The 142,366-nt window shown below is 33.3% G+C and overlaps 1 protein-coding gene across 1 annotated transcript; it reads right to left on the reverse strand.

Annotated features, from left to right (window-relative positions):
• Nucleotides 1-13,473: 13,473 nt before the first annotated feature.
• On the reverse strand, nt 13,474-115,002 carry LOC145256413 (uncharacterized). The gene is made up of 8 exons (XM_080115281.1): nt 114,063-115,002; nt 53,821-53,984; nt 51,207-51,380; nt 44,069-44,209; nt 32,516-32,705; nt 30,225-30,316; nt 20,198-20,311; nt 13,474-14,389 (listed from the first exon to the last, which is right to left on the reverse strand). The coding sequence occupies exons 1-8, from the start codon at nt 114,229-114,231 to the stop codon at nt 14,180-14,182; spliced, it is 1,254 nt and encodes a 417-aa protein (XP_079971407.1). The 5' UTR covers nt 114,232-115,002; the 3' UTR covers nt 13,474-14,179.
• Between the last annotated feature and the right edge of the window lie 27,364 nt (nt 115,003-142,366).

Consider the following 142,366-nt stretch of genomic DNA (forward strand, 5'->3'; position numbering starts at 1 on the left):
CAGAACTGTCCTGGGAATTTATTTTAGCCGTTCTGGGACCGGTAGTTTTCTACTTTAATGATTTGAGCATATTACAAAGCGTTCTTCATATATTGTTATCCATAAACTTCCAAACCATTAACAGTAAAGCAACTGAAAAGAAATATTGAAGAAAAAACATGGATGCGATTCTTTTCACCTCTTTTATCATTAGATTTTTATATAGAAATGCGATAAAATTGTCGCCCTAGAAAAGACAATATGATTCCATTTCTGTTTGATGAAGACCAGTTTTCTTTTTGTTGCAGATGATCTACTAATTAGCCAGTTGTGTACAAATCCCAAGAGCGATAGGAGCCTTCTATCATATCTAAAAGTGACACAATGTTCAACAAGCAAGATCAGAGATGTACCACTGTACAACTCATGCTCTTTACTGATCCAAGTTATGAAAACAGGACCATTGCCAGCACCCTCAAAATGCATCGCTAGATTGCTAAGAATAACAGGGACGTGTTCAAGATGATGAAAGCAGTTTCCAGCCACTGTTATGGTTTTTGATGAGATTTCAAGTGAGGGCCACATCATGCCACCTCACATCTTCGAAGTCAGCTTGAAAGTCAGCACCAAAGTGTACCTGGATGTGCTGAATAGTGTGGTGATCTACTACAATCAGGTGGCCACTAGCAAATCCTGAGTGTGGCAGCAGGACTCGGTACCGGCCCACAAGTCCAAAGAGAACTAGACTTAGCTTCAGGAGTGCTATGACTTTGTACTGTTCTCTCACTGCCCCGTCTCCTCCCCCGATCTGAACCAGCTGGACTACTTCATTTGGTCATATGTTGAGAACATCACCAACATGGCCTCCCACAACAGCAAAGCCATCCTGATTGCCGCCATCTTCCAAGTATTTGCAAAGCTCCTGCTGGCACTTGTGGAAAAGGCATGCTCCCAGTTCCGGATCCATATCAAGGCAGTGATTGAGGCTGATGGTGGCTACATTGAATAGATGTCAGCTCTACTACATAATCAAGTTACTTGAATTAAATTTTCCAACAAAATTTTTTAAATAGAGTTGTAGTGTTGTTTTCTTCAGTGTGACACTTATTGTTTCACCCTGTATATATATATATATATATATATATATATATATATATATATATATATATATATATATCCCAGGCAGATAACTTGGGTCAAAAGTACATTTTTAATCTAAGTAAAAAAATTTCTAATTTCTATAAAATCAAATTAACAAGGAGTTAAAGAATATAACATTGGTAAATCAATCAATTTGAGTAACTGATGATTAAGAAATAATATTTTTCTTCAATTTAATCAAATCTTATAAAAAATGCAACAAACGTCAATATTTTAATGGCACAATGACACGCCTTTTATTCTTTTAACCTTCTTTTTGTTTGGATGACAGTTCTCTCTTGTAAACAACATTTTACCATTTAAATATAATATCCAAAATTTCATTTTCTAAAATATAATATTTGCGCCAAAATATTAGGATATTGAAAAGTTTATTTATTTTCATAATTTACATGATATATAATTGTTTTGTTTGGAGAGGAGGTGGGTGCAAATATCCACGACCTTATTAACTTCCTTTTGATATTTCATAACGAATTTTTAAATTAATTTGATCACATTGACACAAGAAAATAAGTCTTTTATACACAAATATATTTTATGCAAATTAATAAAAAAATATTGACCCTGGCAGACATTCATTTTAAAAGGAGTAATATTAACAGATTAATGTAGAAAACATGGTGGAATTTCCACAGGGTTCCACTAGTAGTTTTATGATGATGCAAAAAAATAAATAAATAAAAAAAGAGGACATTTGAAGCCCGCAGCAAACACTAGCAGATAAAAAATGATTTTATTTTTCTAAACAAAAAATAAATATTGCAAATACATGCTTTTTGATTTAGACATATTTTGTGTGCATGTATTTTGTCAAAAAATATTACAATATTGTTTCAAATGCTAAAATTGTGTCTAAGTTGAAGTTCTGTATTTTATTAGAATATAGTGTACATGTATGAATATAATGCCTTAGTGAAAGAAACTCACTGCACAGAAAAGATAACACATTAAATGATTAAAATTATAGACAGCATTTGGATTATTCAAACTGCTATTCTTATTTTGAATCTTGGTTGTTATTCATGTTTTGGTTTGTTTGGTAAAGCATCCATCTTATTCATACGCATCTTATTAAGCTTTAGAATATGACAACCAAGATGAGAATAATAGTCGAAATAATTCAAAGCATACAAATTTTTAATCCTCACCTAAAAATTCTGAAATATTAAAAACAAGATTTAAAATGTAATTGCAGTATGACATTTACCTTATATAAGTCGTCCACAGAGATCTGTTTCATTGTCTCTGACTCATCAGTATGGCTAAATGTAGCAAGTGTATTCATAGATTTGAAACCCAAATGGCTGGTCACATACAAATGCGATTAGCAGTCCCAGTATCTAACACTGTGTCAACAAGAATTGCTATTGAGAGTAGAAATTCTAGTGTTATATGTTTTGTGTATATTTTTTACAATGTATTTCAATAATATATATAAACAATTAAAAAAAAAAAAACAGATTGCAACAATGATATCTTTTATTTTCCAGCAAAGAGATTCATTTTAACAGCTCTTTCTTCAATTATCCAAACAATCAAGGTTTCTTTTAGGATTAATCAAATCCTAAATCTTCTAAGACAATAATTCATCAGAAAAATCAGAAAAATGTAAAAAAGAAAAAAAAAATTGAAATTTTCTTTCATTCTTTTACATCGATTTTTTGCCCAAAATATGTGTACTGACTAAAATATATAAAGCATGGCTTATAAAATGAATCTGGAATTTCTCTCATTTAGATTTTAACGTGTTGGAAATTAACAATTATTGATATGTGTATATTTGTTAACGAATACATATATTTACAAAAGGATAATATTAATTGACTGCTGAGAATAATTTATTTTCAATTTTCAACATTTATCAGATATTAGAGTGTTTGTGTTTATTTGGATGTTTTAGATTTTTTCATTAACTTTTTAATCACTAAAAAATATAAATTAAACAAAGTTTGATGTTTCCTTTTTCATTGTTTAACTCCATTTTTTTTCAAATGCAATTATTATCAGTGTCATGGTGATAAAGCATGACATTTCATTATCACAGATTTTCTGTAACATTAAATATTATTCAGAATGAAAAAAAGCGTTAGGCTTACAAAATTGCAAATTATCTTTAAAAGGGATAATTTTTTGGGAATTCTTATATTCATGAAAACACAAAATTACAGACAAATTTGCTTTTTTGTTCAGCAAATTTTTATACCTTTGTGTAGTTTTATCCAATTACAAACAAATAAAAATTTTAAAAATGCAAGATACAGCAAATATATTCTAGACGTAATATCTACATATTTCATAATAACAACAAGAACATAAGTCAGTTATGAGACTGCATATTTCCACATGATAATGAAAAGATGTGTCAATCTTATTTGGTCCATACATCTCCATATTGTATGAATTATTCCCATAGTTACGCCAAGAAAACATTGTTAACTGAAATCTATTTTTTGGGATGAAATTTTGCATAGTGATTACTGTCATCAAATCCATACATTTTGAAAAATTTGGAAAAAATCAGGAGTTGAAATTCTATCAAAATTTTTATGTTGCCAAAACTTTTCAAGGTCAATGTCATATGATGCAGGATTTCATTAGCTACAATATAAGCAAAGTAACGAGTCTCTACGATGAACAGAACTTAAGTTATGGCCAAAAGTGTAACTTTCCATTTTCTATGACCTTGATCTAGGTATCCAAAAATTAAATCAGTTTTAAGTTAAACCATTACCAATATTGGTGGCGATTGGTCAAGCAAAACAAACAAACTCAAACAAAGGCAAACAAACTCAAGATAACAACTATCGATGACAAATAAAGTTTAAAAACATGAACGTTCCTCTTTGTGGTTTTTATTTTAGGTTTAACAAATAACACTAAGATTATTTTTTCTAGAAGAAAAGTTCAAAATATATTTTTATGAATAGCTTTGTAAGAAATCAATCGATTATGCTATGTGAAATAATATACAAATTGTATGTACGTTATGGTTTGTGTTCCTTGATAGAAGTACATATTTATTTTGTACAAAATGTATGTATTTGGCGTTGCCTGGGAGTCATATTTTCACATTAAAAAAATGTTTTTTTTTAACTATGTCACTTGTTTTACTTAACCAAATCATATTTAAAAAAATAAGTTAAATTTAATTAATACGGCCAATCATATTTAAAAAAATAAGTTAAATTTAATTAATACGGCCAATCATATTTAAAAAAATAAGTTAAATTTAATTAATACGGCCAATCATATTTAAAAAAATAAGTTAAATTTAATTAATACGGCCAATCATATTTAAGCTATCTTCCTTTTAATATTTCTTAGAACTAGGATTTATACTCAAGTATTTGAGACACAATTAAGGAGTTGGCCCCCAGGTATCACCAGACCTCTGCATACCACTGATTATGGCAGTCTTTGGTCATTAAATTTTTTAATTGAACCAAATTATAAACTAATTTGGTTAGGGAAATGTTTTAATCTTTATAAAATTATTCGATGTAAAAAGCTTCCAAAACATCCAATCTTTTAATATTTGAGGATTTGCTATGAATTTTAAAGCCAGTTCAAATGAATTTCTATTCAACAGTTTAAATGCATCCAAATTTCGAAAAGTCACAAAGTAATTTATCTTTTCTTCAAATATTAACAAAAAATAAAATGGCCGACTTATGAATAAACCAAAATGCATAATGGTAGATTTAATTTTGTAATTTCATTATTACCTTCATTTTATTTTATGCTATTGCATTTTTGATTTTAATATATATTCGATTAATAGTAAATACATTTTAAAAAATGTTTGCTAAATTCTCATAGTCATGAGAATACACATGTGAAGTTGTCTTATAATTTTAATCTCGAGATGAAAATTCTTTTTTAAATGTTTATAGACTTAGTTGTACAATCATAGATTGATTGAATAAGTGTAAGAAATGTATATAATATGCTAAGGCATTTCATGTTCATACGTTAGCATCTTTCACACACATTAAAAAATATGAGATGATCCGATCAATAAATTATCAATTAATTTGATGTCGCTAAAGTAAACATTTCCTACTTTACTCATTTTGAAATAAATTGCTCCAAAATTAAATTATGCCATCCCATCAAAACAATTTCAAATACATTAAAAAAAATGACATTCGTTTTATTGATTTAAAGAAGATTTGATGGACACTTATTTTCCGGTAAGACAAAATATTTGTTTTAAAAAGAATTAAATTGCTACAATTTTAAATAAATGAATAAAGAGATATACTTGTTTTCTTCATTTAAGGAATATTTAGCCGACAATTACAATTATTTTTATGGCAGAAGACAGACATTTTTTTCTGAATAGTATTGACCCTGGCAGACATTCATTTTAAAAGGAGTAATATTAACAGATTAATGTAGAAAACATGGTGGAATTTCCACAGGGTTCCACTAGTAGTTTTATGATGATGCAAAAAAATAAATAAATAAAAAAAGAGGACATTTGAAGCCCGCAGCAAACACTAGCAGATAAAAAATGATTTTATTTTTCTAAACAAAAAATAAATATTTTCTAAAATAAATAAATAAATGAAAATAAATAACAGAATAAAATAAAAATAAATAAATAAATGAAAATAAATAACAGAATAAAATAAAAATAAATAAATGAAAATAAATAACAATAAAATAAATATTTTCTAAAATAAATAAATGAAAATAAATAACAGAATAAAATAAAAATAAATATTTCACAATAAAAAATAAATATTTCATATTTTTTATAACACTAAAAACAAATTCAAAGCAGTGAAACAACGTTTCTTTTATTATTTTATGCGAAAAATAATAAAGTATAATGCAAATGTTTTATCTTTATATTTTGCTGCAAACTCAGAGTTGCCTATTCTTCTGCATTACCAGTAAATTTTAATAAATAATAACAATTACCAGAAATTCAATACCTCCTTCCCAAGAAAAACAATAGAACATACATATAGTAACGCCAGCTTCGGTTGAAACCTCACAAAAATAGTTATAAAGGGTCAAGGAGGATGGAAAGACCCAAGAGAGAGAAAGACAGAGCACCAACTAGACTTCCACTGAAAGTGAGAGGAGAGTAGTGGAATCTTGGGAAGGCTTATTGCAACTCAAATTTCAAAGGAGACAATGGTCAAAGTCAGTAAGTAAACGGCTGTTGTGGTAATGCAAAATGATTTGCAATGGTTTTCAAAAGAGGTGGAAAGTGCTGGAAATTTGGGGAGATTTTCTGTAACTCAGACTCCAGGGAACATCAATTGTTACTGCCAGTCAGCAATCACTGATAATGAGTTGTGTGAAAACCTCTAGTGAGCAAAGTAATATAATAATATTCATGGGATTTGTTGACAGAATTCTACTAAGTAGAAAACATTGAACACTTATAAAAGATAAGAATAATAAAACTTTGAGATTGTAACATTGTAATCATGAAAATATAGTTATTATTTTAACAAATGTTTTATCTTCGAAGAATAATGTCAATGAATGAAATTTAAAATGATAAACATGACATTGGTGCTATCGGAACATTCAGAATCTAATGTTTATAATTGTAATTAATTAATTATAATGGTTGACAGAATTAAAAAGTCACATCATTTTTCTGGTCATCCCATAAATTTTGCCCAGATGTCAGTTCCCTGAAATTAAATAGGAAGCAGAAATGTCTAATGGAACTAATTAATGTTTGTATATCACTAGGTGATCCATACCACGGCATTGCCTAGGGAAGCAGATTAACTAAAGAAATGTTATGTTTCAACCTTTTGAATTATATGCTGCTTATAGTTGTCTGGAGTAAACAGAGACTCCAATTTATTGATTTATTGTCTGATGTATGCTTATTTTTATTTTTTCCAATTTTTTTTTAATTTTTATTTTGAAATATCCGAAATTATAATTAAAAGTTAGCATTTGTCAGCCGCAAGTGTATTAAAATATTTCTTGTAAAATGAAATTTAATAACATACTCAAATACATATATTAGGATTTATAATATTTAGTTTTACTAATTTATATTCACTTCTTAAATAGTGTTCGTACAATACTTAGTCTCTACCACTTTATAATACAACGAAAAGTAAGAGGTTCATGCAGTTTGAAGAATTGTTTCATATTTATATAAAGGAAATTTAAATCTATAGAAGGTAATACAATGCAGAGGTGTAACGGATAGACAAAACCTGAAGCAGCTTAAGATTTGATAGTAGGATAAGCTATGCAGATTCACTTTTGTTAATGCAATCTATATATATATATATATATATATATATATATATATATATATATATATATATATTGTTTTTATTTTTTTATATGTATTGTGTTCTAACTTGTGTCAACGTCGTCAGGTGAAAGATCCATATTGAAATATTTCGGAAAATAACCCTTCATAAGACGTGTTCGATTTTCAAATGGGAATATCATGGTTACTACAAAATGAGTAAATTTCACAGAAATTGGAAATTAATTTGTTTTAAATCTAATATTATTTAAATCTAATAATATTATTTAAATCTATTAAATTATTTAAATCTATTAAATTATTTAAATCTATTAAATTATTTAAATCTAAGAATATTTAATCTAATAATATCATTTAAATCTAATAATATTATTTAAATCTATTATATTATTTACATCTATTATATTATTTAAATCTATTATATTATTTAAATCTAAGAATATAGTGTTTGTCTTGATACTCAATATTATTTATATATATTTTATGTTTAATACTTTATCTTATTTCTCTTGTAATTCACATTTAAGTTTTAATTTGAAAAATAGTGAGATAAAATATGCTTCTTTTTCCATTAGTTACTATCATGAATGTATTTATATATTTGTAAAATATATTAGAAATTATGTTTTTAAGTAAAACTTTCCCATTTGTATAATTGTTAGTGTTAGGTGGAAGGCTTGGAAACTAGTGTTTAATCTTTAATAGAGTCATATAAAAGACTAAAGAAAAAACAAAAAGAAACTCAATGTTCTCTTGCTAAATATTCAGCATTATGAGATGAAGGATCAAGAATAAGTGGAGTAATCCTGAGAAAAAGAATGGTGTTCTTCTCTACATGTCGGTATAGTAGCTAATGAAACGAGACTTTTAGTCGCTCTTTACTATGGTTGTCTATGTTACTTTAAATTTGCTTTGAAAGAATATATACTTTTTTAGAAAATGTTTATGCAATGCATTTTTGTCATGTTGATTTCTGTAAATTTATAAAACCCATATACAGTAAAATAGGAAATCCTTTAAACTTGTGAGATTCAAGAGTTCTGACATCATAAAAACTGCTTATCTGTCAACTAATCATATGTTTCTATTTGCATACACAAACTCCCAGAACACTATAGCAACTTAACCCCGATATACATATAATAAAAGAGGCGCAGTTTTCCTCCTCTGGACCAAATTACTGCAGGTTTACAACAACAGATTGCATATACAAATTTATTATGTTTACACTATTAGCCATTACCTTATTTAGCTATAGAACGATATTTTAGACACGTTAATTCGTAATATTAGAACATTAGATTTAATCCTAGGAGCGATATCATCATCATCATCGCCATAACCTACATTTTTCCCCCCTATTAGCCAAGTACTCTCACTGTTCCCCTTTTACGCCGCACATTTTTACTCACAGAGTACTTAAATTTAGTCCTCATCCTACGTAGCTGATCTAGTCACCATTTGACATAGCATTTACATTAAGTCCTTCTATACTAAAAATACTAACATCTCCCCATATTTGTTCCTCTCATTCTGATTAGCTGATACAAGCCATCCACTTATTCATGAACTAATGGAATGAACCTATTCCCTTTACTTGGCGAATAGTTGCCAACTTACTGTCTCCGATTACCGATACAGACATCTAATTACATTTAAGCCAACAACTGTAATCCAGCAGTTTTATTTATTTTTTTATTTTTTTTCCTATAGATTTATTTTTCCTTAAAATTATCTAAATGTAAAGAAAATCCCTACATTTGTTTTTTTTTTGTTTTCCTTTCCTGTGTTTTTTTGGGTTTATTTACATTTTTACACTTTCTGTTTTATTTTACATTTTTTAAAAATATTATTTACATAAAAATACATGGACTGAGTTTCTTTTTCCTCCCCTCACTGCTATTTTGTATTTTTTAAAAATATTTTTGTACGGCTGGGGGCAGTGTTGCCAATTCAGCAGTTAACCTAGCGGGGAAAATTTCGATCTAGCAGCTATACGTTTTTTTCTAGAAACTTTGAAGATATTTGCCACCCATACACCTGCATTTTCAGATTATAAAATCCTTCATCACATAAACTAAACACATTTATGTAGGCAGAAAAGTAGTATTTACTGCCTTTGTTAGCAATTATTTATTGACTATTTGTTTTGTTTTACACCTTTTCTTTTTGCCTAATCATTCTTAAACTCGCTGAAAAAAATCGATTTTTCAAAATAGATTTGGGGGGGGGGGCTTTCAGGCCCTGTAGTTTAAAATACGATCACAGCACCCATCTTTTATTTAGAATTAATTATTCACTAAGTTAAAGTGTAGAAAACTTAACAGCCGAAAATTGTAAAAAACAAGAAACAACAAAAAAAGAAAAAGAAAAAAAGAAAATTATACAGTAGAATTTAATTATCTACCAACCTATATACTTTAACATGCTAAAACAAAGATTTCTTTTTATTACAAATTATTTTGTTTAGACTAGTTAAAAAAATAAACAAATGACCACTTATCACTTAACAGGTAAGGAGGCTTAATTCCCCCAAAATTGGAAACAAATGACTTATTCTACCACTAACCCTAAGTTCGAATTGCATTCCCAAATTTAAGGTTATTGATAGTCATAGATCTTTTTATACAATTTTTCAAGAATGAAGTTCACAATGATTACGTTAATCAGTTAATTGTTGTAAAGATAATGATTAATAACAGATATGAAATAAAAAGAACTTAAACTCAGTTTCAGCATGTATAAAAGATACTTGAATTTTACTGCATTTGGTATAAGGTATTTGTTGATTTTTGTTATTGATTACAATTTCTCGAATGTTAGCTATTCTACACTTTACCAAGTGACTGTGTTTTTCCTACTCTCCAAAGAGCCAACATTTCTGATTCTATTTACTTTTACCAATTTTTTTTAACGTTTATTATTCCATTTAATTGTCAGCATGAACCACCTTTTTTAAGTTTAGATTTATTGCATTCATTTTCGTTCAAACATTAATAACATACCGTTTTCCACCTGTGAGAACAAATATATTTCACATGATGGCAATGGTCGGTTTTTACCCCCAAAAAGAAGCACTCTGGATTGGGGAAACATCTTTTTTTTAAATCTTCAATCTTAAAATTCTCTTTCATTGAACAAGAACAGAAAAGATAAAGTATAGTATCAGAACACATATTATACTTTAACGTTAATTTTATTTGTAAAAATAAAATAATACAAATAAACCGAAAATAAAGGGATATTGTAAAACTGGTGAATATTTAAATCATATTTTTCTTCCATTTTAAAAATATTCAAAGCAGATACAAATATACTCGATTGTGAATGATGGGATGAACAATGCTGTCCAATCCCAAAAAGTTAGAATTCCTAGAAATGAGGGATCATTTCAATAAATTTATATGAAAAAATGATCCCCCACTTTAAATTCTAAAATATTTTATTCAAAATATTCACACGTAATCGCCTAAAATAGCAGAATCTCATTTCTTGGAGGGGGATTGCTAAAGGTCCTCATCTGCTTTTAAATATAGTTATAATTCACTTTTTAAATTGACTTTTTAAATTGACTTAACTTAATGTTTTCCCTTTGGATACATTCTTAAAGAATTTAATCTTCTGCTATTTTCCTCTACATACATTTGTACCATTTTTACCTACCCTCCCCGATCTCCTCTTATTAATGGTTAAAATATTTATCTAGTAATTCATATATAAATTTGGTGCCTATGCTTTGTGGATTTTTGCAAATTCATCCTATATTTATGGAGAATTTATTTGGCAATATTCAATATTCAAAGGTACGCCATTATTGTGATGTTTAATTTGTAATATATTTCAATTTAACTTTCATTTTAGCGACTGTTTTATTTCATGATTTGTTTCTTGCAAAACAAAATATAACCTCTCCAAAAAACAGGTAAACCTAGCTGATAAAATGTGAAAGCCTTCTGGTGAGCTAATCGCTTCAATATAATTCCAGAAATATATAGTGAGAAAACACGGAACATTTTGTATATTGAATATACTATATTTATAATATTTTTATGTAGGGTACAAAGTTAAAATACGGGGTTTTAGTGGTTTTTGAAAATTTCAAATGACAAAAGTTAATCTAGCGATTTTCTGGAGATTTCTTTCCCCTGATCTAGCAGGTTTTTAAAATCTTATTTGGCAACACTGCATAGTGGTTGCTCATTATCCTTATTACACCACCTCTCTCCACCCATTCTTAACATTCGATAGCCGATAGCCGTTGTTTCCATGAGGAGTTGGAGGTGTCTATTCTGAAAACTCTTCATAGCATGAGGAGGTTGGGGGTTGGGCAGCAATATCAACAACCTTACTTTAATTTTTTTCGAGGGGGAAGGGGCATGCTTCCACTAAGCAACACCGGTTATCGGGTACTGCTAGTAGTATATAGAACAAACATTCCTACTTACTATCAAATGTAAAAGAATTAAAATCCAGTCAGAACTTATGGGATGACCAGACATATTCGATAATTCCTACTGGTAGCCCCAAAACTCTTTTGCAGAATTATGTGGAATGTAATCCCCCCCCCCACACAATTTCATGAATTAATTTGAAAGATAGTTCGAATATGATACTTTTTTCATTCTGAAACAAAACAGCTTTCTCCATTACTAATGTAGTTTATGATTTTGTTAAAAAGAAAAACTTGTTTGCTATTTATTATTATTAAGTTTCCTTTAAAAAATATACTTCATTGATTTATTTTTATCATAAAAAGGCAAAGTAATGTAAACACACATTTTAGTTTTAGTGTTTTATTATTTGATTCATTAAGAATCCAATATTGCATACGCATCATGGAAGAATATATGGTTATATGTGTGCATTGTGATATCATGTAACACGTTTACTTCCTTTCAGTGTTCGAGTATTATAGAATAAAGTATTAGCTCCAAGTAGGAGACTCTTATGAATTATGGGGATGGTCTGATATATTAAACAATAAAATGACACAATATTTGAAATTTAAAGGAAATAGATTAAACTATTGAAGGAAATAAATATATGTTGTTAAAATTTTATATCACAACTTCATTTTTTATTTCAATCTAAAGTAACATAATACCAACACTAATGAATGATTGAAAAACGAAACAAAAAAACTTGGCAATAAAAAAAGTTGCCATTTCAAAAACTGTTCAATCTCTTATCATATCAAGAAAATAATTAAGTCACAAAGATTATGCAAATTAGTTTGGGATTTAATTATATCATAAATATAGGAGATATTACAATAAAATCAATTTATCACAAAATAATCACAGATAAATGCATGAATATTTACATATGTATATCATAAATAAACTTTAAATTCTAGACAATTTATGACATGATGATATCATGGGGAGTCATTAAAGTTACCACCATTTGTTACAACTTTGATACATGGGAGTTTAGATTTAAGAAAATAAGAAAATGTTGAAAAGTATTTCAGAAAACAATATGTACAAATCTGAATGGAGAAAAGTTTCTTGCAAATAAATTTTATTTTTATCTTAATGACTTGGCCTTTGAATAGAAATTCTTGAAATGAGAGAACCCCATTAGGAGTTATTATTGCATCTGCACTTTATGGAAAAAATAGTATAGGGGGTTTGTTTGTTCTCAAAACCAAATATATAACACCACACACACACACACACACAGATATCCATATGTACTTTCTAATTAGATCATAGAAAGCTCTCAATGAGTGAGCTACAAAGATCAATCATCAATTTGCAAATGGCAGTAGCTCAATATTATTTTTTCAAATTAAATTCAAAATAAAAAGTATACATAAAAATATATTATAGTTGTTTACTGCCGTTTCAAGGAAATGTTTCTTTTAAGTCAAACAATGAATAAAATTTTCAACCATAGATTAGAATTTTTGAAGATACTCCTAAAAATAACATCAACAACAATGCTTCAAAAGAGTTTAAAAATTCTACCAAAAACAAAATAAAAATTGCAAGAAAATTATTATCAAATTCCTCTGTAATCTTTGCACAGGTGTCTTTATTTTCATTTTGTTTTGGATAGAATTTGTAACATTTTTGGACATTGCTGCTGATTTGTTTTTGTTGAACATTTTCAAAAACTTTGTTTTCATGATAGTTTAGACAAATTTATAATTCATTGTATACGACTTAAAACAGTGATGAACAACCACAAAACGTTTTATGTATCTTTTTATTTAGAAATTGATTTGCAAAATTATTTAAAAAAAAAAAAGAAAAAAAGTGCATGTGTGTGTGTGTACTACCTCTTCCACAGGGATAAAACTAGCAATAATTGTAAAGAGATCTCTTACAGAGCAAGGAAATTTCACATTCACTTTGGTATTTCAGCAGTCATAGCTTGAAGGTGTAAAGTACTATTGACAGGTAAAAAGTAAAGAAAGTTTATTACTTTAACGTAGACGAGCAGTAGTCATAGCAACTCAGATTTGAGGAGCATCTATCATTAGGAAAATGCTCCAAATAAAGTATCACAAATTCTTAGAAATCTTTTTTTCCATAAGACACTGAATGATGTCTCTCATAATCTCTCGAATAATAAAACTGTTTACAATATTCAACTGTTCACAGTGCACGTCACTGTAAGAAGTTGTCATTAGATTCAGTCTTTTGCACGTGTTTAGCCAACATGTCACAAAGTGCATAAATTTGTAACAATACTTAAATAAATTTAAAAAAAATCACATGGTGAAACATTTGATTTGAATCATTATCATTTTTTGTTTGTTTGTTATAAGTTTTCTTGATAATGAGTGATACACCAAGCAATATGCTTGCACAGGTTGGAGTTTGTATGTTTTGAAAATAAGTAAACTTCGTTCTCTGTTGATATCACCGTCTTCACCTCTTTCGATATTTTAGCGTCTCGACTCCGGCACTCCATGTATTTCTTCATTACGGAATTCGTAACCTCAAAGAATAAGACAGGTTTCTTGGCAGACTGATGAAGAAAATAAGAAAAAGAATAAAGTATAATATAAACATTATCACAATTTCTTCTCTTTGGATTCAATTCCTAGAAAATGCATTCAAAAGGAATAACATTTATGTCTATAAGTCGAGATTGATTACAGATTTCAAATATTTACTAAAAATATATGAGGAGTATCTGAAAAGCGTTGGCATTTTACATAAAAAATTATAACCAAAGCTTTTGAGAAAATTATAGATAACCTCTTAATTTAATGGAATGTTTTGAAAGTAAGTATATTGTATTTTATGGAAAATTAAATATCAAAAACTAAAAAAAAAAAACATCAAACATGGTAAAAAAAATATAAAAATCACAAATAACAAACAAACAAGCAATTTTTTCCAAGTATTCTGCCTACAAAAGTCAAACTGGAGAATTACAAAAAATTGAAAAAAAAATTCAACTCTAAAAATACAAAAAAATTAAACTCCAAAAATAATCAATTCTTCACTAGAGCAGAACTCAATGAATCATTTAACAAAACAATACATCAATTAGTTCTGATGAAGGGAAGGGAGTTCTTATGAATTCTTGAAAAAACTACTGCAAATATTATGAGTGCATTCTTGATAAACATAAGATATGGTTCAGAAGAAAAGTTCCAAATCTTCAGATGTCCATCATAAAACTTGTGCCGAAACTTAGAAAAGGTTACAATGACCCATTCATCAACTCATAAGCCTAAACAAGTATTTGCAAAGAGCTAAAAAAAACAAAAAAAAAAACAAGATAAATGACAGGTTGACATGGAACCTTGATTTTTTTTTCTCTTGTTTTTTGACAGATGAGTTGCCACATATCAAGGTAAAAAACAACTTGAGGATAAGGGTTAATAAAATGGATAGATTGAATGATGAAGAATAGTATGAGAAGATTGAATATATGATGAATGAAATGAACAAAATTTGATTACTTATGAGGACAAGTATTTGTTGACATTAGATTTGAACATGACCATATTGTAGCCCACAGGAAAGCAGTCCTGTGGTAATTTATTTCACAGATGTTAAGTTGTTAGAAATAAACTTCTTATAAAATATTCTGTTTAAATGATACACAAAATTGCCGTCGGGTTTCAGTAACAACCTGAAGACCTTCATTAAAACAAACAAAAATCATCTGATTGCAATTTTATTCAGTACATATGATATCATATGATATCATATGATATCATATGAAAGCAAAGAATGATTAAATTATTATTCTAGATCTCAGATTAAATGGCAGACTGCTACTTTTCATCCAAAACTTTACTTAGTTACACTCAGTTAGAATCTAAAACAAAAACATAGCTCTCCAGCTTTATTCGTTACCCTCTGAGCCACATAAAACTTAAAAATAACATTGTTTAACCTATAACCCAGGCACGGAGCAAACCCTCTCAGTGCTGACGGACCCAGTAGATCTTCCCAGATTATCTGTCTAGGAGAAGGAAAACTCTGAAACTAAACCAAAGGGGAGGGAGGCCTCTTCAGTCTTGGATGACAACCTTTCTAGAGTGACTCAAACAAATTACCGGTTTGCAAACCTAAACTGCTTAAGGAGTAGATAGGCTCTGTCTATCGCCTGGCTTCCATACTCCTTCTTTGCCTATTAGTCAAGCGCAGAGACACTATCACAGTGATTTGACAGAAACACCCAGTGGTAGATCTTGTTTCTTGTCTAGGGTACGAACGCCGTTTTTCCCACTCCCGACACACCCCACCCCTAAAACTGGGCACTTGAGATTGCTTGAGTACAATATATGCCTGAGCAATTAGATTGGGTTGACCTTCCTCGGATTGGCAGTTCCTGGCTGCTGTTTCCGACTGGTAGTACAGGTGCCCTAACTCTTTGGTAGCACTTAGAGCGGCTGCTCCATCAACAGTTGTAAAATATCGGGATGTTTTGTAGTGCCATGTCGCGCATGGAAAGGGACCCTGCACTCATCCCCGGTGGGCTTCTCTGAGGCCACAATCCTAATTGAAGAAAGGTCAGCTAATGGTTTACTTGTGATGCATGTCTGATGCTCTGCATAGCCTCTTGTTCAGCTCCCCCTTACCTAAACTGAAACTCTTTAAAAAATATGATGACAGTACAATCTAAAAATAAGCTTAAACCAGGCTTAGGGTCAAACAAATCCAACTTGCCTCCTCCCTTGAGGCTTGCATTCACAAATATCTGTGGGCTTAGAACTAATTTAGCTGATATTGCTAACCTACACTCCTCCATCCCCTCTAACTACTTTAACATGCCTGGATATCTCTCACTCTGCCGTAAGGACTCTGACAGACACATGCACAAACTTGGAGTTTACATTCATAATACCCTTCCCTTGACTAGAGAAACAAACCTAGAATCGGATGATCAAGCCTTTATGTGCTTTAGACGAAACATGCAACACAACATTAGCTACTTTTACTTTCTCTACCTCTCTCCCTCGACCCAGGACTACACCATAATAAACAAAGTGTCTGACAGCATAGACACAGCACTCTCCCTCGACACTAGTGCACAAGTACATGTATTTGGTGACTTTAATGTCCACCACAAAAACTGGCTTGGATTCTCTACTTACACAGATGCAGTGGGCAGCACAACTCATAGCTTCTCTATATCTCACTCCCTATCACAAATTGTTACTTTTCCAACTCATTTCCCTGACCAGGAAGAACATGCATCACTTCTAGATCTGTTTTTGACCACAGTTCCCGATAATTGTATAACGAATGCCGACAGCCCACTTGGGAACGCTGATCATGCAGTGATAATGGTTGAAATCGCCCTAAACTCTAGAGCCAAAACTGAAGAACCAGTTCTCAAAACAACGAGATATTATACAAAGGCTGACTGGGAAGCCATCAGAGATTTTATCAGAGATGCCCCATGGAGTCTTTAAACTCCCACCCAATATTTTTGCTGATGAGGAGACTTTGTTTCATGAAATCAAATGATAAAATTATTGTCCAAGACTTATTGTCTGTCTCAATAAAAACATTGTTTCCGAAACGATCGTACAATTTATTGATTTTGTTTGTTCTTCCTTGTGAAACCGATTTTTAATTCATAATTTTAATTATAAATTATCAATCATTTTACTCAATATTCAAATAACTCTAGAATATTTATGCCTATCGAGCTTATTATATATCTACATTACAACGAACACTGTTTTCTTTTATTTTAATTGTATTAATGAATTTACTTATATATTAAAATAAACTTTGCTCTTTAGACTGTTGTTCTAATCCCCTTAAAATATATATATATATATATATATATATATATATATATATATATATATATATGAAAATTCTCAAAAAACAAAATTAATTATATTTCAGATGAAGATACTGGCATCTGTAATAGAAAAATATACATAAAACGTTGCCTGTTAAGATGGAATCGACAAATCAGTTTTTTTTTAAATATGTCGTTTTAAGCAAAAGCAATATTACGTACTTAATTGTCATGTCAAAAATAATAATATATCCAAAAATTTCGAAAATTCGAGTAGAACAACTGCTATTGTGTTTTTAGTAAAATGAAATCTATCGCTATAGAAAATAAATATTTCAGCCATAAGCAAGTAATCTAAAATATGCGTTCTAAGTTATGTCCCCTGTATGTAGACTCTTACTGTCTACTTTCATAACGTCTGAGAAAAATGCAATTTTATCCAATTTTCTGTAAAATTTACTTTTAACTATAAATAACTTTCTACTCGAATTTTTCGTAATTTTTGGATATATTACGATTTTCGACATGACAATTAAGTATATAACATTGTTTTTGTTTAAAACAACACATTTCAAAAAAAATAAAAATCGATTTGTCAGCTATTGTTAAAAGAATTGCATTAATTTACACTGTTGAGAAAACAACCATGTTTTTAATTCCTTTTAAGCATTAGACAAAAAATAAATAAAAACAAATTCATAGTCTGTTCAGGCTCAAGACCCTCACTTGAGTGATAAAAAAAAAAAAATATGAATAATCCACTAATTATTGAATTTTGCCACAGAATCAATAATCTCTAAAACAACTATCTTCTGTTGGTAAATGTATAGATTTCAATAAAATTCATTCTAAACTTTATCAAATGGCTGACCTAAAGGATCTTTTTGAGCATGTCAACCAGAATGACATTTTTGGATTCCCAAAGGAAGTAAGATTGTACAAAACATAAATACTCAAACTGCTTTCTACAAACTATTTTTTGACAAAGAAAATCCCTCAACTCTATCAAACAAAGATTACAAAGAATGATTCTGTTTTTCCATTCGATCGGTTTTAAATGAGAAGTTTATTGAACATAAAACAAGCCAAATATAAACAATGTAATTTGTGATTGTTTGTAGACACAGGTTGCATAAAACCATTAACTATAAATATACATATACAGGATTCACAATAAATAACTATATAATTTTATCTCAACATAATACATTTAACATGGAAAAATATACAATACAGAAACTAACAAAGATTGCACTTAATTTTATGAAATATAAAACATGAAGTTTATTAAAAGCTCCATGTGTTCTCCATGGAGCTCAATGCGCTAATCTTTTATAGACCGAGCTGTATGTTTTTGTCACGCAGCTCTAACAGCACTTGAGCAATGGCAACTCATATTTGTTCTTTAAGTTTAACAATGTTATGACGCTTTGATGAGTAGACTTCAGAAAAAATTAGGAGGGTTCAAATCTGATTAATAAAACCACCACTCAAGTGGTACGCAGCTGCTAACTTAGCAGGTTGCCATCCATCCAGTCTTGCACAATAACACAAAGTAGAGACTCTGCACCAGCCTGATGTTATAATAGCAGCAAAAGCTGCAGCATTACTAAACAAGTGTAGTCAGATATAGCAGCTCATATATATATATATATATCTCCATCTATATTATAAATCTCACCTGTCTGTTTAAATGTATGTATGTAAGTATGTTTGTATGTCTGCCTTCAATAGAGGCGACGGATTTTCACGAGATTGGTATCATTTTGAAGCTCGACTATTCAGACGACAAACATTGAAAAATTGGCTAAAAACATCCTTTACCCTCAACTGGGCACTTTTCTACAAGGAGGGGTCGCATTTTTTGCCGATATTTTCGAAAGCCATCCCCTCTTTTCGATCGACTAGCCTTAATTTAAATCTTTGCCATTTCCGGTTTGGCAATGGACAGAAAAACATCACGCTTTTTTTTCACATTCTTTTGCGTGTACCCTGCCTATTACCACTTTTTTTTTTGCTTAACACACACCTCCAAACACTCGGGTAATACCGGGCATCTAGGCTATCTTAGATGTTATTCTTATGTTTCGGCAAATGTTACCTCTTTAGGTGTGTCTCCTCAAACTTTGGAATCTATATGGAATTTCCAATGGAACTCATTAATTTAATCCACAGTAGTAAATTGTTGTTATTCTATAAGCCAGGAAGTGAGTAAAAGGTGAATTATCTGTATTCACATCGATTAAAAAAAAATAACCAAGATTATTAAATGTCTGAAATCTACTGATTTGGGACCAAGTTGAAGAAAGAAGCAGAAAAGAGAGAAATTTGAGTAAACATTCAGCGATGGTGATACATTATTTTTGACTGAAACAACAAGTTGATTATTTTCATAATAATCCAGTGAAATTGAGCTTTAATGGTCCCATTAAAGTGTTGCCTTGATTGAGCTTCAACTCTTTTTTAGATGCATATTCTTTCCCTCATCATAACAGAATAAATAAAAAGTGTGTTTTATTTTCATCTAAATAAAATGGTCAATAAATTAAAAGTTACCGTTTGATTGAAGGACTGTATGTTTATGTTGATATCTGACATATCTATGAGGAAGTTACGGTTTTCAAAATGAGGTTGGTTTAGATGGGAACACAATGTATGAAACATTTTTTCCTGAAAATTAGAAAGAAAACAAAAATAATTTTACAACAAATGACATAGTTCCAAAACAAAAACAAAAAAATCATTTTATTATTTGTGTGTTGTAGGAGTGGAGACACAAATATGAAGAAATAAAATGAATGAAATTCCATGGAAATCATCAACAGAAAATGATTTATTTAGTTTTACAACTGAAGGAATAATTTTTATGAGGGATTTCTGTAGCTAAGCAGTGAATGGTAGCATTTAGACTCCTCGTTTTTGTTTTGTGTCTTAGCAATGAATTTAATTTTCTTATATTTTAATGAATACGATTTTTTTAACCTCCTTTTTTTCTATACACTTGATATAATATACACGGGAAGCTATTTCTGTTTTTAATCAATCAGCATGGATTAATTACAAAAAAAAAAAAAAAAAAAAAAAAATTTGAACAAGAAGCATATGACATTTCATTTATAATATATTAGTGGAGCTTAACACCATCCATTGATTTGTGAAGGTAGGGCTCTTTAAGTAGTTTATCAAGAATAGAACCTCATTGTTCAAAGACCTCATTTAACGGTAATTAAAAAGAAAATAAAGTAATTATAATTAAATATAAAATCCTTAAAGGATTTCAAAGAATAGAAAATGCAAACACAAAAATAAACAGACAATATTTTTACATTACTAATTAGTAGTGGAGGAGTTATTTTCTACCAAAAATATTTTAATGGAGTATAAATCATCTGATACTAGCAAACCCGTGTCCCGGCATTGCCCAACAAAACTAGAGTAACCCAAGAAACTCCTGGTTTCAACAATGAACTAGCAAATTATTTACCATTTATGTTTTTGCGGAGTTAATACAATATTATTTTAAAACATTAACAAGAGAAAAAAATTGAAGCATGAAATTTGAAAATGGCATAATTGTTGCTTAATTGTCTAAAAAATTATTTTTAATTATTGTAATTTATAGAAAAACGAAAATCCAATGTTAATTTAAGTAAGATTTACTTAAATTCTTAAATCTATTATTATATGAAAGACTTAATTCGAATTGGTGTACATAATGTTTTTTGGCATGTAGAAATTAACCAGCCACCTCTTTCCCCATGGCATGTAGACAAAATACGTGCTAAAATAGTTATTTTCTAAGAAAACTAGTCTTTAACACACTTTTATTAATTTTTGATTTTATCTGTGACAACATTCCACTCTTCCCATCAATTATAAAGACAGACAGTGAGTAAAGATTACTACTAAATCTATTGCTACTATGGAAGAGAGAGAGAGAAAGAAAGAGAGAGAGAGAGGGTAAGAAGAAAGAAAAAAGATAAGAAAGAGAGAAAAGGTAAGGGAGAGAGAGAGAGAGAGAGAGAGAGAGAGAGAGAGAGAGAGAGAGAGAGAGAGAGAGAGAGATTAAAATAGTTTGCCTCTTCCATATACTCTCTATAAATGGCCAACACACTTATTTTCATACGAATCGGTGAAAGGAAATACAATTCTAGTTGTTACTAGAAGGCCAGCCTTATTCATCTGAGCAAACATTATTGTTGGCTTGCTCCAGGATTATTTGCAGATATAGGTATTTTTACAATATTGTATCATAGGTGAACAGGTATACAACTTTCTAGGACCTCAAATCAATAACATTTCTCTTAAGGCGATCCTGTGGTGTATTATAACAAACAAGTTGATGGTAAAATGCAAGGTTGTATTGGAAATGCTGCAGGCTATATAGCATCAGCTATCTTGTGAATTCATGAAGTTAATTATCATTATTACCAGCATAATAGCACCTTATTTAAATCAATAATGTAAAATAGACTTTTGAAATACTGTGTATATAATAGTGAACAAAGACCGAAACACAGTGCATATGTCTAATTTGCATAACTATTTTAAACAGCTTCTAATAAATTCAAGTTTGGTGTTATTCATTTGTAATTTTATTGTCCTATTTTTCTATAGGAAATAATTACTGTTAATATAAAAAAAAAAAACTAAGGGATTTAAGTAAAAAAACAAAATAAAAGATAAATTACCAAAACCTATTTTAAATATGGTCATTAATTTTCAATGAAGGTAATTTAAATAAAAAAAATGTTAGTTTTTAAAAATAAAATAAATTCATATTAAAAATAATTCCCGTTATACATTTAAAAAGAACAGAGCAAGATAATAGCCACAAGAAGGCGGATAGTTTTTGCTTGTTTTAATATATAATAGAAATGTTTCCATATGGTTATTGCTCATAATCAGTCTGATAAGATAATCCTTACAGTATATAAGTAGATGGCACAGGTTTCTCAAAACTTGACGGCTACAATAAAATTTTCTATGAAATTTTTATGTCTGTCCAGGAATATCAACGAGTAAAAAATTAAGGGGAAAAAAAAAAAAAAAAAAACTTGACGGCTACAATAAAATTTTCTATGAAATTTTTATGTCTGTCCAGGAATATCAACGAGTAAAAAATTAAGGGGGAAAAAAAAAAAAAAACAACTTGACGGCTACAATAAAATTTTCTATGAAATTTTTATGTCTGTCCAGGAATATCAACGAGTAAAAAATTAAGGGGAAAAAAAAAAAAAAAAAACTTGACGGCTACAATAAAATTTTCTATGAAATTTTTATGTCTGTCCAGGAATATCAACGAGTAAAAAATTAAGGGGAAAAAAAAAAAAAAAAACTTGACGGCTACAATAAAATTTTCTATGAAATTTTTATGTCTGTCCAGGAATATCAACGAGTAAAAAATTAAGGGAAAAAAAAAAAAAAAAAAAACCTGACGGCTACAATAAAATTTTCTATGAAATTTTTATGTCTGTCCAGGAATATCAACGAGTAAAAAATTAAGGGAAAAAAAAAAAAAAAAAAAACTTGACGGCTACAATAAAATTTTCTATGAAATTTTTATGTCTGTCCAGGAATATCAACGAGTAAAAAATTAAGGGGGAAAAAAAAAAAAAAAAACTTGACGGCTACAATAAAATTTTCTATGAAATTTTTATGTCTGTCCAGGAATATCAACGAGTAAAAAATTAAGGGAAAAAAAAAAAAAAAAAAAACTTGACGGCTACAATAAAATTTTCTATGAAATTTTTATGTCTGTCCAGGAATATCAACGAGTAAAAAATTAAGGGAAAAAAAAAAAAAAAAAAAACCTGACGGCTACAATAAAATTTTCTATGAAATTTTTATGTCTGTCCAGGAATATCAACGAGTAAAAAATTAAGGGAAAAAAAAAAAAAAAAAAAACTTGACGGCTACAATAAAATTTTCTATGAAATTTTTATGTCTGTCCAGGAATATCAACGAGTAAAAAATTAAGGGGGAAAAAAAAAAAAAAAAACTTGACGGCTACAATAAAATTTTCTATGAAATTTTTATGTCTGTCCAGGAATATCAACGAGTAAAAAATTAAGGGGGAAAAAAAAAAAAAAAAACTTGACGGCTACAATAAAATTTTCTATGGAATTTTTATGTCTGTCCAGGAATATCAGCGAGTAAAAAATTAAGGGGGAAAAAAAAAAAAAACTCAGTTAAAATAAAGAAATATTTATTTTAACATAACAAAGCATACAAATGATCTTTACAAGTTTTTTTTTTATTACAAAGAAATCACCATATATACAAGGCCTGGAGACCACTCGAGGATAAGGGTTAATGAGTGTACTGTAGTCAATAGGACAATATCGTAGTAATCGTTAGTAGTGGAAATTTGGTAAATTGGATGACTTAAAGGGGCAGCTCATCAAGAACTTGTTCACATGGACTTGAAGGCGACCATATTGTAGTCAGTTAGAAAGCAGGGAAATGGAAGAGAGTTCCACAGGCGTGCTGTTCTAAGAAAGAAGCTTTGTTCATTGAATCTACGTTTAGGTTTAGGCACAGATAAAGAGTGGGGGGAGTTACTGATAGTGGTTTCAGCTAGACAAGTGTTTTTTGTGAAAGTTTGTCAAGGGGGACCATAGACTGGAGCTCACATGAGCACTTGCCATGAAAATAATGGTAAAGCAGAGACAGGCTCGCAACATCTCTTCTGTGGGAAAGAGGTTGCAGGGAAGAGAAAAGGGCATCTAATAGGCTACATAGAATAAGCTGCTTCTAGCAACTCTTACCGAAATGTGGCAACGGTACGTCATCCTAGGACGTACTTGGCTCTTATACAGATAGAGAATTGCATTGGCAGTGAGGTATCTACTGGAGTGATAGAATAATCCCACCATTTTTCCAGCAACCTTGGCAGCAGATTTGATGTATGTGTTCCATTTTAGATTAGGAATAAAGGTCAGACCCAAAAGTGTGTCAAAACATGAAGCCTCCTCAAGACGAGAGCCATTCATTTCAATTGATGCCAGACAAGGACTAGAGCGTTGATGTAAAGATAGGAGCTTGGTTTGAGATGCATAAAATTAACCAGCTACCTCTTTCCCCATTGCACCATGTGCTCAAAATCAGAGGAGAGAGAATCAGAGAGAACTTGGTCATTTATGGCCTTTGAAGTGTTGTCATAGACGTTAGTGTCATCAGCATAAGTGTCTACGAATGATCCTAGGATGTAATTTGGAAGATCATTGATGTAGATCAGGAAGAGAGTTGGGTCAATTCAATTGATTTCATTACATAAAAAAAATGGCTGCATGAAGGCGCGCCAGCACTTTGTAAACACTGTTTTTTAAAAAATAAAAAATAATATTTCTGTTATTTTTTAAACAACTTTAATAGTTTATTTTTCCATAAAGAAAATAAACAACCCACTTTAAAAGAGAAGAGAAGAGAGTTTTTTTTTATTTATTTTATTCGCAGTTTTGTGTGAGGTGTGTCAAAAATTCCCTCAAAATTCTGATACACCTAAAGAACTACTAACTTCAAATCAAATCTAATAATAATATTAAAAAATAATTCTTTGGTCAGTGAGAAAATATACAAAATCTTTGTATTTATCAAAATTCCAGTTTCTTCAAATGATGCAGTGGTTGGCTTTTAAAAACTTTTTGAAAACATTCTAGAAACATTGCTGCATTTCTTAACAAGTCAGCAACTTACTAATTAACACGGCTGCTAGTGCAGCATCCTTATATATATATATATATATATATATATATATATATATATATATATATATATATATTTTTTTTTTCTGCATGGAATTTTCTTGATTATTCTGCAAACGTTCTAAATAGAATATTTTAATGTTCTATTCGTTTTATTAATTTTTACAAGGAAAATGGAATGTTATAACACTTTTTATAAGGAAAATGCCCTCTCATAAGAAAAGCCCTTTAGCAACCACTGTTTTGTTATGTGGTTCATCTTAAGATATCAGTTAAAGAATAAAAGACATGAAATACAAACTGAAAATAATCTGCAAAAATCACTGTCAACAAAATTTCATATATTTTCATTTTTTAAATCAAATCCAGGAATTTTTGCATTAAATGATTCTCAACATTCACAAAGGAAATGCCATTAACTATTTGGAACCAGCTTTGTTTAAAAAAAACAACAAAGAAAAGAAGAAAACAAGCATTTTATTTAATACTAGTGGGAATTACTTGGCCTTGGCCGGTCATAAAATATGCTTAAATATATTTTAATTCATGCAGATTTTGTATTTATTATTACAGAATCAATTCTCCATTGAATATTATATTGTACCTAATATATAATATTGATTTCAAAGTAAAAAAAAAAATTACTTGGGTGCTGTCAGCTAGAATTAAAATCAAAACATTTAGCACTCCAGATGCATTCACTACTGTTTAAGCTATCGACAAATAAATAAAAAAAATTTACAACCACTGAATGAATTTGCACATGTGCAGAAGTAATTGAAATATGTTGAAAAGCTGAAATGAATATTTTGCATTTCCACTTGTTGACATATTTCTGTACGCGTTATTCATCCATCCAAACAAAGATTTTACTCGTTATAAACCATCCTTGGTGTATGGTTATTATTTCTTGTTAATTTCAGTATTATGTGACAAGTAGTTTAAGAGTTTATCGGTTAAATATTTACACACAGACACACACATGTACATCTGTTTTATTTATATAGAGGTTCACTGACTGCAGATTTTCTCACCCCAGAAACCCAATTGTCTTCTGCTTTCATGAGTTGCTTATTGGAAATGTTGTCATCAGCAGTTAGTGATGATAATTTTTGTATTATTTGGATTCATCGGACTACTGTTCTTATCTTGAGTGTGATTTTCACAACGTTTTGGTCAATGTAACCTCCGACCTTTTTCAGGTGTATCTTGTCGAACTCTGGTGTGTTTCTGTTGAACTCGGGAATTTGAAGAAGGTCGGAGGTTACATCGACCAAAACATTGTGAAAATCACACTCAAGATGAGAACAGTAATCCGATGAATCCAAATAATATGAATAACCAATCCTCATCTCAAAAATTAAGAAACGTCATGATGATTTTTGTTTACATGTCGAAATATGTAAACAAAAATCATGACGTTTCTGAATATTTGAGATGAGGATTGGTTAAAAAAAAAAATTATAGTCCTCTCAAAACACACGTGAAATGTTATGATGAAAATGACGTCACTAATGAAAATATACTATTTTATTTACTCCCAATTAAAGTAAAACCAAATAGACAATTTGGAAAACAAAAATAAATAAAATTAATACTTTTTTAAGATAATAAAATGTAAATAATAAAATAATAATTTTATCCTTATATTAATTTTGATAATTTTATCGTTTTTTTTAAATTTCTATCCTATCTTAGTCATCTTCAATGTTAATTTGAAAAAATCCATAAAAATAACATTCATTTTAGCTGAAACAGATTTCACCCAATTTTAAAAAGTTAGATGCTGATGGTGTGACATAACCTATGCTGCTATGATATCATATCTAGTTCCATTTTGTTTAAATTTTTGTTTATATAAAGAGGAGAATTTTTTTTTTTTTTTTACATGGGGGTCACCACTTATCAAGGCCCGAAGGCCACTCAGGGATAAGGGTTATTGCGTGTACAGTAATCAATGAGATAGTATTGTAGTAATCATTAATATTGGGGGTTTTGATAGAGTGTCTTACTTAAGGGGGCGGTTTGTCAGGAGTTTGTTTATGTTGGACTTGAAGACGTCCAAGTTGTAGTCAGGTGGGAAACAGGCAAGCGGCAGAGAGTTCCACTGGCATGCAGTTCTAAGAAAGAAGCTTTGCTCATGGAATCTACGTTTGGATTTAGGTCCAGATAAAGAGTGGGGAAAATTATTGACAGTAGTTTCAGCCAGACGGGGGTTTTTTTTTTTTACACAGTGGTCACCACTTATCAAGGCCCGGAAGCCACTCAGGGATAAGGGTTATTGCAAGTACATTATGTTAGTGGGGAGATTTGATGAAGTGTTTACTTAAGGGGGCGGTTCATTAGGAATTTGTTAACGTTGGACTTGAACACATCCAAGTTGTAGTCAGATGGGAAGCAGGCAGATGGAACAGAGTTCCACAGGCGTGCAGTTCTAAGAAAGAAGCTTTGTTCATGAAATCCACGTTTTGATTTAGGCACAGATAAAGAGTGGGGGAAATTTTTCACAGTGGATTCGGCTAGACGGGTGTTTTTCGTGAAAGATTGGTGAGGAGGGACCAGAGATTGGAGTTCAGACGAGCACCTGCCATGGAAGTAACGATAAAACAAGGATAGGTTCGCAACGTCTCTTCTGTGGGAGAGAGGTTGCAGGGTAGAGAAAAGGGCATCCCCCACCAAGCCACGAAGTCTATTTTGTACTCTGTCAAGGCAGGATAGGCTGTTTTTAGCAGCTCCTGCCCAGATATGGCAGCAGTATTCCATCCTTGGATGTACTTGGCTTTTATATAGATAGAGAATTGCATCAGTAGTGAGATATCTTCTGGAGCGGTAGAAGGATCCCACCATCTTTCCAGCGACCTTGGCAACAGACTTGATGTACGTGTTCCATTTCAGATCAGGAGTATAGGTCAAACCCAGAAGCTTGTCAAAACACGGGGCCTCTCCCAGACGAGAGCCATCCATCCCAATTGCTGCCAGATGGGGATCAGAGTGTTGATGATGTAAGGATAGGAGTTTGGTTTTAGATGCATTAAAGGTAGCCAGCCACGTCTTCCCCCACTGAACCACGCGCTCAAGATCAGAGGAGAGAGAATCAGAGAACTTTGTCATTTACAGCCTTTGATGTGTTGCCATAGATGGTCATGTCATCAGCATAGATGTCAACGAATGATTTAAGTATGTGTTTAGGGAGGTCATTGATGTAGATCAGGAAGAGAATTGGGCCCAGGATTGACCCCTGAGGGACTCCAGCATTAATACTGCAGGCCTCTGATTTTTGTCCATCAACCACTACTCTTATGAGCCTATTGGAGAGAAATGATTTAATAATTGAGAAAACATTTCCAGTTATACGGTAGCAGGAAATCTTGTGAAGTAGACCCTTATGCCATACCTTGTCGAAGGCTTTTGATATGTCAAGAGCAATTGCCCTAGAAAGGAAGCCTTTGTCAAGAGATTCACTAATCCTGTGAGATATAACCGTCAGCACATCTGTGGTAGATCTTGCAGAGCGGAAACCATATTGTGTGTCACTAAGAAGGTTGTTTCTGCTGAGGTGGTTGACTATTTCTCTATTTAATATGGATTCCAACAACTTACTCATGACACACAGGAGACTTATTGGTATGAGAGGGAGATGACTTATCACCTGAATTCTTAAATACAGGGCATACTGATGATGTTTTCCAGGGTGTTGGAAAGCACTTCTCCTTAAGGCAGCGCTTAAACAGTTTCGTAAGTATGGGAGCAAGTTCTGGTTGGAGCTTTTTCAGCACTATAACTGGAATGCCATCAGGGCCAGTTGCTTTACTGGAATCAAGGTTCTTGATTAGCTTGGCGACCTCATGCACAGATATTTGTATGTTGCATAGCATGTTGTCTGTTATAGGAGGAAATACAGGGAGTTGATGGTCATTGTCGCATAGGGTAGAATTAGCTGCAAAGTTCTTGGCAATTGGAATAGAATGATATGTCTACATTGTCATTGGACGAGTATGTTGTTGGAAAGCACATTAATCATTATAAGAGGAAGTGCAAATGTGCAAGAAATGGTAAATGCTAATGCTAATGCTAATGCTAATGCTAAAGCATAGTTACATACGCTAATACCAAAGATGAACAGAAGTGAGGTGTTTTAATTGATATTAATTGTTTTTGTTTTTTTATTAACTTTTGTTCAACCACTGAATATGCAAGAAAATACTGTGATTAGGGGCTAGATTTATAGGAGACATTCTAAGTGTGGAGTTGTGTATCAACATATTTGTTCCCATTACATTAAAAGTTAGTACATCCACGGGGAGAGTGGGAGGGCGAAGCAGAGAGGGAATTCCAAAGGCAATTCAAGGGTCAAAAATTAAGATTTTATTAATTTCAACATTGCTTCAAAATCAAATAAATCATCATGAATAAAATTTTGTCATCATAGATTTCAAAATGACTTGTGTTCATAATTGCAGATAAAAAAAACTAATTTGCATGTGTGAATAGATGCAGGGGTAGAAACCAAGTGACTTTCAAAAAAGATGGATTGAAATGAAATGGTGGATTGAATTTTGAACAGCTGAGAGAAAGTGTTGGTGTTAGAAATTTATCAGTGTTTTATATGATGTTTGGATGAACAGAAATTTCTTCTGATGTTTGGATTGTCATTGTAATCTCATTATGGCTAAAAGAGATTTACATCCATCCTTTTTTCTCACGATTTTTATGGTAAAAAAAAAAAAAAAAAAAAAAAAAAAATGGAGACATTAAGTAACCAACAGTAGTATTTCCACAGGATTTTTTTTCCAATTACAATTAAAACAAAATATACATTATTTTAATCATAGAATTAAATGATAAACACTTTAAAGTTGATAAAAAAGTACACTTGCCGGTGATATATGTTCTGATGGATCCACGTACTCTGACAATCGGAGATAATTCACAACATACATGTCACGAATGAAGTGGCATTCTTCCGGGGCTGCAAAGTAAAAATGAAGCAATGTACTAATCATCCTAAGAGTCTTAAGTTTTTAGATGAGGATTGATAATTTCCAATATTAATATTACTTGGACTACTTTTCTCATCTTCGATGTTATTTGCACAACTTTTTTCAACCGATGTAATCTTCAAATTGTGCAATAGATAAAAGCATTAAGTGATAATCTTTTTGAAGTAAAAGTCTTTTGAAGGTTCAATTATCAGTACAGGTGATACTAAGAATATAATTAAGAATTCCACTCAGTCGTGGTTGATGGAATGAGAATAATCTACCCCTGTGGATTAAATAAAGGATTTAACTAGAAATTCTGTACAGATTCTCTAGTTTGACAAGATTCACCTGAAGAAAGCCAAAATGAAAATAACATCCACGATATGAATGATAGTTCGAATAATCCAAATATTACAAACTATAAAATAAGTGAAGTATGGATGATCCCCCATGAGTGCACAGTGAACAAATATGGTAAAATAGTCCTAAAAATGGAGTGTTTTTATTAGCCCTAAAAGAGCCCCTGGGGCACACCCAAGAGTTATCGCAAAGTATAGACAAACAAAGTTTATAAAAATCAGTTAGTTACAACTTTTCTAGAAAGTTTTATAAAAATCCAAGGCATCAATTTTTTTTAATAAGCACAAAAGTGTTAATTTTAACCATTTTAACCTGAAAGACACCCCTAGGGGAACAACTGGAGTTTTTCCGGAAATTCGTTCTGTTAGTTTTTTAACCATATCATGTTTAATGTTTAAAAAAATTCCAAGGGGTAGTTATTGAGAAAAGTGTGGACAGACGAACGGACAAGGGTGAATTTACAGGTCCACCTTCCTTTTGTCAGGGGACTAATTAGAAGAATTAGTTGACTTCTTATTTGTTCATACACAATCAAAACGGAAAAGAACCAAAACATTTACTTATAAAACTATAATAGGATTCATTTGCATTTATAAGTAATATATAAATAATTAAAATCATGTAATTTACTTTAATAGAAAGAAATATAAAGATATAAAACAAAATAGAGGCAAAAAGATGTTTTAAAAATTTTTACTGAAAATTATTAGAAATCGTCCATTACACAAATTTTTCAGACAGAAAAATTTGAAAGAAAATTTGAAATTTGAAAAATTTGAAATTTCAGTGACAAATTTATTGTACAAAAATAACTTAAAAGGATAAAAACTGATAAAGTGTAATTTAATGTTGCATAAACAAGAAACGCATTTCTTGTTAATGTAAAATTTTCATTGCATGTCATTTTACCATAACAAGTCTCTCAAACTTGCTCACATAACATCTTTTACAAAATATAATGAAAAAGTACTAAAAAATTCTAAAAAGCTTAAGCTCAGAAACATTTTTTAAACAATATTCGAAACTATAAAACTTTCTTATCTATCAGATTGATGCAAAATCTTTTGTTGGTTTGTATTGGAGTATTTATTTCATATTATAATTTATTTTATATTATAATTTATTTTATGGATATTGTTACTACTTAAACATGTAACTGTTATATTGTGGTTCATGAAATGAGATAACTTTTGAAAAAAAAAAAAAAACCCCAAAAAAACAAAAATAAAACAAATAATTATACCAAATGAAGTAGCATTACTATTCTCCATTGACTTGTATACTTTTAACATTTAGAAACAAGATTTTCTTTATTTTCAAATTTTATTTCTATGATCATAAATCTTATGGACATGAAAAAATGGCAACTGAAGTAATACCTTTACCTCACTAAACTTGGTGACTAACTGTGGTTTTATTAAGCATTTCATGGGGGGGGGCTTGCCATGCAGACTTAGGATCAGTGGTAGGGTAAGTAATTACATTTTTTTTTTGCAATTATTATCTTAAAAAAAGTACATTTTCAGTATGTTAAATGTACATGATAGATAATTAAATTCTACTGCATTTTGGATAAGTTATGTGTTGTTTATGATTTCTTGACGACTGTTAGTTATACTTCAATTTTATCTAATTCTATGATGCTATATTGTTTAATATCTTTATAATTTAAAAAGTTTTCTATTGATAAAGAATACCTGAACAATAAAAATGACATAACAAAGAAAAAGTTCCATATACTGAAGCCAAAAAAAAAAAAAGTGGAAGTAAAATACATATATTTAAAATAAAATAAAAAACATGAAAAAAATCGTCTTGATACTTACTGAATGCAAAATATATCACAGTATTGATCGATTTGCGACACTGCATGTCATTTGACTTTAAGAAATCTCTCAGACCTGCCCACATTAGGTCAACTTTCCCACTTGAGGAATCGACTGATATTAGATTATCTAATTGTCTAAAATAGTCCAAATATGGTTCAACAGCATTTGCATATAAATTCAAACGTTTCTGGAAAAAAAAAAAAAATAGACAAAATGTTGCAACAAAAATTTGATTAAAAACTGACAAATTTATTCTTCATGCATTTTATTTAATCGATGGGTTTAACAAATATTTCTCTGAAATGGAAATTCATGTAAAAAAAAATGTAAAAGATGCAAAAAAAAAAAAGATTAAAATTAAAAACAAAGGAAATGCTATGAATGAAACTGATTATCATTCAATTATTAGACAAAAATAGAACAAACTCAGACTCAAACAAAGTCAGGCAATACAAATAGAAGCAGAGGAATAAAAGGAATCAATAAAAGATTATCAATAACTAATTATATTATCAGAAAATATGGTTCTTTTTAAGTTCAGGTAAAATTTAAAAGTTATAAATAGTTGTGAGATCTCTGTTCCAGCAGTAGTAACAACAATGACAGTGTGTTATTATTGCTGGCTGGAGAGAGAGTGACTTGGTTTGTATGAATTATGGCGATGTTATATCCTGGCATGACACACCAGCTTCCCGGTTGTTAATAAACAATATAAAACAATAGGTAGATTCCCTTTACATCAAGTCACATGTCTGCTACATCTGCTGGACGGGTCTTCTTTTAGAGTTCTTGACATCATAAGAAGCAGGGGTTTAATCAGAAAATTAATTCTCTCCAGAGAATTATCTGAGTTTGGGATGTTTGGTACTGAAATTCAACACTATATGAAATAAACTAACAACAATTTTTTTAAAATCTAAATTTATTTATTTTAATTTGAAGGAACATTTTTTTAAAATTAAAGAGTTAAGGCACACAACCGACTCGTTTGTCACTGACAGGGATCGGATTCCAACTTTTGATGGATTCGAATGGTGTCTAAATTCAAACAGTAAAACAGTATTACAAATTTTCCTTTGTGGTGAAAAATGAGAAAGAGAAGAGAAAAACAGAAATATTTATTACATTTACAAAGTCTGCTTGTCAGAAACTGATTTGACTTTTCGACAGTTTAGTCAACCATGATTTTATAAACAACTGTCAACTTCAGTTTGGATAAAAACCTGATTTATGACATGCTCTGAAGTCGTAATTTTTATAATAGCATAATTTAAATTATGCCTTCAGAAATATAAGCTCTTTTAACCTGGGGAGCTTAAGCTCACAAAATGGGTTTATCATTATGCCACAACAGCAGAGAATGTAGAATACATAATGTTTATTGATTGACATATTCAATACCGATTGATAAATTCTATCAAAATATTCAATCTCGATTGTTTGCTGAAACCGGATTTTAGTTTTAAAAATTTACTCAGGGAGCCAAGCACCTCTTCAGATTGGCTATATAAGCAAGAACCCAAAAGATTCAATGAACCTTTAACAGTCATGCCACAATTATCAATTGCTACACAGACTCCTTGCAAACAAATTAAATGTAGTCTTGGCCACTAAACAAAACACAGTTATGAACTTCTAAATATAGAAACAGTTTATACACGGTTTCACAAACTCATAATTCCACATAAATATGGAAAAAACACTTTTTCATCTAGACTCTTTGAACTCTTTATATTTTGTTGTTCTATCAAACAACTAAAGTTGATAGACTGTTATTACTTTTAATATTGCCTTATCCTCTACACAATCGTTTCTGACATAATTTTAAAGACATTAAATGTACAAATTTAAAACTAATATTACTCTATATAAAGAATATACAAACAGCTCAGGTGTATATATACTTTATCGCTTTATAAGGCCCTAAAACTTTTAAAAATGCCAAAAGACTTGGTTCATTTTGAGAGCTTCTCATGCACAAAGTGTATCAGATCTATCACCTGGATTTCCTGTTATTTTTTTTAACCTAAAGAGCTTATTTTTATTTTGTAACCACAGGGTGGCGCAATCGAGCTCAATGGATAAACTGACAACAATAAAACGATGTATATCTGTTGACAATTTGATAAAATGCAGGGATCCCACTATATATAAGAGTGACAACGTGGAATTTCCATGGGCTTTGCTTGTAGTAATAAATTTACCATACACTGCTGATCAAAAATTTAAGACCCCTTAAAAATCTTTAAAAAAAAACAACTTTTTTTTTAAGGATAGACTTTAAACTCTTCCGACTTAAGGTTACCAATACTACAATCTAAAAGGTTATGGAAACAAAAAGCTACATTCCAAAGCTTTATTTTTAAAATTCACATTTTTATTAAATTAGGCTTTTTACACATGATCAAAATTATAAGACCAGAGAAAAAATTGTATTAAATTGTATAAAAAGTGTATGAAAACATTCAACAATCAAACTTAATGAGTTTTACCTCCACTGCTTTTGATGACTTCAAAAATTTTAGGGGGCATGCTAGAAAAAAGGGTTTCCATTAAGGTGCAGGGGATCCTGCTCCAGTTTCTGAAGATGGCTTCACGAAGTTCATTTTTTGTTGAATATTGTTTGCCATTTCGATAAACCTCTCTTCTAATACATCCCCAAACATTTTCGATTGGGTTCAAGGCTGGTGAGCATGCAGGATGTCCCAAGAGATGGACTTTATTTTCTTGTAGAAAGCTCAAGGTCCATCTTGCAGTGTGGATTGCAGCATTATCCTGTTGAAATAACCATTCATCCCCACATAAACGATGACCCTTCATCATCAAAGATACTTTTTGTAGCATGCTAACATAACCAGCTGTTGTCTGATGACCCTGCACCACCTGGAGATCCATCGTCTCTCTGTAAGAAAAGGCACGGCATATCATTATGGACCCTCCACCACTATGACGTGTTGAAAAAATTTCAAGGGGCATGTTTTTGTCATGTCAATATCACTGGAAGCCATCAGGACCATCTAAATTGAATTTTGTCTCATCAGAAAACAGGACTTTCTTCCACTTCTCAATGTCCCAGGTTTGGGATTCATGACCAAATCTTAAGCGGTCCACTTTGTGACGCGGAAGCAATCAAGGAATTTGTTTACGCTTTTTATTTACCATGCCTTTTTGTTGTAAGTGTCGTCTGATGGATATTGGACTGCAATCAGCATCTGTAACCACCTTAATTTGCCTATAAGAAAGTCCTCTCTCATTCATAATAACCCATCTGATTCTCCTACTCAATGCAGGAGAAATTTTGGAGGGGTCTACCAAAGGATTTTGTTTTTCCATAATTCTCAGTGTTCTTTAGAAAGTTGCAAATAAGTTTTACTGCGATTTACCTTAGTTGGTATCGCTCGCTGTGACAAACCTTGCTTATAGAATCCTAGAATTCGAGAGCGCTCAACTTCGGTTAGTTTTCTTGCTTTAAGCATGGTAACACCTTTACACAGTGATTGCTAATCTCTAACTGAACTAAAAACATTAGAATTACCATAAATCTAACAATTTATACCCTTGGTCTTATAATTTTGATCATGTGTAAAAAGCCTAATTTAATAAAAATGCAAATTTTTAAATAAAAAATTTGGAATGTAGCTTTTTGTTTCCATAACCTTTTAGATTGTAGTATTGGTAACCTTAAGTCGGAAGAGTTTAAAATCTATCCTTAAAAAAAAGTTTTTTTTAAAAGATTTTTAAGTGGTTTTAAATTTTTGATCAGCAGTGTGTTTCTTTTTTAACATTCATAGCTTGGAGCTGTGCTGGTTTCTAATTTTGTAAGCATCTTCATATGCTAGACACATGGACATAAAACATTAGAGAGTTGGTTGATAATTTTATGGAAGTTTACCAGGTCAGTTGCTAGATGTCAGAGCTTCAATGAATCCAAATCCAATTTTGAGATCTGATCAAGAGTCTGGATATTACAATGAAACGATTTCTCTACAGACTACAGCATGGAAGTCTTTAAATCTAATATTAATAAATATCTGCATGAATTTTGTTCATTCTGTTTATCATTTCAATTCTTTCATAATATTCTTTATTCAACTGATAATTTATCCATCTCAGTAACTCTTATCCTCAAATGGCTCTTAGCTTTGATAAGTAGCGACTCAGTAAAAAAAAGTCAATCTTCTGAATAACAACGAATTCACATTAGTCTAGAAGGACTAAGCACAGTTGCATTATCAGCTGTAACTGTACAGTTGCTGTAAATAGAGATTGGCTAACAAACATCAGTTAAGTGATCACTATACATCTTCAATTTTCTTGGCAATTGTAGAAATATGCTTTGTCGAATGTAATAGTACCAAGTTCACAAGACATTGACGGAATATGTAGATGCTGGTTCTTCCTACCAAAATGCATGATAGTGCACTTGTTCTCAGAAATTTTCAATTGCCAGTTTGCAGTCAGTTGTTACATTGTATATGATTTCAGAAAATATTAATAGACAACAAGTTCTATCCTTTGTATCTCAAAGTACAACTTGATGGCATCTCCATATTTCAGTACTGCAACATGTTTTTTAAAGCATGCGTCTATGTCATTAATATATACAAAAGATGAAATGGAACGCCAACTGATCTTTGTGATACACTAGATGATATCTATATGATGAAAAATGCTGTCCTAGAATTGTGACCACTTCTTATTCAACGAGAATGAAGAATTTAATCAGTGAAAAGAAATTTATTCTTCAACTAAGCTTCAGCCTCTGTCCCATCGACCAAACGTTGCATCCCTCTTCCTGTTCTACAAGCATTTTAATGGTGAATGCTCTGACGAACTGCAGACACTTGTGCCCCCATGACGTAGACACCCTCGACAAACCCAACAGGCAGCTAAATCCCACCCCAAGCAGTAGAGATCCCTAAATGCAAAAGATCTTTCTACTCCAGTAGTTTCTTCCCCAGAACCGCTAGATTCTGGAATTCCATTCCAGGTCCCTGCTTCCCCAACTTTACTGACATGAAGAAGTTCAAGTGTAACGTGAACCGACATCTTGCTGCTCAAATCCCAACATAGTGCCCCAGTAATTGCTGCCCCTGATAGTAGCCCCCTACACCAAAGTGGCAATGTGCCTTGTTTGGGGTGAAAATGTAATACAAAAACTAAAAACAAAAAAAAAAAAACACCCACTGTATAGAGTTTGCCTTAAGTCTTTTACATGGTACACAAAAAAGTCATAGCAATGTCACTATTTATGGTCTTAGTGATGTCTTCAACAAATTCTTGAAACTGATCACAGTAAATGTAGTTAAGAATGCATTTGAATTGTGAGAACTGCATTATATTAGAGCTCCAGAAGGTCTAGAGTTTTTCTCTAACATAAGGATACTATCAGTTTGATTAAGATTGACTGGTATAATAGTTAACATAAAAAGCTATCTTTGTGCATGTTTTATTTTTTATGACTAATTAAGACGTTTTTTTTTTATTAGCTAAGAATACTTTTTCAAAAAGTAAAAGTTCTTTAATGACGTTCTTCTATTACCAACACTTCCAAAATGAAAATAAATTTGAGGACAGCCGTTCTTTAAAAGGACAGACCACAACTAAGTGAAATTTTATTGTGCTTTTGTTTAGCTATCTATATGTGTAACATCAACAAAATATGTAGCAGCTGTGCATTGCAACCAAAATATGAAGTAGATGTGTTACAAAATATGAAGCAGATGTGTAGGAGAAACCTACTCGAACAACAACATTTTTTTTAAATGCTACATTGTTTGTGATGATAGAAATGGCACAATCTTGTTTCCAATAGTGAAAATGCCGGCACAGCATTCAGCCATTGTGTATTTTTTTTTCAAGTTTTTAATATTTTTCTTTTTGTTGAGAGAAAGATTAGAATAAATATTTCAAACACCATTTTATAATGAGTTCTATGAATGCCTTGGAATTGTTCATGATTTTAATTTTGTGTAGAATATGAACAGGATCAACTGGAAAGCGAGATCTACTTGTAATGTACATGTTTCCAGAACACCTGTCTAGATTTGCAGCTTTTTTGTTACTGGTTTGAGGTAATTGGTGAATTTAGTTTTGTAATTAAATTATTTAGAAAGTTTTTAATAAATATTTGTTGCAATAATTTTGGTATAATAAAGAGAGCATGGTTACAAAAAACTGGAAAGTTCTATTAATAGATAGAGGTGAAAGGAACTGACCAATCAAATGGAGCTGTGTTTTGCTAGTAGCCAATCAGAAACCCCATAAATTATTTGAATATTTTAAAGAATTCTCACACAGCTTTTTGTTTTCACACAAGAAGGAACTCTGCTCAAGACTTCTTCAGATTGAACGACATATATACTACACCTACCAGAAATCATTCTTCATCTTTGTCTTAGCTTTAACAATTTAAATCTTCTCTGGATTGATATTGCCAGTTTGTTTGGAACAACATTTCTCTCCTTTTCTGAAACTAAGATGGCTTAAAGCTCAAAAATATTTGATTAATAATAGATATATAAAAAAAAAAAATATCAAAGTCAAACTGGCACCGCACACACATGCATGCACACACATGTGATAACATGTAGTCCCTCACTCGACTGCAATCACTGACTCCAATGTTGTGTGTTGTTGATTTCTTTTTCATCCTCTCTTCTAGCCATGTCGTCTCTCACATTTACAGTTGCCAAGAGGTTCTCAAGTATAAATAAAAATAAAGACAAAACGCAAAACACGTTTTGTAAATATCAGTTGTTCTCTAGTGTGTTGTGTGCGTGACACCATCAAACACTCTACACACTAAGGTCCACATCTATATTTTTGTCTGTCAAGTCCTTTGTTGTCTCATTATTTCAATCTACTTCAAGCCACAGTCTTAGTAAAATTCAGTTGTAAAAGTTACATTCCTGGAGACTGAGGGTTCAATCCTCAATGCGGGGCAACCCAAAACTAGGACTTCTACCTAGTTATGGCTGATGGAAGCCCCATGAATTAAATAAAGAGTTCTATTTGAAATTCTATACAGATTAACAAGATATATCTGAAGAAAGTTGGAGGTTACATTAACCGAAACGTACAAATAACACTCAAAATAAGAACTGTATTTTGAGTGTCGCCCACACTAAGCATTGAACCTTTAACTTTCAGAAAAGTGTAACTTACAAATGAATTTTACCAAGTACTTTATCCACTATGCCACGAATCATTGCAGATAATTCTAGTATGAATTTTGGGAGCCTTAAGCCTATTTTCGTTTTTAGATGTACAATTTTTAGATGTACAATTTAAATATTTATTGCTATACATTACTGTATACATTACATTATTATATATTAATATATAAACTGATAGAAAATACTCAACTTTCCTCAACATAAGCATCTTCTATATATAAAAGCGAAAATGTATGTATGTATGTGTGTTCGTTTTTTCTGTATGTCAATAAAAGGCTTTTTTCAGAGAAGCGGTCGCTCGCTTCACAACTTTTTAAAACTTTTTATATCACATATAAATCGTAATATCTCACAGTTAACAATGAAGCTCGCCTGTCTATTTAATTTGCTCGATTTCGGGAAGATAAATGTTCAATATTTGTTGCTCGCCGCATGTGGGTTAGTCTTTTTCCTATAACATCTTGGGGGAGGGGGAGCGTTCAGCAGTAAATGAATACTATCCCGCATTCAAACTTGACCTCATTAACTCATTAAAACGGGCACCTGCTAAATCCAAGTAATTAAACAAATTCAAGTGTGTTTCCGTTAGCATCTCGCGGTGGGGCAATGGTTAACGTCGCATGTTTTTTTTTTCCACTTTAATTTACAACTTTGCCTCAGCGGTTCGGGTTCGATCCTCATACTTACTTTTTTTTTTTAACCCCCCCCCCCCACACACACCTCCAAACACCCGGGCAACGCCGGGTACCCCTCGCTAGTTATATATAAATAGAATCATTAATAAAATTATAAGACAACTCTGCGTTTTTCTGTATGTGTGTATGTTTTCCTTAAGACTATGCGACTTACACATTATGTGAAAACAATAATACAATTGTGTAAAGTAAAAAAATTTTTTTTTGAATCCTATTAAAAAAAAAATTCATGAAAAAAAAACACCAGAATGCACTCACTGTAAACTAACGATTTATCTGACATTCATACACAAGAAAGACAACTCTAGAAATCTGAGCTAGCACTTATTTAAAATATATGCAGGAATTACATTCGTGCAGAGCGATCAGTATGTGATTCAGTAAGATCAGATTAGCATGCTATCACTTGCGTAGTGATATGTTGACCCATAAAAACATTCTTGTGCAGACGACTATTTCCACTTCTGCCCAAACCAGCTACCTCGTAAAATATAAACAGTTCCGTTTGAGACGTCATCAACTTAGATACCTCTTCTCACACTAGCAATGGTTCTACTAATCAAGTTGAAGCTAATTATATATCTATAGCACGTACATGTTGGCTGCATAAACCTATTTTATATTTCTGTTTTCATAACTATCCATACCATTGATACAACTGTTTTCATAACTATCCATACCACTGATACAACTGTTTTCATAACTATCCATACCACTGATACAACTGTTTTCATAACTATCCATACCACTGATACAACTGTTTTCATAACTATCCATACCATTGATACAACTGTTAAATAAAATTGATTTAAATTGTAAAGTTTTTCCTTTTTTTTTTTTTTTTTTTTACATGGAGTTCACCACTTATCAAGGCCCAATGGCCACTCGGGGATAAGGCGTGCAGTTCTAAGAAAGAAGCTTTGTTCATGGAATCTACGTTTTGATTTAGGCACAGATAAGGAGTGGGGAAAATTATTGACGGTGGTTTCAGCTAGTCGGGTGTTTTTTGAAAAAGATTGGCGAGGGGGGGGGGCCACAGTATGGAGCTCAGACGAGCACTTGCCATGGAAATAACGATAGAATGACGACAGGCTCGCTACGTCTCTTCTGTGGGAAAGAGGTTGCAGGGTAGAGAAAAGGGCATCCCCCATCAAGCCACAAAGTCTATTTTGTACTCTGTCAAGGCAGGATAGGTTGTTTTTAGCAGCTCCAGCCCAGATGTGGCAACAGTACTCCATCTTTGGACGTACTTGGCTCTTATATAGATAGAGAATTGCATTAGTAGTAAGATATCTTCTGGAGCGGTAGAAGGATCCCACCATTTTCCCAGCGACCTTGGCCACAAACTTGATGTATGTGTTCCATTTCAGATCAGGAGTAAAGGTCAACCCCAGAAGCTTATCAAAACATGGGGCCTCCCCTAGATGAGAGCCATCCATTTCAATTGATGCCAGATGGGGATCAGAGCGTTTATGATGTAGAGATAGGAGCTTGGTCTTAGATGCATTAAAGGTAACCAGCCACCTCTTTCCCCACTGTACCACGCGCTCAAGATCAGAGGAGAGAGAATAAGAGAGAACATCATTTACGGCCTTTGATGTGTTGCCATAGATGGTCGTGTCATCAGCGTAGATATCAACGAATGATTTTAGTATGTGTTTTGGGAGATCATTGATGTAGATCAGGAAGAGAGTTGGGCCCAGTATGGACCCCTGAGGGACTCCAGCATTAATACTGTGGGCCTCTGATTTCTGCCCATCAACCACTACTCTTATGAGCCTATCTGAGAGAAATGATTTAATGATCGAGAAAACATTTCCAGCTATACCATAGTTGGAAATCTTGTGTAGTAGGCCTTTCTGCCAAACCTTATCAAAGGCCTTTGATATGTCGAGAGCAATTGCCCTAGAAATGAAGCCTTTGTCGAGAGATTCGCTAATCCTATGAGATATAACCGTTAGCACATCTGCTGTAGATCTAGCAGAACGGAAACCATATTGCGTGTCGCTAAGAAGGTTATTTCTGCTGAGGTGGTTGACTACTTCTCTATTTATTGCTTTTAACAAAAACATTTAGTAACCCTTTCCTTTATCCCAAACAAGGTCAGTAAGATGAATACAGACACGACGACTCTACAACAAAATGACGATCGATCTCCAACATCCCTCCCCCCAACACTACATGTTTAATTTTTAATGAAACAAAAGCATTCGAAACAAGGTATTTCAAAATAAATTTGTATTAAGACCCTGAAACAAAAATAATTTTAAAAACTCCCAGACAATACTGGGTAGTTAAAATAAAAAAATAAAAATTCATGCTTTAGTAAAGTTTATTTTTTTTCTTATGTCTGATATTTTTCAAATTCTACAAAATTTTTATTAAACTAAAAATTTAAAAATTATAAAATCAATTCCATGTCTTAATTAAAAAGAAAACATTATTCCAATTGTAACAGTGCATATGAGCACGTAGGAAGATGTCAGCGGCAGCAAAGGATGGCTAACTTGCGGGAAGATTAGCAGCAGCAGTAGCCGAAAACTGCGCGTATGCAAATTAAGAAGTGTGTGCGAGAAGAAGGAAAAAAAAAAAGGGAGAGAAAAATACAGCACGTGCTAAAGGCAGAAACAAAGTCGGCGTCAAAGAGAATGGACGTGTAAAGATGCAGGCGAGAAATGGCAGGCTACGGCCGGCGTGAGATTGAAGAAGAATAGTGTACCCCGGGTGAGATGAACGAGAGCAAGAGACTTAAGTCGTGTCGAAACAATTGTAACGGTTATAAAAATCTTTTGTTGAGAAAGAAAAAAAAATGCCAACCCAGATTTTTATTTATTCATTTCTTTCCAGTTTTATTTATGCTTCGTTCGTTTGTTTCACTTTAATTAAAATGTTATTTTTAAAATAACATTTTTCGATGATATGTCGTTTTAATATCTAAAATTATTTATCCCAATAATTAAAAATTTTTAAAATGAATTCTTATTTCAAAAAGTTCTGAATTAAAAAAACAAAAATTAATTCCTAAGACAGACAATGCCGGGTGAATACAGCAAGTTCGTTTATAAAACCAATGCTGAGGCAAACAACAATCTATACATTACAATTCTGAAGGTTTTGCTTATCATCGTGCACAGGACATACTACATAATGTCACAAAAGGAGAGAAAAAAAGTACAGAGAGAGAGAGAGAGAATGGAGAGCGAGAAAAAAGAGGGCGGGGGAGAGTGAGAAAAAAGAGAGGGGGAGAGGGAGAGAGAGAGAGAGAGAGAGAGAGAGAAAGTAGAGGGAAAGAATATAATTTCACCAAAATAGAATATATTTAAAGTCTGAATGGCGTTTTTGCCTTCATAGCTTTCTTAGTTTTTGTACTTAGAAATTTGCAATCACATTCATGGTCTTCTCCAATTTTTTTTTTTTTTTTTTTTTACATAATACACTTTTATTTTTCATGTAACACATGCTCTAACGTTTCTTTCTATAGAAAACAAATATTAATCCAACAAGTCACGGGTGATCTAGTCGTCTATTAAAATGACAATTTTTATGATGGCAAAATAGTTGTAATAACCTGACAGAAACAAAACATAATGGCCTTGAATAAACATGTTTTCAAAATCTTTAAATATTTGTTTTTCAATCGATAAACAAAAAAGAAAAAACTAAATAAAGAAACTAACCTCCGTTCGACTAAAGTCAGCTTCATCACTTTGCGTGTTATTCTCTGCTGCTTTATTCTTTTTCGGATTTTGGGAATCTGAATGAAGGGAATGTCTTTTCATGACAGTTTTTTCAATATTGATTCCAAATGAGACCGGATACTGAAAGAAACATTGTGATTGGGTTTAAAAAAATATATAAGAGAAACACAAGAAAAAGCAGAGAATTTCACCAAGACAAGATTTGGAACTTGAAAATATAAATCAAAGAAAAAAAAAATTCATGCAATAAGTTATTAGCAAAGATGAGCTTCGGCATATACACACACGTGTGCATCGTTCTCGGGTATGCTGCAAACTAATATCGCATTTATGTTTTCTGCAAATAAGTAGTTTCCTGGATATTAAGCAATGTAATTCCTTATGTTAAAAGTGGTGGCCATTGTTGTACGTTCAAGTGCATGCATATTTTTGGTGCAGCGTGCCAAAAATAAAAAATTACCATAACTTATTTTTTAGAATTACTAGAATTAGCCTTTCATTTTAATAATTTTAAGTCACTGCTGAACCTCTGACGAGTTTATCTGCATAGAGTTTTTCTGATGTTTACATAATTCCACACACTAATGTGTGTGTGTGTGTGTGTGTGTGTGTGTGTGTGTGTGTGTGATATTACCACTTGACAGACTAGAATGGAAAGAATTAATGAAAACTTTGCAGGTAAGATGTTTATAAAATATTGAAAATACAAGAAAACAAATTCCAATGAAAAAAGATAACTGTTTTTTGGAATTGACAACTCTAGGGCTATTCCCCTCAATTTAAATCAGTTTAAATTTGTCAGACATATTTTTAATAAATCTCATAGAATCGACACCTAGAATAACCAAAGGTTAAAATTTTTAATAAATAGACTTTAATTACTTCTGAGTACTGTAACACAAGTGCAAGATTAAACACCGTTTAATCAATGGATTTATTTTACAGACTAAATTTATATTGTCACGGACATTTGGCCAGATTAGTTTACTTAGTAAGCTAATTTAAATATGTAAAACAAAAGTCAATATATTTGTTCCTATTTACTTTACCTCCCCACGAGGGCAGAGTTAGACACCAAGGTCTGTTTTTAATATGGGGAAGGAACAAAAATAAAAATTGTCTCAGTCATGAAGGATTTCTCCTCCAATAACCGAGAATAAAAAATTGATGTGTAATATCAGAACATATACTACACTTTGATCTTGGCCCGAAGGCTTTTCTTTAGCCCATAAGTGCTAACGAAGTAAAAAGTAAAAAAGTTCCATACATATTTAATAATGATTAAACGTTAGTGTTATTATTTTTATTCAGATTAGATGATATCAAGATTCTCATTCCAAATGTGAAGTTATTTCTTATAAAAAAGTAATTTGCACCTTCTAAATGAACGAGCAGGGCTACCCAGCGTTATTTGGTTCCACAAAAAGAAAAAGTTAAGTGTGTACAACATCTTTATAATAAATAAAAAAGCCTATCTACTTATCAATTTTTCTCTTCCCCCCTCCCTTCACCATCCCTCCATTCCCCTTGCCCACTACTTTCATTTCCGTCCATTCTTTTCTATTTTGATGTATTGAAAATAATCTAAGTCATCCACCTACCCTTTAAATAACAAATAACATTGGAAATGCCCTAATTAAAAACAAAAACAAAAACAAAAACTAAAAAGATCCCCTAATGAAATCTGACCAAGTTGATCCTCAAAAAATGAATTTAAAAAAAAAAAAAAAAAAAAATATATATATATATATATATATATATATATATATATATATATATATATATATATATATATATAGTGACTGTCTGTCTGTGAGGAACAGTCTTTACCAAACCACTGGGTCCTGGATATGACCTTAAACTATATCCAGTGGGGAGGCCCTATCTTGCGGGCTTTGGGGTGTGTGGAGCCACCCTTTAATTGCCATTGCTCCCAGATCCACTCTGACCCGGAGTGGTAGTACCTGTTAGGGTCCCAACTATGGGTTAAATAGAAACCGACTTGAAAACAACAAATATATTCTATTAAAAATTTTTTTCTTAAATCTTTGGATTTGGCATTAAATAACCTGAAAAGGGTTGATATGCCGTAAAACACAAACAACCAACCAACCAACCAACCAAACCACTGTCAATTTTTAGTTTACAGACTTGAAACTTAATGTATAGGGGATTCAGACGTGTGGAACAAATTTGATTTGTTTTTTTTTATCCGATAAAAATAGCTGTTAAGGAGTCAAAATTGACAAAAATTGAAACTTGGCAGGCATAATTGAACTAAAAGTGTCATTTCTAGGTACAAATATACATTTATAAATTTAACAGCGTTATTTTTTTTAATAGTTTTTATACGCATATTGATTTAAATCAGGCTACAGGGTTTGATTTAGATTCTAGCTGATGGCACCTAAGTCATTTTTTTTTCAATTTTTGAAGTCATTACTATATATTGGGAATAAAGATAATCAATAGATAATTGAATCTATAATAATAAATATGAAAACTGCACAAATTAAAATCTCATATTGTTTTATTTATAGGACAATAATTTATATTTTCTATTTCTAAATTGCAAGTGAAAACACAAAATCCTTTTCTCTTTACAATCACTTGTAAAAGATAAACACATTTGAATTGAGATTACGAAATATCTGTATAAATAAATGAGAAATATTTTGTTTTGGGTTTAAGAAGTTATGAATGAAATGTTGAATAAATTTGCATCGAAATCACCAAAATGTTAACATCAATAAATGAGAAATAGTTTTTGTGTTCACAACAAATTTATGAATGAAATGTTTATTTTTAACTAATGTTTCAAGTATTTAAAGTAGTGAAATTTGTGTTATATTGCATATCCCTCCATATTTACATGAATAAACCAGAAACCAATAGGAGCAGCAACAGTAATAATAATGGTGATGCTAAGACAAAGCCCGTTCGTCGATAAAACGCAAATGAACATACTAAACACATACGACAACTTCAAATCCCATTTTTTAGGTACACACATCAATAGAATAACTCGCACCTCACTTCAACAAAGAAACCCACCAGAGGAAGCCGCACATCAAAAGAAAAATCAAAATATAAAACACAAACATCACAGCAGACGCATCTCTGGCAGCATATGAACACGAATAATTATTTCACGAAACACTGCAACAGTATAACACCTACTAGAATACATTCACAACTTTCTTAGCTTTAAATTGATACAACACATAAAAACATAAAAAGCGAAACGATGACCAGCGATAAAAGCCGCCTTTTGTCTACTACTACGTCTGTATCGCGAGTATAAAAATGTCAGCTTTTTCGACAAGCAAACAGATCGGCCCCTGTGTGTCGGACATGAATCTTGGTCCAGCCAGCGGCAGTTAACCCTTTGCCAGCAACATTAGCTACTGAGATTACTACGCCACAGCCGCTGCTGCACCACCACCATCTCACTTGTGATACTGGACAGCATGCCTTGAAGATTACCCCTCTTCCGCCGTCACCGCTGTTGCCAGATCACCACAGCTCATCAACTGACAGCCATCAACCCCTCGCCAGCGACACCAATTATTAAGGATTGCTGAACCCTCACAGACCAGAACACTAAGCCACATTCCCGTCATCGCCGTTACCGCACACATATTCCAGACACAAGCCACGTTTCTGCCATCGCTGCCTCTCACCTCAGCCTGACAATAACTTAGATTGTTGCCGAATTCATATCAACACCCGACCAGCATCCCCACCGCTGCCGCCGTCAAATTATCTTGACACACCAAACAGTTCGTTTCACGATCGTTTAAACTTTAAATAAAACGTTTAAACTCAACCTTTTCGTTTGTCACTTTCTTGCTTCCATACGCTCAGTTTTGTAATATAACATTTCGGAAGTAATAGCAAACCTGCAGTGCCAACTAGTATATTAATAAAAGTAACTTGTAGCATTGTTTTAATAGAATATCTATATATCTATGAAAGCAAAAATGTCTCTGTGTGTATATTTCCCTACCAAATAACTCAATTTTCAGTCTACAGACTCGAAATTTGACATACGAGGTATTGAGATTTGGGAAAATCTTTTTAATCAGGGTTCGGCCAGAAATTTGGCTGTTATGAGTAAGAGGTAAAAGTTCAACGATTTGACCTTTGAAAACTCTACAAAACTCCTCTGCTAATTTTGGGTCTAAACACTTGAAATTTTAGATATAGGTTATTTGGATATGGATCTAATCTTATAATTTGATTTGAGCCCAAAACAATAAATGCTAAGGGGTCATAATTGGGGTCAAATCTAAAAAAAAAAAATTGACCTCTGCAGTCTCTATGAAATTACTCAGTCAATTTTTGGACTAAACATTTGAAATTTTACATAAAGTATATTCAGACATAGGGCAAGATTTTCAATCGGTTTTTGGATGAAAAGTTGGCTGCCAAGGGGTCAAAGTTCAAAAGATTTGACCTTTGCGATCTCTAGCAATTTGACCTGACTGAATGGTTAATTGTAGGCATAGGCCGATTCATACCATCCAAAAAATTCAAACAAAAACTTAACAGCCAGCCATGGTTCTCTCCAGAATGTGCTGCTGCCATTGCGCACAGAAATCACTTTTTCCATAGTTACCAACGTAATAGATGCACTGAGACTAAAGCTGCTTTCAGAACTGCCAGCAACCACTGTAAAAGAGTAATAAAAAATGCAAGAGAGCTATATGCTCAGTCTGTTAAATCCAAAGTAGCTGAGCAGCGGCTTGGTTCCCACTAATTTTGACAAATTGCAAACAGGATTCTGAACAGAAGCGTGCGTTCTATCCCAAACATCATCAATGGACCTGAGATCATCTCGTCAGCATCAGACAAGGCCAAACTATTTGCCAAGAACTTTGCAGCTAATTCTACCCTATGCGACGAAGGCCATCAACTCCCCGTATTTCCTCCTATAATGGACAACACGCTCTGCAACATACAAATATCTGTGCGTGATGTCGCCAAGCTAATCAAGAACCTTAATTCCAGTAAAGCAACCGGCCTTAACGGCATTCCAATCATTGTGCTGAAAAAGCCTTCAATAAGGTATGACATAAGGTCCTAATTCACAAGATTTCCAGCTATGCCATAGCTGGAAATGTCTTCTCAGTTATTAAATCATTTCTCTCTAATAGGCTCATAAGAGTAGTGGTTGATGGGGAGACATACGAGGCCCACAGTATTAATGCCGGAGTCCCTCAGAGGTCCATCCTGGGCCCAACTCTCTTCCTGATCTACATCAATGATCTCCCAAAATACATACTTAAATCATTCGGTGACATCTATGCTGATGACACGACCATCTATGGCAACGCATCAAAGGCTGTAAATGACAAAGTTCTATCTGATTCTCTCTCCTATGATCTTGAGTGGTACAGTGGGGGAAAAGGTGGCTGGTTACTTTTAATGCATCTAAAACCAAGCTTCTATCTTTACATCATTGATGCTCTGATCCCCATCTGGCATCAATTGAAATAGATGGCGCTCGTCTTGGGGAGGCTCCATATTTTGACAAGCTTCTGAGGTTGACCTTTACTCCTGATCTGAAATGGAACACGTACATCAAGTCTGTTGCCCAGGTTGCTGGGAAAATGGTAGGATCCTTCTACCACTCCAGAAGATATCTCACTACTGATGCAATTCTCTATCTATATGAAAGGCAAGTACGTCCAAGGATGGAGTACTGCTGCCACATTTGGGCTGGAGCTGCTAAAAATAGCCTATCCTGCCTTGACAGAGTACAAAATAGACTTTGTGGCTTAGTGGGGGATGTCCTTTTCTCTTCCCTGCAACCTCTCTCCCATAGAAGAGACGTTGCAAGCCTGTCTTTGTTTTATCGTTACTTCCATGGCAAGTGCTCGTCCAAGCTTCAATCTATGGCCCCCCCCGCCAATCTTTCACGAAAAACACACGTCTAGCTGAAACCACTGTCAGTAATTTTCCCCACTCTTTATCTGTGCCTAAATCAAAACGTAGATTCCATGAACAAAGCTTCTTTCTTAGAAGTGCATGCCTGTGGAACGCTCTTCCGTTTGCCTGTTTCCCACCTGACTACAACTTGGATGTCTTCAAGTCCAACATAAACAAATTCCTGATGAACCGTCCCCTTAAGTAAGACACTTTATCAAATCTCCAATACTAACGATTACTATGATACTATCCCATTGATTACTGTACACGCAATAACCCTTATCCCCAAGTGGTTTCTGAGCCTTGATAAGTGGTGACCTCCATGTCAAAAAAACAAAAAAAAAAAACAACAATTTTACATAAAGGGTATTCAGACATGCAGCAAGCTTTTAAATCAGTTTTTGGGCAAAAATTTCGCTGCCAAGAGGTCAAAGTTGAAAGAGTTGACCTTTGCAGGCTTTACCAAATTCCTCTGCCAATGTTTGGTCTAAACACTATGGGTCAAGCATTTCAATTTGAGCCCAAAACAATAAATTTTAAGAGGTCAAAATTGGGGTCAAAGTTAAAATAAATTTGACTTCTGTTGTCTACCAACTTTTCTGTATGGTAGTTAATTATTCTATTACATAGAAAAGCATTACGGTATATATGCAGACTTTTTAATATATACATATACACACAAAGTTATGAACAGTATATAGGGCCTGAGTAAAGCCAGGCTGAACTGCTAGTATTCTATATTTTACTTGATTATTTTGGCATTCATATTCCGTATTGCACATGGTTGTGAGAAAATCTTGTCTTAAGTCTATTTTGTTTTTTTCTCATATTATCTTGCTTAATGTGCTTTGCGCATTTGTGCCATTTTACCATGAATGTTTTCCCATGTATGCTAACCCCTTTACTTATATTGCAGTTTTCAAAGCTGCATATATCTATTGGAGAAATAAAAATTTCCTTTAACATAATTTATAGTTGAAAAAATAATGTACATATCAATTTTGCTATGAATGATGCTAAGTCAAACATTAGAATTTATTGCAGTATGAACTTTCGATGTAAATTGAAGCCTGTATATTTTGAAACAAATTAATCAACTTTTTCATTTTTATAGACTTTGTTATATAAGTATCAGCAATTAGGTCATTAAAAACAAAAGAAGACATTTAGATATTGTACTTACCTTTGATTCTAACATACTCAGTTCTTCCTGAACATTTTTCATTAGTCCTTGTAATTTGAGTAAAACTTTTAGGTTTGGAAGAATATCAATTAAATAAAATCCTTTTGGTTTGTGATTGAGCTGCGTGATAATCTCCTGCATGACCCAATCCAGAGAAACAAGTTCTGGCTGTTCCTGAAAACAAAAAGAAAAAAAATTCCTGCATGTTTAAGATGTTTGGGAAACATCATTTTGTTAGAATTGTAATCACAACATTTTTAAAACTAGAATTTTAATTTAGCCCATCTATTTGCATGAATAATATAGTCAGTTGTGAAACTGCACACCTCCACCTGACAACATAAGGATGGGCCAAAGTCTTATTTGGGCCTTACTTCTCCATATTATGAAATATTCTTGAAATCATGTTGATAACACAAAAACTATTTATCTTAAATACTGCATGGTGTTTACTGAGTATCAGATTCATATGGTAAATTTGAAAAAAATCATAAGTTAACATTTTGTCAAAATTTTGATCTTAACTGAACACGTCACAGATAAAGTCATAAGATAAGAACTTCATTGATCAAGTAGCAAATCTCTACAATGAACAGAACTAAAATTATTGCTATAAGTATAACCTTCACCTTTTATGTGACCTTAACCTAGATATCCTAAAATTAAATCTGAACATAGAACATAACCGATATTTCACCAAATTTGATCACAATTGGTCAAGCGATGTAAACTCAGACAAAATGTTCCAAATTTGACTGAAAACATAACATAATAATTAGATATTGGTTTCTTTCCCCCATGAAGAACCTCTTTAAATAAAACCTTTGAAAGTCAGCCAGTTTCCATTGTGTTTCCATCCACAAATAGTTTTGTTCGTCTAGCTAAACAGAAGAAGCCAGTGGTCAATCACGAGGGGATAACAGCCAATCATGAACGTCAAAAGACTATGAAAGACCAGCACGTATAAACACCCTGCGTAACACATGTACAAAAGGAGCAAAATGTATGGATTGGCATAAAATACGCTGAAAATATTACAAAAGTGTCCTAATATGTGAATATATAAAAGACAAGATATGTATGGGCATGTCGATAAAATTGGTTTGTTTAGGAGAAAGTGGTCAAGCAAACGCCATAAAACAAAAGAGCAGTGAATAAACGAATGCATCTCGATACAATTAGTTTGGAGTAGAGAAACTACTGCTCACATGTTACTTTGGTGATGAAACCAAAAAGGGCAAAAGAAAGATTTGGCAAACACATTCTTCAAGTAAACAACTTTATACGAGTGATCACATGGCTAACGAGAACAATGGTTGACAACCATGTCATGTGATCTGAGGTGTCACGTTTAGGAAAAAAAAAAAAGCAACTCCAACAAAATTATTAATACAGTTTGAACTGATATGATTTTTGTTTCATTTTATTTTGATACCGACATTTACTGGATACTAGAATATCCTTGGATATTTCCATATCACAAAATGTAACATCTATCCCCGTATCTTCATTAACAATTTATGACTTATATTACATTCCGATATGCTCAGTTTAAAGATTGTTGTATCAAAAACAAACAACACAAAAGACCTATAAATATACATAGGAATTCAATCTTATAATAACACTTATGAACAGAATATACATGCAGCTGACCGGTCTTAAAATGAATGACATCAAGAGTCCTTATTTACTTGCCTCCCCACGAGGGCTGAGTTAGATACAAGGTAAGATTAGGACAAAAATAAAAATTGCCTCGGTCTTGAAGTATTTCTCTTTCATTGACCAAAAACAGAAAAGATGAACTATAGTATCAGAACAGATATATTACTTCTAACCAAAAACACAAGGACATCATTTGACATAGTCATTTGGAAGCTTACAGGAATTAACTTAAGAACTCCTTTTGTTTGAATGTAATCAAAAGAAATTTATTTTATGCGAAGTTAATTTAAAATTAGCTTTTAATTTATTCATTTACCCCCAAAAACTGAGTAAATCCTTAAATTAAACAGGAGGAAGTTGTAGTGAACAATACAATCAAATGCACAAACTTTAATATCCCATGCCGACCTCTGAATGCGTGACACCAGTTATGTACTGTATTTTTCAGGAACAGTCAAGATGAAAAGAAATTTAATTCAACATACTCTTTTTACCAGGATCATAGAGCTTGCATTAACTGAGATCCAACTGTCCTCGAGCAGCATTTGGCATCAACTAACACTTAGCAATAAACCAAAACCTTAATACATGTAAATAACAAAACAATACTGACTGTCAAATCTTTTATACAAATCATCTGTCATAGCACACACCTAAATAAATGTCATTTTTGACCATGGCTCTTGCTTTCATCGTTTGGGTCTTAAGAGGATTTTTTTCTTCTCAGCTTCTCCTTCAATCTACTGCTTCTAATGTATATTTTGCTTTGGAAAATTATCGTTTGTCTTTCTTTGAATCCAGAAAATGGCTGATCATTAAGTATTCAACAAAGTATAAAATAAAGATTAATTTAATAGAATCTTAACACTTAAAAGAGAAAAATTTATATATTAGACTAACAATTTCTTTACTATGAAAATAAAATAAAAGATAATTAAAAATGTTTTACCTTTAAAAGGTCTCTTAGAATTGCTGAAGAATCAGCACACTCCTTATTTTCACTCAGGTTTGCCACCAATTTATGCAAGATTATTCGTTCAGCGTTAATAAGTGTAAAACCAAATGTATGGATCAGCTCATTTACAATTGTTCCCTTTTTTGAGCCAGGCCCTCCTGTAGAAATATAAAAAGTAACAAAACATTGCACATTTTTAAATCAATTTTTTAATATGTAACTGTTTAATGGTTGCATTAACTCCCATACAGGGAAAGGTCCAAATGTCTCACAAGTCATGATCAAACAAAATACATTGGTTATTATCAATAACAGCACAATTGAATCCTATTCCGTGACTTACATTCTCTGTTCATCTACGCACGAGATACTCTCACTAAAATCAAAGTTGGACACATAATATGCCGACAATTGTTAGTTTATGAACAAAGATTCATTAAATGGCTAACTTGCGTGCATAAGAGAAAGATGAAACGAGATAGGATGATAGTTTTCACTCACATCAGGTGCAGTCGGATTTGGAACAGCATGCCAAAATGCAGGTCTTCTCTCGTTCACTACAAAACAAAAACAATGAGAAAAGACAAGACAAAGCAACAAAAACAAAATATCTTGTCTGGTGATCAAAGCTGCCAGTAGTTGATAGTACTACCATAACCACCAAAACTATGTCCGCACTCCTAATTGACGGCGGGTTATGACAGGATATAGCATTTGAAGAAAAATATGAATAAATCTATTTGTTAAAAGACTTTATAACCATTTGAATTATCTAATTGATAAATATTCTTTCTACTAAAAAAATAATTGTCAGCTAATATTGTTTTTCATAAATGAAATAAACCTTTTTATTTATTGTAACAAATCATTTTGAATAAAAATTCTTTTTCTTTACAAAAAATAATTTTCAGATAAATATTCTTTAGAATGTCATTAAAAATTTCAATATGTAAAATTGTAACAATTAAATGTGTATTAAAATTACATTCAAATAAAAATATTGCAAAGTGTAGATTCTTTTAGAAATTGTTAAAGACGATGGACTAGCATAATTCGATTTTGGAATAATGTATTTTAAAATGGGTAAAGCCAAAATATTTTACCTTAGGAACAAATTAATTAGTAAACATTTTTATTTTTTCTCATTTCATATTTGGGCGATCTAATTTTTTTGAATGGGTGTGATAAGGTATGTGCAAACATAAATAAGACTAACATGATCCTATGGAAATTCCATGGTACTTTCTAAATCAATCTATATAATTTACAGTTAATATTTCATTTTGAAATAATATTTGTAAGGGTCAATATTATTAAGAAAATTGATTCTTCCATAAAAATAGCCATCGTCAGATAAACATTCTTTAAATAAATAAAATGAATATATCTTTTCTACATTTACTTAAAATTGTAGAAATTTAATTTTTTTAAAAAACAATTCTATCTTCTTACCAGAAAGATGTCAGCTAAATATTCTTCAAATCAATAAAATGAGCAACATTTTGATTTTGGAGCAATTTATTTAAAAATGGGGAGAGTCAGAATGTTTTCACATAGCGACCTTAGATAAACTACTAATCAACATTAGGCTATCTAATTTTTTTAATGTATGTGTAAATGGTGATAATATGAAATACCTTAGCATATTACAGATATAGATATCGATACATAATAAAATGAAGCAACTTCCTCACCTCATCTCCATTTGGACACCACAGGACTATAAAAACAGGCATTACATATAATTCCAATATGCTCACAATTCCTATATGTTTCCAGAAATAACCAGTCACCTTCATACAATTTCATAATTTCCTACATCAGTTCTCACCATCCCAACTCATAAATCAATCATACTTAGTGAAAGGTACATTTCCTTTAACTTAATATTACATACTCCTAGAATTCTCCATTTTATACTTTTTCAGGATCAAACCGTTATTGCTTCATTTTGTTATACCATTACATTTTCTTTCAACAAATACAACTTCACTCAGTAAATACAGAACTCTCTCAAGCTTAAGAGCTTATTTTTATTGCCTTTCCATTAGTTGACTATGATCCTATTTGCAGAATATTTTAATGCATTTGTCGAACACTAAGCAAACATAACTCTTACTGCTGTGGTTTACATGTTAAAAAAAGAACGAGAAGGTTTGGAAACCGTGCAATAAAATATATACTAACAGAAAATACAGAAACGTATATTGAGTTGGACTCTGCTCAACTGGAACGACAAAGTAAGATTACGATTCCTCCCACTGAGTCTCAGCTTCATATAGCAGAAACTAGTTACCAGAAATGACATCAGGAATAGTCCATCGTCAGAATCTGTAGGGGTGCCAGCATAACACTTACATTTCAATTCCATAAATAAATTCGCTTCCAAAAAAACTATAAATCTTCATTTGTTTTGTTTTTAACAGAAAATTGCAAAATTCTTTAATTTTCCACTTACAAACTATTTTCAATGATCTCTATATAAAAACTAATGCCAAATATGATTCCTAATCTTTTAAATCGATCGAGAACACACTCACAGGATGAATGATTAGGAATAAGATCGTAATTTCACAATCCAACGATACTCTCATAATTAAATTTAACTTTTGAAATCTTATTTTAAAAATAATTTAGAAAAGAAAAAAGACATAGTAAAAAGAAATTTTGAAACACTTTTTTTTTTACCCCCCCCCCTCATGAAACAAACCATTGCATAAGTCTTTTCACATCTATTATGGGGTAAAATGGTTGTATGGTACTGATAAATCTCTCACAGTATGTACTGTTTTTGATTTTATTACTGGTAATAAAATCAAAAACCAAAATAAAATATGAGTGATCTGTTTTCAGCATGCGAAGTAATGTTGATTATAAACATGAAACTATTATAAATCAAATCATACCCTCTGCCTGAAATGAATTTTAAAAATCTTCCAGTTGAAATAATCAATGGGTTTTTTGTTTAGACCATATAAGAATATATGTGAACAATTTAATTTTGGGTGTAATTCTATGATTTATATGAATATTAATGCAAACATTAACAAAACAGCATTTTTAGTAGTTCTTGTATTTTGTAACTTATCTATAAAGTAATGATATTCCTCAAAATATTTCTCTCTCCAATGGAAAAAAAAAAAAAAAAAGCATGTGTATTTAACAAGTTATTACACCTTTTTACAAAGTCAACAAAATACCAGACAGGCTTAATAAACTCATAGACATGAGTTTCGATTTTTTCTATGATTTATTTATTTATTTATTTTTTTACTTCTAATAACACATGTGCATATACATATTAAATCTTAAAATAAAAATAATTTTTTTTTATTCTCGATTCTAAAACTAATATTAAAAATGATACGTCTTTGAATATTTAATCTTAGACGTATTTTTTTTTTTTACATAGGCGTCACCACTTATCAAGGCCGATAGGCCACTCAAGGATAAGGGTTAAAGAGTGTAGAGTAGTCAAAAGGACAATATAGTAATCGATAGTAATGGAAGTTCGGTAAATTTGTTAACTTAAGTGGAACGGCTCATCAGAAACTTGTTCACGTTGGACTTGAAGACAACCATATTATAGACAGCTGGAAAGCAGGAAAACGGAAGACAATTCCACAGGCGTGCAGTTCTAAGAAAGAAGCTTTGATCATGGAATCTATGTTTAGGTTTAGGCACAGATAAAGAGCGGGGAAAATTATTGATAATGTTTTCAGCTAGTCTAGTGTTTCTTGTGAAAGTTTGGCGGGGGGGGGAGCATAGATTGAAGCTCAGTTGAACACTTTCCATGAAAATAACGATAAAGCAGAGACAAACTCGCAACATTTCTTCTGTGAGATAGAGGTTGCAGCGAAGAGAAAAGGACATCTCCCACCAGGCCACGAAGTCTATTTTTAACCCTATCAAGGCAGGACAAGTCTTTTCTAGCAGCTCCTGCCCATATGTGGCAACAGTATTCCATCCTTGGACGTATCTGGCTCTTATATAGATAGAGAATTGCATCAGCAGTGAGATATCTACTGGATCGATAGAAGGATCCGACCATTTTTCCAGCGGCCTTGGCAACAGATTTGATGTATGTATTCCATTTAAGATCAGGAGTAAGCCTGTCAAAACTTGAGGCCTCCCCAAGATGAGAGCCATTCATTTTAATTGATGCCAGATGGGGATCAGAACGTTGATGATGTAGAGATAGAAGCTTGGTTTTAGATGCATTAAAAGTAACCAGCCACTCCTTTCCCCATTGTACAACGTGATCAAGATCAGAGGAGAGAGAATCGGAGAGAACTTGGTCGTTTACTGTCTTAGATGTGCTACCATAGATGGTAGTGTCATCAGCAAAAATGTCTACAAATGATGTAAGGATGTGATTTGGAAGATCATTAATGTAGATCAGGAAAAGAGTTGAAAAAGAAAAAAGTATTTGATAGATAATAGTGTTAAGATTTCTTTGCAATTAGAAGTTTATATGTTCAGATCATTTTCGGGGTCACCAATTATGTAGTATGAATATTGGATGTTCTTAATTTCTTAGAGATTTGTAGAAACATCTAATAATCAGTTTTAGTTATGAAACTTACAGAATTAGCCAAGTAATTTTGGATTATTATTATTATTATTATTATTATTATTATTATTATAAACTAGCAGAACCAGTGTACCAGCATTGCTTATTAGAAAGATGGCAAAAAGCCAGAACAGATTTGTTAAAAGGCTCCACTCTCAAAAAATAAAAACAAAAAAAAAATTAAACTATAATTATTATAGAAGGAGCTAATTTTGTTTTGTTTTGCTTTATGAAGTAGTCGGTAAGTTAAGAATTGAGGTCCCCACCAATAAAAGAAAAAGTCTTTTAATGTTAATTACCTTATAAAAAATCTGCATACAACCCCATAAAGGAAAGTAAAGAATAAAAAAATGTTTACAAAGAAATATTTTAAGCAATCCTTAAACCATTAGTTCTAGAGTTTTTCCATGTAAGAGGAATCCTTGTAGACCTAGGTAATTTTGCTTTGTTTTTATGCAGTGGTCGGCAAGTTAAGTGAGGTCTTCGTCTTCACCAATAAAAAGAAATGTTAAAAACCATGTTAGTTATCATTAAAAATTGTGCATATATCTATAACCGCCAAAAAAAAAAGAAAAAAAATTGTATGCCCTCCAGTACAAGTAATGAATAAAAGAATGTTTACAAATGAAATTGTTGTTGTGGACTGACCTAAAATCAAAACTCACATAGCCTGGTTTCTGGACCATGTGAGGAAGGAAAATATAATAAAAATAATAGTAGTAATAGTAGCAACACAACAGTAATAATAATACCCCCTCCCCCCCAAAAAAAGGAAACCATTGAATAAAAATATTTACGAATAAATGAATAATAGTAGTAGTTGCGATCAATAACAACAATAAAAAGAAAGGTGAAGAAGGTGAAGAAGAAGCTCTCTCTTTTCTTTAAATGTTTTTATTTCGTACTTACACCCATGTAAACAAAAGTTATTTATAGAATAAAAGCATATGTTCGAAGAATAATATAACAGTTATCTACCGAATAATATAATTTATTTTGAAATGAGAATATGGATGTTGAATTTCACGAAAAATATTCTGTACTATTCAGTAAATGCAAACTATAGAATAAAGGTTTATGTCCGAGTAGCTAATGAAATTATCATTAGAAGTAGAAGTAAAACGGGCAGGAGCGGTTACTATTCCCCATGAAATAAGTGTTAGGTGAAAGACAAAAAAAAATCATGTAATCACAAAATTAAATAATTATGGTGAATTGCATAGGTGAAGGCTGAAGTATTTGCTCTGGTGAATTATAAAAGAATGAGAGGAGAAAAAGAGTGAATAAGTATCATGCTACCACCTGTAAATATAATTTTTTTCTTGGGGGGTGGGGGAGAGTGACTCCTCGGAACTATTGTAGGAATTTATGACAATGAATAAAGTCGACTGATAATATCCATGAAATTTACATAAGATATTTGTAGATAATGCAACCATTTTGAATTTATGTAACATTTGTGTTTGTACTTCTATGTTTTATTCTAAATAGGAAAAAGTTGACTTCCTTTTATTAATTATTATATCAGGTGTACTTGTTCCCCATAGGGTCACAATCCCAATCTGTTTTACTTTAATTTCATTCCAAAATTCATAAGCTGTGACATAATTTGTCTTTTTATTTTTGTATTATTCTTATCGATAATATAAAAGTAAAGCAACGTATTTATTTTGCCATCTAATTTATATATGCGGTTATATTGCATACAAACTTTTTATGAAGAATCACTTAAGGATTTTGATTTTATTTTGATATAACCACAACTACAATGATGATTTCTGTTATTTTTACCACAATTGAAAATATTTAAAATTTTCCCCAGCTATGGGCAAATAGCTCTGCTGTCTTGTGGATGCCTTGTGAATGCCTTGGGAAAGGCAAAAGCTAAGGGAGTAAACTGCCAAAAATCCCGATGGGCGGATGTAGAAACACTGCAACACCTTTCCTGCAGCTATGCTGGCTCCGACTTCATCAGACTTTGTCTGCAACACTGAGAAAAGGACCCTGATAACTGGCCAAACCTAACCTTATCTCCTTATCACTTGCCCAGGCCTGCATCTTTATAGGTGCATCTTTACAGCTACATCTTTTAGCTGGCCAAGATCAAAGTGCAGTATCTGTTCTTCAGATGCTGCACCTCCATTTCGTGTTGTCTTTCGGTGGAGGAGCAGTCCTTCACGACGGAGACAATTTTTTATTTTTGTACCTTTTCTCCACGTTAAAAAACGACCCTGGTGTCTAACTCTGTCCCGTGGGGAAGCATTGTAAATAGGGACATCTTTATAGCTACAACTTTATAGCTACATCTTTTAGCTACAACTTTATAGCTACATCTTTTAGCTACAACTTTATCGCTACATCTTTTAGCTACAACTTTATAGCTACATCTTTTAGCTACAACTTTATAGCTGCATCTTTTAGCTACAACTTTATAGCTGCATCTTTATAGTTACAGCAGACGTTGGAGTGGACTAAACGAGATGTCTAACGTTATTGTCTTACAAAACAGAAGGTCGCCATCATGTGTACGAACATACAGTAAACTAGCTGGAAAAAGAATGTCACTCTTTCTCTAAATACACACAGAAAAATTAAGAAATAGAGTGAGAGGAAGTGAAGGAAATTCATAGGCAGCTAAAAGAGGTGGATGACTTTTCACGTAATAAATTATGAATAATTAGAACAATTAAAACGTTTTCTTTCTGACATAACTAAATCCAAGAAATACAATATATTTTAGTATGCATTTTGTGTTATGAAGTTATATACGAAAAAAAAAAGTCTTATTGAAAACTTACATTTCTATTTGTATAAGGACAGGTAAGTGTGTATATGTTTGTATATTTTCTGCACAAGATTCACTTCTAAATTAATTAATCAATCATTAAAAATTCTGAAATACAGCTATTAGGAGTATGGGTTTTAATGTGAACTATATTTAGTTTAATGTTGTTTTATGCAAAGAATAAAAATTTAGATACCTCCCATTTTTGTAAATAATAAATGCTCCCTGAAATTTAGTTTCTTTGAAATTTTTTTAAAGGTCTGGGACATAATATAGACAATTTCCCATTTAAAAATTCAAATATTTCAGATTTGCATTGATTTTTATCCATAGTTATTGATCTTGAGCTTCTATCCTCACCCACCCAGACATACACACAACGGGTAGGTACTTAAGCTTTTAAGTTTCAACGTTTTCTAGAATAAAAGGCATGTAAGTGATTTCTGAAAAAAAAAAAAAATAAATAAATAGAATAAGAATTCGGCTAAATCTTTAGTATCATTATATCTTGATTTTAATATTTGTTAGGGCATATAAAAGTGGTGCAAAACTTATGTTCCGGAAATTAGTTTTATGTGTTCTGAGACAAGTATTCCTTTTACTTAAAGCATATAGGAAAAAAGTTTTATGGAAACCAATTTTGATTAACTCACATTTAGTATCATAATGCATTTTTTCTTTACAATTATCTCATTGCTTAATGAAAAAATAGCATGCTTCTTGAGTTTTTTTTATTTGATGTGTTCTTAATTTTTTTTTTTTTTTTTTTTTTGCCAAATTAATTTTGGCCAGGTAATGTTAGAAGAAAACATACAAAAACGTTTTTTATAAATGTTTCAAGAGAAAAGGGAAAGGATCAGTAAACTGATTATTCTCATCAATTCAAATAATACAAATGTTTTCATAAGACTGGAAATGTAACTTTCTCCATAAATACTCCTGCCGCGACAATTTGTGACTATTGTTACTTCTTTTCTTCTCCCATAAACATCTACATGACCAGATTGTCCAGGTGTACAACAAAGAAAGTGGCTGTCTCCATAAAAATAGGACCAAAATCAATATCTGTGCCAAAAGAAGCAACATCAGACATGCACATTAAAAAAAAAAATGATGATTTTAATTTCTTTGCACATAAAACAAAGTTAAATAAATGACTATCTACTAGTATTGGGACGATTACTTGGAATCAGAAAAATCAGAACTTTTTAGTGTATCAGAATCAATATTGGAGAAATTAGTACCTATTTTCCGATGCCAAAAACGATTTTTTTTCATTGTTTTCTGCTTGTATTTGTGTAAAACTTAATTTTCTGCTGCCAGTACTACTGATAAAATTACGAATATTTATTGATTTTAAACTGTTAGTAAAATTATAATCTATATATTGCCCCCAAATGTATTTTTACGCTTGCAAAAATATATGCACATTCATGGGTTTTTACAAAAATATATGCACATACATGGGTTTTTACGGGAATCAAAAGGTAAAGCAATACAAAAGAATATGTATTTAGAGGTTTCAAAAGAATCAGAATCGGTAACTGTATTGGAATCGGGGAAAAATAATGGAATCGTTTCATGACTAGTATTTACACAGCATTGTCTGGGAGTCTTCACTTTGTTTGTTTTTTTTTCTTTTTAAAAATCGCATAAATACTTTCAAATTTTTGTTTTCTTGAACTCTTAAATGTATGAACTGGCTGTCTATCGTCGACGTTACCTGCGATCGGTTAAATATAAACAAAGAAAACATTATTTGCTTCTTAAAATGGAAGATATTTTTCCATACTTCACACATAAATACACTTTTCACAAAGCGATTTCCCTTCACCCACTACTACAGTACATGCTGTTGCATCGACATCAACAACATAATGGAAGCTCATTGGGGTAATATTTAATCATTAACAGATTAACAATGTTAACAATGCTTAACAATGCTTATTTTACTAATGGATAAATACTGATAACTTCATAGAATTCATTCATAAACTAACTAAACCATGACATAAAACTTATGAGTATTATTACTGCATCATGTGGCCTCCATACACTTTTTTGTGAGAAGAGTTCTTTTCACCAACTACTAACACTACAGAAGCTCATTGTGGTATTAATTATCCATTATTTTCTTTTTAAGTATTCCTTCCATATAATATAGAATATACAACTTCAGAAAAACAAAAAATTCAATGCATCTGTGTGTGTGTGTGTGTGTGTGTGTGTGTGTGTGTGTGTGTGCATTGCAAAAAATTGAATTGAAACAAAAATCATATGTGTAGGCTAAGAGAGAAACAGCGATAGATTTTTTTTTTTACATGAAAATGTTAAATTTATTTTTTTTTACATGAAAATGTTAAATTTATTTTTTTTACATGAAAATGTTACATTTATTTTTTTTACATGAAAATGTTACATTTATTTTTTTTACATGAAAATGTTACATTTTTTTTTTTTCTATTCAGTATTTTTTAAAAAGTATTTCATTCAATTTATCCAAATGAAATAAAATATAAAATTTTAGAAAAAACACTTCATTCTTGGACATTGCATGCAGGTAGTTTAAGCGTTATATAAAAACAGACCATAATGATCACCCATTTTTAAATATATAATTCAAAAGTTGCACATTTTTCAATTATTGTATTAAAAAATTATGAAACAAACTAAATTCTTCATCTTTTAATTCTCATCGGCACAAAATGAGATAAAAAGTTTTTTAAAAATTCCATTAACAAAACTTATATTAAACATGTGATAATAAAATTACATTCTAATTCCATACTAATAACTACAAACAAGCGATCAAAACAAATTTTCAATGAGAAATTCTTTCTGCCACTTACGAAATATGGTTATTCACATTGACACTGTGACGAGCATATGAGGAAGCGCTCAAGAATTGTATGCCAATGTCTAAGTCGGACCTACTTACGGCGAAAATGAGTTCGTCCAAGGGCTATAAAAAAAGCCGATAACAAGATAACAATCATGAGGAGAGGAACTCCCAAGGTTACTCTGGTAAAGTGTCGTGTTGAGTTATTGGGATCGTGTCGAATCGTCGGCGGTGTTCAGATTTGAATCAACAGAGTTGTTCGAGATCGAGTCATTCTTTCCTTTAATAATTTCCTATCCTCAAATAAAGGCTTGAAAATTTGGAACAGACATAACTATGAACCCTTGTTTGGTAATATCTTAGAGAATAAGCAATTTGATTCTTTACTCAAATAAACATATAGATTTTTTTTTTTTACAGTGAGAGGGAGGAAGACGAAAGCAATTATTAAAACAAGTTACTGTATCAGACGCAAAAAATATATATTTGTTTATAAAAAGCAGAAATTATCTGCCATCGTGTGGCTTTTAATATAGCATTGCATATATTTTATATAAATCTATTGCAATTTTAAAAATGAATAGTTTTCATTTAAATTACCTCCTTTGAAAATTAATGAACATATTTTAAGGAAGGTTTTTGTAATTTATTTTCTTTTATAATTAAATCACTAATTACTGTTAATATCGACAAAACTGTAACATATATAAGAAAATAGGTCAATAAAATTAATACATTAATTTATTATAAACAGCTTTAAAAATAGATATGAAAATTAGGTATACAAATAGTTGTGTTTGGGTCTTTGCTCTCTGCTATGGATACAATATTTAAAAAAGATTATATCGTATTATCGATTTAAATAACAGTGAGCCGTTTTTTTATAGTAATATAGATGTGGCAAAGAATATTTAGAATAATTAAAATGAGATTTCACATTTTTAAATTGTTTTTACCAAGATGGCAATAGAAACATAACTAAATATAGCCTACATGCCTACTGCAATTGGCATTACAACGTAGAAACTTTTATTTCAATTTCATTCAATTTTAGTCATTTTAAGAAATTTCTAAAAAATAGAAAGGTTGGGATAAGTAACTTAATCTTCCTTGACATTTCGATATATTTCAATGCAAAACAAACTTTGGTTTAAGATAAGTCAGAATATATTGATTTGTTATTCCTTAAATGAAATTAGTGAGTTATCAGCTTATGAAATGTTACTAATTTCACAGGGTTTGGCGAGTCAGATATTATTAGGTTAAAACCTAATAATATCTGACTCGCCAAACCCTGTGAAATTCCATGGTGCTTGCGACATTAATCTGTATATTTCACCACTAATAATGTCCCATTTTAAAATGTCTTTCAGGGTAAAGACTATTAAATGTCTTGTCTTCCATAAAAATAATTGTCAGTGTCATTTTTTTATTTTTTATAAGGAAATCAGGCCCCAAAGGGTTTAATGAGTTTACAGACATCATCAGGACAATAGCGCAATAATTATTAATGGTGGAAATTGGGTATAATTTGATTATTTTAGGGGACAGCTCAACAAGAACTTGTCTACACTGGACCTGAGGACGACTATATTGTAGCAAGCTGGAAAGCAGGCCAGCAGAAAAGAGTTTCTCAGGTGAGCAGCTCAAGGAAAGAAGGTTTGTTCATAGAATTTGAATTTAGGCACAGATAGAGTGTAGGGAAAATTGTTGATAGTGGTTGTAGATAACCGAGTGTTTTTTGCAAAAATTTGGTAAGGTGGGTGGGGTATAGGTTGAAGCTCAGACGAGCACTTGCCGTGAAAATAACGATAGAGCAGAGACAAACTCACAACGTCTCTTCTGTGGGAAAGAGGTTGCAGGAAAGAGAAAAATACATCTATTAAGTTTTGAAGTCGGTTTTAAATTATCAAGGCAGAGAAACACAGATAGCTAAAAAAGGTTTGACTTGTTAATTACAAATTATGTCTTATTTGAAAACTTGAAATATATCTTTTAAACATAACTCAATTCCAGAACAAAATATTTTTCTATCTATTTTTATTATCATAGAGGAAACAACCGTCAATTCATTCAATTTTAATGTAGGGTAATCTTTGTTTAGAGAAGTCCATTTTGGTCGCTTAGTTATATGAACAAAGGAAAAAACATTGTCGATCAACAATGGTCATAAAAATATGAGATGGAAAAAAGATGAAAAGAAACACCCTACATGGCAGAACTATATTACTTATGGCAGTTGGTAAGTATTAACTGCTAAATTAGTGAACTTCCTGGATTAGGAAATTGCAAGCCCAGCAGGAAAAAAACCAGTCATTGATTTGTTTAATTCCTACAGTATCTTAACCCTACTGCTAGTTAATACACACACACACACACACACACACACACACACACACACACACTTGTAAAGCTGTAGGTACTTTTGAACTTTATTGACAGGAGCAATTTCGTTTGAGTTGATTTGGATTTTAGTATTGCTTATTACTATGGTCTTACGTTATTTTCTGTACCTTAAGAAAAAAAAAATGAGAAAAATTTTGGTACATTTGTAAATTAACATCTTCCATTGACAACGCAAATAATTTTTAGGCGATTATGTGTAAACAGACTTAAAAACTTGTAAGGAAAAAAAAAACAAAAATTATTTTAGAATTTAGAGTTGGGGGATTATTTATGTAACATGAAATTATCCTCCATTTTCGAATCATTCTGGCATTGTTAGGCAGTTAATTAAATCTAAGTGGCTGCCAGTTAAGATAAAAGATTCAATCAAATGTATTGAAAAATAATTTATTTGAATCCTTGTTTGCATCACAAAATCTAGTTTTGTGAAAAATACCAAATATTTTTGGCAGGAATTTGATATCTCCTGCTTCGTCTCCAAATCATTCAATACAATATTATAATAAATAGAAAAAAATATTGGCTATGGAATAATTTAAAATAACTTGCACAAATGAATGATCTGAAAGAATTAATACTGAGTGCAAAAGTGACTTAACATCATTAAAAGGAGACAGTACAAAACTGAGAATAACCAAAACAAAATTGCTCTAATCAATGATTGTGAATCAATGCGAGTTGAATTAGGCCTATTGCACTAGCAAGATTAGCTTTCAGCAGTGAAGATAACATCTTTATGCTATTTATTATCAAGTGTTAACAGAAATGCCAGCGAATAATCCGATGACTGAGCAACCAATAATAGAAACGATTACAAAAAAATGAAAGACTACAATGTTGTCTCACTATATCATCAACCCAACACGATAGCTAAAACCCAGGCATGGCATTAAAACTGTATCAAGCATTTTTGGGAAAGATATTGGTTTCTGATTCGATCACCCTCAAAATCAATCTTTTCAAGCTCTTTTAATCTTTTTATTTACCTTAGTTTTCTGTCTAAAGTTTCCCCCAATTATCCAGAGTACAATTTCAAAACTGCAACATACAATATTATTTTTATGTGATTAGTTAAGATTGAAGCATCTGAGTTAACATCAATAAATTGAGTTTCCAATCTCTGTTAGCAGCATAATCCTCATTTCTTTTTTTTTTCCTAACAACCAAAATTTTACATTAACTAAAAATAATTGTAGTTTCATAACAATTTGCTTACATTAATGATTGAATAAGAACTAGATACAGAATTAGGCCAAGAATTCACATTAATATTGAGTAACATAGCACGTTATAATTCAATATAATTTTACATCTCTATCTCTACTATTATATAAAAGGAACTTTGTGTGTGTGTGTGTGTGTGTGCGACTTCATTCCTTATGGACTACAAAATGGCTTGACTGATTTTCATAAAGTATTACACAAATGTACTTTATGTATGTGGCCGTGTTTTTAGAGAGATTTTATATCCGAATGTCTTAGATAAATATCGATGATCAAAAATATCCGATGAAAGAAGGAACAGGCGATTTTGACCACAGTTAACACTTATACAGTCTAACATCACAAGAGTATTTCAGAAGTGTTATTATCACACAAGCGGAAAGACCCGGCATATAAAACTAACAGTAGTTTTTTTTATATAACAGAGGCGCGTTTGAAATGAATGTTTACGATTAGAGCATAATTGAACCATAATACTTGACTTTTGCATTTTAAACTTTAATTCAAGCAATCTATAATATAAATCTTACCTGTTGTTTAAATGCATGTATGTATGTTTGTATATTTGCCTAAAACTTTCGACAGATGGGATGGATTTTCATGAGATTGGTATCATTTTGAAGCTCGACTATTCAGACGACAAACATCGAAAAATTGGCTAAAAACATTAATTCCTTCACCCTCAACTGGGCAATTTTCTACAAGGAGGGGTCGCTTTTTTCGCTGATATTTTCAAAAGTCATCCCTTCTTTTCGACTGACTAGCTTTAATTTAAACCTTCACCACTTCCAGTTTGGCGATGGACGAAACAGCAAAGACGTCACGTTTTTTTCGTTCTTTTTCTCCTTTGTGGTACGGATTCGAGCCTGCCTGCCTACTACCACTTTTTTTTTGTTTTGTTTTGCTCAACACACACCTCCAAACACCCGGGCAATGCTAGTTATATTTAAAAATAATTTTATAAAATCAACAGTAGATTCTCTACAGTGCAATGTAGACTACAATGTATTGTGGACTAAATCATTCCAGAGAGGGATGTAAAACTTCCTTCCCGTGCACCACGATGTGTCTCCAACTAGAGCAGTCAATCAATCGATTTGATTGGAAAATGGGTGATTTCACTGCTTTTGATGACAATAAAAATGTGGGAGTGTGATACATTCCTTCATCATCATTTAATCCTGAGCAACTTCAGGTCTCCTTGCTAGTTGATATTAAAACAAATGTAATATTTGAGAAAATAAACAAATAGTCAATTTTGATTTTGGATCTCATTCTACAATGGTTCAGTTGATGTCACCTCCAACCTTCTTCAGATGCATCTTGCTGAACTTGGAAATCTTTATGGAATTTTGAATGGAACTCTTTAATTCACATAAATTTCTCTATTTCCATTAACCATGATTGGTAAATCTTAAATCGTATTCTTAGAATCGCCCACATTGAGGATTGAACCATCAACCAATAGTCAATAATATGGATAGATTGACAGTTAAATGATGATGAATTCTAGGAGAGGATTGAAAATCTCCACATACCACTCACTCAAAGCAAAATCCGATAAAAAAAAAAGAAAATCTAAAAAATATCACTCATGAAATGCAAGGACTGAAATGACAAAATAAGCAAGAAGTTAGGGTGCCAAAAGTTCATTTAGTGCAGTTCATGGATTATAAGTTGGTTAGTTGATTGTTTAACAGTATATCCACCTTTTGGGTGTTATTTAGTGTTTAAATCAGTATTTTTGAAAAAAGTTTTTATGCTTAAAGTTCTTTATATCTTCAAATATTTATTCATCGAGTTTTGTTTGGTTGTTTTAGAGAAATAAAATGATTTGTTTTTAACTTTGCAGAACATGATTGATTTTTGCAAAGGGAAAGAAAATAAACATCAATGTTGGGTATATTTTTGGTCAGAAAGCCATTCTCTTCTGATAGCCTAATCTGGTAGCACAAGGTGTCCTAACAGGTAATACCACTCCAGGTCAAAGTGGACCTAGAAGCAATGGTAGCACAGGGAAAACTCCACATTCCCCACAGCCCCTAAATGGTGCCTCACACCTAGGACTTTGATTACAAGTAAACAAAATAAACTAACAATCAGTTGGTATCACCTTTTCTTGGAATTTGAAGAACCTTCTACAATGGATTCCTTTCAGGAAATTTATTGCTTGAAAGGATTTGTTCTTAATGAAACCAATTTTAAGAAGCAATTCACAGCAATATATCTTGCATTGAGAATGTTACATTGCAAAATAACATCACTCTCGATTTACATATACAAAACGTAAACAACAAAATACAAATTTAGCAGCAACAGCGACAGAATATGAATTAGCAGAAATAGCAATAGCATCAAGAATACAGATAAGCAGCAAACAGCAATGGTGGCGCTGTGTAAAGGAATGCGTTTATTATATCCCAATCGGGTATAACCAACACATATGAAATTATCAGAGACCATTTTTTCACGTCCACATTATCGATACAAGTACATAATTCATTTTGGCAAGAAAAATAACTGAAAGAATTTTAAAAATAATTAAGTCTGAAGTAAGGACATTTCAGTTTCAAGAATTCATTAAGACATTTTAGCTTTAATAACAAATTCAAGAAACACCATGAGAATAGGATTCGAATTTAAATCTATCTGCAGATTTATTAGAATTAATCCGAAACAGACAATGAATGTTTCCCCAAACATATAACACCTCACCGAAACGCAAGGACGCAGAAATAAACACAATCATACATAAAAACGATCCCCTATCACACAAGATACTTGTGTCTACAACCACATCTAGTCTAGCGTAACATGAGATCGTTCCTCAACAATCAAGGGTGAGACTGATAGCCAAACGAATTCCTGTCAGTGAAAACCATAACTCAGATACAAAAGAACAACTAAATTTGACACTGACCGCTGAGCCGAGAGTTCTTGTCAACATCGCCGATACAAACACCATTTCAAGAAAATGTTTTTACTGAAAAACTATGCAGCCAACTGCAAGCAGTATCTTCACAGCGTTCATACGGTCAACACCATTCTGATATCGTCTCACGTGATCCTTTCCATGCAGACAATCCCTCTCCAAGGGACTCCCGTCACACTCTTCAATAACCCTTTCTCTTAACCTTTTCTCACTAACTAGCAACAAATTCATTTAAAAGTTCAATATATGATTGGAAAACAATCAGTTAAAAGTTCATCCTGTGTTTTGTATATTTCTTTCTCGCTACCATACGCTTTATTCATTATATAACAAGAATTGTTTTTGAATAATAAAGAACCTATCAGTTGTCATATTCTAGTCAACAGAGAGTTCCATTCATTGATTGAAGATTCCTGCCGAGACAATTGTCTTCAATATTCAAGAATATTTGTCTTCATTCCATCTTCGTGCTATTATAACGCGATTCTATCAGGTCATCCAATAAATTCTGTCCAGACTTGAATTCACTTAAATTTAATTATGAGAATGACTAATACAAATGTTAATATATCATACTAGCAAAATGTATATGCTATCCAAGCAGCAATTAATCAAGCTGTAGCCTTCTTTACTTTCATATTGGTTTTGAAAAATGACGTTTAAGTAACTATTTGTTATTTATCCTGCAATATTATTTCTTGGACATATTTAGCATTTGTGTTCAAATCTTCCTTTGTTCAGAGGGACCAACAAGTTATGATCGATTTCTAAACTACAAGTGAAAAAAACAAATTGATTTTTCTTGCGTTTCTTTACAATCACATTTAAAAGATAAATAAATTTCCATAAAATTACCAAAATCTTAGTGTTTATACGCATTAATGAGAAACATTGTTTTGTATTTACAAAGTTACGAATAAAATGTTTAAAAATGTTTCCCATTATTTTAAGTACATTTAGTGAATTTTGCGAAACAATAGAACTTCGGCAAAGTCAACTAACTATACGTACATTACGTTATTTATTAGCTGTAGTCATTGGGTACGTTTGCAATGAACTAAGTTCTATTTGATGAACATACCTTCATCAGAAACCGAAGGAGTAATAATAATACGACGTGTGAAAAGATTAACGCTGTACTTAACCCCAATAACATTACATTGACCAAGTTTTTTTTTTATGTACAAGTAAATTTGCATAGTTATAGATGGACGGAGAATATATATATATATATATATATATATATATATATATATATATATATATATACTAGAAAATCTATCCGGTGTTGCCGGGGAATCTTTCATTTTGCCCCCGCCCCCCCACTTTTTTGAACTGTCTTTTCGTGTTATGATGTCATGTATGACATATACTGTGAACAAACAAATAAACAAACAGACAGGTATGCAGATTTATTATAATAGATATATAAATGACTAAATCTGTTTGTAGAACGGTCTCTACCAAACTGTTCTAACAACTGAAACTTGATATCTAGAGGATTCGGACTCCTGGAACAAATTTGATAGCTGTTAAGATGTCAAAATTGGAACTTGGCAGGCGTAAGTTGACTTAAAGTGCTCCTCTATGCATGTGTGTTAATTTTTAAAGTTTTGATACCCATCTGTCCTTAGGTTATATGGTAATGGATACCACTGGAAAGCTAAATGTTTTGGTTTCGATTCTAGCTGATGGCACCCAAGTCATTTTTATAATACTTTTGAATCACTACTATATATTGGGTACAATATAATAATAGAAAATTGGCTTTATAATAATAAATACAAAATCTGCATCAATTAAAATATATTTTAGCATATTTTATGACCGGGAAACGTTGGGTGGTCTGCTAGTACATATATATTCTGAGCGAAAGAAAAAAAAAGTCCCCTCTGCCTTATTTTTATCTCTAGCGTTTAAGGCAACTGATGAACTGGTTGTAGATCCTGTTTGTTGGGTTAGGGTTTTCATTTAGTTTAGTACACAGTTTTGTCGTTTGGAAGAGGAAATAAGTTTTATTTTAAATCTTTCAAGCAAAACATTTTGTTTTAAAATTCAAAGTTGAAATTTTATATGGAAGAAAATTTAATTTGTTACAACAATGACAGAGACCAATGATTGATACTACGACCAGTGTTGAAGTCCAGCAGTAAATTTGAATGAAGACAACACAAAGTGTGAAGTGAATGCACGCAAAACGAGTTTACAACTTTTGAAACAAACGCCATTGTGAACGACTATTGCAACAGTTATTGAAATAAGTGTGTGTGGGGGGTACTGGAATTCTGGGAAGACTTGTCACTCAAACTAGCGGGGAAAACCACTTGTTGCCAGTAACCAATCACTAATGATTGTGATAAAACAAAAGATCAATGTCATTTTCTTAACGTTACAACCGATGTAATCTCCGACCTTCATCAGATAACTATTGTTGAACTCTCGTCTACAAAGGCTCGTGGCATAACGGATCAGGTACTAAGTAAAATTCAGTTGCCAATAACTCTTTTGGAGGTTGAAGGTTCAATACTCAGTGTGGGCGATACTCAGAATGGAATTGTGAATTATTTAAGACTTCTATCCGATCAGGGCTGATGAAACAAGAGTATGTTACTTCCATGGATTAAATAAAGGGAACCGTTTGAAATTCTGTGCAGATTCCAGAGTTCAACAAGAGACACAAAGAAAGTTGGAGGTTATGTCAGCCGAAACGTTATGAAAATAACACTCAAGATGAGAATAAAAGTCTGAATAATCCAAGCAATACAAATTAGCAATTCTCGTCTCAAAAATTAAAAAACACGAAAGATGATGTCGACCAAATATGCATAAAAAGAGAAAGGAGCATTGAAGATTGTGTACATGATGTAATTAGATGATTAGAGAAAAACTGATTATTACTGTCAGGTGCAACACAACGGCGAATACTAAAGAGAAATAGGAAACCAAATGGCGAGAAATAAATATCATCTACACACAATCAATTTCTAAGATGCACAAAATAAATTATGCACAAGAAAACTTGAATATGAGCACTTGAAAAGAGATACATGGTTGCAACTGATAGTTCCAGAAAAAAGTCAAGATAGACAAGTGCCAAGAAAACAGCAAATATAGACAAGGAGACAAAAACTATGTGGATAAAAAAAAATTATTTCTGAAAAATACAAAAATAAATTAAGCACTAAGCCATTCAAAGTGTTGGGGATGGGAGAGTTCTATGGTCATCCTTTCACTGTACCTTATATATGTCTATCATTTTCCTAGCTAGAATCTTCAATCACCATAATACTACATTCACTCCAGGATCGTCCTACTTAAGATTCCCAAATTGATTTTTTTTTAATGCAGCAAGTTGGTCCAAAAGTAACAAGCAGCACATGCGCAGTACCCCTCTGGTGCTGCATGTGAGATGACACCACAAAAAATAGTGAAGGAATGATGAATGTGAAAAGTGTTAAGGGCCAATGCTGCCTTCACATTTTCGCCAAGTTTCAGAAAAATCTAATGGATGGGGCAAAAGTTATGGGGTAAAAAGTGTCATTTTTGGAAATTTTGGGGCATTCGTGACCCCTTTTTAGCTCCTGGGAATGCTGAATCCCAGTGAAAATAGACAAACGATGCAGTTTCACGCCTTAAGATTTGTATATTTGAATTCAGCACCATAGGAAACCACTACATAGACATACATATCAAGTTTTTGAGTAATATGAAAAAAGAGCTCCAAAAAGACATGTTTTTTAGCCCTAAAATCCCAGATGGATGCGAACCAGAATTTTGCCAGGGTCACTACTGAATACTGAATTTATATTAAGAACAATAGCCTCTATATTTTGCCCAAGTTTCAGTAAAATCTAATGAATGGATCAAACGCTATGGGGCAAAAAGTGTCATTTTGGGTCATTTTGGAGCATTTTGTACCTCTTTTGAGCCCCTGGGGACTCTGAATCCGCGTGTAAATGGATAACGGTGCAGTTTCAGACTTTAGCACATGTATATTTGAGTTGAACACTGTGAAAAATCACTATATAGTCAGATGTATCAAGTTTTTGTAGAGAAATGTGAAAAAAGAGCCACAAAAAGAGGTGTTTTTAGCACTAAAAATCCCCGGGGATGCGAACCAGAATTTTGCCAGGGTCACCCATACTGGATTTATATTAAGAACAATGGGCTCCACATTTTGGCCAAGTTTCAGAAAAATCTAATGGATGGATCAAAAGTTATGGAGCAAAACATGTCATTTTTAGTCATTTTGGGGCATTTTTGTCTTCTTTTGAGCCCCTGGGGATGCAACGGGAATTTTTGCAAAAAAAACTTTTTTACTGTGCACATCTATTTAATGAAATAAAATTTGCGGCAAAATTTCAGAAAAAACTAATGAACGGTTATCTGGCAATCATCCGGAATAATGGACGCATGGACGCCACTGAAAACATAGGTCCCTCTCTGATAAATCGGGGGACCAATACAAAAATAGACATAGCCGAGTTGAGAAGGTAGTCCACAGGAAGCTATGCAAACGACTACACTTTGAATGCATAAAAGAACGGTATAAACACAAACTAAAGTCAGTATTACATAAAAACAAGCATACGTGACATTAAAATACAAGTAGATAAACTTGCACGAACTAAAATACTAGACATGATAGTTACCAGAAAGCAAAACAAAAAAAGGACAAAAAACAAAACTGTCAAATAGTTGATTTCACTGTCCAACAGTTAACATGGCAAAGTTGATGAAGACAGAAAAACAGTAAATACCTGGAACTTGCAAGAGAGATTTTGATATTATAAACTACCTAAGTCATCAGGAGAAATTAGCTAGAAATTGAATGCCAATAAAGAGACATTGCCATCCACAGAACATTAACACAGGTTCACAGCCTGGGGATAAAGATAGAGAATTCAGTACGATATTAGAAAAACTGAGGTCTCTTGCTACCGGTGAAAACTGAAGGAAATAAAAATAAATAAATAAAAATAAATCTATATATTTATAAAAATGAGAATGTGTATGTGAGGATACTTCTTAGCCTATATACTCAACGAATTTTTGATCTACAGATTTGAAATTTGGTATATAGGGTATTTAGACATGTGATATATCATTTCTCTCCATGTAACGCATATCCTCAACCTTGACTGTCCAGGTTTAAATTCTATACATCATCACACTGTATACATGCTTAATAGACTCTTCCCTTGGTAGACAGTGGTAATGCTCTGCTAGTTAGTAATGGCAAAAATTCTTACTACATCCACTTCTTATTCTTCCAAACACATTAACACTTGCTCCACCCTGTGCACTAATGGTATCACTAAAGTAACAAAACTTCAAATTAAGCTTACAACAAAAGAAAAGTGCTTTTTTTATATATTTTTAAAGCAAGGTGTCTTCCTTTTTGTAGTGGAGTCGGGAAAGGTGAAAGTAGGAAAACACGATGACTGGTGAGAATACGAAGAACATTTATATCCAGAACAGGGTTAGTGATACAGGAAGATTAGTAAGTCCGTGGGGAGTCGTCTCTGTACGACATCCGGATAGCTCTCATTGAGCAGTCTATACTTGCTGCTTATATGGTTAATGGATAAGTCCATCTTAGGGATTATAAGGGTGTGTGTGTTCCCACAACAATTTTATATTTTAAGATCAATGAGTTTTGATCACAAGGACATATAATTGCTGTCAGATCAATACAAATAATAGATTAATAATAATATTTAGTTTTGCTATTGTTAAAAATGTATCCGCCATGTAGAAGGATATTAGGTACTGAATGATAGATTTTTTGCAACTTTTATAAGTAATCTTTTTAGAACACTGCAGCAGCATTTTTTTTAAAATTCCATTTAATTGTTTTCTCATGAGGATAAAGTTAGACAAGAAAATCTAGATTTCCAAATAGAGACACTAAATTGAAGCAAAATTAAACGTTGCCTTAGTTTAGAAGGATTAGTTTTCTAATGAAGGACGGAACAAATAATTTACTCTGATTTTCAAATAATCACAAATGGATGACAGTTTTAAACTATTTCTTATTTTGAAAGAAAATTAGTTATTTTTCTCTTTTCTTTTTATTCACCCCCACCCCCAAACAAGACATATTGTAATTGAAACATAAGAAACTATTATGATAGTCTTGAGGAGGCTCCATGTTTTGACAAGCTTCTGGGTCTAACCTTTACTCCTGATCAAAAGTGGAACACGCACATCAAATCCATTGCCAAGGTCGCTGGAAAAACGGTGGGATCCGTCTATCGATCCAGTAGATATCTCACTGCTAATGCAATTTTCTACCTATATAAGAGTTAGGTACATCAAAAGATGGAGTAGTGTTGCCACATCTGGGCAGGAGCTGCTAGAAAGACCTTATACTGCCTTGACATAGTTCAAAATAGACTTTGTAGCCTCGTAGGGGATTCCCTTTCTCACAGAAGAGACGTTGCGAGCCTGTCTCTGCTTAATCATTATTTTCATAGAAAGTTCTCATCTGAGATTCAATCTATGGTCCATCTTCGCCAAACTTTCACAAGAAACACTCGTCTAGCTGAAAACACTATCAATCATTTCCCCCACTCTTTATCTCTGCCTAAACCTAAACATACATCCCATGAACAAAGCTTCTTTCTTAGAACTGCACACCTGTGCAACTCTTCCGCTTGCCTGCTTTCCAACTGACTGAAATATGGTCATCTTCAAGTCCAATGTAAACAAATTCTTGATTAGCCGTTCCCCTTAAGTAATCCAATTTACCAAATTTCCACTACTAATGATTACTGCAATATTGTCACATTGACTACTGTACACTCTTTAATCATTATCCTTGAGTGGCCTCTTGGGCTTGATATGTAAAAAAAAAAAAGATAACGTCTAGATTTATAGAAGTAGCTGGAGAGTTGGACAGCAAGATGTTTTTCACAGTACATTTAAGTTTCTGCATGTTTAGTTATAAGGTGTTATAATTGGAGTCAGGTTGCACATCAATATCATCCTACTAAATATGGATACACAAAGGGCCAAAAGAAAAATGAAAATCTGTATATACAGAGGATCCACACATCACTTCTGGTCCCTAAATAAATAGTGATAAGTGGATTAAAGAACCAATGATATACGCATCTCATAAAAATGGGGATTGCACAAAAATTGTAGAGGTGATTTGATTTTCTCAAATAAAAAGTGTTGTTTCAAACCAATTGATTTTTCTCCAGCATCGACAGAAACATAGTTGCCAGACAAAATTGCTGACAACATCTGTCCATCTACCTATCTCATTCAACCAATCAATATATTTTTTCATTTCAATCAGATTTTTTTTTTTATAGTCATTTTTTTACCTTTTTCTGCACTACCATATACACAGTATGAAACAAAAGTTATACTAACAACTTCAGATAATATCCACACTGCAATAATGATTTATGCTTTATGTTGAAACGAGATAATGGGGTATCCCTTGTCAGTATAACTAAAGTCCAGTTGTGGTTGAAGATCCATATAATTCCATCTTCAAAACAATTTGATAGAAAACGTAGGCAACGACATTGAAGATTAACCGAATCAACTAATGGTTAATCTTTACAAAAAAGGGATCACCACAGAACGTTAGATTCATATGACTCAATCCAACTAAACAGTGGACACTAACTAGCATGAACACTAGAACTCGTTCAACAAATGTAATTTATATTGAAGACATCGAATTCAGTACATAAAAATATGTGCCTGCTACAGAGTTATTCAAAGCTCTAATAGATTTAGAAATAATGCAAATCTAAGTAAACGTACAAAATTATAGGTTTTATATATTAGCTTATTCACCAATGAAAAAACGATTTCAGAATCAAATCATATTGAGTTTGAAATGCATGGATGTGAATATTGCAATAAAGCAAGTAATTTATCCTAAAATGGCAGACATAATTCATAATGGATTTCTATGAAAGCTCAGATGACTACTTATCTAAAAAGGTATTGCAATCACATGCATTCAGTATTAAAAGATTTATATCCACATCATAAGAATGCATACACTTTTCTTTCATAAAAATAATCAAAGAAAAGCAATTTGCTGAATTATATGTTCTTAGTAGCGGAAACATCTAGCATTACTGGATGGAATGAGAAACTGCAAATGGCGTTCCAAAAGTAAGGCCTCCTATTTTTCAATTAAAAAACTTAAATGTTTAAAAGCTACAAAGATGGGAGTGGTATCATTAGAACAGGCAACTGTTTATGCTCCAGAATATATTTTTCTACATGGTCACCATCATTCACCACCATTCTCAATGCACTTTTGCCAACCTTTTTGATGCCTCTGTCGTAAAAGTCTGAAGTGCACTGTCACTCACATCTATGTTTCCACTGAAATCGACGAACTCATCTCTTAATTGCGCTGACATCAACTGCATTGGCTTCATAAACATTCAACAAGCACTGGTGAATGTTATTCAGTTCAATTTTTTGTGCATGGAGGCGTCATTGTTTCCGACGCACGTCCATGACAGGGGTTGCTTGCTTAGTGTCTAACACCATCAATATCTGCAACAGAAAGATGAAACTTAGTTCATGAATACTTCAAAAAATGGAATTTTCAACCCCCTCTGATCCATTTGGGCAGAATAAAAAAAAAATAAGAGGAATTCCTTGTATTTTTTTTTGCCAGACCGTAACATTATTTTACCTTTTTATATATTTATTTTTATTATAATATTTTATTCAGAGTCAAAATTGATTGGGTGGAAAGGATGTCAGTTTTTATTCTTATTTTTTACCTTCTTTCAGATTCAACAGACAATGAATACCCTGGGAGTTTATAGTGAAGCAAGCAGAGATTACGCCAACCACACTTCTTCCAAATCTGCATTGATTAAGCCTAGTGATAAGTCCAAAGTGTTTGAAGGCTTCCTTTTTCTTAAACTAGTTGCACAATCAAGACTTGAAAGTCAGGTCTAGTATTTAATCCATAACTGGAGGGAGGGCATATAGATTTATACATTTCTGAAGGTGTTAGTGAAAACGGTGCAAGATCCCTGACAGAATTTCAACCTGCTACATGGAGCCCACAGTTTGTGCCTGTAACTATTACAACATGCCACTCCCATATAGAGGAGGTTCAAGTACAGTGACATTAAAATGAATTAATATTTGTTTATAGTCATTAAAGTCACACCCAGCGTTTTTCATGCAATTTATAAGGCCTCCTGTGCATTCCTGCTTCCAACTCATAACCTTTTTTTTTTTTAACATTTCTAATCTTATTTTTATAATTCCTATAATTTTTAAGTTATAAATGAAATGAAGTAAAACGCATTTCCTTTTGTATGGATGTCAAACATGAATAAAGAATGATAATCATGTACTCGCTTTGAATAAAATGAAATGTAATCATCCAAGTGTCTTGATATATATCGGAAAATAGCTGAGTGGTCTTGGCTACTAATCAAGTAATACAATTAAGTCACCTTAATGAACGGTTGTTCATAGTTGGTAATATGCTTAAGCTTTTTTAGAATTATTTTTATTTTTAAACTCTCTCAACCATTAAGTTGTGCAAGGGCAGTGGTGGAGTGCTCCTTTTCACCTATGTGGTTAGTCTGCACTTATATCCCGCTATGGCTCATCCCTCCTCTTGGCATGACTGAGAGTATAGTAATCAACCCGGGGTGAAGGAGGAGAAGGGGTATTTGAGGAAAGATTTATTTGGACATTTTCATCAATTCCTGAATTTCTTCCCAAATCGAGCGATAAAGTTTCTTGAACTCCATCTATATGAAACATAAACGTAAATATTTCCACCCAGAAAAGGAGAACAAGAAGGTTCTTGGCTGTCTCCAGTATTTTGGAACAAATACTTTACTTTGAATAGAGAAGGAGGAAAAGAAATTCCCTCATCTTTCATGAGAACTACAATTTTTTTTTTAATCATAACAAGAGAGTCATATTCAAACAATTAACATATTTTGGTTCACTCTCCACTAATCGAAAGACAAAAAAGGTCCTACTAACGGAAATTGATGGTTTCAGATCTTTAATTACATAGCAAAAAGGCTGTACCAAACGTGAATAAATTATTATCATTATTTGAACTACCTTTTGAAGGAGCTTTTTTATTTCAAGAAAAACAAAAGAAAAACACAAACGGTAGGACCAGAAGGTCCCAAAAGATTAAGAGATCGTCTCTGATAGAGAAAGACTGAAAGGAAGAGGACATAAAAAAAAGAGACGATATTTTTTGCATGCAACCTTTCTTTTCAGTGTCCTTTACAAGTACGATAGTTTCTTATTTTGAGTAGGAAAGAAGTTTTCATGTTTTTTTCTCTTTATTTCACTAAACTACTTAAAAGGATTGCCTCTTTTTATGCACTTTTTGTATTCTCATTTTACTTATTGGTACTTAAGGGTAATTTAACCCTTGCTTTAGGAAATAAAAGCAACTGAACTTTATCCCTTCAATAAAATTTGGACCAATTTGATCTAGTTTTGATTTGCTCCTCTTGTTTGATCCCTTTTTTATTGCTGTCTTGCCTTTCCCATTTCTCGTTTCTTAGAAGAGGGAATTTGATGAACGAGTCAAATTTTTTCCTTACTTTAGGCTTTCGGTTTATCTTTCAATGTTACTCTCAGGTTGTTATGTCATCCGTATTTATGGTTAAACCAGTCAATCGTATTCTTGTATGGAGAAACCCGAATGTATTCATATTTATTGCATCACATCTAATAGTAATGTAGTTTCAGAATATATATGGTTATAGGAGTATCTCAAAAACCATAAGAAGTTTGAACAAACAAACGAATGGGAACAAGTTTGATCATATAGACTTTTTCTAGCAGGATTACCTAGTATTGCCTGAATCATAATTTCTTTAAATTATAGAAAATAAAATAAAAGTACAGCTAAACAATCTGCTTAATACTATACAGGGTGATTGAAAAGTGGACCCTGTCAGTTATTGCTGTATTGATGCAATTACTTGTGGGCACTGGTTGCCTTAAATCTTTATCACAATGATCAAGTGTTGGTGAATGGTGGTCATCATCGATGTGGAGTTCGCCGTGTTGTGCTACCTCTGCAACATGTGTTTTGTAAGTATGCAGAATACACACTGTGGCACATTTTACATATGTGCATGTAAAATTATACTGTATATGGTAGGTATTGTTTAATTGTTTGATGCCACGTATGTTAAGACTGAGTCAATAAATAATAAGGTTAGCACAGTCTGTATTCTGCATAAGTACATATTTGTGAAAATGGTAAGCACCTGAATGCGATCCAAAATGTAATTTGTAAAAGTATATGGCCTAAAGAAACAATTACATTTGTTATTTGGAAATATTTCTTAATACTCCCAATTACATTCCGTTAATGAAAACCTATGCAAGCTATAATGGCAATCCAAAAACTTTGCCTATAGTACGTTATTGATGTATGTTTTGGAAAAATCGAAATGAATTTTGAAACATTTAAGCTGCCGAATCAAAAGTTATACTTGAGAAAAACCGTTTATTCAATCAATAACGTGTCTTGTAAGAAATTGTTTAAAATGAAGAAGGCAGAAAAAAAGTCTACCGGTTATCAAAAAAACAAAAAAACAAAAAAAAAACACCCTCTTTGTTTACGTCAGACAATAAAGAATGACTGACCGATAATGATGAAAAAGACGACAAAAACTACAAAAAAGACAAAGAAAACGTTGAAGAAGAAAAAAATACGAGAAGAAAATCGAAGAAGAATCAATAGCATGTATAGTAAACATCCCATAAGAAATTCTTTTAGTATGGTCAGAGGTAAATATTCTGATAATTGGTGTTGTATTACTGTTTTATTGACGCCATCTTGTTTTGTGTTTAACCGTTTGTTTTGTGTTTAACCGTTCAGAAACCAATATTCTCTTTTTTCATGAAACACAAGCCGATAGTCAATGGATTGGCTGGTCTTTACAGAGGGATCATTCATTATTTTGCGAATTGAGAACAAAAAAGTTAATGTCAAATATATCTTTTGACGAAGAAAATACAAACAGTGAAGTAATAAAATTTGCAAACAATGTAGAGAACTTTCTAGTTATGTATAAGAGAGTTAGAGGAGAAAATAATTAGGGAGAAAAAAATTGTGCTATCCCTGGTAATGAAGACATAATTTGGAATGTGATGCTCCTAGGAATTAATGTAAGATTTTAATATAAAAGATAGAAGCGACTGAAAATATGTGCAAAACCTACATAAGATAGTGGTTAGTAGCCTGATCATAATGAATTTATATGGGGCATAAGTGTTTGCCAAACTGTTTTTTTTCTGAAGGGGAATAATTGTTCTATTTTATTATATGTAGAGACATAAAGCAAAGGTGTTAATGTCATGCATCACAGTTATATAATTCATCCAAGAGTTAACCTAACGACAAATTTAAAATCAGATCCAATGGATTTATTAATGTCAGACGTTCTTTAACATTTTTTTTAAAAACTATTAAAAACATAAAAATAACATTTGAAACAAATTTTCTGACATTTTATGCGTTCGTTTTCAAATACTCTGTTGAGGTTCTCTCCTACTAAGCTAATATTATATATATATATATATATATATATATTGTTACGACGTATCCCAGCCCTACTGGGGACAGTAGAGATGGGTGACGTAACAAAATATATAAAAAAATAAAGTTTCCCAGGTTCCTTGATAATGCATTGTTATGTGAATGGGATAACCGTCTCGAAGACAACAATAAAATGAAATGTACTGGACAACGAAATCACATAAGAAATAATGAGGACAAGTATCGTCGAAAAATTAACAAATTTTTATTTATATAAAAATAAATAAAATTCAATTCAAGGAAAGAAAATTAAATATGTCTAACTAAATGAAATGATTTAAATTCTACCGAGAGAAAAATATATCATCAACAGTCAATGTTCACAATAAAAGCAAGAAATCGTTTGCTCAATTAGATACAGGTTCTAGGGTAAGAGAGATGTAAGAGAGATTAACATTTTGGTTGAAAAACTCACTGAATGTCCTTTGAAATGTGTCCTTTCTTTAGTCTCTTTTTTTTATATATATATTTCTTTCCTGTAAATTGTTTACATTTGATTATGCGCGTGCAGGTTAGTTTTCATATTTTTGTCCTTTGGATTGTTTACGTTTCATTACGCGGGTGTGTTAATTGCTCCAAGTATTTGTTTCTGAAGCTCATCGAAGCCCTTGATTTATAGTAAATGTTTCACTGCTATTTTGACCCTTCCTTCGTTGAGTTCATTCTTTTCTTCAGTCAATATTCTAACTTTGACCGCTGATCAAAACAGATTTTTACCGTCGCCGCCAACGTCGGCTGGTGTCGTTGATATTTACCTCCACGCCGCCACCTTTCGTTGGCTTCGCCACCTCGACCTTCGTTGACTTACGTCTTGTTGCTTTGAAACACGAAGCTCCACTGCCTGTTGACAACTTTTTCCAGTCCCCTCTCTCTCTATACCATCTACCTCTCTCTTTCTATATACAGTTTATCTCTCTATATACGGTTTATTTCTCTCTATCTTTTCTCTTTCTCGTCTATGAACTTTCTTTTCTCTTTCCTCTTTCACCCTTCGTCCACAGTATCTCTGTCTCTTCCTTCTCTTGCTCGCAGGCCTCCTCCTCCTCCTCTTTTTTTTCTGTTTTGTTTACAAAATGTGAACGAGCAGACGAGAATGGAGCTTTTTAGCGCAAAAATGATACAGTAAATAAAATATAGTGAAAATATATCTTCTAAAAATCAATAAATTTATTATACATTTTCATAAATGTATCACTATATATATATATATATATATACCAAACTAACCACAAATTTAAAATCAGAACTTTCAATCCAATGAACTTATTAATATCACCAAAAACATGTAAAAATAACATTTGAAATGAATGTTCTGATATTTTCAGTTCATTTTAGCTGACTGAAAAAATATTTTTCATGTCAAATCATCGTATGTATTTGAAATAATTACTTTGAAGAGAAAACATTTATCCTATATTTTGTGATAAATATATGAAAAATAAGTAATAAATATTCTCCAATGTACATTTTTTTTACTTAAATATCAAATTAACAAAAAAAATTCTAATGTTTCTTAATTTATTTCAGATAATCGAGCCATTTTAAATTAATATGGTGAGGTAAAAATATCCATATGGTAAATTCATTTAAGTTGTCAAAAAAAAAAAAAAAATCCCATTAGATGAGTGGTTTTGTGAATAAAGCCTCCAGTTTCAATATTTTATGCCATCGTCGGTTCGAATCTCACACTAAAATGTTTTTTATAGCATTCCAAGTATTTCCTAGTCGATATTATCATAAATCTGAATAATTAAAAAAAAAAACATGAATAATATTGAACAGATGTCAGCTATAAAATAAAAAATAAATAAAAAAACCTTACATAGCTGGGTAGTTCAGCTAGTTTTGATATAGAAATTAGAATCTCAGTACATTTTAATAACAAATCAATATATTTTTGGATTATTTGGACTATTATTCGCATCTTGGATGTTATTTTTAGGCTTTAGGATGTTGAACTCTGGAATCTTAATGCCAAACTCTGGATATACATTTTATTATTAATAATAAGTAGTAAGATTACACATCTAACACATAAATTGGTTCAAGGTCCCTAAAATGCATATTAAAATTGTGCACAAAAACCTGTGGCACGACGGATAAAAGTCTTTTGGTTGCTGAAGACGGTTAAAGTCTCAATACAGACAATACTCGCAATGTAATGATGAATTACTTAGGACTTCTACTTGATCATGGCTAATCAAACAATAGCAAATTACATCCATGGATTAAATAAAGAGTTCCATTTGAGATTCCGTACTAATTCAGAGTTTGACAAAATGCGCCTAAAAATGGCGGGAGGTTACATTGACTGATGTTGCGAAAGTAACAACCAAGATGAGAACAGTAGTCTGAATAATCACAATTATTAGTCCACATCCAAAAAAAAAAAGATTCCAAAGAAAATACGTTTTTATTATTCAAACATTTTATTTATTGCACGTTATTACGAGTATCAGATATTTATTGCTGTAGTCTAATGCAAAGGAACACCACACCACAGTCGACATCGGATATATAATCTACCCTAGGTTATGCCAGGATGTTAAAAATTGTGAGTTTGCTGTGCAGATCCGTTAGTGCAAAAGACTTTAATTGATTAAGTGTTGACGTCAAACGTTGTAGTTAGGGTCGAGGGTGACACCTGCAATGTCATTTGGTTAGTGTGTGTGTGTGTGAGAGAGAGAGAGAGAGAGAGGACGATATCTTTTCCCTCACATGCAAGCGAGTCTGTTTCGCACAGAATTAGAAGCCAGAGGTATCGAGTTGGGCGCAAAAATGCGTTGAAGAAGAAAGAAACACAAAAAATAAATAAATAAAAGAAGTGAGTAAGCAATGCCAGAAAATCGGCATTACGTTTTCGTCAGATGTTACTTTACAGCATCGATCAGTAACAGGAAGAATTGATCAGAGAAGACCAAGAAACAGAAAAAGGTTATGGTGACTTTATCATCGTGTATATATATATATATATATATATATATATATATATATATATATATATATATACTTATTTATTGTTATATAAACATGCTCACATCCCGCTCCTACAAATAGCCACTTGTTTCAATCAAACAACAGATATCATCAGGCAGCGACTTGACTATTCAAAAGTTCAATGAATAATGGATTTTTATTTTAGGTAGGAACTCTTTAAAAGTTGGAGTTAAAAAACTTAAAACACAGAACTTTAATTATAAGATGTAAAGAGGGAGGGGGCAATTTAAATAAAGTTAAAAGATTATAATGTATATGTGTGTATATATATATATATATATATATATATGTGTCTACAGACTCGAAATTTGATATACAGGGTACTGAGATTTGGGAAAATCTTTGTGATCGGTTTTTTGGCCAGAAATTTGGCTGTTAAGGAGTCAAAGTTCAACGATTTGACCTTTGAGAACTCTACCAAACTCCTCCGATAATTTTGGGTCTAAACACTTGAAATTTTAGATATAGGTTCCTTGGACACGGGTCTAACTTAATAACTTGATTTGAGCCCAAAACAATAAATATTAAGGGGTCATAATAGGAGTCAAAGTTAAATGAAAATTGACCTCTGCGGTCTCTACCAAATTACTCAGACAATTTTTGGTCTAAACATTTGAAATTTTACATAAAGGGTATTTAGAGATAGGGCAAGATTTTTAATCGGTTTGGGTCGAAAATTTTTAATTACCAATATATAAATGTATGTACGTATGTATGTATGTTTGCATGTCTGCCTAAAACTTTTGACAGAGGCAACGGATTTTACCAAGATCAGTATCGTTTTTAAGTTCGACCTTACAGACGACAAATATTGAAAAATTTGCTAAAAACATTAATATCTTCACCTTCAACTGGGCTTTTTTCTACAGGAGGGGGGGTCGCTTTTTTCGCCGATATTTTTGAAAGCCATCCTCTCCTTTCGATTGTCTTGCCTTAATTTAAACATAAGTCACTTCCGGTTTGATGGTGATCGTAACAGCAAAGACGTCAGTTTTTTTCCCCCGTTCTTTTTCTCCTTCGCGGTACGGGGTCGAGCTTGCCTTCCTACTACCACATTTTTTTTTTTTTTGCTCAACATACACATTCAAACACCCGGGCAATGCCGGGCTGAAATGCTAGTATATATATATATATATATATATATATATATATATATATATATATATATATATACACATATTTACACACACACACACACACACACACACACACACACACATACACACTAGAGGTAGTACGACCACATACTTTGACACGGTAATAAGAGACACAAGTAATAATAAAATAATAATAAGACATAATCACAAAAGAAAATAAATCAAACGATCATGAGGTTGCTTGCACGGCAACTGACAAGGCTAATCTGCTTACCAGTCGGTTTGCCTCAAACTCCACACTGAACTCGGTACACCACTCACTCCCTGATTTTCCTCTGTGAACAGACGCCTCACTAGACGATTTGAAAATCACCCCTTCTCAGGTCCATGCTATTATAAAAAACCTAGACACCTCAAAAGCATGTGGACCAGATCTCATCCCGGCTGTGCTATTAAAAAAATGCTCTGCCGAGGTTGCTCCAGTTCTGTCCAAATGCCTTAACGAATCTTGTTTTCCCGACTGCTGGAAAACCGCCTCTGTGGTACCAGTCTTCAAGAATTCTGGTGAAAGAACTGACCCACTAAATTATCGCCCCATTAGCCTCCTCCCGCTTTTCGCCAAAATATTTGAGTCCTTAGTTAATCAAGCCTTAGTCCAGCACCTAAGAGCTGCTAAACTCCTGACTGACAAACAATATGGATTCAGGCAAGCCCGTTCAACAGCAGATATCTTAACTGTAGTTTCTGAATGTATATACCGTTCATTGGATAAAACAGGGGAGGGTAGAGCGGTGGCCCTCGATATATCTAAGGCTTTTGACAGGGTATGGCACGATGGTCTTCTAAGGAAAATTAGATCATATGGAATCACTGGAAGAATTCATAATGTAATTAAATCCTTCTTAAGTAAAAGAAAAATCAAAGTTGTCCTCGACGGTCGTACATCCAAACAATACGACATAAATGCGGGAGTACCTCAGGGGTCTATCCTTGGACCTCTATTATTCCTGATATTCATAAACGACCTCCCTGATAAAATTGTTTCGGAGATGGGTATATTTGCCGATGACACCACTCTCTATAACAGATATGAGGGGAAAACAAATGAACACATATCCAAGGAAATGGCAGAAACACTAGAGGATGACCTCCAATCCGTAGTGGAATGGGGACAAAAATGGTTGGTCACATTCAATGCTGCTAAGACTAAGCTTGTTTCCTTCAATAACTACAAGAAACCTTCTCTACCACCAATAGCAATGGCCAAGAACACATTACCTGAAAGTACTTCTTTTAAACTCCTCGGCCTAACGTTTACAGGGAATATGAACTGGAATAGATACATTGAGAGCATTGCCAAGGCTGCTGCAAGGAAGGTTGGCTCCCTCTACCGTGCTAGAAAACTACTTACGCCTGACAGTATCCTATACCTCTATAAGGCAACCATTCGCCCATGTATGGAGTACTGTTGTCACATCTGGGCTGGTGCATCTGCTTCTTGTCTCTCGCTCCTGGACAGGGTTCAAAAGAGAGTTGCCAACCTGATAGGTCCTGAACTGTCATCTAGGCTTTAGCCTCTGTCCCATCGACAAGATGTTGCATCCCTCTGCCTGTTCTACAAATACTTCAATGATGAATGCTCTGACGAACTGCAAACACTTGTACCTCCCCGACGTAACTACCCCCGACAAACCCGACAAGCTACTAAGTCTCATCCCTTTACAGTAGAGATCCCTAGGTGCAAGAAAGCCTTTTACTCCAATAGTTTCTTCCCCAGAACTGCGGGTCTTTGGAACTCCCTTCCAGGATTCTGCTTTCCCAACTGCAATAATATGCAGAAGTTCAAGTGTAATGTTAACAAACATCTTTCTACTCATCTCCCTTTATAATGACCCCGCTAATTAAGTCCCTGATAGTAGCCCCCTGCTTTTTTTTTTTTTTTTTTTTTTTTTTTTTTTTTACAAAGGCATCACCACATTATCAAGGCCCAGAGGCCACTCAAGGATAAGGGTTAAAGAGTGTACAGTAGAAGTTGGTCAATATAGTAATCATTAGTAATGAAAATTTGGTAAATTTAATAACTTATATGGAACGGCTCATCAAGAACTTATTTACCTTAGACTTGAACACAACCATATTGTAGTCAGCCGGAAAGCAGGAAAACGGAAGACAATTCCACAGGCGTGCAGTTCTAAGAAAGAAGCTTTGTTCATGGAATCTATGTTTAGGTTTAGGCACAGATAAAGAGTGGGGGAAATTATTGATAGTGTTTACAGCTAGACGAGTGTTTCTTGTGAAAGTTTGGCGAGGGGGGACCATAGATTGAAGCTCAGTTGAACACTTTCCATGAAAATAACGATACATCAGAGACAAACTCGCAACATCTCTTCTGTGAGATAGAGGTTGTAAGGAGGAGAAAAGGACATCTCCTACGAGGCTACGAAGTCTATTTTGAACTCTATCAAGGCAGGACAAGTCCTTTCTAGCAGCTCCTGCCCAGATGTGGCAACAGTATTCCATCCTTGGACGTACCTGGCTCTTATATAGATAGAGAATAGCATCAGCAGTGAGATATCTACTGAATCGATAGAAAGATCCCACCATTTTTCCAGCGGCCTTGGCAACAGATTTGATATACGTGTTCCATTTAAGATCAGGAGTAATGGTCAAGCCCAGAAGCTTGTCAAAACTTGAAGCCTCCTGAAGACGAGAGCCATTCATTTCAATTGATGACAAATGTGGATTAAAATGTTGATGATGTAAAGAGAGAAGCTTGGTTTTAGATGCATTAAAAGTAACCAGCCACTCCTTTCCCCATTGTACTACATGCTCAAGATCAGAGGAGAGAGAATTGGAGAGTACTTGCTCGTTTACTGTCTTAGATGTGGTACCATAAATGGTAGTGTCGTCAGCATAAATGTCTACAAATGATGTAAGGATATGATTTGGAAGATCATTAATGTAGATCAGGAAAAGAGTTGGGCCCAGGATGGATCCCTGAGGGACACCGGCATTAATACTGTGAGCTTCTGATTTTTGCCCCTCAACTACTACTCTTATGAACCTATCAGAAAGAAATGTTTTAATAATTGAGAAGACTTTTCCAGCTATACCATAGCTAGCGATCTTATGAAGTAAACCTTTATGCCATACCCTATCAAAGGCTTTAGATATGTCAAGAGCAATTGCCCTAGAAAGATTGCCACCGTCGAGAGATTTGCTAATCCTATGCGATATAACTGTAAGAACATCTGCTGTAGATCTAGCAGAACGGAAACCATATTGAGTGTCACTAAGAAGGTTATTTTTGTTGAGATGTTTGATTACTTCTGTATTTAACACAGATTCTAGCAACTTACTCATGACGCACAGGAGACTTATTGGCCTGTACTGAGAGGGGGATGAGCGATCACCTGAATTCTTAAATACAGGGCATACTGATGAGATTTTCCAGGGAGATGGGAAACTATTCTCCTTAAGACAACGTTTAAACAGTTTTGTAAGTATGGGCGCTAGTTCAGGTTGAAGTTTTTTGAGTACTATAATTGGAATACCATCAGGGCCAGTTGCTTTACTCGAATCAAGGTTTTTGATTAGCTTGGCAACATCACGTACAGATATACGTATATCACATAGCGTGTTTTCTGATACAGGAGGAAATATTGGGGGTTGGCGGTCTTGGTCGCAAAGGGTAGAATTAGCTGCAAAGTTCTTGACAAAGAGTTTGGCTTTGTCTGATGCTGACGAGATTACCTCAGGTCCATTGATAATAGTTGGGATGGAGCACACGCTTCTGTTCAGGATTCTGTTTGCTATTTGCCAAAACTGGTGGGAACCAAGCCGCTGCTCAGCTACTTTGGACTTAACAGATTGAGCATACAACTCTCTTGCGTTCCTTATTACTTTCTTACAATGGTTGCTGGCAGTCCTGAAAACGGCTTTAGTTTCCATACATCTATTACGTTTGAAGCAGTGGAAAAAGTGATTTCTGTGCGCAATGGCAGCAGCACATTCTGGAGAGAACCATGGCTGGCTGTTAGGTTTTTGCTGAAACTTTTTAGAGGGTATGAAATGGTCAATACCTACAATTAACCATTCAGTTAGGTCTAATACTATAGAGGACACATCCTTTTTAAACATGGAATGCAGAGGTAGATCAGATATAAATGTACGGAAGCTATCCCAGTCAGCCTTAGTGTATCGATATACTGTACGATGAAGTGGTACGTCTGGGGACTTATTACATTTCATTTTTATCTTAATTGATACAACAGAGTGGTCGGAAGATCCAAGAGGCGACAGAACAGAAACTGAACATAGTTCAGGGCAAGTTGTGAGAAAAAGGTCTAGTAGGCTCGCATACTGGCCGTCATTATCGGGCACACGGGTAGGTTCCTGAACAATCTGAGTGAGGTCATAGGCAATGGAGAAATCATGACAGAACCTCCCCTCATCATCGGTCTTGTTTGAGTGGGTCAACCATTCGACGTTGTGAACATTGAAGTCTCCACATACGTGAATGTTAGCTGAAGGATAAGTAGAAAGGACTTGGTCAATTTTCTCAGATATGCTTTGAAAGATAGTAACTCCGCTGTTGTGGGGGCGATAGAGAGTAAATATAAATGCAGTAGTGTGAGCTAAAGCAACCCGGAAGCACATATAGGGTAAGTTAGGATCTTCCCTGGAGATGTCCCTCCCACATGGAAAGCTATCTTTAATATAGGCACATATTCCATGCCCATGGCGATCTTGGGGGTCAGATTTAGAAGTTAAGTTAGAGTATCCTGTAATTGCAAACTCATCTAGGGAAATAGCCTGTCCAATGCCAGTTTCACTTAAAAATAAAAGGTCTGGTTTAGTCTCCTGTAATTGGGTTTCAACCTCTGGAAGGTTAGAACGTAGACCCCTGATGTTGGAGAAGGAGACATGGTAGTAGGGGTCTACGTTGGAAGTTGGAGAACCGGGTTTAATCATGTATTTTTTCTTGAAACTTGTCATGATGAAATTTTGGAATTTGTGGACTAGGTCGACAGATTTACTTAGAGCAGGACAGAGAGGGGAAACTAAGAGAGAAAAAGAAACGAAGAATTTTTTTTTTTTTGTACCACATGATAAGGTAAAGCCGTAACAATTACCCACTAGTATGGCATCGAGAGGCCCCACCAGAAGCTACTGCATGGTCCAGATTCCATTCACCAAATGGCAATACAGCAGCTCCAATACTTTGCACCTGCTGATAGGACAGCCTCCTTAGTGGTTAATCCAAGGTTCGGGTCCCTGACTATCAGGCGGATAACGTCAGCCCAGACAAAACGTTTACCTCCAGCACCCTTACTAGTGACATGGCTACAAGGATAGACATAGAAACAGAAAATTTCCACCAACTCTGCCAACTGTTCGAGCAAAAATACTGCCAACCTAGAAAACAGCTTTTTCTTCTCCCTTTGTAAGAAAAATCACTCATTTAAAAAATGAGGACTGAGGGACAAATAAGAAGAAGCGAGAGTAACAGGAGCTGCCGCTAACGCATCCACAATGCGTTTTCTACTCTCCATTAAAAAAAAAAAATAAATAAATAAAAAATAAAAAATAACTATTAAGTATTGTACTTAATAAAAGTCCAACGGACCCGTTTAAGGGAAAGTATGGTGATAGATTCCCCTCCCACGAACTAAAAATGAGTACAATTAGGTAATCTATTTTTGCAATCAACTCGGTAGATAAATAAACATTTATGGACGAGAGAAAAAAAAAAAAAAAAAAAAAAAAAAAAAGAAGCTAGCATTTAATACAACAGAAATACATAAATTAAATACTGAAATAAAATGTAGTTATTAATATTTGAATCTTAAAATAAAAAGTGCGAATTAGTAGAGAAAAAAATCACTTATCACAACAACGCATTCCGTCTCCAAACTAGTGAAGAATTTAACTTTTAATAGCGTTCAGAAGATTTTTTTTTTTTTTTAAATTAACCGTTAAGAGAAAGCGTGATTTTATTCTGAACTTTAACTAATCACGTTTTAAGCAACTTATGATATAAAACAAAATCGGATGGGGGGGGGGTTCTTCCGAAGTTAGTTGGTGACGTTATAAGTAATTGCGAGATAAGATGGGAGCCAGAAATTAGGGGTGGGGGACTGAAAATGATAATATAATGGATTGATTATACAATATTTAAGATCAACTTGGTAGATAAACATTTATGGACGAGAAAAAAAAAAAAAAAAAAAAAAAAGCTAGCATTTAATACAACAGAAATACATAAATTAAATACTGAAATAAAATGTAGTTATTAATATTTGAATCTTAAAATAAAAAGTGCGAATTAGTAGAGAAAAAAATCACTTATCACAACAACGCATTCCGTCTCCAAACTAGTGAAGAATTTAACTTTTAATAGCGTTCAGAAGATTTTTTTTTTTTTTTTTTTAAATTAACCGTTAAGAGAAAGCGTGATTTTATTCTGGCTTCAAAGTGGCACTGTGCCTTGTTTGGGGTGAAAATTGAATTAAAAAAAAAAAATTTTTTTAAATCCTCTTCCCCCAGAATGCTACACATCTATAACTAAATAAATTAGGAAATAAATAAAAAAATAACAAAATATTTATTATCAAAATGCAAAAAATTAAGATTTTCAATATTGGAATGTTTACACCAATGATTAGACTATTTGAGATTATAAATGCTTCCAAATTGCTTGCACATTTAAAAACGTCAAAGTAATTCAGCCTTTTTTGGTTAAAAAAAAAAAATTAAAAATTAAAATGATTGTTTACAAAAAAAACAAAATGCACTCCGGTAGATTTAATTTCATAATTGAAGTTTTTTTTTTTTATATAGGATTTAAAAAATTTCGTTTTATGTTATGTTACTGCATTCTTTGATTTCGATAAATATTTCATTAATAGTAAATAAATAATATTAGTAATTACACATTATGTCGACATGAGAAATACATCTACACACAAATGTAGACATGAAATTTCATAATCACATACACTAGCTGTATTAACCAGGCATTGCCGATTTTTATTTTTAGGCGATTATGTAAGCCATCATCTGGGCTCAACTAAATAGCTTATAGCAAAGTAGGTTATATTAAAATTCACTAGTCAGAAGCAAAGTTTTATTAGTCAGCTAACATACTATCTGAGCCTGGCTTTAAAAATCCCACAAGATAATTTTATACCTTATATATATATATATATATATATATATATATATATCCAATCTTCTATATTAGAGCTCTCAGTGAACCTTTGGAAAGCCTTGAAGTTGTCTGTGCAAAAGCTGTTTAATATGACATTTGTATGTCATAAACAATTAATAGAGTTGAATGAATAAATACAATGTCTAAAAGAATCTGCGTGAAATGTGGTGGAAGCAAATACTGATTAAAAGTTCAATCTTTACCATTGATTTTGCATCATATTATTCTTTCGCTCATGCAAATAAAAAATGTCGGAAAGGATTCTACTTAACATTCAGTGAGGCGCAACAGTATCAACTCTAGCAGTACTTCTGTTAGGTCTGGTTTAGGGGGAATTGTTCTTGAAGTTTCCATTTGTTCTCATACATTAATATTATATTAATATAAGATTATTTAGAACATTCAGATTGTTCTCAACTTGGTCGTTAATTACCAACACGATACATTGTATATTGCTGTAAATAAAGTTTAATATAACACTGCTTATTTAGTGTGTAGATTTAAAGGAAAAATCACGAAAATAGTTAATTATAATTTTTCTTAAAATAAGATACAAATAATAAATAAAAGAAATGTAGTTAAATTTGATAAAGATTTTCAAATATTTAATAGAAAACAATTGAATTGCTCTATTTTCTTTTCTTATATTTATAAATTTATCTTGTGGATTTTTCAAAAACCCAAATAGCAAACCATCTGATATATCAAACGATAGCCTATTTTTCCTTTCTCCCTTCCAATATTTTCTTGCTAATAATTGCAGAAGAAATATTTTATCATTCAGTTTCCTTTTTCCGGGTAATAAAATAAGCGTTTTTTGTTTTTGTTTTTTTTATTTTTTTCCAAAAGAATTTTTTTCCCTTACTAAAATTATTAGGAAATGATCATGCATTAAAATATTAGAGGTTTTACATCAAATAATTTTATATAGGTTAAAACAATATTAACGTAATAAAATTAGTTTTATAAAAATTTGGTTTAATAATTTATTGATCAAATAATACCATGATAATTAAATTTAACTTTTAAAATCCTATTTAAAAAAGACTTTGGCAAAGAAAAAAAAAACAGCATAGTTTTAGAAAATACAAAAGAAAATTAAGAGCATGAAGACTCGTGCAGTACTGTATAAGTAAAGCTTAGTCACCCCAAATAATTGGGACCATGTCTACAGGAACACAATGTAGGGAGTCGAGCGGTAAGGTCTATGTTCACATTACATTTCAATTGTATATGAATACTGTCAAGGAAGCAAGAGACCAGGAGGTAATTCCAAAGTTTAGCAGTATGAGGGAAGAAATTATTAGATTAGAAAGCTTTCTGGCATTTAGGTATCTCTGCAGTAAAGAGGGGGATTTTTTACTTTTCAATTTAGACAGGTATTTATACTGAGGGGGCACAAGTGCTATGATACTTCTACCAGGTCATAGCTGAGGACAAACTACCCTCATGGATTAAAAAGAGGATTCTGTTTGAAATCTAATACAAATTCCAGAGTTCAACAAGATGCACCTGAAGATCGGCAGTTATATCGACTGAAACATTGTGAGAATACCATCCAAGATGAGGACAATAGTTCAAAGAACCTAAAGAATACAAATTACCAATCCTCATCTAAAAAGTTTAGGAACTTGTAGACAATAGAACAAAAATTTAGAAGCAAAATTGTTTAGTCACAATTTCCGTTTATTACTCAAGAATGTTAGCACATTTTTATTACTTAATGAGATCTTGCAATATTCAAAATTATAACCAATTTAAAATAGATTCAATATAGATTTTAAAAGGTTTTATGATTACAGAAAAGATTGATTATTACAGAAAATAAACCAATGCTTCAAAATTGCTAGCTTTAAAAAAGAAGCAGTAATTCTATCATAAATTCTTCATATCCATCCATCCATAAAAGATTAATGCAAACAAACCAAGATCTCAACTTTTCTTATTGATCAAAACTGCAGCTTTTGCAAACTCGATCATAACATATACAGAATATAAAGTTGCTGCTAATATCAGATCTTATCTTGATGGTTGGATCCATTTGCAAAGTTAATCTGTATTATTTTAATTGGAATTCATTATTGAGATGAGTATTATTTATTTATTGCGGACTATTATCCTCATCTTTCTTAGTTGTTGTTTCATGACATTTCAACCAACTATTCCTCTGGCCTTCGTCAGGTGGTGACCGCAACAGGATAGGAACTCCGAATCTCCTAACTGCATTCTCAGCAATTACTGCCATTCATGAGAATGCAGTTAGAAGATTTGGAGTTCCTATCCCGTCACGGCACGGTTACCACCTGACGAAGGCCAGAGGAATAGATGGCTGAAACGTCGTGAAGCAACAACTAAGAAAAATGAGGATAATAGTCCGCAATAAATAAATTAATCTGTTTCTATATAATTATGAAACTCTGTGGACTGTCCTTTTTTGCTTGCTTGCTTGAATCTTGTCTTCTATGATCGGGCAATTCCATCTTTTAAGAAAGGGATAACAGGTGAATTATATACACACACACACACACACACGTACGTGGCTCAGAGGCTAAGAAATGAGGGTGGAGAGTTGTATGTTTTGGTTTTGATTCTAGCCTACAATATATTAGGTTCAATATAATAATCGATAGAGAATTATCTTTGTAGCAATAAATATGTAATCTGCATGAATTAAAATATCATGTTTAAACTCCTTATGAGTGTGTATCTGTCTGTCTTCATTTTTCAAAGTGCATCTCCTTAGAGATGCAAGATCACAGAGTGGCACGTTAAATGATAGCACTTTTTTTTGTGTGTGTGATACCATGTGTATATCTCGGGGGCATACAGATAATGGGAACCATAATGGGGACGGATAACAACATTTATAATAGAGCATAACACACCGCGACAACAACGAGTGTGATGACAATTCTTTTAACACATAGGAAATAATTTATTACTTTTGAAGGATACAGTTACACTTTTGAGGAGGGAGACAGATAGTTAGCACTTTGGAAGGGTGTTTCATACAAAGTTCATTTACAAAGATGATCACAAAAACACATTACCTTTCAGGTTGAAAGATGACAAACGAAGACAAAGGTTTACAAAATACATTTATTCCACCATATGATGATCAGGAATTCAATTGCTTTTCAGAGTTACATTTTCTTGTTTCCCTTTTTGGTCGCTTCTGAAAGGGGCTTAGCTAACTCTCCTCGTCTGACTGTTCCAACTAAACTCCCGAACAAGACTGACTGAACTGACTGACTGAACTGACTTTTTTGAATATATTGTAAATTATTTTTCTTTGTAATGTCAAAACGTGCTTCAGCCACGTGAATGTTTCTCACATGGATTTTACATTATGTAATATGTCTCCAACACGCTTTTTTGGCAGCACAAAGAAAATTCCTGAATTGAATTCCATTGTTCTAACTCTGACCTACTAGTTGTATCATTATTTAGTTATTTCTAAACACAATGGACAATTCACTAAATTCCTGAGATTGCAATATGTATTCACTTTTAACTTTTGAATACTGGGTTCGATTCTAACTTTTTTCTTTAATTTATTTTCAAACTTTTATTTATTTTCCTTTAATTTATTTTCAAACTTATTTACGTCATTCCTCTAATTACTGGGATATATCCCCTTCCATATATAACATTTTTTTTGTAGACCATTGTTTTATATATCGAGAAAAGCCGGTAAAAATAGCTAAGGAATTAAGATAGCTCAAACAATAATGACTAAGGTTCAAGTGCTAAATTTTTTGGTTTCAATTTTAATTAATGGCACCCAAGTCATTTTTTATTTTTTTACTCTTGAAATCACTACTATATATTGGGTACAATATCATAATGAATAGAGAATTGGACCGATGAAAAATATGAAATCTGCATAAATTAAAATATATTTAAGCGTATTTTATGACCAGGCAATGCTGGCCACCCTGCCAGTCTGAAATATAACTAAAACAAGGATGACTAAAATTAATTCTTCAAACAGAACATCCTTGCAGCACTTGATGTCTCTTTATAAAGATTAATATTCATATACATTGATTTGGAACCATATGTCTAGAATCCTTATTTCAATTTTGAGCAAAATGCATAACATGCTTTTGATTCTAGAAAAATGTCTAAAATGTAAGACTTAAAAAATTAAAACTCATAGAATCTTGTTTAATTGGCGTCTAATGACTATGAAGTAAATTCAATGCGAATCAGATATTTGAATTTACAAAAATGAATGTGTGTGCACCTGTTTTTATGTACCCTTTTAAAACACTCCAAATAAACTGAAGTTTGGGGAATATTTATTAATTGATGTCTCATGCCTACCGTTAACATTCTACAAAAATTAGAGGTATCTGAATTTTTATGAAGGGCTTCCACTCCCTTTGCATACAATTAAATATAACCCACATTACAACTCCTTACACTTAGCAGCTGTATTCCAGAATGCATAGCGATCACTTAAGGAATTAATTTATATATATATATATATATATATATATATATATACATATATATATACACAGTTACCTAACTTTAAAAAATAAAAAATTAAGTTTAATGGAAATAAAATGGTAAAAAGAAATTCATTCTTTTATTTTGCGGTCTCTATGCTACAATTAAACTGTACACAACCGCATCGGCGCATCAAAAAACCTTTCTCATAAATAAAGTTTTTTTTTATAATGAAAACAAATTTTTTTATATATGTTAATTTAAAATTTTTTTTTTAAAATCCAAGCTCAATAGATGCCTTTTTATTGGGTTCCAGAACATATATAGTTCAATATAATATACTTTTTATTAGGGTCCAGAGCATATATAGATTAATATAATAATTTTCCCAGTTCCAAATGGTCATTTATTACTTTTCAAAAGGTATCCGTTACAATATTGTTTTATATTGTGATTAACAAATCTGCAAAATTATGTTATTGCTGCATATTTGGTCATATACTCAGATATTTAGATATTTACCTTAAAAAACTTGGACAAAACACCATTATGGACAACTTGTAAGTTCATGGAAACAACACACCCTGCCGTTCTTTCCAAAAACTTGATATTTGGAACTTGAAAAATTATCATTCATATATATATATATATATATATATATATATATATATAAATGTAATTCTTGGTTCGTTAATTATTAATAATCTAAATAACCACTAGACCAATTGCTTCGACATTTTGGTATAATATGTTTACCATACTCATGCATGTTTTTATATATATCTTTATAACATTATACTTAATTTTTCTTTAATAAATAGGTGGTTTTCTTTATAACGATGTAGCCATTTTCTTATTTGGGGACATATATTTATCGCCGCCCGCTGTCACGTGACATCACTAAAAGAAACTTTTGGTCTTACCACGGCAGGCAGTGGTCTCGCTTAATGTAAACAGAATGTGTTTACAATATGGGTAAATTTTAAATGGATTTAATCCTGTGATTATTGAAAATGTAATTGAAATTTAATTTAAATTAACCACATGTGGTCGCTTTCCTATTCTTCAAAAAATGGATATTAGCAGCAAATCAACCATTGTGGATCATCTTTTTACTATTCAGGAAATTAAAGATTCAATGAGATTCCTATTTCAGCCACCTAAATTATTTAGTGTGAAATGAGTTTAGGAGTTTATAGCCAAAAAATTTGCAGAGAATGCTCTGCCTTAAGGTTGTTTAAAATTTAAATTTCGTTCCCTTTTAAATTTGGTACATTTTTACATTACATCCAAATCATCGTTCACATTCGACATGTCAACTTTTAAAGGTTTTCGGGTATGCTGACAAGGTTAGGGGTGTCTATTCCGAAAGCCGTTCTTAACATGGGTAGATTGGAGTGTTTATTTGTTGTAAACGTACCTGACAACCCATAAATGTCGACATTTCCAATGTGAACAGTAAGTTGGACTTATGTAAAAAAATAACAAAAAAATATACCAAACTAACTTTTTTTCGTTTAAAAATGGAATTATTTCCCTTTCGTCAATATATATATATATTTTTTTTTAAATATTTCGTGTTTTATATATATATATAAAGTACAATTGTTGAATGTTATTCTTTTGATTACATTCGTTTGAGGGAGAGCACAATTAAAAATAAGACTCAAACGGAGTGAAATTTAAATTTCCGTTCCATTTTTACAACAACCGTAAAACAGCGCATACTCCACAAGGTTGATCGTAAGTTATAAACATCTAGATCTATTGACGTTATATTAGAAACTGAGCGACCCATAAAAATCTGGTAGCTGAGTGTCAAATCTGCTTAAAATATTGAAAAAAAAAAAAAAAAAAAAAAAAAAAATAGAGCCTCTCCCAAACATACTGGTAATAATTTGGTTTCGTCCTTCCCTTGAGTGTTTCCAATAAGGGAGATTGGTTTACTAGGATTTGTATTAGACGTTGAGCACTTATTAAAATTATTTAATTGTTGAATTTTTTGCATTTTGGTTAAATTTATTAGTTTGCAATCGCTGATAGGCCACTCAAAAAATTGAACAAAAAACGAAATTAAAAAGAATGGTACTCATGCAGAATTTGCCTCCCCCCACCTCGGATTCCAATTATGGTCAGGGTTCGATCGGCCATCACCGGATTCAGTCGAGTGTTGTTCAAATGTTGAAACACTAAATCAACATTTTATTTATTTTTTTGCATAATTAATTAATGATGAGAGTTTTTCTGTTTATTTTCTTAACATCTGTTGACAAAAAATAATATGTACATTCTCTTGAAAAAAAAAAAAAAATCAAACTTTCTCTACTTTCACCTAACTATTTACAGTGTTCATATAAAGTATTCATCTTTTCTTTTTATAATAAAAATTCTGTTTTCAAAAAGAAACGTTTACTGCCAACTTTCTTTTAAAAAAAAAAAAGTGCAAGTTTTCCTGAAAAAAAAACAAAACAAAAAAAAACTTTCACATAACAATTTATGGTAAAAAGTTAATCTTTTCTTGGCGGGAAAAAAAACCTTTATTGATAAAAAAAAATTGCAAAAAATAATAAAAGTAAATAAACAATACAAAATGCAACTTTTCTTGAGGAATGTATATATATCATTCAAACACGGAAGTGTTTGAATATATGGTTAAGTAGCAGTTTTACTCATTTAGGACTGCTTTAAAGTTTCACCGCTCACTCATTTTTCAACCAAATTTCAAACAATTATTGCAGTTTTTATAGATCGTCATTCTATATTCAATAAATTTACAATAGGTTTTTGTTATTTTTTATTTATTGTATTTCTGTTTTTTCCAGTTTGTTTGGTTTGAAATTCGTCTGAGTCTGTTACTTTGCTCAGCTTAATTCAGAGACTGCCGGTCTAGCCCGAACCATAATTGATGAAAAATCCTGATGGTCCGGGTCAAATTATGCAAGAGTACCAAAAAATGTTATACCGGGTGTCCATTGTACAGGTCGGCCGATAAAAAGAGTGCTTCCTCCTTATTGTAATGAAATTGGCCAGCCGAAAAGTTGATATTTAATTTTAAAAACCATGACAACTCCTTACATTTTTGGTCAATTTCAACAATAAGTAATGTTATCTTCCTAATTTTCATGTCACAATTATTTCAGTCTTCCATGATTGCAGGAACAAATGATTTTGGCTATATTTGCTTTGTCATGTGACATGTAAAGTAAACACAAGGGAAAAAGCTAAAATTTCTAATTTCTTCGATAACTATTTCCTTTAATCTCTCTAATTTCTCCTGTATCATTTTTCGTAAGTTTTGGCTATTTTCATTACTGTGACATGACAATTTTCATTGCTGTGGCATGACAATTCAGTGGATAATATTAGTTTCACTTGAAAATCATTATTTTGATTTCCAAATGTCGCAACAATAAAGAAGAAGCACCAAAATGTTTACAAATGTTCTCACTAATTATATTTGAAAGTAATATTTTTTTGGAATTAAAAACAACAGTTTACTAAACTATTTCCATTTTTTTAAAAACTTATCCTAAAACATTTGTACATTCGTTATTTCTTTCTTCTGAATTATCATTGATCTTCCACTTTGTTGGTTTATTCTTTAAACAGTTTTCGTTTCAATTTTTCCATCGGTTTATCTTTGATAAAACACTATACAAAAGGAAAGTCGGCTAAATTTGTACTTTTTGAGATTTTCCAGCGCGTGTTCAATTACATGTCTATAGTAAAATTAAAGCCTCATGTTTTCCCCTCTGCCAACCTCAGGAAGAACGGACAGTGGACGTGCATTGAATGATTTAAACGGATATACCATTTTAATTTAAGATATTGCACTTGACAATTCACTTTGCGTTTGCCATAACCATTAACCAAACTCAGGGACAACTTTTACATGGGTGTGACTTACACCATGGTTGCTTCTCACATGGACAAGTATATGTTGTGTGCCCTACAGTCGGAAAATCAGACAATCTCTACATCTGTACAGAAAAAGGGACACCTTAAAATATTGTGTATCCACAAATATTGAGAAGATAAACATAACATACATTTTGTCTTTTTGTTTCATTTTGTTATGTAGCGGTTGGTTAGGGCCAACCGATACATAAAGGTTAAAATAAAATCCCTTTTTATTAACTTGATAAGTGGACATCGAATGTTGATAGTTCACTAGTATGAATTAAAGAAAAAGAATTCGCAGTGTAAATAGAAAAATTCGGACGATCGTAATTGTTGACAAAAACGATAATTTAGGTTACTGGAATTCGCATATTTTGCACGGCATTCTACGGTGAACAACAAAAAAAAAGACAATGAATGGAATTTCCTGATGACAGGTGAATTATCGGCACGTGCAGAAGTAATCGTCTGACTAAATAAATAAAACAAAAACGTGCTAAGGACTCACGTGGAAGTCGAGACCTAAATATTCTGTTGGTTATATGTAAATTAGCTCTAGGACGCGTGACGTCAGAAAGTTGAGCTGAATGCCATATAAGGAACAGACGCGCGACAGATAGGAGAGATAGCAGAGAGAGGAGAGAAAAAGGCAACAGAACGTCGCTGAAGACCGGATCGTCGAAACGTCATTCCTTCCTCAGATCATTGTGAGAATGCTGTTACTATCGCTGTGAACTTCAAAACCACCAAAAGAAAAAGACGAACTGTTAAATTGTAAATATGTATGATATTGTAAAATATAATTTTATACAAAAACTAACGCAATTGTGACTTACGTCTTTAAATACATGTTTTAAGTTACGGCTGATCGTTCTAAGTTGTCAACCGATTTGTTTTCAGGTTCAACATTGTTATGACATTTTTTGACAATTGACGAGAGGCAAGATAAAGAAAAAGTGCCAGCCTAAGGTGAGATAACTCACTAGTCTTAACTCGTTGCCATGACAACCGCTTAGTAAACAGGTGAAACCACGGACGATCGACGTAATTAAAACTGCTGTGTGCCACAACTAGGGGGTCCTACGAACTACTACGATTCCCAACCTGGGGGCCACACCACAATACAACAATTTTAACAAACTGAGCCACAGCAACGCATGGCTGGGTACAGCTAGTAATATGTGTGTGTGTGTGTGTGTGTGTGTGTGTGTGTGTGTGTGTGTGTGTGTGTGTGTGTGTGTGTAAGTAAGTAAGTAAGTAAGTAAGTAAATCCTTACTGAAGGTGTTTCTCTGAATGTCCCCGGGATGTGCATGTAAATAAAAAAATAGAAATCTAAATAATTCTGAAAATATTTTATATTCGTTAACATAAAAAAGAAATCTTTCTAGACAGAGATACTTTCCACAAGTAATACAGTAAAATGAAAAGCAATTTTTTTATTTTTGTTTTTCTTTTGATTTGGATACAATACAGAATATTTCCTAAGAAAATAATGTTATTTGTCCTAACAAATCACCGTTTATTTTGTTGCACCAAATGTGTTCGTTTAAACTTATCCAAAACATAATTATTAAGCAGTAAGAATTACAGAAGAGAAATCCTAGAATCATGTAATCTAGCAGTGTGATAACAGTGTCGCTTCAATAAACAAATGACCTGACGTTGAAGAGTGGTGTGTTAATAGATATTTGATGTGGGAGAGAGGATATAGTTGCTAACTCTCTGTTTCAAAGATGTTTTTGTGCGAAGCAGAAATCTTGGAATAAATGTAATAATTTTTGTATTAATTAAAAACGTTAAAATATTTTCATGAAACATGCCTTAGGAAATGCTGTTGGTGTGGAGTAGAAAAAATTTCAACATTCATTCATCAAAAACAACTAGGAAAAAAATGTATTATTTTATAAAATTATTGCAAGTTGCTGGCATTATGTCAACTGCTTACAATGAAATGACATGTTTTTTAGAGTAAAAATATCTAGTGGTTATATTAAATCTTTCAACTTTAAAATGACTATCATTGAACCAAATCTTAACCAAATTAGTTCTAATTTCGTATAATTAATGATTTAATGACCAGATAATACCCTATCAATTAAGTAATATTAGTGTTTGATCAGTAAATTATTAATTAAACCTGAACAAAATTGTTATCAATGACAGAGATTTTTTTTTATATTAGAAAAGAAAATGTAAAAACATTGATATATAATCATAAAAATACTTAAATTTTGACTCGTCAGGTAAATAACAAAAGAAATTCAATGCTGTATAGCTAACAACCGAAAAATTGGAAGCAAATAAATTTTACCAAATGAAAGAATTTTTTTGCTGACCTACAGGGATTGTAAGATTTGTTATATCTGAATGTTATCAACACTTAGCAAAATAATAGGGGTGGGGGTGGGTAGCCTTTTTGGTATTTGTTCATCACTTGTTTTTGGCATTTTCTTATGGATTATTTTGTTTGCCCATGCAACAAAAACTAGTGAGCAAGCACAGTTATTTACGTCATGACCTTTTTAAAGAAAAGAAACAAGGCATGTACTATTTTACAAAATACAGAGAAAAAAATTTAATAAAAGAAAAAAATGGTCAAGATTACCAACAATGTCTGTGGCCAACCCTCAAATCGTTACTACATAATTAATTAAAACTAATTTTTTCACCTGCGCACAATTCTGTAAATTGGCGATGGTCAAGAATAAATGCTCATTTTACATTAAATTTATAACTTCATCACTATACAAACACGCAGTAATACCTTTAGATACAAATGCACTAAGATTCGACTTTGTTTAATTATGACGATACATTGTAATATACCCCAAGATATGATACGATTTCAAAAATCATGCAATGCCAAAAATTAAAACACAAAAGGCTAAGAAAAACCAAAAAGCAATATGCAAAGCAAGAGAAAAAAAGTGTGTGTGTGTGTGTGTGTGTGTGTATCGTAGTCTATGCTATGCTGTTTCAGCTCTCTCCCTGCCTCCTCCTTCAAGCTCACTTTCATTAGCTGCTCATCCCGTCTCCATGGTAAGTTGGTTACGATTTTATTCTTTATTTTTTTAATTCATCCTTTCTGTTACATTAAGACTTAAATATTAAGCATTTAGTAACTCCATTCAACGTTTTTAGTTATGTATAATCTTGCCCTTTTTACCATATCTTGTATGTGTGTGTGTGTGTGTGTGTGTATATATATGTGGCAGCCTTGCTTCTCTCACACCCTACCTGCATGCATCCCATACACTAGCACTTGCCTAAGTAGCAAGTACAACCAAGTTCTTTTTTTGTTTTTATCAACATTTATTATCATATATCAATTTCAGTGTCATTACTGTTGTATTTATCTTTCTTGTTGAGCGATTGTTGAGTGTAATTTGAGCATAATTTGAGCTTGTTTTGGGTAAATTTCTTACCTTTGGAACGGATTAATTCTGTTTCTTTCTAATTCAAATGGGAATAATTATTTTGAGATACAGTTTTTTTTTAGATACGTTGATGGTCATGGAACGAATTAAATTCATATTTAAAAGTATTGCCATATATATACTTTTGTGACTGCATGCTATAACAGATGATGCAAAAAAAGAAAAACACAAACAGATCCTAATCACAGAAAATTTGATAAATGTCTATTTTGAAAAAAATCCTGCTCTGCACAAGCTTTCTAAAAGTATAGATTTTATTCAAATTTAAATAACGCTTAAAACAATCTATTTATCTCTCTCTCATATATATATATATATATATATATATATATATATATATATATATATATATATATATATATATGTATGTATATATATGAGAGAGAGAGAGAGAGAGAGAGAGGAATAAAAGAATTTTAGAATATAAGTATTATCAAGTAAATTCTATCTTAAAGGGGATGCTCAATATTCTAGATTGAGCATTAATAAATGAAAAACATTAACTCATGACTGATAAAAATGTACATTATTTATTGTGTCAAATATTAAAAAACAGGGAACACAATAAAGATTATTCCTTATTCCACGGAGTTTAAAAAATTTACACTTTTCTTATCAGAGGAAGTAAATAGTCCAGTCGTGAAACATTTTCGAAATTGTAATTCTTAACTCGCTAAGCAGTATTAGGGGTCCGAACTTTCTTGCTTGACATCCTCTTAGGAGTCATCATCATCATCATCCTCTTTGCTGGTTGGGCGTTTGGGGATGAAATTCCTTTGTGGCCTTCTGCATCCATTTTAAAATCCATAGAAGAAAGCAGCATTTACAGAGAGGACTTGTTTTTTGTGCTCCGTTGATGAGTTCAACGTATATTATCTCTCTTTAAGTAAAGATTAAGTAAAGGATTCAAATAGGGGAGAATAAAAAAAGAATGTTAGGGTGAAAAAACAAAACAAAACAAAAACAAAACAAACATCTAATGCATTTGAAAATAAACCTGAACATCTCTAGATAGAGATGTTAGAAGTTTCCACCCACCTGAAGAAAAAGTTGTTAATTTGACCTTTGCAAGAAATGGAAAACATTTTTCATTAATGTTTTTAGGAAGAAAAAACCCAAGAACATTCAACCTTTTAAGGGTTTTATAAAAGCAAAGGATTTAGTCAGAAACAACTTATTTAAAAGAAAATATCAACGAAAAACTAAAACGAAAGATTTTTAAAAACAGTTTATGAAAAACAATTTATATTGAATTTTTATTGCATGTTGATTGTGTTCATTTAGCCTAATCTTCAAATAAGATATTGTTTTTTTTTTCTTTCATTACTTAGGTAGAAAAGCAGAACTAGTTATCATTTTTCTCCATTTTGTTTGTATTGCTCAGAGCAATTATTCGAAGAATTGTTTCTTGTACAAAGACTTTCTTTTTATGCATTTTATGTGTTTCTGTGTTTGTAAATTGTTACTTTGATTAACTTTGTTAACCGTGTTTTAAGAAGAAAAAACGATGTCTTTTTTGTATTTTTTTTATTATTTGCTCCTTTTTTATTGCTCTTTTGTGTCTCCCTCCCCACACTTTTTTTTCATTTAAAGACAAATTTTGATAATGACCCCAAAATCCCGATATCAACACGTATATCAAATCTAGTGCCAAAGTCGCTGGAAAAATAGTGGGATCTGCGCGAGTCTTTCCACAAAAACGCATTCACATTTCAAGCTATATTACTTGTCATATATATACGCGCCCACATCCACACACATGCGCAAAAGACACACCGGAAACACCTATAAAAGCAAGAGACAAGTTATTTCCAGCCTTTTTCAGACCAGCTTCCTAGCTGGGTGGTCTACAGACCGATAGCGTGCCTTTTCGGCATGCATGCACACGCGCGTACCTCACACCACTTGCTACTATGTGGGGCAAAAAGCTAACAGACCGTACGTACACATTCTCACTCTTTCTCTCTCTATCTACTACTGGTTCCTGAGAACACCTTCGCGTAGCTGACTGCTAACTGACGTCAACCCTGTATCCTTTTCTTTGTCTACACGATGGACTGCCATTTCTCGTTCTATTACATTACTCACTTCTTTTCCCACGTGCGAACAAACGATAGTGACCCGAACTTGAGATGAACACATTTCCTTTTCTTTCTACAACACCAGTCCTGTAACGAATGATGGTTACACCCACGCGGACATGAACACATGTTATACTTACAACATCCATTCTCTCTACAAACGATGGTGACCCCGTTATTTTAAAATGGAATGGATGCGTTTGAACGAAACACTCATACACACACAGACTCTTTCTCTCTACAACAATAAACTTTCCTTTCCACCAGCTAACGAGAGACGCACGCCAAACAATACACTTTTCTTTTCACCAGTTAACAGCGAGAGACGCACGCCAAACTAAACACGTGTGGTACCCTTTTCTTTCATTTGTTTCTTTCACAAAAGAAATTCCTGTTCGTTTAATTCAATTTAACACGTCGTTCTTTTCTTCCTCGAGACAATTCATTTTCCCTATTTTGCACCACCACCACAAAATGGTGACAACCAAATGCGAGACGAACAAGCATTGCCTCCTATGCCACAAGTCCACAACAAACTGGCGCCCGACTGATGCAAAACAAACAAGCATAGCGACCCTACCTTTTTGAAATTAATTGTTTTGAGCGAGATGCGCATTTTATTTGATAAAGAAAAAAACAAACTTTTCAACAAAGAAAAACAAGTGAACCACTACTGACAGGAATAACTACTACAAACAACAATGACAGAACCCCTCGTCAGACTCGGCAGAAAACGAACACGGAGCTGTCGACTTCATAGCGAATTTAAAAGAAAAATTCGAGCTCGACAAACATTTTTCATAGTTTCCTGACATTACCCTGCAACAAACGTGAGGAGCAAAATCATATAGGCCTATACACATTCCCTCCTGCACAGCAGACGCAACAACAAAGGAACAATTACAAGACATCCCTATCAACACATAGGAAGAAGTTGAATCAACAATACGAGTTGAGATGCACCACGCACGCTGATAAACTCACAACTTGGAAGTTTCGTTGACAGCCGGCAACTGGACACTATCATTCCACCACGAACAAATCCACAACAAACGCCCGTACAGACAATGTACACACACTACCGCAGACTCACATTCGAAGACAACGGCAACCAAACTCCTCGTTCAACAAGAACGAATGTGCAACTAGCGCCCGTCCAAACAATGCACACACTACTGCAGACTCACATGCGAAGGCAATGGCAACTGGACACACGACGTCACCACGAAACAAAAAAAATTTTCCTTCCAAACGAACAATTCACTTCTCTGTCCAAGCAACTCATTGCACATGTCAACACACAACAAAAACCAAACAAACATCAGCCTAAAAAAAAAAAAGAAGAGTAAACGCATTTTCCACCTTAAGTAAAGACTTTTTTTACGAACACACTCCATTTTTGACGTTTATTTAAGCAACCACACCAACAAGCCCCCTTCCCCCAAAAAACAGGACCAAAAATCAATTGCCAAAAACATTAATTACAAAAAAAAAAAAAAAAATACATATATATATATATAAATATATATCCACTGCATATATTTTTTTTCCTAGGAAGGGGAGTATTGCGCGAACCTTTCCTAGTCTCACAAAAACGCGTTCACATTTCAAGCTATATTACTTGTCATATACATACGCGCCCACATCCACACACGTACATATATTCACGTGTATATACACACACGCTAACGTACACACATGTACGAGCACACGTACGCACACAGATGGACGACGTCACTTCCTTTCAATGGAAATCCACACATGTGCAAAAGACCACCGGAAACAAGTATAAAAGAAAGAGCAATAAGCGGCTTCTTCCTTTTATGACCAGCTTTCGAGCCGGTCGGTCTACGGACCGACTGCGTGCCTCACACCACTTGCTACTATGTGGAGCAAAAAGCTAACAGACTGTACGTACACATTCACACACTTTCTCTCTCTATCTACTACTTGTCCCTGAGAACACCACCACGTAGCTGACTTCTAACATGGCGCACAGTTTAACTGATGTCAACTCTCTATCCTCTTTTTTGTCTACATGCTGGACTATCATTCCAATTTCCACTACATCACTCACTTCTCTTCCCACGCACGAACAACGATAGTGACCCGAACTTGAGATGAACACACATTTCCTTTTCTTTCTACAACACCAGTCTCGCAACGAACGATGGTTACACCCGTGCGGACATGAACACATGTTATATCTAAAACATTCATTCTTTCAACAATAAATAAACGACACGTTTATCTTATCCACCAATTGAGTTTTTGTTTCCTTCAATTCCATTCGTTTCATTATTTTCTTGTAGCGAGTTAGGGTATTATTATATCCTGGTCCTCAACAGATCCTTCTACTGCTCCACTAGTAGATATCTCACTCCTGGTGCAATTCTCTACCTATATAAAAGCCAGGTTCGGCCAACGATGGAGTACTATTGCCACATCTGGGCAGGAGCTGCTAGAAGCAGCTAATCCTGTCTTGACAGAGTTCAAAATAGACTTCGTAGCTTAGTGGGGGATGCCCTTTTCTCTTCCCTGCAACCTCTTTCCCGCAGAAGAGACATTGCGAGCCTGTCTCTGCTTTATTGTTACTTTCATGGCATGTGCTCACTGCCCATCTGAACTTCAATCTATGGTCTCCCTCGCCAGACTTTCACGAAAAACACTCGTCTAGCCAGAACCACTATCAACAATTCCCACACTCTTTATCTGTGCCTACACCTAAAAGTAGATTCCATGAACAGGTCTTCTTTCTCAGAACTGCTCGCCTGTGGAACTCTATTCTGCTTGCCTGCTTTCCAACTGACTACAATCTGATTGTCTTCAAGTCCAACGTGAACAAGTTCTTATTCAACCGTCCCCCTAAGTAATCCAAGTTATAAAATTGCCACTAATGTTTATTACGCTAAAATCACAATGACAAATGTATATCCATTAACCCTTATCCGCGATTGGCCCCTGGGCCTTGATAAGTGGTGACCCCCCATGTAAAAAAAAAACAAAAAAAACAAAAACAAAAAAACAGTAAAAGGAACTTGGACTGTGGCGCACGCATAAAGTATTTGCTAAGTCCGTTTACCGAACGATCATCTTTTATTGAACTGTTTATGGATTTGTGCTAAACACCCACACACGCATTGGCACATTTATACGTGATACGAAAAATGTTACATAAACGATTATACATAGATGTGGCACATCACATTCAATTAATAATTTAGTGACGAAAAGATACTGTAATAGGGAATCTTTAACAATACGCCACCAGTGGCACTCCCGCATTTGCAATGTTGAGATTGTCTAAAAACTAAGTTTCCAACAAAATAAAATATCTTTGGAATTTTAATTTTAAAGACTATTACAAAAAAAAAAAAAAAAAGAGGGGGCCCACACTTGTTCTACCAGCAGCACCAGCACCACTTCCCGCGAACGAGAGTGACAGGCAACATCTCCACCCCAAAGGAAAAAATAATGTTTGGGAGAATGATATCCTGAAACTGAACAGCTACGCTTTCATCCTAGGGTAAATTTTTACTTACTTTCGATCTTAATTACCACATTTAAAATAATGACTTCTATAGTTTTCGGGTATGCTGAAAACGAATATCGCATTTAAATTTCTGTAAACAAGTAGTTCTCCGAATATTAAGCAATTCAATTCTTTATGTTACTGGTGGCCATTGTTGTATGCGCAAGCGCGCATATTTTTGCGTGTACAACAATGGTCACCAGTGATAACATAACATATTGCATTGCTTAATATTAGGAAAACTTTGAAAATTTAAATGCGATATTCGTTTCAGCATATCCGAAAACCTATAAAAGTTATCATTTTAAAGGTGATTAAGGTGGAAAGTAAGTAAAAATTTACCAAATCGATCAAAAATATCCAAAGACTAAGGAGGAATTATAATCATAAGAAAAGAAAAAAATTATCGATCCCCCCCCCGTTCTCTCAAAATTTTTGACCCTCACCTCTCTCTCCAAATATCGCGATTTTTATAAATTGTTAATTTTAAAATGAGATACAATTGAGAAGTTGAGTTAGCCATAAACTTTATTTTTGTTTACTTATATGTGACGTAGTTGTGTTAAAAATAAAATGTAAAATTTAATAAAAAATATATGAACAGGTAAACATCCCTCGTTTCGCGAGGGGGGGGGGTATCACTGCCGCGTGATTACTTACGACTAATATTTACAGTAAAACGTTTACTATTTAATATTTTATTTTAAATAAACAAAACCCAAATACGTCACACATTCGTAGCTAAACATTTTGAGACTAATTCCACCAACTGTTTTTCCTTGGAATCTTTTATGTTGCTAATAATAACGTTTACAAACAATAAATAAATAAAATTACGGCGGTTGTCAAAAATGTAACTTAATGTTTAAAAAATATATATATATATCTTTATTATGTACCCGTCACGGAACGAATATGTCATATTACTAAACAAAAAAAAAAAAAGAAAGTTTTAAAATTTTTAACAAAATATCGAATTTTGAATATATGACGGAGTAAACGATTTTTGCGGACTGCTTTTTCATTTTGTGTGTTGTGTGTGTTTACATTATATATATAAAAAAAAGTTTAATTGGAAAAGGGTTAGGGATGGTGATGGCTTAGACGTTACAGAAAAAAAAAACACCAGCAATGCTGGTGACCAGCATATCTTTCGTAATTTTAAGTCTCCAACTTGGGGGGGGGGGGGAGTACACGATTAAAAAAAAAAAACGTTGTTTTTCTCTGCCGCTACCGTATTCACGAAAAATAGTACCAATTCCATGTGACACGGTAAAAGAAGAAAAAGAAGAAGAAGAAACGGAATGAAGAATTCCGTCAGAAACTGTTGAGTTGCGAATTGATACACACTGAACAGGATTTGACATTACTAGAAATGTCGATCATAAACTTAAGTCTTAACTTTACTGCTGTCTTTACGATAAAAATAAATAAGCAAACAACACCGATGAATCAATAGAATAGAAAAGTTTTTTTTTTTTTTAAATACTGATTGGAAATATATACGAGACAGAGACTGTCAGTAAAAGCGATTCATCGATATATAATGAATAAAAACATTATGCAAATAAAAATGGTAACTCTGCAAGAACATCATCATGGGAAACACCCTCAGAATCGGGTCCTCCTAACTATTATTTAGTAAAATAAATAAATTCAAGAATCGCAATTCTTCAAAACATTCTGCAAATACTTAAGCATTGACATACAACAACAAAGCATTGGCATTGCTTGAGCCTTTTTTTTTAACAAATATTTTCATTTAACCATTTCCGAATTTTTTTTTTTTACAAATATTTTCATTTAAACATTTTCGAAATTTTTTTTTAAACAAATATTTTCATTTAACCATTTCCGAATTTTTTTTTTTTAACAAATATTTTCATTTAAACATTTTTCGAATTTTTTTTTAAACAAATATTTTCATTTAAACATTTTCGAAAAATTTTTTTAGTAAAATATAAATAAAAATAAGTAAACAAATAAAAAACGGAATTTTACATTATTAATAAATTTCAAAGAATTTTTATTTAAAATTTCACCTTAAATTTAGATTTAAAAAGAAATAATTAAAAAGAAACAATAGTTGTAGAATGTGAAAGAGAGGAACAAGAAAATAAAATAAAAATAAAAAGTGATCATTGTTGAGCGCCTACATACCAAATATGAAGACTACCTTCGGTTCGTCTGGTAAAAGTCGCACTTTCTTGCCATGGTGAATTGTGGCTACGGCTTTCTTCTCGTGACCAATCGCAATGGCCGTGTCGTCGTCGACGGCTGCAGTCCGCCGCGACTTTGATTTGCGTAAACGTGAGAGGCCGCACCCCATTTTGAAAATATTATATCCGTGTTGGTCATTTTAAAAAGAGCTGACCACCTTTCACGGGTGGTAGAGCCATGCTGTAGCTTCTGGTTACCCCTAAATGAGAATTGGTATTGGTCGCTTTAAAGAGAACGAGAGAAGATCAAGAAGAAAAAGAAGATGATGATGATGGGAAAATAATGATCACCATAATGGTAACGATGGTGGTGGTGACTGGTGCGCTGTGTCGTCGATTTTGCAGAAGTGACAGCAGCGCAGTGTGTAGCAGTTACAAGAGTTGCAACAGAAGTGGGGATTATTTAATTGGAATCGGTTAAATGGGGGGGGGGATCATCATCATCATCATCATCATCATCATCATCATCAGAAATATGCGACGAGATATCGCATATTTTTGTTGTTATACCATTATTCCACACCACCTCTAAAAGAAGAAGGTAATCCGTGGGAGGATGGTATCATGATCACAGAACAGATACTACACTACGCCCCCCCCCCAAAAAAAAATCTGAGATGGTGATGAACGAACATATACTACCTATTTTCAAATGTAATGCCTAAGAGGATAGTCACTGTACTACACCACACCAACCAACACCACTTGCCCAAAGTGGGGAGTAATACTGACAACAAAACAAATACTACACTACCCCCCCAAATTAAGCATTAAAAGATAGCATACTAGTACAATAAGTAGAGAAGTTATATTATAGTTTCAGCTTTAGAGACAGGTAGATACTAAATCTCCATTAGTAAATTGATTATTATTATTTGTGTGTGCGTATGTGTGAAGAGAGAGAGAGAGAGAGAGAGAGAGAGAGAGAGAGAGAGAGAGAGAGAAAGTTAAGCTATCAATGTATATTTACAATTTTCTTTAATCTTTCTTTCTTACTTCTCTTAAAAAAATACAAAAAAAAGGAGGGTAGACTATTATAGTGTGATAACATTTATCTGCTTTCCACTTTAGCAAAATTAAACATGAGGTCAGTTTATAGGGGCTTCCCGTGGTCGAACTCGTCAGTGTTTCTAGTGGTGACACATCCAATGATAGGTCGTAGGCGCCTCAAGAGGTAATGCCTGCACTCTGATCCAAAGGCACGAGAACACTTCGCCCACGGAGCAAATATTGTATGAGGTAAAGAAAACATCCCTTCCCGAATAAAGGGAGACTATACGTCGGGAAATTTGCAGGGTCACCATATAAAACAACATTGGTGTTATACTGGATGCCCCTAGTTACTTGCCCCCCCCCCTCCACCGTGGAAAGTTAAACACGGAGTTAGTTTGAACAAGAAAACTCAACCTGCACAAAAGAAGAACCCAGGATTGGGGACAAAAATAGCCCGGTCGATTTCGTCAGAATTCCTCTACGAATTATGGCTCTTCAAAAGATAAAAAAATAAATTCACCCAACTTCCTCGAAAAGCGGAGACAATCCTGGAAAAATGGCCCGAGATTGAACAGATACTACATTTTAATCATAGCCAAAGGCCGGGCACTCAGTGTTTTCAGTCGAGACAAAAACAATTGTCCCTATTTACAATATCTCCCCATAGGACAGAGTTAGACACCAGGGTCATTTTTTAATGTGGAGAAAAGGAACAAAAATAAAAATTGTCTCAGTCGTGAAGGATTTCTCATACACTTTGATCTTGGCTCGGCGCAATAAAAAGGGGGAGGGGTCTATTTTATATTGTTAGAAGCTATTATTAAAAAAGAAAAAAAAAACACTCTTATTAGACATTTGTGATATTATTTTACCAGAAACCAAAAATTTTAAATCTCTGGATGAATAAGAAATGTAAATAGAGCGGAGGAGGAGGAGGAGGTGGAGAAGAAGAAGAAGAAGAAGAAGAAGAAGAAGAAGAAGAAGAAGATTGTTGGTGTTTCTCTCTTTTCTACTTTATTTATTCATTTTTATTTATTCATCATTATAGTCACCCTTACTACTACTGCTATTACTAGTCAAAGATAACGAAAAAAATACCTTTTGCTAGTATTCTCATTAATAGTTAATAATCATTACTATCACCGACATAAATTATTTTAAAGAAAATGCTGTTGGGAAATTCATCTACAACAATTTATTTGGCTTTACTTTTTTTCTTTTCTTAATTTTATTAAGCCATGGTCATAAAAACCGTTAGCAATAGGCAGAAGCTACCTAGGTCGTTAGAGAATGCATAAAACTTACGAAGATCACGACTGAACTCCAAAAATGTGACAGTGATGTTCATTCGCACAGTTCTGAGGCAGCAGGACTGCAAAAGGAGATCGCCTGGACATCGCTGAGCAAACACCATGCGATTATGCAATGGGTCTAATGTGAATGTATATCGTTGCGTTTTTGGTTTCAGCTGCAATGCAAGATGATATTTAAACATTGCTGTGGGGCAAGAACCATGGAATAATCTATAGGCAACTGTTACATTCCGAGTAGACAGCAGATCTACTCCAAGCAGATCATATACTGCAGAGGGAACAGGGTTGCAACAGGGAATATGTAGTATATATCTTATCGCACAACACTGTAGACGCTAAAGATGATCAGAGAACACCTTGCCAACTCTGGCAAACACTAGGGACTTGTATTCCATGTAAAGATGAATCATTGCTTTTTAAAGCTTAGTCAGCAAATGCCATGCATGAGGAATTTGGTAGCTGAGGATATGCAACACATGAGGCTCCCTATTAACCGTGTTGGATATACAAGACAAGTGGTTGTCAAATCAGAGATTATTAGATATGATTAATCCCAGATTGTTATCACATTTGGAGAATGTCATTAATGTGTCTTGAAAGTAAATCTAATGAACAGGAACAGGAGAGAGATATATAGATGACAATCGTGCAACTGTTTTTGAACAACATGCCCGCTCCCTTGTCCATTCAGAAAACAAAAACAAGCAGTGACTGCAGGTATGTTGATGCTATGTAAGGGTCTGAGGGTGACACAGAAATTTGTGTGTCTTTTGGCATAAGAGCTTGAGAACACATTGAAGTCATTGCAGTTGAAATGAGATGTTGCACTGTCCATTAATGTCAGAAGATGAAGAGCAAAAATAACGTTGCTGCAATAACACTTCTTTGTGGCATCCCAGCTGAAACAGGAAGCACATCCGATAAACAGTCAGTGGCCAAAACTCCTTGCAGCTTATCAGACAGATAGTTGCAGATCTGAGAAAAGAGACTGTCTCAGACACCAAATAAGAATAGTTTCTGCTGCAGGGCCGAATGAAGACCGGTTCCAAATGCATTAGTATGATCCCAAAATGTCAAAATTGTGTACTTCTTATACTCACGTTCTGAGGCCAAATACTGATAAACATAGTCAGTTTGTTCTGCGGCAAAGTATGATTTTAAAAATACTGAATTGAGACGGTTGAAGGAGCTTATTTGTGACCTATTTGCGTAAAAAACATGAGTAGTTCGCGAGCCTTTTCTAGTCTCACACAAAAACACGCGTTCACATTTCAAGCTATATTGCTTGTCATATATATACGCGCACACAAACATACGCGCCCACATTCACACACATACATATATTCACATTCACGTACATAAACTCACATTCACGTGTATAATCACACACGTGCACACGTACACACACAAGGACAACATCACTACCCCTTTGAAAGGAAATACACACATGCACAAAAGACCACCAGAAACACCTATAAAAGAAAGAGCAATAAGTGGCTTCTTCCTTTTAGGACCAGCTTTCGAGCTGTACGGTCTACGGACCGACAGCGTGCCTTTTTGGCAGGCGCGTGCACGTACGTACTTCACACCACTTGCTACTATGTGGGACAAAAAGCTATCAGACCGTATGTACACTTTATACGCTTTCTATCTCCATAACCTGGATTGACTTTCTCACTCTATCTCCCCTTCGGTTTTGGTCCATCAACACAGACATGTGCGCGACTCTCTACTGAGCTTAACCCTCTCTTTCTACAGGCCGGCTTGCCACTTCGCGTTTCTCTATTGCATCCCCTTTTCCTTCCACACACGTAGTCGTCAACGGCCTAATGAACACGTGTACACCCAAGACTTTCATTTCTCAACAGAAAATAAACGCCGTTTATTTTATTCGAGCATTTGAGTTCTTTGTTTCCGTTATTGATTTCGTTTCATTATTTTTTCTTGTAGCGAGTTAGGATTAATATATTCTAGCCTTCTACAGTAGAAGTACTCCCTGCAGATTTAAAGTGAAAGTCTAGTTAGTGTGCTCCCTCTACTGTATTTTCATCCTCCTTGACTCTTCACAGCTTTTGTATGGTATCAGCAGAGGTTAGTGCCATCATTGTATTATTATTATTATTATTATTATTATTATTATTATTATTATTATTATTATTATTATTATTATTATTATCATTATTATTTTACTCACTAGGCATTCTCAGACATGTCATCATCAAAGATTTCTTTCTGTCAGCAACCTGTGGTGTTCCCTGAAGTCTGTTTGTTAACAAGTCTCTCCAGATTTTCAGTATTGTCCACCTCTTTTGATAACCTTTGCAAACAAATTTGCATTATTGCAGCAGCCGTTTACCATTGACTTATTGTTGGTAGCGATCTTTGGTACTTACTAGAATTTGTGTGGCAACAAACCTCCTCAAGTCACTATCATTCAGACTGTCTTACGAGTGTTTACAAAAGTTTTGGCAAACCAATTTTAATATTTTCTTGTACGGAAATGACTGAATAATCAAAAGCACATTTTTACACTTTTTTTTTTTTTACACGTTTTTTTTGTTTTTTTTATTTTTACATGTTTTTTTATTTTTTAATTTTTACACGTTTTGTTTCTGGTTTTTACACGTTTTTTTTATTTTTTTAATTTTTACACGTTTTTTTTTTTTTCAGGTTTCTGTATTTAATGGCTGTGTGTATAGATCTGATTTGCTAGAGATGAGATGATCCAATATTATCTCTAGTCATTGTGGATTACTCAAAGAAATGATACCAAAGTGCTCATTCCCATCAACAGTTTATGAATAAAACGCTTGAAATGATGTATAATAAAGAAACTGCTGCTGGCGTTGATAGACTGATTGATGATGACAACATATTTGGAGATGTTCAAAAAACTATGTTGACAATTAATATAATATGATAAAATGGCAAACGAAGGAGATGAATAAAAGCATTCATGTATATTAAAATTCATGTATATTAAAATTCATGTATATTAAAATTCATGTATATTAAAATTCATGTATATTAAAATACATGTATATTAAAATTCATGTATATTAAAATGTAAGAATGATTGAGAATAAAAGGGCCAGCATTTAGCAAATGCTAAATAAATACACCATTTTGATGTTGCAAATGAAAGATTGAGAAAAACAGAATTAGAAACGTTTATATATCTGTAATTTTACGATAGTATGAAGGTATTTGCAGTGAATAATTTATTTATACAAAAAAGATTATATTTTTGCATTGTCTGGCTAACTGTCGTTTCAAACAAGTGGGAATCATTTTCATTGGCCAAAAAAATATTGAGTTTGGCAGCATTATGTGAAATTCTATTTTGTTGGCCGTGAAGAGGAAACAGTAAGCTAAACAAAAGGAGAAGAAAGAGAGTAGCTTATGCAAGCCAGTAACTGTATATGTTTGTCCACATCACATATCTATCTCCTCACAAAACTTCTTCAGAGAGGTTCTGTTGCATCGCATAGAGCGTCTATAGATCGTTGCATCAAGATATGGTACTACTACTACTACTACTACTACTACTAATAATAATAATAATAATCTATATCTTATTTCTCTTTGTTTGTCTGTTCCACTTTTCACTGATCTGGCTGAAATTTTGTATAGACTTATGAAGGTATTCTGTATGATAGGGTGCAGCAGACTAAGTATTACGTATCTTTTTTCAATAGCCAGAACGCGTGTTTCATATTTTGTAATTTTGATTTATGAGGTGATTTCGGCCATTATTTTTTTTCAAGCGCTTTTGGTCAAAATAGCCAACATTTTATTTTGAATCCAGTCATATAAGTTTCATATTGATTGACATGGTAGAAATCTACTAATAACTGATTTAAAAACTATGACTGTCAGATTTAGTAGCAGAATGTGCCTTGTCCAGCGCTAAATGGTACGTCGTTTGGTATTACTAGTGCAATAGCCTACAAGTAAAACTCTGAAATACCACCATTTCGGCACTGTTTTACAATTTGTCACTGTGCCGAGGGAAACAACTACGAGGTACATTTTTTCATCTCATAATTTAGGACGCAATATTTTTTTCAAATCAAAACAGTAAAAATAGAAAACTGCGACAATTTTTTTTTATGTAACAAAGGTGATAACATTAACAATACAAAATATATGTGACTATTAAGAGAAAATCAACGAACCCACGTTATTTTCATTATATGAAAACATTTTAAAAAGTTTGAAAACTTTTTTTCTTAATTGAAAAGTAAATGTTATGGTAAGGTTATTAAGAAATTAGTCGGGTCTGTATTACTATACACATAGATTCGAAAAAGTTGGCAAAAAACAAATATATAATAAATAAATGTTACTTTTCTACCTTATTGAATAGGTTTTTTAGCGTTTTTATTTAATGTAACATGTTTATTTGGCTTGAAAAACATACAGTATTTACCGATGTATTTGAAAAATGCAAATGGTGGTGGTGGTGGACTCTGTTGAATACGTAAGTTTGAGAAAATGTGAGTTAAAACTAAAGAACTATACAAAGTACTGTTAGAAACCAACCGAATATATGACAGCCTATGTTACAGTAACATATACTGAGTGAATTTCTAACAGCATTTTGTATAGTTTTTTAGTTTGGACTCATTTTCCCAAACTTACATATTCAACACAGAGTCTGCTGTCATTTACATTTGTCAAATACATCAGTAAACACTATGTTTTTCGATCTGATTATACACGTTACATTAAATAAAAATACTAAAAAATTAGCCAATTAGGTAGAAAAGTAACTTATCTTGCTTTTCATGACATTTATTTGTTATAGATTTGTTTTTGACAACTTTTTGCGAATCTATATGTATTCTAATACAAACCCAATTAGTCTTCAGCCTTAAAAAAAATACTAAGAATGAAATTCTTTAATAAAACAAGGATGAAATTTTTAAAGCTGTAGCGACTTTTTTTATTTTTACTGTAACAAAACTTATAATATTAATGACACCAACATCTAGTTTTTAACGTTATAAAAAATGAAAATGCGACAATAGTTGTACAGGTATTGAAATGAAACAAAAACTGCGATTTATTATTTATATTAAAAACTAGATGTTGGTGTTATTAATATTATAAGCTTTGTTCAGTAAAATAAAAGCTGCTGCAGACTTTTTCCCTTCATATTTTCATCTTTATTTTATAAAAAAAATTTTCTTTAAAAAAAAAAGTACATAAATAATTTCCTATCGTCGCATTTAATTTCTTATTAGGTCGTAAAACATGTAGAAAAAAAGTTGCCGCAGCTTACAACTAACGTTACATTTTCATTTTTGTAATGTTAAAAACTAGATGTTGGTATTAATGATATTATAAACTTTTATTACAGTAAAAAAAAAATAAAATAAAAAAAAAATAAGTTGCCCCAGCTTTAAAAGTTTCATCCTTGTTTTATTAAAGAGTTTCATTCTTGGTATTTTTTTTTTAAGGTTAAAGACTAATTTCTTAATAACCTAACCATAACATTTACTTTTTATTTAAGAAAAAATTTAAAAAATATGTTGCTTCTTTTTAAATTTCATCTGATGAAAATATCGTGGGTTCGTTGTTTTTCTACTAATAGTCGCGTAAAAACTACATATTGTATTATTAATGTTATCAATTTTGTTACATAAAAAAAAATCGTTGCAGCTTTCTTTTTTAAATGTTTTGATTAAAAAAAAAATATCGCATCCTAAATTATAAGATGGAAAAAAATTACCGAATTTCTTACTAAACGAGAATTGTCTCCCTTTGCACAGTGACAAATATTAAAACAGCGCCACCATTTCTTTCTATTTATCGCAACATTGTTTCCAGTCATTCTGGATTTCTCTTTGCTATTGAATTACATTAATGCGTTTAGGAGAGGTATAGTTAGAGATTGCACAACTCATGCTTCACTATAGACCCCCAGCGCACACATTTTTATAGGGTACTAGCAGTTCAGCCCAGCTTTGCTTGGGCCGTATGGACTGTTCATAACTTTATGTATTAAAAAGTTTGACTCATGTCCAGGTAAGCTATATCTAAAATTTCAAGTGTTTAGACCCAAAATTGGCAGAAGACTTTGGTAAAGTTTGCAAAAGTTTACTCTTTCAACTTTGACCTCTTGCCAGCCAAATTTTCGCTCCAAAACTGATTAAAAACCTTGCTGCATGTCTAAATACTCTTTATGGAAAATTTCAAATTTATAGACCCAAAATTGGCTGAATAGTTTGCTAGAGACCACAAAGGTCAAATCTTTTGAACTTTGACCCCTTGGCAGCCAAAATTGCGGCCAAAAACCGATGAAAAGGCTTGCCCTGTGTCTGGATTTATTTCATGTAAAATTTCAAATGTTTAAACCAAAAATTGGCTGAGTAATTTTGTAGAGACAGTAGAGGACAATTTTTTTAACTTTGACCCCAGTTTTGACTCCTTAACATTTGTTTTGGGCTCAAATCAAATTAAAAAGTTTGGTTCAGGTCCAAGTAACCTACATCTAAAATTTCAAGTGTTTAGACACAAAATTTGCAGAGGAGTTTGCTACAGTTTTCAAAGGTCAAATCGTTGAACTTTGACCCCTTGACACCAAATTTCTGGCCGAAAACAGATTAAAAGATTTTCCCAAATCTCAATACCTCATATATTAAATCTCGAGTCTGTAGACTGAAAATTGACAGAGTAGTAGCCCGGCTTTGCTCAGGCCTTATATACTGATCATAAAACTTTATGTAAGATTTCAAATGTTTAGACCAAAATTTGTCGAAGTAATTTTGTAGTCACTGCAGAGGTCAGTTTTTTTTAACTTTGACCCCAATTTTGACCTCTTAAAATTTATTATTTTGGTCTCAAATCAAAATACAAAGTTTTACCCATGTCCAAGTTACTTACATCCAAAATTTCAAGTTTTAAGACCGAAAATTGACGAGGGAATTTGGTAGCATCTGCAAAGGTTAACCCTTTCAACTTTGACCTTTTGGCAGCAAAATGTTCGCCTTAAAACTGATTAAATAGCTTGTTATATGTCTGAATATTTGTTATGTATAAATTTCAGATGTATAGACCCAAAATTGATTGAGTAGTTTGCTAGACACTGCAAAGGTAAAATCTTTTTAACTTTGACCCCCTGGCAGCTCAAATTCTTGACCCAAACCGATTAAAAAGCTTGCCCTATCTCTGAATATATTTTATGTAAAATTTCTAATGTTTAGAGCTAAAATTGGTTGAGTAATTTTGTAGAGACCGCAGTCAATTTTTTTAACTTTGACCCCAGTTTTGACTCCTTAACATTTGTTTTGGGCTCAAATCAAATTAAAAAGTTTGATTCATGTCCAAGTAACCTACATTTAAAATTTCAACTGTTTAGACACAAAATTAACAGAGGAGTTTGATAGAGTTATCAAAGGTCAAATACAAATCGTTGAACTTTGACCCCTTAACAGCCAAATTTCCGGACGAAAACTGATTAAAAAGATTTTCCCAAATCTTAATACTACTTATCTCAAATCTCGAGTCTCTAGAGCGAAAATTGACATAGTTATTTGGTAGGGAAACGTGCGCACGCGCGCGCGCACACACACACACACACACACACACACACACACACACACACACACACACACACACACACACACACATGTTCACTTTTATAGATATATAGATAGATATACATTGTCTTTCGAGACCAAAACTAAGCTTATTTATTGGCTTAATTTAAAGAAACTAAGGGAGATAAGATACGAATATAGATTATCTCTCTTGGATAATGTATGAATAAATTTAGAATTCGAAAAGTAAAAATATAAAATAACTGATAATAGCTGTAAGAAAATTTTACATAATTAATATGGAATTTAAATATCTGAAACGAGGGTCTTTAAAAAAAAAAAAGAGAAAAAAAAAAAGGCCTCCATATTTAAATTCCATATCAAAGGATAGCAATATTAAGGGAGATAACTCATTTCCACTTTGAGATTCAAAAAAATTTTTTTTTGAAATAGAAATGAAGGAAACATTTTTATTGCTAGTTAAAAGAGGGCTCATATTAATAATGATAAATAGTTAAAAAAAATTTTTTTTATAGAATACTAGCAGTTCCACCTGGCTTGGCTAGGGCCCTAGGTACTGTTCATATCTTTTTGTGCATATGTATATATTAAAAAGTGTGAATATGTACGATAATGCCTTCCTTTGTATATGCTTCCTTAACTGCCAGACTTGGTACAGACCGCAGATGTAGAGGTGTATCAGAATTTTGGGGGAATTTTTGACACCCCTAACAGGAAACTGCGAATAAAATATAAAAACACTCGTAATTTCTCTTTTTAAAGTGAGTTGTTTATTTTCTTTATGGAATATACTTCCAAAATAAACTATTAAAGTTGTTTAAAAAATAATAGAAATATTATTTTTTAATTTAAAAAAAAAAAAAAACAAAGTGCCGGCGCGCCTTCATGCAGCCATTTTTTTTTTACGTAATGAAATCAATTGAATTTTACGAGTTAATTCTTTTTCAATTTTTAAACTTAAAAAATCTATCAAAATTTTTCTATGGGTTAATTTTTTACGATATTTTCAGGGTCAATGTGAAATTTTATGCTCTTTCCAATAAACTGGATATAATATTTTAGGCAGACGCTTCTTTTTTTTAATTTACCCTCCCCCCTATTTTGAAATGTCTATAAAAATTTTAATAATTAATTCACTCACCAAAATTTTATATATCACAAATTGAAGATAAAAAACAATAAATAATATATAGTAAATTAAAACAAAAAAAAGAAGTGTTTTTTTGAAACTTACCTGTAAAGTCCAAAGTGTAAAACCCTTTTTTTTAACCACGTTGATTGTTTTTTTTGTTGTTTTTTTTAAATTAGAAGCCTATGTTCTGCTTATATTGCCCAGCAAGTATTTGATGCTGACGACAATTTTTTCTATTTCATTCAATGTTTTCTTTTTTTAGATATTAAAGAAAAAATTCATTTGATAAAGTAGAATTAAAATATATTAAATAAAAAATTTATGTATTTTTTTGAGAAAAGAAAAAAAAAATCCATGACTGTTTTTTTTTTTAAGGCGAAAACTTATAAGTAAAATTTGATTAGTTTTAAACGATGGGAACACATTTCTTCACACACAAGGCTAGACAGCTAACGCAAACGTGTGGTTTTTACTTCATTCTGTCCATCCGTAGTTCTAAATAAGAACAAACCAGTACTTCCTGTGTTTCGGTAAGAACATAAAACTGCTTACGTAATGGCACCTTTTTAAAATACTCGTTTAAAAAATTATTTTATCTAAAAAATAAATGGAATTTAAAATATAAATATGGATAAATTCTGAACAATGAAGAATGAAACTAGACATTGAATAGTATTTTTTTTATAGGTAAATGATCTTTTGGAATTTATATGGATTTTTTTATAATCGAAGTAAGTAAAATTTCGTTGATTTTCTTCAAATCTTTTTTAAAGAAAACCGATTTAAAAAACAAATATTGCATAATTTGCTATTAAAATGTTATTTTTTAAAAAATTTGGTCTTTGCTCCTTTAATTGAAAAAAAATTTAGGGTTTGAATTACATTTTTCAAGTAGTTATAAGCTTGTAAAGATAGGAGGTCGAATTATTCAAATTTTTTCACGCATTCTTAAAGTTGGTTTCTGACACTGCTACCGCAGACGTCAAATTTTTAAAAATTTGATCCCAATTTTGACCCCTTAACATTTATTGTTATGGACTTAAATAGAATTAAAATGTTGGACCCATTTCCAAGTAACCTATATCAAATTTTCAAGTGTTTAGATCCAAAATTGGCAGAGGACTTTGGTAGAGTTTTCAAAGGTCAAATCGTTGAACTTTGACCCCTTGTCAGCCAAATGTCTGGCCGAAAACCGACTAAAAAGATTTTCCCAAATCTCAATACTCCTTATGTCAAATCTCGAGTCTGTAGACCGAAAATAAAAAGTCTTTGGAACGTTGATGTTTTTAAAGCTAATTTCCCTTCAACTGTTTGCATTTTGGAGATGGAACTCTTTTCAAGATAAGGCGATGCTATATTAATTTTAATTTTTATCTTTTTAGATTCAAATGTTAATAACTAGATTTTATTTCAGTATTTAATTTATATTTTTATTTTCTGATTGTTTTATTTAAAAGTAGCTTTTCTCCTCCATATATGTTGTTTATTTTAACTACCTAGTTGATTGCATAAATAGATTAGGCAATTGTATTCATTTTCAATTCGTGAGAGGGGAATCTATCACCATACTTTCTCTTTAACACACCAAATGGATTTTATTAAGTACAATACTTAATACATCTTTTCTTTTTTTTAATGGAGAGTAGAGAACGTATTGTGGATGCATTATCAGCAGCTCCCTCAGTCCTCATTTTTTAATGAGTGATGTTTCTGCCAAAGGAAGAAGAAAAAGCTGTATTCTAGGTTGGCAGTATTTTGCGTAAACAGTCGCCAGATATGTCGGAAATTTTCTATTTCTATGTCTATCCTTGTAGCCATGTCACTAGTAAGGGTGCTGGAGGTAAACGTTTTATCTGGGCTGACGTTATCTGCCTGATTGTCAGGGACGCGAACCTTGTTTAACCACTAAGGCGGCTGTCCTATCAGCAGGTGCAAAGTACTGGGGCTGCTGTATTGCCATTTGGTGAATAGATTCTGGACCATGCAGTAGCTTCTGGTGGAGCCTCTCGATGCCATATTAGTGGGTAATTGTTACAGCTTTACCTGATCATGTGCTACAAGAATAAATAAATAAGTTTCTTTGTTTCTTTTTCTCTCTTAGTTTCCCTCTCTGTCCTGCTCCAAGCAGTCTGACGACCTAGTCCACAAATACCAAAACTCCATCATGACAAGTTTCAAGAACAATGCACAAACCCGGATCTCCAACTTCCAACATAGACCCCTACTACCATGTCTCCTTCTCCAACATCAGGGGTCTACGTTCAAACCTTCCAGAGGTTGAAACACAATTACAGGAGACTAAACCAGACATATTATTTCTAAGTGAAACTGGCATTGGACAGACGATTCCCTAGAAGAGTTCGTAATTAAAGGATACTCTAACTTAACTTCCAAATCTGACCCTCAAGATCGCCATGGGCATGGAATATGTGCATATATTAAAGATGGCTTTCCATATGGTAGGGACATCTCCAAAGAAGATCCTAACTTACCCTATATGTGCTACTGCATTTATATTTACTCTTTATCGCTCCTACGAGAGCGGAGTTACTATCTTTAAAAGCATATCTGAGAAAATTGACCTCGTCCTATCTGCTTATCCTTCAGCTAACATTCACGTTTGTGGAGACTTCAATGTGAACTATATGGAATGGCTGACCCACTCAAACAAAACCGATGATAAGGGGATGTTCTGTCATGATTTCTCCATTGCTTATGACCTCTTTCAGGTTATTCATGAACCCACCAGTGTGCCCGACACTGACAGCCAGTACGCTAGTCTCCTAGATCTATTTCTCACAACTTGCCCTGAACTGTGTTCAGTTTCCGTTCTGTCTCCTCTTGGATCTTTCGACCACTCTGTTGTATCAGTTAAGATAAAAATGAAATGTAATAAGTCCTCAGACATACCTCTCCATCGTACAGTATATCAATACATTATGGTTGACTGGGATAGCTTCCGTACATTTATATCAGATCTACCTTTGCGTTCCATGTTTAAAAAGGATGTGTCGTCTATAGTATCAGACCTGATGGAATGGTTAATTGTAGGTATAGACCGTTTAATACCCTCGAAAAAGTTCCAGCAAAAATCTAACAGCCAGCCATGGTTTTCTCCAGAATGTGCTGCTGCCATTGCACACAGAAATCACTTTTTCCATTGCTTCCAACATAATAGATGTATGGAGACTAAAGCCGCTTTCAGGACTGCAAGCAACCATTGTAAGAAAGTAATAAAGAACGCAAGAGAGTTGTATGCTCAGTCCTTCAAGTCCAAAGTAGCTGATTAGTGACTTGGTTCCCACCAGTTTTGGCAAATAGCAAACAGAATCCTGAACAGAAGCGTGTGCTCTATGTCAGCTATCATCAATGGACTTAAGGTAATCTCGTCAGCTTCAGACAAAGCCAAACTCTTTGCCAAGAACTTTGCAGCTAATTCTACGTTTGCGACCAATATTTCCTCCTGTATTAGAAAACAAGTTATGTGATATACAAATATCTGCACATGATGTTGCCAAGCTAATCAAAAACCTTGATTCCAGTAAAGCAACCGGTTCTGTCGGTATTCCAATTATAGTACTAAAAAAACTTCAACCAGAATTAGCACCCATACTTACAAAAGTGTTTAAACGTTGTCTTAAGGAGAATTGCTTCCAATCACGCTGGAAAATCTCATCAGTATGCCCCGTATTTAAGTATTCAGGTGATTGCTCATCTCCCTCACAGTACAGGCCAATAAGTCTCCCGTGAGTCATGAGTAAGTTGCTGGAATCTGTGTTAAATACAGAAGTAATCAACCATCTCAGCGAAAATAACCTTCTTAGTGATACACAATATGGTTTCCGTTCTGCTAGATCTACAGCAGATGTTCTTACAGTTATATCTCATAGGATTACTGAATCTCTCGACAAAGCCAACCTTTCTAGGGTAATTGCTCTTGGTATATCAAAGGCCTTTGATAGAGTAGGGCATAAAGGTTTACTTCACAAGATCTCCAGCTATGGTATAGCTGGAAATATCTTCTCAATTATTAAATGATTTCTCTCTGATAGGTTCATAAGAGTAGTAGTTGATGGGCAAAAATCAGAAGCTCATAGGATTAATGTTGGAGTACCTCAGGGATCCATCCTGAGATCAACTCTTTTCCTGATCTACATTGATGATTTTCCAAATCACATCCTTACATCATTCGTAAGCATTTATGCTGATGACACTACTATCTATGGTAGCACATCTAAGACCGTAGACGACCAAGTTCTCTCCGATACTCTCTCCTCTGAACTTGAGCATGTGGTACAATGGGGAAAGGAGTGGCTGGTTACTTTTAATGCATCTAAAACCAAGCTTCTATCTTTACATCATCGACGCTCTGATCTCCATCTGGCATCAATTGAAATGAATGGCTCTCGTCTTGAGGAGGCCTCATGTTTTGACAAGCTTCTGGGCTTGATTTTACTCCTGATCTTAAATGGAACACGTACATCAAATCTGTTGCCAAGGCCGCTGGGAAAATGGTGGGATCCTTCTATCGATCCAGTAGATATCTCACTGCTGATGCAATTCTCTATCTATATAAGAGCCAGGTACGTCCAAGGATGGAGTACTGTTGCCACATCTGGGCAGGAGCTGCTAGAGAGGACTTGTCCTGCCTTAATAAAGTTCAAAATAGACTTTGTAGCCTCGTAGGAGATGTCCTTTTCTCTTCCCTGCAACCTCTATCTCACAGAAGAGATGTTGCGAGTTTGTCTCGACTTTAGCGTTATTTTCATGGCAAGTGCTCGACTGAGCTTCAATCTATGGTCTCCTTTCGCCAAACTTTCACAAGAAACACTCGTCTAGCTGAAAACACTATCAATAATTCCGCCCCTCTTTATCTCTGCTTAAACCTAAATGTAGATTCCATGAACAAAGCTTCTTTCTTAGAAGTGCACGCCTGTGGAACTGTCTTCTGTTTTCCTGCTTTCCAGCTTACTACAATCTGATTGTCTCAAGTCCAACGTAAACAAGTTCTTGATGAGCCGTTCCACTTAAGTTAACAAATTTACCGAATTTCCATTACTAATGATTACTATATTGTCCTTTTGACTACTTTACACTCTTAGCCCTTACCCTCGAGTGGTCTCTGGGCCTTGATAAGTAGTCATTCCTATATAAACAAACAAAAAAAGAAAGAGTTATTTGGTAGGGAAGTGTACACACACAGACACACAGACTTGCCCGGGTGTTTGGAGGTGTATGTTGAGCAAAAACAAAAAGAAAGTGGTAGTAGGAAGGCAGGCTCGAACCTGTACCGTGAAGAAGGAAAAGAACAGGAAAAAAACGTGACGTCTTTGCTGTTACGACCACCATCAAATCGGGAGTGACGTAGGTTTTAATTAAGGCTAGACAATCAAAAAGAGGGGATAACTTTCGAAAATATCGGCGATACTGATCTTTTGAAAATCTGTTGCCTCTGTCAAAAGTTTTAGGCAGACATGCAAACATACATACATTTATATATTGATAGCTCAAACTTTTCGACCCAAACCGATTAAAAAGCTTGCCCTATCTCTGAATACCCTTTATGTAAAATTTCAAATGTTTAGACCAGAAATTGAGTTATTTGGTAGAGACCGCAGAGGTCAATTTTTTTAAAATTTGACCCCTATTATGACCTCTTAACATTTATTGTTTTGGGCTCAAATCAAGTTATTAAGTTAGATCCATGTTCAAGGAACCTATATCTAAAATTTCAAGTGTTTATACCCAAAATTGGCAGAGGAGTTTGGCAGAGTTCTCAAAGGTCAAATCATTGAACTTTGACCCCTTAACAGCCAAATTTCTGGTTGAAACGGATTACAAAGATTTTCCCAAAACTCAGTACACTGTATATCAAATTTCAAGTCTGTAGACTTAAAATTGACAGAGTTATTGCATAGGGAAATGTACACAGACGCACAAACAGACAGACAGACAAACAGACACGTTCACGTTTATAGATATATAGATAGTAATTAATTTAATCTAAGAATTGGTAAAAAAAAAAAAAAATAGCTCTGAAGCACTCATTTTCTTTTTGTCAAATCATAGGTAAGCAAGGTTAAATCTTATTTGGACTACCCATATGATTATTTAGAGTGAAATGGATTTCAGATGATTTCCAGTATTAAAAAGGGTTATATTAAAGCAGTGAGCTCTGAAAATGGCTGGCAACGTTTATCAATTAGTTATGTCTGACATGGAATTCTTTTTAATAAACACTGTTTCATTTTATTATATGTTTCTTACAAAACATACCTCCCATTAATCTTACCACTAACCCTAAATCCGAGTGACAATAGTAATGCAGTAGCTGAAAAATGCAATTATGATATGAGGGGCGTGCAATAAGTAATGCCCCTGACCCACTTTCTATAGTAGTAGAGCAACGAAACTTGGCACAGTTATTAGTCTTTCTCTACATAGGAACCACCCAGAGTTATGCATTTCTCCCATAGTTTGACGCAGCTCTGGAGACCGTTTTTGTAAAACACTCCAGGTTGGTCCTCCAACTACGACGTGACTTCAGAAATCAAGGCTGCATCATCTGGGAAATGTTTTCCTTTCAAAAACATCTTCATGGCTGGGAAGAGGTGAAAGTCAGAGGGTGCAAGGTCAGGAGAGTAGGTAGGATGGGGAAGGATTTCATAACCACACACCCTTGCTTTTGATCTGGCAACATGCGAGTTGTGGACCGGAGCGTTGTCCTGAAGGAGGAGGGTACCTTTGCTGATCTTGCCCCACCTCTTGATTTTGATAGCTTCCCTTAATTTCCTCAAAAGTGAAGCATAATAGGCTCCTGTAATTGTGATACCCTTTGCCAGGAAATCTGTCATCATTACTCCGTCCTGGTCCCAGAAGACTGTAAACATGACCTTGCCAGCGGAGGGCTGCACCCTTGCCTTCTTTGGAGGTGGTGAGTCCAAGTGCTTCCACTGCATTGACTGGGCTTTGCTCTCTGGATCATAGTGATGGACCCAGGTTTCATCCTGTGTAATCAGTCTTTTGAAAAACTTTGACTCATCTTCTTGGCACATCTCCTAATTCATCCTCGAGCATTCGACGCATTCTCGCTTCTAGAATAGTGTGAGCAACGTGGGAATCCATCTGACAGACACCTTATGCATATGCAAATGGTGATGAATGATAGTTTCACAGACCCTGTACTAATCTTGACATCTTGGGCTATTTGGCGAATAGTAATGCCCTGATCTTTCAAAATGGCAGCCTCAACTTGACAGACAGATGCCTCATCAATGGCAGAAGGGGGGGGGTGACCAGGTCTGGGAGCTGTTCCACAGACTTTCGACCATGTTTGAATACACGATGCCAGCATTTTACAAAATCATATGATGGGGCATTATCACCATAAGTTTCTTTCATTTCATCAAAAGTCTCCTGTGGTGTGCGTCCTTTCAAATACAAAACCCGGATCACTGCTTGACATTCAACAGGCTCCATTTCACACCTGACTCGGTTCAAACACCTGTAAAACAGAAACCACAATTAGTTCAGAGCTGTAATTTGCCACATAACCCATAGAGATAGAAATCATTGCACATGCAAAATTTCAACTAGATCAGACAACTGGAAGTGGGTCAGGGGCATTACTTATTTCACGCCCCTCGTATGTTGAATGTATGGGTGTTAAAATCCATGCAATAGAACAAAAAGGCACCTTTACAATTAGTAAGTTCGCCACCACACTAGTGTAAATCTATTACGACCATCTCTAAAACTAGTTGATATTAAAAATTATAACAGAGAAGAGTTTAAACAAAAAAAAAGTAAAGTCTTTTAGTAAGTTATACAAAAATAATTTATTTAAAACAAAATAAAAATAAATATAAGGTTCTATATTTTTCCTTGTGATTATACTGCAACATCATGGAAATACTTTGCAATTCAAAAAATAAACAATGAAATATTTTAGACTTTTAGAGAGGTTCACTTTAGAATATAAATGTAACGTAAAATGATCACCCATTTCCTGATTAATTTTTCTAAGTACTCTAACAACTATGCCACGAGTCTGCAAGGAAAAATCGATCATAAAAGTGATATTCTCCTAAAGGTTGAAGGTTCAATCCTCAATGTGGGCGACCTAAAATACAATTGTGAATTACTTAGGACGTCTATCCAGTTATGGCTGAGGGAACAAGAGCATGCTACCCCCGTTACATCGACTGAAACGTTGTGAAAATCACACTCAAGATGAGAACAGTAGTCTGCTGAATCCAAATAATTAGGATTTATATATATATATATATATATATATATATATATATATATATATATATATATACTCTTCAGAATAAAATTATCTAACAATCAACTAGTATGGAAACCTGTGATTATAAGTTTTACAAGATATTACTGCCAGTAATATTTTATAAGTACTATCCCACCTAAATAAAATTGCTCGATATACAAGACAGCAAATAAATCAAATCTCACATCACAAATTTTTTAAATTCATTGAATGACTAAAATTATATCTATATATATATATATATATATATATATATATATATATATATATATATATATATATATATATATAGTTGTTAAATTTAAATTCTGGAAATCAAAATATAGACACATATATTCGAGTTAAGAATTTATTGTTTGACAAAAGGAATATATAGAAGGGGTTATATTAATTTCCTTAATCCATGGATTTTCAATAATGGCTCATATCATCAGAGGAAATGAAATGCGGTTAGCAAAATGTTCAGCCGTGAAAAGGCATGTATTTTGCTTTTCAACACAAATATTGAAAATAGATTTTTGGGTGGTGAATGATAGTTATATGAAAATAATTATTGGAAGAGGGAATTTCATGCAACCTGGGCAGTCCATTATCGGAAGGAGTATAATGTCCTCCAGGGTTCTATTTCCAAGTAGGCAGAATATTGATACAGGGGAGAAGGCAGTAATCCCATATAATAAAAATGCGTAGTTGCTCCTTATTGATATTCCGAAAGGTATACGGGGCGTCCGTATTCATTGGTCTGTTGAATGCTTTTTGGTATAAGTAATCCAGATTCTTTTTTGGTGTTGGCACAGTATATCAGATATTGGATGGATATACCAATCCAATGCATATATTCCCATGGGTGATGGAATTATATATGCATGTCTATGGTGCAATGGAACTCGAAATCAATGGTCTGGGTAACAAAATATTCTGAGAGATGATTTTTAGAAGCGATGTGTTGGACGAATAGCTTCTAATATGAGATTGATACTTGGTGAACTGCCGGTCAGTTTTCTTGTTGAGAAGGGGCGAGGGAAGCCTTTTAGATGAAGGAACAAGGAGGATGGGGTAGAGAGGGTTAGGAGAGAAGGGGGGAGGGTTGATTTGGGCGAGGAGGCATGTGCTTAATGGAATTTCTTCGGGGGGGGGGGATTGTATGTTAGTATTGGTAAAATGTGTTGACCTCTTAATTTTAGGTTCAACTGAGAAATGGGCATTCTTGTGATTTTTTTGATGGGAGTGTGTATGAGATGGGGTGGATGTGCTTTTTTTTCTGTGTAGGTGGGTGAGTAGGTGAAGTGGAAATGGAGACGAGTCATGGTTTAAAGTTTTAAAATGCTTGGGAGATTACTTATTTAAATGGGTATTTTTAATTATGGGAGTATATTTAAAAGTTACTTGATTTACATTTTGTTCATTACACTTGTTATCGTAGTGTGATCTGGTTTAGTTAAATTTATTTAAAACGTATATATTTCTGTTTGGGAGCGATCTATGAATAAATAGGCTGTGCTGTTCGTTAGGTTGGAATCGATGTGTGAGTGGATGCTTTATATACTGTGGTTAATTAGCTATTCTTATACTGGAGGAACTTGATGCATATGCGGAGCTGAGTGTGAGGTTGTCCAAACGTGGTTGAATCTAACTATTTATATAATAAACTGTATATCTATCTGTCAAACATACACCTAAGCGCAGATACAAGCATATAGACACTCACACATACACACACACACACATATATATATATATATATATATATATATGCATATATATATAGCATTCACATACACATATATATCCATCTATACCATGCATACACACATATACACTTATATACACACGTATCCATATACACAATTACATATATACATATCACAAAGCATACACGCCTGCACACATGTGAATAAATGCACATACATCGGAAACTACAAATACATCTGATTGTGCCAACATGCGCGCGTTCCCAAGTGTACAGCTGTGCCCATGTATACGACCGGAAATCCTCGTAAACATGTGTATACATGCACGTCACACTCGTACATGCATACGAGCGTATACATACAACAAATAGGCATGTCCCTATAAGTGATATGTCCATACGGAGATAAAGGCACGCATATCATGTATATATATATATATATATATATATATACAATTTTAACGAGCCTGCACCTCAATTAAACATATACATGCATCAACAACTGAATGGGTTTAATAATTCTATTCTAGAGTGGGAGAGTAATCCCCATTTGTCTGTGTATACAGATGGTCCGGGGAGATGCAGACAGCTGGGGCGCATTCAATTATGGCAAATGTGTGTAACTCCGTAGATTGTCCATGTTCATATACATACACATGCATACACATATACATACATACATATATATATATAAAATATATTTTAGTCATCGACATACAGACCTGTTTCGTTGTTTCACAACTCATCAGTGCCGCTAGACTAACACCTCTCCCAAGCCGAGGATCGAACCTAGAACCGTCGTGATGACAGTCGGCAGTCCTACCCCCTGACTACGGAATCGGTGGCCGAAATTAAACTGTCTGAACGTCTATTTAAATAATCATCCGTCCGCTACTCGTAGATATGTACTGGAATATGTATGCATGTGTATGTACATGTATGTATCTATATATATATATATATATATATAGATACATACATGTACATACACATGCATACATATTCCAAATGTACTGGAATATGTATGCATGTGTATGTACATGTATGTATCTATATATATATATATATATATATAGATACATACATGTACATACACATGCATACATATTCCAGTACATATTCATATATATACACACACAGAACGCATACTCATATGCGTGCACATGTATGTACACACACATACATAAGTAAATGAAATTAATGGAAGCAATTTATATATATATATATATATATATATATATATATATATATATATATATATATATACGCACACACATCTACAGATATATACATACACAAACTCACACATACATAAGTACATATATACACATACGTATACATTAACACAGATACAAAGATGCGTGTACACATACATCATCCACCCACCCATGCATGCATACATACACACTCATACATATGTAAACCCATGTGCATACATATAAGGGCATATTGCCATAGCTAGTTCAGGTTTGGTGGCTTAAGTGATTTTGTGCTGGCTATACTTGATTTTTTCCTGTGCTTGCATAAAGAAATAAGCTCATTTTTGGTGTTTATTGTGGCTTTAGGGTATGTTATTATTGCAACAACTTCTGAAGTGCAAAGGTTGCAGATTTTGGATTTAGGGGTGTATGAATTGGATTTTTTCAGTATATCTCATTTTACCGAGTACGGTATATTCCTACGTTGGAGGTTTTTGATCAGAATTGTTAGGGCGGTGCCTTTATTAATTAATAATTAATAATTATTAATTAATAATTTTACGGACTACACACATTTGCCGTAATTTAATGTGCACCAGTTGTCTGCATCTCCATATTTAAATATGTGCATTCAAACAGCTAACGTATTAATAAGTTTTATGTAATAGCTAACATGGGCATCCTTATTTTACGGGTTGAAAAGCCGTTAAAAGACCTAAGGTACTACTATCAAATAAATTATATTTTTACAATAGTATATTTTTAAATTGGTGCTGATTTCAATATTTTACAGTAGCAATAATCTGTGAGATTTCTCTGACAAAGTTTTTGCCCTGGCAGAATGGAAGAAAACCAAACAGAAATTACAACAAGCTCACCTTGAAACTTCAATGTAAATTTTATTAAAGTAAAAAGGTCCATGTTTGCAAAAGATGCGTAATTTTAAGTTATCTGCCATTTGGGCTGGTAATGTTCCCGAAGGGAATAATATTTCATCTTCGATGAAGGCTGGGTTGAAATTCCCACTGACGAAGAAATGTGAAGGTTGGATTTGTTGTGCTGACCTCCAAGTCAAGCTGCTAGCTGGGCATACACGAGGGGTTCTTGTAGAATACTGTCCAATTGTGAACAATGGCGGGTCAAACAGTAGACCCTAAATTTTTCTTGACAGACATTAAATTGAAGCACAAACGTGCAAATAAAAATTCACCCTACTTAAGGGCATAGGTAATTGCAATAATAAATCTCTGCTCCACATTTGAGCATTTAAAACGTCTTGAAGCAACAAGTAATTTCGTTGCCTTGATTCGAGTGAGAAATCCAGTCTGTTCCACCCTGCGTACTTTTGGATTCGAGTGAGTAATCCACGTCTGTCCAACTCTGTGTTTTCCTGGATGCTAGTGAGAATTCCATATGTGTTCAACTCGGCATCTTTCTGGATTCTGATCTAAAAAGGAATTTTGGCACTGAGGAACATTCTCGGCAGCCAGTTATAATATGCAATCTGATTGGTTAAAACAAATCCATAGACGGAGAAACTGTCCAATAAAAAGCTTGCTTATTTCTGCAGAATTTCTTACAAATCATGTGTATATTATGCTAGCAGACTGCCTGGCATTGCTCGGTCATAAGATAAGCTTAAATATGATATTTTAATTCGTGCAGATTATGTATTTATTAGTATAGAGCCTATTCTCTATCGATTATTATATTGTACTTAATATATATATTACTGATATCAAAAGTAAAAAAATAAAATATTACTTGGGTGTTATCAGCCAGAATTGAAACTGAAACATACAGCTCTCTAGCTGCATTCCTTAGCTTCTGAGCCATGCCTATATGTATATAAATTGTTAAAAAAATAATGTTGTTTAGCCTATGGATGTAGGTTTATGGATGTAAACATGTTTAGTCGACTACTCCTGCCAAGGTCAACTGCTTTGTTTTCAATTTTGACTCCTTAGCAGCAATTTTTGCTGGCTAAAAACCTGTAGGATTGATCTGAGTCACCCCTAAAAGCCAAGAAGTAGGACGAAAATAATACCATTCCCCCAAAATAATAGTTTCTTAGCCTTTCTCTTTCTTTCTTTGTTGCTTAGCAACTAGCAGGGGTTAGGTCGAAAAGTAGGTTGTGACCGAGTCAGTTGCCAACTTGCATGTTAAAAGACTTTTCCTCACCTACTCCTATACTTTTTCTTTCTCTTTCTTTCTCCTTAACCAAGCCCCAGCCAGTATGACAGGCAAGTAGCAGTACCCATTTAGCACCGGAGCTAACAAGACACACGTTGCCGGCCAACCTTATTGTTATAAACAGAACTGAGCATATGGAAAACAAGAAATTGACAAATGAATGGGGTTAAGTTCAAATGTTTATTTGAAGTTTAAAACGATTGTGAAACGAAACTTTTGGCGTGTTAGGATAGTCTTGATGGTGGCAGCAGCGGTGGTGGTGCATCAGTAGGAATGCTGATCGGGCTGATATTACTTGGCAGTGATCTAAGTTGGTCCGGCTGGGTGAGGGGCGGTGATGCGGCGATCTTTAATAGCTGGTGTCACTAGCGAGGGGTTGATGAGTGGTGATAATCCGGCAGCAGCGAAGAAGGGTAGTCTTCAGGGCTTGAATTAGAATCACGGGTGAGATGGCGGCAGCAGTGTTGGCTGTGCGTAGTAGCAAGGGGTAAGCTGCTACTAGCCGTTGCATGGAGCAAAGTTCACAGCATGGCTCACATTGGCCTAACTGCCCGTTTGTCGAGAAGGCTGACGCTTTTATAGTCATGACATGGATGTAGGTGAAGGCAAAGAGAGTTTTTGATCACTGGCTTGTGTTTTGCTTTTTAATTGTGTTTATTTGTTGTACTGTGGAGGACTTGTGGATATATTATACATATATCCCCCAGTCGTACAAAATAGGAAAAATTAATTGTTTTGAGGAAGGAACGAACAACGCGTTTAATTGAATTAAATGAACAGGAATTTATTTCGTAAAGAAACAAATGAAAGAAAAGGGTACAGCACGTGTTTAGTTTGGCGTGCGTCTCTCGCTGTTAACTGGTGAAAAGGAAAGTCAATTGTTGTATAGAGAGAGAATGAGAAAATCAATCCAGGCCATGGAGATAGAAAACGTGTGAAGTGTACGTACTGTCTGTTAGCTTGTGCCCCATACATAGTAGCAGGGATGTGACGTGCGCTGGCGCACATGCCCCGAAAGGGAGCGAATGGTCCGTCGACCGCTCAGCTCGGGAACTAAGTCGAAAAGAGGAGGAAACAGCTCAGGTCTCTTGCTTTTATAGTTGTTTCCAGTTGTCTTTTGCGCATGTGTGGATTTCCTTCAAAGGGGAAGTGGCGTTGCCCATGTGTGTGTACGTATGCGCGTATGTGTGTATGCACGTGAATGTGAGTGTATGTACGTAAACGTGAATATATCTATGTGTGTGTATGTGCATGCGTATGTTTGTGTGCGCGTATGTGTATGACAAGAAAAATGGCTTGAGATGTGAACGCATGTTTTTGTGCAAGACTAGAAGGGCTCGTACAGTACTTTAATGTGTTGTGGAGAATCGTCTGTTTGGTGTATGTATGCATGTGTTATATCGATCGAAAGCTAAGAAAGTTGTGAATGTAATCTAGTCGGTGTTGTATTGTTGCAGTGTTTCATGAAATAGATATTCGTGTTTATATGCAGCAGGAGTTGCGTTTACTGCAATGTTTGTGGTTCATATTTTGGTTTTCTTTTGCTGTGCAGCCTTCTCTGGCAGTTTTCTTTGTTGAAGTGATGTGTGAGCTATTCTATTGATGTGTGTACATGAAAAAATGGGGTTTGAAGCTGTCGCGTGTATTTAGTGAGTTCATTTGCATTGTATCGACGAACGGATTTTTTTTAGCGTTGCCATTATTGTCGCTGTCGCTGCGGCTGCTTTTCTGGTTTATTCATGTAAATATAGAGAGATATGCGATGTAACATTATGCTGAAAGTCCGATAACTCTTGTATCTCTATTACCTCCCTTTTCCCTGTACATATCCCATAACCCCTTTTTTTGTTCTTTCCCTTAATAAAGAGTTCTTCTCATCAGTCAACACGCTTGTCTATTTTCCTCCTTTGATTTCCTGTCCATTTTTATCTCTATTCCACTAAAATGCACCACTCAACACATTATTAACAAGAGGTGTACTCTCTCCAACATGTAAAACAAGCAAATAAAGTTCTTTCTTTTTAAGGTTAACATTGGTATTACTTTTATCATTCCAACTGCCACTAATAAAGGTAAGTGCTAGCCAGCCAGTGTTACAAACCAAATTGAAAGGCTGCTGCTGCTGCTGCTACAGATCCAAATACCCAATATATATATCAAATTTCGAAATTGGCCTTCGGAACAAGATCAAAGTGTAGTATCTGTTCCGGCAGATACTGCAAGCTATGACTAGCTATGACTAGCAAAGACCAGATGTGGGGGCAACCCCACATGCCTGACCTTTAACCAGCTCCCATTTCCCACCTCTCGGGAGCTGGTCCCCTTTTTCCCTTCCCCCTCCCTTCACTCCTCACATTAAAAATCGGCCTTGTGCCTAATTTGCTCGGTGGGGGAGCAAATAAATACCATCTGTTCCGGCAGATACTGCAAGCTATGACTAGCTATGACTAGCAAAGACCAGATGTGGGGGCAACCCCACATGCCTGACCTTTAACCAGCTCCCATTTCCCACCTCTCGGGAGCTGGTCCCCTTTTTCCCTTCCCCCTCCCTTCACTCCTCACATTAAAAATCGGCCTTGTGCCTAATTTGCTCGGTGGGGGAGCAAATAAATACCATCTGTTGCGGCAGATACTGCAAGCTATGACTAGCTATGACTAGCAAAGACCAGATGTGGGGGCAACCCCACATGCCTGACCTTTAACCAGCTCCCATTTCCCACCTCTCAGGAGCTGGTCCCCTTTTTCCCTTCCCCCTCCCTTCACTCCTCACATTAAAAATTGGCCTTGTGCCTAATTTGCTCGGTGGGGGAGCAAATAAATACCATCTGTTCCGGCAGATGCTGCAAGCTATGACTAGCTATGACTAGCAAAGACCAGATGTGGGGGCAACCCCACATGCCTGACCATTAACCAGCTCCCATTTCCCACCTCTCGGGAGCTGGTCCCCTTTTTCCCTTCCCCCTCCCTTCACTCCTCACATTAAAAATTGGCCTTGTGCCTAATTTGCTCGGTGGGGGAGCAAATAAATACCATCTGTTCCGGCAGATACTGCAAGCTATGACTAGCGAAGACCAGATGTGGGGGAAACCCCACATGCCTGACCTTTAACCAGCTCCCATTTCCCACCTCTCGGGAGCTGGTCCCCTTTTTCCCTTCCCCCTCCCTTCACTCCTCACATTAAAAATCGGCCTTGTTCCTAATTTGCTCGGTGGGGGAGCAAATAAATACCATCTGTTCCGGCAGATACTGCAAGCTATGACTAGCTATGACTAGCAAAGACCAGATGTGGGGGCAACCCCACATGCCTGACCATTAACCAGCTCCCATTTCCCACCTCTCGGGAGCTGGTCCCCTTTTTCCCTTCCCCCTCCCTTCATTCCTCACATTAAAAATCGGCCTTGTGCCTAATTTGCTTGGTGGGGGGGCAAATAAATACCATCTGTTCCGGCAGATACTGCAGCTATGACTAGCTATGACTAGCTATGACTAGCAAAGACCAGATGTGGGGGCAACCCCACATGCCTGACCTTTAACCAGCTCCCATTTCCCACCTCTCGGGAGCTGGTCCCCTTTTTCCCTTCCCCCTCCCTCCACTCCTCACATTAAAAATCGGCCTTGTGCCTAATTTGCTCGGTGGGGGAGCAAATAAATACCATCTGTTCCGGCAGATACTGCAAGCAAAGACGAGATGTGGGGGCAACCCCACATGCCTGACCTTTAACCAGCTCCCATTTCCCACCTCTCGGGAGCTGGTCCCCTTTTTCCCTTCCCCCTCCCTCCACTCCTCACATTAAAAATCGGCCTTGTGCCTAATTTGCTCGGTGGGGGAGCAAATAAATACCATCTGTTCCGGCAGATACTGCAAGC

The sequence above is a fragment of the Euprymna scolopes genome, chromosome 32 (assembly GCF_053919585.1).
Source record: "Euprymna scolopes isolate OS-2025 chromosome 32, ASM5391958v1, whole genome shotgun sequence".
Lineage (NCBI taxonomy): Eukaryota > Metazoa > Mollusca > Cephalopoda > Sepiida > Sepiolidae > Euprymna > Euprymna scolopes.

Coding starts and splice junctions, on each gene's coding strand:
- LOC145256413 (XM_080115281.1), bottom strand. CDS start 114,231: ATGGGGTGCGGCCTCTCACGTTTACGCAAATCAAAGTCGCGGCGGACT. Junction 30,317..32,515: donor TGTGATATATTTTGCATTCA/GTAAGTATCAAG, acceptor TTTACTTTGCAG/CCCCGGAAGAATGCCACTTC. Junction 20,312..30,224: donor CATCAGAACATATATCACCG/GCAAGTGTACTT, acceptor TCTAATTTTCAG/GAAAAAATGTTTCATACATT.